This window comes from Melanerpes formicivorus, unplaced genomic scaffold (genome assembly GCF_026170545.1).
Source record: "Melanerpes formicivorus ecotype bairdi unplaced genomic scaffold, bMelFor1.0.p_v2 SCAF_20, whole genome shotgun sequence".
In the NCBI taxonomy this organism is placed as follows: Eukaryota; Metazoa; Chordata; class Aves; order Piciformes; family Picidae; genus Melanerpes; species Melanerpes formicivorus.
The window spans coordinates 3,577,907-3,722,085 of record NW_027142372.1 but is presented as its reverse complement, the minus strand read 5'-3'; positions in this window follow the sequence as shown (position 1 = coordinate 3,722,085).

Genomic DNA, 144,179 nt, shown 5'->3' with positions numbered 1-144,179 from the left:
CTGGGCAAGTACTGTAGTATTTTACACAACATTTCTGAAGAAGTTGAAACCAATTCTGTATGACAACAACTGAAAGTTGGGAGGGAGGGATGCTTGCCTAGAACTTGCCTAGAACTCTTTAGGCATGATCTGCTTTGAAGTACTTAACAAATACTGTGCTTTGTCATCAGCTCATTCTCTCTGAAGTTCCCACAAACTGCTTCCAAGCAATTTTCTTAATATTCTCTTCCGTGACAGATATTTTACACATTAAATCTATTTTTCATGTTAGCCTAATAGACAAGAAGGCTGATGTAATCCACCGGGGGAACATACATTCTAGTTTTCATTCATGCTTTAGACTATTGTCACAGGTCAGCACAAAGGAATAATCTGATTGTTTCTCATAAAGCAAGAACAAACTATGATTGAAGGATTTCTTCTATTTAAAGCTATGCTTTGCAAAGCCTATTGAACTTGTTAGAAGAGTCACCTCTGATGCGTACACTAACTACACAAAGCTGCTTCACAGTTGCCATTCAAGAGCTAATTTAGTACCAAAAGGCCAATATTGCTGACTTGCAGATTACAAATATCACGAGATATTAATTTATTTACATTTAAATCAGGCTAAAAGATTAAGAGAACTTTCAGTAGATCCATTTACAATTAAAATGAGTGTAAAGTCTGAATGACTTTTTTATGATTTGGTACAGCTGGGGTTTGAAAGAGTTGCCGCCAGAATGATGAAAAGCATTTGCCTTTGAGAAAGTAATGCAAAATTTGTCTAAGTGGGTGAAAGAGCATTAGATTATATCACCTTGCAGGTCAGCTGGAAAATACAATATGTATTCTGATTATGAGAAAACAGAGTGAAAGGCAAAAAACAGGTGCTGGGTGATTCAGCCTGGGGAGCAAGAATAGGGAAGGATGGCAGCGCGGACTCCCCACGCTATGGCTCTGTGGTCAGAATAAACGAGCAGGGGCGGTTCTCATAGGTTTGACCTCTGGGCAAAAATAACTCTTTCATACTCCCGTTCCACTTTTCCACTTTGTATCCAAGTCCTCTGCTATAAAATGTAAAACCAGCACATAGAACATACTGCTTTGGAGGTCTGCCACTTGCATTCAGGCAACCATTTGTACTTTTGCAGGCGTAATCAATCTCCTGTTGCTATCAGCAGGGGAGTGGAGCTTTGCTGCTTTATGGCTTAAAAGTAGTTTTGTGCAAATTCTACTTCCCTCCCCCCTCCCTTTAGCTCCACTACTCATAGGATTTCCAGGGACATGGGCTAGAGCTGAGAAAAGAAGCTTGTTTGATTTAAGCACAGAGGGGTTTTTTGTGTGTGTTTATATTTTCTCTGCATCTATTAAGGGGTGAGGGGGAAAGACTTCATTTATATGTTAATATTAGCCGGCACCCTGACTAAACTGACAGAACTATTTCATGGGAAGCTGACAAATTTTGTCAGCTAGGCTATCTTTCCACATCTCAATAGTGGCAATAATCTTGATTAGCAAAACAATTGGAGGCCAAAGAAGTCCTGCTGCTCCAAAGACCCTCTTCTCAGGTTACAGTTTGCTAATGTGATGAATCCAGAGAGTCCTTCAAGCTTGAAAAAATTCCCCAAAGCAGCTGAATTTAGGCAAATGAAGGGAACCATTTTGGAGGCTGGACAAAAGGGGTTAATTTGATCGACCATGTCTCCATAGTCTTATAACAATCATTTACTTAACAAGCATATAGAGAGTCATTCCATGGAAACTGGTGGAGTTAACAGAGGAAGTTCGAATAGAATATCTGTTTATCCCAGATGTGTGGGAATTTTAGCCAAAAAACAACACCACATAATTGCTGCCTGTGGTATTGATTCTTACACAGAAACAACAGCAGAACTAAAGGGCTCTAAACATGCTGCGAAGGTCTTGTCTATGAAGCAGTACAAGCTTCCATTTTTATTAGAATGTTGCATTGCTAATAAAGTAATGAGAAACTAACTTTTTCAGGGAAATAAAATTAGCTAAAAAGGCTTCTGCAATTCTGTTTTCAGTGCAATTTATGGCACCTATTTCTGTTTGCAAACATAAGTTATTTTGTATTATTTTTGAGGCATATTAATTCATCTTCACATTCTCTATCGCTTTGCTAAGTAATGAGCCATATTCTGAGTTATACTTACACAGCTCAAGTCTGCTGTACTAGTTCTAGTGGAATTATGTTGCATTTGCTTTAAAAAAGAGCAAATGATTACTAGAATTGTAAGTAGATGGAAATTTACTCGGCCCAGAGCAGCACAGAATACATAATCACAATATAAATAGCCATCTTGGGTTTTTTGCCCTATCCCACATTTATTTCTGCATGAAATTATTTTTAAATCTGTCATAAGTTGATCTAAAAGAGCTATTATTCGTGAGGTAGATTCGCTTTAGTTCTCTCTCTGATAGTTGATGCAATTTGCAGACTTGCACTGAAAAGTTTACAATAAAAAATACTAACTAAAACTTCATCCCTTTTCACACAGTCCCCTGCTATTTTTGGAGTAATCTCTTTATTCTGTTCTTGAAATGTAAAAAAAAAACCCAAAAAACCCCACCGATTTATATCATGTTTTGTAACACTAAGGGATTTGACCTAATGTGTACACACTGCTGAATATTAGCTTAAGTACACATTTTGCCAGACATGAAATACAGGGTTCTTAAAAAATGCTGAGCTGCTCTGTCTTCAATGGGTGTCACAAATAAACCTTATTTATACACTGTGTCAGTATGACACAGACTACTTCTGATGAATGGCAACAAGACAAGCTCTGTCATTTTTGTTTCTTGTTCTTTTGGGCTTCTGTGGTGCTATACATGCCATTTTACAGGGATCCACTCTTTTATAGATGCTAGATAGGATCAAGAGGATTTTGATACATTCATCATACTCCCTTTACACTTCAAAATATTTTCTTACTCAGAATCTATGATAAACGTTTCCAACTTAATTTACGTTAACGTTAGCAAGTAATTTTTCTTCAGTTTCACTCAAATTTGTGATGGGATGTGAACGAGAGCATGTTTTTAAAACGCATTAATTGCACACGTAAGATAAATACACAGACCGAAAGATTTGTCCAAACAGACTTGGTCCATAGCTGGTTAACTCCTTCACAGTGATAGCAGTCAGGAAAAAAAAAAAAAAGAGCATGCAGAATCTCTGCTCATAAAGAGCCTCCAACATTTACACTAGTGTAGAGAAATACTAATTTATGTTTAATTTGTAAGATGGATATCTGAACTCTAGCATCAGAAATTGCTCTTGCCTTGAAATCAGGGGAGTACTTTTAAAGAGTCAGTAATACAGTTTACTCAGAACAACTGTTTGATGGCAGTTGAAATTTTGCCCAAGTTAAAAGGTTTTCAGTAACGTGGCACACATGCAACAAAATGAAGCAGACTTAAAAGAGTTTCCCCCACCCGCCCTCTCCTCCCTACCCCCCAATATTTGTTTGAAAACTCTGCACAGCCTCTATTTTTCAGCATTCTGTGCTTCCAGATGTTCATAACTAGATTAATTTTTTAGGAAGCTGAAGTGTTCTGGTTTATAACAGCTGTCACACAATACCATAGTGAAAAAGAAAAAGAAAACACCATATAGGACTAACGCTGAGCTGCTACATACTCATTAAGAATCATAGAATTTTTTTGTCTTACAGATTTCTACCTCTACACAAATATCCATCTTACAACTCTGTCAGTTAAGGCTGTTTTTAACAATGGCACAGGTTACAGTGACAGTAGCAGCAGAGAAGCTACGCAGCCCTTGTGTCGTGATGCTGACAAGGAACTCAGCCTACCAGTGATGAGTAGGAAGATTTTTTACTTTACTTGTTCAGCCTTTCAGAACAGCAGACCTGATCTAAACTGCAAGTTCTAACCTAAGCTATATCTTCCTTATGGTATCACACCTGATTCCCTTATTTCTAGGTAGTATGATATCAACTTTCAAACAAATACTAAGCTTCAAATCTTTTGTACAAATTGAGCGGTCCAGATGTGTGATCATGCACAGATTCTACCAATGACTGAGTAAGGCTTGGAAGCTCTCACTGGAAGGACCTTCCCCCTGTATACCCAGTGTAACATAGGTCACTGAAAGGCAGTGGGTTCCAGTCTGCATGATCTCACTGTAGTGCCCTCTCAGAGATCTTGCAGGAGGCAAAGATGGAAACAGCCTGGAGACGACAGAGTGCCTTGGGGTTAGTTTCTTTACCAGTTCCTTGTGATATTCCTTAGAAGATTTTGTTGATATTTACACTGTATGTTCAGATAATGACTGGCCATGGTTCATTTCAAACAGTAATTGTTCAACTAATAGTACATATTCTCTGGATGAATTACTATTGAGAGGGGCAGACAGCACTCCATTTAAAGTTTCATTTAGGCAGGATCCAAGACTTCTGTCTATAAAAGATAGAACTAGCATAGTTACTAATAGTGCTCTGTCCTAATTTTGCCCCCTTCTGACACGATTCCAAAAAGATCATGGGAAGAAACTCACGTTAAACACTGACAAAAACGTTTTACACAATTTTAAGGAAAATAGCTTTGGTCTGGTTCCAAATATCGTCATCAGGATGAACACAGAGGACAACATTTAGTTATAGATTAATAATCCAAAGTACAAATAGTTCTGAACAAATAAGAAAAATATAAACCCATGATATTAAGCAAACCAGAGGACAAAGATCACTTTAAATTCTCAGAGGTATATTATTTGTAAGTGGTGACACAAGCCATACAAGTCATTGAACTCTGTGATGTCAATACCAAGGTGAATCATCCTGAATCATACATGCCACAAAGTTATGAAATGTAAAAGCCAACTAAAGCATGTGGAGTTTAAATGAACAACAGCACTGAACCAGAAAATGGATTTCCCCCCGCCCCCAAAGTTCTCAATTACACTCATTTAAGTTTGAAAGAATAATACCAATTTATACATCAACTTATCAAGCAAATTCCACAGGAAAGCAAATCAAGTATAAAACTCTGTTATTTGTATGTTACTGTAATTTGTCAATATCATGGGAATCAATTTGAATTATATAATCCTCTACTTGTAAGACTTAAGATAAGTAGTTGATTGTTCTCTTACATATAAGTAAATGAAGAAAACAAAAGAAAGAAATCCTCCTTTCACCAGGAAAACAGGAGCATACCTGCTCTGGAGACACAACTACTGAACTGAACTACTCTATAAATTGTGACTCACATTACATAGCCTGAATTTGCTCTGTGTTTTTGAACTGCTCATCCTGTAGCTCATGCATCATTACCACTGAAGAATTATTCTGAGAGAGTTAAATGCAGCACAGGCCAGAACACTACATAAAACCTGCTCCCCCACTCTTCAGTGAAGAATTAAAGATAAATATGTTTCCGTCTAAAAAGTTATATTTTATTACAAATTTTCTATTAATTCTTGGACAGTAACTTTGTTACATCACTATTGTAGAGCATAAACAAATTTCTGTCATCCATTGATAACACCAGAATGGTCATCCAGCTATCATTGTATTAAACTAGTTTCTCAGAAAAGGTTGTTAGGTATCACACAACAAATACCTAGGCTATCAAACTATTATCTATCCACCCTAGACAATCTGAAGACTGCATTTCACCTTAAAAAAAATAGAACATACAGCATTGTAGATCTCGGGTCATTGCCACTTGAAAGGGATCATTTCTAAATAATGGTTCCTGCAAATTTACCTTCTCCAACATGGATTTTTTTCAAAAGAATCCTTACTTCATGATCAGGAAATCAAAAATCATGTTCAGTTTGCTACACATGTATCATAGAGACAAATAATTTTGTGCTCTGGATGTATGCACAGCTACTTTCATTGCTGTTGTGGTTTACTTGCTATCTTTCCTCAGGTCTGTTACCTAAGAATAGTTTATATAGGTGAAGTGTCACAGAAATCCCCATACTTCCTAGTGAAATATAAACTCTGAACTAGCACAATTGTGCATATGATTTAACAAAAACAACTTTGCCACATACCCAGCCTTTTTTTGTTTTAAATTAATGTACTTTTTCCTTATAAATAAATAGAAATACTGAAAATAAAAATATCACACGTTCACATTTGGAGTTCAGCTGTATGAGTCTGTATTTATGATTAAAACAAAACAGAGAGAGATTGAGGGGAAAAAAAGCAAAAAGAATTTTCATGCTCTGAAATGTACAGATATATAACTGATGATTTCCTGAACAGTCTGAGGTCTGGTAACACTTGTGTCATAAATGAAACTTTCCCATGTCCTGTCAGCTTTAATTCCTCATGTTATTGTTGAGCATATATTGTGTTAGATTTTTAATACTGTGTACCACACAAAGTAGCTATTTTTTAATTTCCTAAACAAATTATTTCTTCAAGTTTTTAATGAGATATGACTCAAAGTTTGGTCTTCAAGGTGAATCATTCATTAATCATAAACAAAACATGATTAAATCAAGGATGCATCAGCACATATTGTAAAAATAAAAGCTTGCACAAGCCTTTTATTTAATATTAACTTCATTATGTTTTTATGTGAATTCTGGGAAGTTGGTTATCCCAGGTTAAAGTTAATATTTTCTCAGAAAAAAATGTATCATGTGATTATTCTTCATGTAGTTAGACAGCTTTATACATGTTAATGGTTAAACTACTTCACAAATGGCATTAAAAGAGAGGAGTGCAGAGAAGTTCTACTGATTCTGTTGTCTTTGAATTGGTCTTATGTATATGTACCAAAGTTTACAGTAGGAAAAATGGGGGTGGGGGGCTGGCGGGCTGTGCAGGGGGGAAAGGAGGGAAAAAAGGTGGCTTTCAGAGGAGCATATGCTACTTTTACAGAACCACACAAGATACAGAAAAGAAAGTCAAAGACAGCATATTTGCTATCCAGTGATCTCAGGATGATCTGCAGGCCAGTGTAGCTCCTACAAGGTATTTCTGTAAAGAACACCTCTTTCCTTTCCTAATATTTATTTTCTTTTCAAGGAATTGAGCAATCCATTAAAACAATATGCAAGCCACAGCTGTTTATGAGAGGAAAAGGGCTCATACATTTCTTTCATAGTTATGGTTTTCACTAATAACAGGGGATATTTTGGAGGGGAATCAGGGAAAGGAAAGAAAAAGGAATTCAGTGTGATGGGTGTTACAGTAAGAGTACCTATCTGCTTCATACGTATTTTACACCCACTTTAAATTTAACAAACGCCAAGTCCTTGCACATGAAGGATTTCCCTTCTACCAGAACAAACATAAAATCTACACAGCTTTGGGAAGAGTTACTTAATCTATCTGAAAAAGCAACACTTTATCTCTGAAAACAGTAGAAGGGGATTCTAACTATGTCGTCAGCATCTACTTTTCAGAAATGTATTGAGGTCACAAAATTGTCATTTGGATAGGAGAAGTTTTCCTTTTCTTTGTTCTCTGAAGAAGACGTAGTTTAAAAGTTTGGACTTGCACACAGAGAAAATCATACAGCATAATCAGCATTTGTGTCTGTGAGTATCTACCTTTTAAGGAACCACGGATAGTCATAGTTATCAATGGAATAGCTAATTGATTTCCCTAAGAAGATATATGCTAAACACACAATACACACAACAGCAGCCTTTCACCTGCTATCAATAGGCCATACATGCAACAAAAATTTGGGCTGCCTATAGCTTACAGAGGCACTATATCTGTAAGATACACAGAAACTGCAGGAGATGCTTAGATGAAACAAAGCATTTAGCTTTAGTAAGCACATGAGACACTTAACGTCACAGACTCCTGCTTCAGGAAAACATATTTCAAGTTTATAGTGAAATGAAAGAAAACAAACAAACAAAACCCAAAACCAAAGGCAGAAGAAATGGTAAAAATGTCAAGATGATAATTACTCAAAGCCAAAGTAATCAGGTAATGGTTTTTGTTGTCCATGTGTTAGTATACCAAGTTTCACACAGTTACAAAATGTTCCTCAGTAATATGGCTCACAGATTCAGCAAAGCCAGGGAAACTATTCTGTTTATAAGCTAGAATGCATGTGTTAAGGAAAGATCATGGACAATCATATAGGAAACAGGACAACTGAATCTGTAAATCAAGAAAGAAATCAGTATCCACAAAAAAGTTTGGTCCCAGATAAACAATAATACAGATAAGACAACCATGTCCTTACTTTTCAAGGGCCTTTAAGTATTGCTCCAAAGAAACACATGAATGAAATGGGAACAACAACAACAAAAAATTATCTCAAAAGCTAGTGTCACTTTGTGTCATGAAACCTACATTCACGTTTTCCACAACTCATAGAAAGAACTGATACAAGTCCTGGAGGACTGCTATAGTGTCTTTTCCCATATCTTATCCCCTCAACCTCCATCTGTTAATAATGAGCTACGTAATCCGCATGTCATGTGATATAGTCATCAAAAAGTGATGTACCTGCACATAACACATACAAAACAATATGAGAAGATACTTTTAAAAAGGAGAACCTTAAACATTAATAAGTAGCAAATCTGTCAAATCAAAGCATTTTCCTCCTTTTTTATAATAGCCTTTCATTCTTTTTATGATTTGTCTTTGAAAGCTCTTAAGCTCTTCCTGTGGATGACAGTTGATATTGTTCTTCCATCCTGCTGCAGACAGCATAAGGGAGGGAGGGAAAAGAGAAAAAAAAAACCCTATTGTACAGATTTTCGTCTCTGAAACATGATTTTTATAATTAATATATACAACTGAGAAGAGAAAGGTACGTTATAATGAAGTGCAATTAAGAGGTGTTTGTTCCTGTCCCACACATACGATGACTATAATTTCCTTGGCTGTTTAGAAGTCAACCATTATCATTACATTTCACACATCTTTTCTACTTTGTTTTGCACTTCTGATTTTGTTTATTTTCAATTAAAACTCCAAATAAATGTGCACACAGAAAATGTGATATTCAGGTAACCTCATCTTTTAATTATAACGTGCAGTGATCATTAAACCTAATGCTTATGCAAAACTATTTGGATTTAATTTCATAGGCATGAATGGATCTGTCCATTTTGTATTAGACTTAAATTCATGCAAGGGAGAACAGAATGTGCATTTACCCAGTCTATATGGCATGTAACCACTGATATACTATTAAAGGAGTAATTTTCACATATTCTTTTGGTGTTGCTGTTTAAGTTCCTAAATGCATATCACAGCATAGTTTTTATTTTAAATTTTGTGTTAGTATTATTTGTATTATTGTAGTGTCTACTCCCTCTAATCTCACATGCACCCATACAAAGAAGTAATAACTGCCTGGGAGACCTTATAAACTGGAGATAATAAAGGGACAAACATGAAGAGACAGAGTCTGACTGATGTGATGTTGACATTTTTGTTAGCCTTAAATGCAACTCTATGGAGAGTGTTCCTTGACATTTGTATTCCGGCTGAAATTAGAACTAGGCAAGCTAAAGTCACAGTAGATGAAAGCTGGGAGTCCAGGCTTCACTGATCCAGAAGACAGCCCAGCAATGACTAGAGAAGTTCAGAATTAAAGCTGAATCTGTGTTTTGAGCTGAACTGTCATTAATGCCATGGAGGATCTAACCAAACACCGTATTTCCAGTTTAAATTTAGCAAACCTTTATAAACTAAGGCCAGAAGGTTCTATAAAGAGCCAGTTGCTGACAAAGGGATGCAAACAGGCAAACTGAAAATTATGGCCTAATTAGAGCCCATTGAAACACGCGGAATGATTAACACTGAGCACAGTGAGCTTCTGCATGGAGGCAATTTACCTCAGTAGGAAGTACATGTTGCCTTATCATCAAATAAGAAACACATTTGCTTTTTTAGGTACCTCTATTGCTGAATATATTATTTACCATATTTTTTCCTCAGTTTTACTCATGTGTTATTACCTCTATGGAAATTTTTGATAGACGTTAATTCTCTTCACACATTTGTGCCAATTAAGCTAAATAACCCAATTGTTGGAGTAAATATTTTCTTTCTATTGTCTTTGCATGCTTTTGTTTCTACAGAATACTTCCTGAGAAAAACGGTTCAGTTCCAATTTATGTAAGACATCATTGCAGTGGCTACTGCTGGTTTTTGTTTTGGTTCATGGTTGTAGATCTAAAGAGATAAATTTAATTAAATTTCCCATAGTGGAAAAATACATATTGTCCTTTTCCTCTTTTAGGCTACATGCTTATCTTCATGTTTGTCCTCTCTCCCTCTCTTACTGTTCCAACAAGGAATTGGCCTCATTTAATTAAAAAGAACTGATATAAACTATGAATTTAACTTCTACACCTTACATTCTTCAGAAACCATTATCCACATTGTTGTTTATCTGCTCTCTCTATTAAATGCACTGACTTCTATTTGATCTTTTTTATTATTTTTAATGCTGTTCAACTATTAAGTTGAATGGATGGAAAGGGCATTTCTTGAAACTGCAGCAGAATATGCTATCAGGTTAATGTTATCTGCTGTTGATATACTATTTTGTATTGTTTCCCCTGTATCTTCTGGTTTATATTAGAATAAGTCATAAAAACTTGTACTGCAAAAAGCCAGCAATTCAACCAGCTCTATTCCGGCAGTTAAAAATCCTTCAGTTTGCCAAAGCACGGCTCTTATCCCAGCTGCTCTTTGGTAAGATGTGTTAGAGTGACCATACATATTTCTCACTTGCATGATGAAAGACAGACTTGGTGGTATTTGTACTTTATTCATTGATCAGAAATGAGGAGGCAGCCAGAGTCACATCCTTCAACAGCTATAGAAGATTGAAAGTTGTATTTTAAATGTGAAAATACAGCTGAAAAAGTTTCCAGGCTTGCTGATTTTATCCTTTGGGCTGCACAAAAGTTGTAAAAATAAGAGAAAAGTCTTCCCATATCAGTCTCCTTTCTAGACTTCCCATCTGCCTTACTAACCCTTCCTTTCTTCTCCTTTCTGTTGTACTGGGAATCATCTATAAAACATCCAGAAGTTGTTGAAAGGCAAAAACTGAAATTGCGTGAGATAAACAGCAGCTGCCCAGTGAAGCTGCTTGCAGCCTGTACACAAAACTTCAATTACTAGCCTTACTGAGTTCAAAGGGATTATTTCTGTGAAAAAATGTTCTAGTGTGGACAGAGTTCTGGGCTAAGTGGAGCAGTGAAAGGGCATTTGCTCCTCATCTCTCTTGCCCTTTTTAGTATATTTCTCTTTGAACATTCATATGCTGTTTATTCCATTATTTCCCAAATTCTCACCAAATCATACTCACTTCTATAATAGTATGAAATAGAGCTCTATTATACTATTAATCATTCTTATGTCTTACCATTTGTCCTATAATGACAGAAAATGCTCAGCATGCCAAAATGATAAGTATTGTATATCATATACTTCTGATGAAATTCATAGCTTGAATTGTTCCACTATTATAAATCATATGGTTCTAAAGAAGAGCTTTCACAACGCATCTTCACTCCTCCTCCTTCCAAGGTAGTCTTTAAATCCAGGCACAACCCACAGTTCAAGTTTGCTTTGCTTAGGCTCTAAATACTCCCTGCAGCACAGCAGGAGGCTCCTTTAAAGCAGTTGAGATTGGTGGGTGGATTGAGAAGGCACGAGACCACAATTATACTCCATTTCAATGATATATCTGGAGCTGCAGTGACTCCAGACAAAGAAGCTCAAGTGTATGGAAGCTGATATGCCTTCAAGACAGACCTAAAAATACCTGTCAGAGCTGCAGGTTTGAAGCTATTACCAAGGGCAATTCATAGAGTTTTCCTGCTGGGAGCCAAAGATGCTACCGAATAATTTACAACAGGCTGTCTGGACTATCTGGTGATCAGAGAGTCTGAAGCAGAAAGCTTTACTTCTTTAAGTAATGCAAGCTTTGTCTTTACTCACAGGTTAATACAAAGGGGTTTCTTTAAAAGTTTTCCTCAGGCAGAGCTTCCTCATGCTCTTTTTGGTCATCATACCCTGCCTCCATCTCTGAGGTATCATAAGCACAATGCACAATTACCTTAGCTAATAATCTAATTAATCTAAAAATACAAAGCATGATTACCTTATCTTAGCCTATTTGTAGAAACAGCACAGTGAAATACACAGGAGGGGAAAAAAAAAAAAAGAGAGAGAGATTGAAAACAGAAAACCAAAGCCAGTGACTCCCATCTGTGTCACTGCCATGCCTGCAGAAACGAGCCAACACCCAAGAGCCTGGAACCCTGAAGCAGCAACCAGAACAGGAAGCCTTCCATGTTGCAATCTGAAATTCAAGTCCCATAATACTTTGCTCCAGTTAGCACTTTCACTTTTTGAAGCTGGATTACTGAAGCATGGTAAGAATAACAGCAGCAGGTTCAACTCGATCCATGACACTTTGCCACTTCCATAAAGCTATGAAAAGCCTCTCATGCACAACAGTCACCTGAAAAAAAAAGGCATTCCTATGCCACTTGTCACAAAAGGAGCTTACTTCCATGTTCTGAGAGTCAGTTGGACTCTTCTGAAACTAACCACTGCTGAGACCAGCTCAACAGATCAAGATAAATAGCAAATTTATTAGATTCATATTCCACTCATTTGGAATTTTTGCTAAAGGAGTAGGTATGAAATTAATCTTGTGTATAAAACAACTGACTCAAAGAGCAATCTTAACAACTACTGAGTGACCAAACCTGCTTCCTACTTCCATTTTTTCCTACAGGAACATATCAAATACAAGAAGTTTCAAAAACATGTGAAACAGATTTCTTGAAAAATCACCCTTGGCTAGGCCCAAATTAAACAATCAGTTCTTTCCCCTAATTGAAGGGCTCTCAGTTTCTGCCAGGAAAAGGGCTAAAACAATGTTTGCTGATCCAGTGGGGAATAAGATGGAGGGCTCAGTTCTGGAAACAGAAACAAAATCCTATTTTCTTGATCAAAATTTAAAGCGTGCTAAACCTCAGAAATGACAATGAAGACCATATTATTACATAACCATACTTGAACATATAGACATCACATGTGTAACAACATTGAGTTTATCTACACAGGCCTCAAGTGAGTTTTGAAATGAGCATCAGAATGATTTGATGCAGACAGCTCAGAGCACACCTGCAAAAATAATCAGACGCCTAAAAGAATCAAGAGGAAGAAATGAAGGAGCTGGGGGACTTACATTCTAGATGAGAGTAGTAGAGACACATTAAGAGCTTTCAAAACTATACAAGTTCACTGCAAAGGATGTGGTGATATTGGCAAATGTAGATGTTTGGTTTAATAGGAATGGGATAAAAGTCAGGAATTTATGCAATACAGAAGAATTAGACATGGGGATTCAACAGCATGAATGGACAGCTACAGTTAACAATATGATCGAGTACCAGGATAAGATGACAGTGTCTCCCAGCAGACAAAAGGCATTGGTGACATCTCATGTTTCCATTCAGAAATATGATTTTACTATTACAGAGATCTGGAGCTAAAGTGGATATTGTAGTATTTTTAAGGGGAAGCTGCCTGACAGAAAAAGATTTCTGTCACGCTCTATTCTACCTGCAACAGATTTCAATGAAATTATTTATCTGATCTATACATCATGTTTTAATTTACCTTACATAAAAATTACCATGATTTGGGCTTGATTTCCACAAACACACTAAAGGTAAAAAAGGTGTTCTGAACTACTCCTGATGTTTGGAGATTATTCTATGTAAACTGTAATTTGATTCCTAAATCATGGCAACAAAAATGCTTTCAATTTTCTCTTCCCATTGAAGATCAATATAGATCTAATTATAGAACAAGATGCAACCATGTCTCACAGAGATTACCATTATTTTCTGGAGCACATGATAGCTGGCAGACTTTTTTATAAACTATCTTTAGCATGAAGCCTTGCAGAAACTCAGAAATTAATGCATACAGGGAGATGATTTTCACACAAATATCTAGTGTTTAAGGCAGGCTCCCAATGCTTTTCTACTGCAGCTCTATGTCTCTGTTGTCCAATAAGTTAATCACTGAGGCCAGAGCTCACATGGACACAACTTGGGTTTGTAGCTATTCGATTTTCTTCTGAAAAATCATCATATAAAACTTCCTCTCTTCCTGTGTTACTAACATGTGCTACACCAGAGCACCCTTGAGGTCTCAAAACCACAGATAGTCTCTAAGACTCACAATCTTCCTATGAGGTAAGTACCAACTTACTACCTTCCTGTGAAGAGAAACAAAATGTTTACATTGTGGAAAGGGTTGGGTGCAAACTTTTCCTTTGAAATCTGTAGCACAGACCTGTGACTTAGGTATTTGTGGTTTGAAAAAATGGTAACTTAAGTGTTTTTACCACCTGTTTATTTGCACTGGAAATTTTTCAGTACTCTTTAGGAGCACATCACTCATCACATGCTCTCATTTGCTCTGAAGATTAGGTGCTTTTTATGTATTTATAAAAGCATTATTGCTGAGCTGCTTGTAATATTTTCTCCTAAACTGTTCAGCGTGCCACACTACTATTAATTTTTCCACAAACAGTTTTGCCTATCAACATGCTCTCCAGTCCTACTTTGAAAAATAAGTGTTATCATTTTTATGTTAGCTGAGGTACCAAGAATAGAAATTATGGGATAATTGGTTCAGTTGAAATAAATATATTTTATAAACCTCAGTGAAACAAGGATTTCTCAGTGGCATGCAAAACCCAAACCAAACTAAAAGAAAAACCATACTGAGAGCTTATAACCCTCCAGAATTTTACCCCAATGGTGAGAACAGGGACCTGGGGGTGCTGGTTGATGGCAGGATGAACATGAGCCTGCAGTGTGCCCAGGCAGCCAAGAGGGCCAATGGCATCCTGGCCTGCATTAAGAACAGTGTGGCCAGCAGGAGCAGGGAGGTCATTCTGCCCCTGTACACAGCACTGGTTAGGCCACACCTGGAGTACTGTGTCCAGTTCTAGGCCCCTCAGTTTAGGAAGGATGCTGACTTGCTGGAACAAGTCCAGAGAAGGGCAACGAAGTTAGTGAGGGGCTTGGAACACAAGCCCTATGAGGAGAGGCTGAGGGAGCTGGGGCTGCTTAGCCTGGAGAGGAGGAGACTCAGGGGTGACCTTCTTGCTCTCTACAACTACCTGAAGGGGGGTTGTAAACAGGCAGAGGTTGGTCTCTTCTCCCAGGCAGCCAGCACCAGAACAAGAGGACACAGTCTCAGGCTGCGCCAGGGGAAGTTCAGGCTGGAGGTCAGGAGGAGGTTTTACACAGAGAGAGTGATTGCCCACTGGAATGGACTGCCCGGGGAGGTGGTGGAGTCGCCGTCACTGGAGGTGTTCAGGAGGAGACTTGACAGGGTGCTTGGTGCCATGGGTTAGTTGATTAGGTGGTGTTGGATGATAGGTTGGACGTGATGATCTTGAAGGTCTCTTCCAACCTGGTTTATTCTATTCTATTCTAATGAAGTCAGCTTTCCATGGTGAAATTCCATCTCCACTGGCCCTTACTTCTTTGCAGATTCTTTTATTAGCAGCAAGACAAACATTAAGAAATAGTCAGAAAAAGACAGATACAGACACCAGAAAAATACAGCTAGTGATGTTGATGTCAGCTTTGACAGCTACAATGCTGACTGGCATGTGCATATTGACAGCTGACGATGAAGGGCTAAAGTAGGAGGAGAAAAATATTCCAATTCAATTTAATTGATGCAAATGACTATGACATAAGTAAACTATAACATGAGCTACGAAACAGAAACACTACATGCATGCAAATTTGTAGTACTTGTGAATTTTGTACAAAAAATTCTGCTAGTAAGTGATCAAAGTTGTCCTTCCTACCTGTGTTTTTGACATCATTCTAATGAAAAACATTGCATTTACCATGACAAAACCAGTTAGAGAATCAGTATCACCAAGGTTGGAAGAGACCACAAAGATCATCAAGTCCACACCACAGATCCCATGACTAAAACATGGCACCCAGTGCCATGTCCAATCCTCTCTTGAACACCTCCAGGGATGGGGACTCCACCACCTCCCTGGGCAGCCCATTCCAACGATGAATGACTCTCTCAGTGAAGAACTTTCTCCTCACCTCGAGCCTAAACTTCCCCTGGTGCAGCCTGAGACTGTGTCCTCCTGTTCTGGTGCTGGTTGCTTGAGAGAAGAGACCAACTCCCTCCTGGCTACAACCACCCTTCAGGTAGTTGTAGAGGGCAATGAGGTCACCCCTGAGCCTCCTCTTCTCCAGGCTAAACAATCCCAGCTCCCTCAGCCTCTCCTCATAGGGCTTGTGCTCAAGGCCTCTACCCACCCTCGTTACCCTTCTCTGGACACGTTCAAGTGTCTCGATGTCCTTAAACTGAGGGGCCTAGAACTGGACACAGTACTCAAGGTGTGGCCTAACCAGTGCAGAGTACAGGGGCACAATGACTTCCCTGCTCCTGCTGGCCACACTATTCCTAATATAGGCCAGGATGCCATTGGCCTTCTTGGTCACCTGGGCACACTGCTGGCTCATTTTTAGGCAGCTGTCAATCAGCACCCACAGGTCCCTCTCTGTTTGGCAGCTCTCTAGCCACTCCAACCCCAACCTGTAGCTCTGCATGGGTTTGCTGTGGCCAAAGTGCAGCAGCTGGCACTTGGATTTGTTGAATGCCATACCGTTGGACTTTGCCCATTGGTCCAGTCAGTTGAGATCCCTCTGCAGAGCCCTTCTGCCCTCTAACTGCCTAACATCTGCTCCCAACTTGGTGTCATCTGCAGATTTGTTGATGACTGACTCAATCCCCTCATCCAGATCATCAATGAAGATATTAAAGAGGATGGGGCCCAGCACTGATCCCTGGGGGACACCACTAGCAACTGGCTGCCAGCTGGATGTGGCACCATTCACCACCACTCTCTGGGCTTGGCCCTCCAGCCAGTTCCTAGCACAGCACAGAGTGTTGCTGTCCAAGCCACAAGATGACAGCTTAGCCAGCAGTTTGCTGTGGGGGACAGTGTCAAAGACCTTGCTGAAGTCCAGGTAGACCACATCCACAGGCCTCCCCACATCCATCGGGCGTGTCACCTGATCATAGAAGGAGATCAGGTTGGAGAGGCAGGACCTGCCCTTCCTAAATCCATGTTGGCTGGACCTGAGCCCTTGGCCATCCTTCAGGTGCACTGTGATTGCCCCCCAAGATAATCTGCTCCATCATTTTCCCTGGCACTGAGGTCAGGCTGACTGGCCTGTAGTTTCCAGGTTCCTCCATCTGACCCTTCTTGTGGGTGGGGACCACATTGGCCAGTTTCCAGTCATGAGACCTCTCTCATGAGCCAGGATGGGTGGGAAATGATGGAGAGTGGCTTGGCCAGCTCGTCTACCAGCTCTCTCAGCACCCTAGGATGGATCCCATCTGGTCCCATGGACTTGTGAGTATCCAAGCGGCTCAGCAGGTCCCAAACTAATTCCTCATGGATTTCTGGGGCAATACACTGCTCTCTGACCCCATCACCCGGCTCAGGAGGCCACTCGTCCTGAACTCCTCCTGCCTTACTGTTATACAGTTCACACACTTAAACAGAAATACCTTATTACATACTAGAGTGTTTCAGAATATAAAGATAGCCTAAACCTCTGTAACCTAAAAAATGAGAAATATACTCCAGGATAGATATTCTGCTATAATTCAAGAAGCAACACACCTTTCTTAGTTTATAAACAAGGGATAATGGGAAGCAGAGACATAAATCTATTTTCCTAGTGCAATACTTGGCAAACAGAAAAGCAAAAGAGAGATTTCTGATATTTCTTTCTTATTTTTTTTCCCCCTTTTTTCTTTTTTCCCCCCTTCTTTTTTTCTCCATGGACATTAGTTTCTCTTACTTGTTTTGCCCTGTGCTGCTTCATATGCTCTTATGGCTAAGGCAAGTGCTTGGAGATCTTGCAGGCCTTTTGTGAAAATATTAATGTTTCTGGAAGATTTTTCTGAAAGCACTTCCAAACTTGTTCAATAATTACTGTATTGGTGAGTATATCATTTCAGAATGGATCTACATCAAAGTCTATTCAAAATACCTTATTTATACAGTATGGTCACCAAAATAAATAAATCTTTCCAAAACATTAATTTTATTCCACCTTCAATTAAATTGCAATTTCAAGCAGGTGTTCTGCTTGACAATTAAAAAAGTAGAAATTCTAGAAACAAAGCTCAGGAATTGTGTCAGGTTTTTGCACTATCCAGGTTAAAATTTCTTTCTTCCCAAGCACATTGGAAAAATCCAAAATGTTTTCTTTTGAACATTTTAATTTCTTGTTAAAAATAAAGGCTCCTGCAGGTTGGAAATAGAGGGATAGACACATGAAAAAAGGTAGGCAGACCAACAATCTCAGAAGCCCAAGAGCCCCAGGCAATCTGGAAAGCTGGAATATGAAAATTTGCAGCCTGTTTTCTAGATGAGACCAACAGGATGTCTAAAGCTGCAACGCCTCTTCGCCATTTACTTCAGTTCTTCACAAATATTGCTCCTGTAAATACTGTAGCACCAGCTACTCACTTCAACATGGAAACATGACAACAGTGTTACAACCTGCTCTTGTGTAATTTATCACACTCAGGCAAATCTCATTAGAATTTTTGAATATACCAGAGAATTTACCCAGCGTTTTGATATTTCAGCACATATCTTTTGCTTGAATGCATTCACTGATCTAAACCTAAATTCATTGTTTATTTTAGGCGCCCAAGAATCATAGGGCCTGGTGAATCAGTATTTGCCAGGAAAATAGAAAAAATGTCACCCAGATATCTAATCTTATGTAAAGGATCCTGAGTAAAGCCTTTTGGACTGTGTGTTTTAAAGGGATAAAAATAATATTTGAAATAAACTACAGAAATTTTCTGTGGAATAATTTTCAAACCTCCTGTTATGCAGGTGTCTCCAAACTAGCTGATCTGATGAGCCACCTGCATGTGGATAGGAAGGCCCTGGCAACACATGCTTTGCTTTTCATGATAGGCTTTTTCTACAGCCCCTCTTCCTAATCCTGAGTTCCAATAAAGGGAGTGCCCAGAAACATGTGGAGAGAGATTGAGCTACCAATGCAACCACTCCTAGCTCCCTTCTCAGGACCCTGCACCTGGATTTGTGATTAGGGTGGCTAGGTGCTCCCTGATGCTCTCTTTACAAAGTGGACCATACACATTGTTCATATGTGTAACTAAGGGCTGAAAGGATGCCAAATTAGGCTAGCAGTGGACTCCCACCACTGAGACCATTTATGCCTAGACCAAGACAGAACAGTCCCAACTGGTCAAGAGCTCTCATATTTCTAGGTGGTCTAAATGATCCTTAAGCCTTGCAACATGCTGCTGCAATAACAGTCTCACAGTCTGTGCTGTGTTCTCTATTGACAATCACACAACTTTCAGCTGAAAGCTATTTATGCAAAGAGCTGGAGCCCTCTTGACTTTTAATCCAATATCTTGAATTCTGTGAACAGGAAAACTAAGGATTATTATTATTTATGTTTTTAAGATACTGGACAAAAGAAAAAAGTAAAAGATCATTCAGGTGAATAAATACCATTAGTTAGGGGGAAGTCTGTTTCATGGGTGCTCCTATTTTGAAGGTCCAGTGTTCATGAATAAAACATATTACTTCGGTCCTCAAATCTATGTACAATTTACTATGAAATGTTGATTCATAATTCTTCTCAAGCTTTTAATGCAGGAATTATATGTATATTTTAAGATAACGATACAGGCCACTTCATAAATACTGACTTTGATGCAAAAGATCAGACAACTGTTACTGGCTTTTATTAGCGGAGGAGGAAAGTGTGGCTTGGCGTCAGCAGACAGGCTATTGTATGTATAATATCTGTGACTTAGGTTCAGTCTGAGTTGGCTCCTTTGTAAATTCCCCAGGCTCTATGAAATCTAGAGTTGGGGCTGATAAAAACACAGAAAAATAAAAAGGCATCCAAAAAAGCATTTTATAAATGCAGCATATTTTATAAAAAGCAATTTCAAATCTGCTCCAGGTAGACACATAAAATCTTATGAATAAGTTCAAAGCATGGTTAGAAAACTTTTATGCACCCCCCTTAAACTCAAAAAAGAAAAAAAAAAAAAGAGGAAAGAAAAAAAAAAAAAGAGAATGCATATGCATGTTTTGGAGAATCTTTGATATAGGTATGTGTGTGCATAAACCAGAGGCTGAATCAAATTGTTTTTTCTGTATGAATATGTAAGCGTCAAGTTTAGCTAGTAAATAACTTTTATTTTGGCTCTGACAAACAGATGTCCAGCAACAGAATATATACCTTCACTAAGCACTCTCTCCTCGATTCATGGTGCAATTCATTTTATGGGAAGGTCCATATGTAACTAGGCACTGACCTAGTAGCAAATGTGATGGAACCACTCTATTGTACCAAGGGGTCAAACTGCCTCTGATAGGGTGTGTGGGGGGTGGCAATCAGAGAAAAGGCCATGCTTGTGTGAGTTCTGATTCAGCAGACCTCCCAGAAAACAACTGTTTATGAGACCTTTATATATTAAATGCACAGGTGAGTCCTTATAGTGCAATCTCAAAAAAGCAGTAGTGAAAGTGTTGCTGTGTACCCCTTCTCCTCAGCTCAGTCTCACCAATGAAACATATGCACCTCCAAAGGCACAGGAGGATTAATCACAAGCTGTTGGTAACATCCCATATATTTTCTGACATAACGTCCAGTCTTTAATTATCCCAATACAACTTAGGGCATTGAAATAGATTAGTATTAGCTGATGAAAAAAATATTTCCTCATCATCTATCAATAACAGACCACTTTCACAAGACAAGGTTTTCATGACTTTTTCATGACAAGGTTTTGTGTTCCTATATACATTTTAAAAATTATATAAAAATCACAGTTATGGAAAACTCTTACGTTATTGGCTTAATCCATCTAGTATGTACAGAACACTATTTTAGTACCCTTTAAGGTATGTTGTTAAAGTTTCCAAGTTACTTCATAAACTGAAAAACATTTCACTTTTATTTTGATGATTCCACCCATTAAAATACAGAACTAACATCAGAGCCACAGAGCACTGAAACTTCTATTTGAGGCAAGGATTCCTCTCCTACCTAGACTCCTAACCATGAAATCCACAGATCAGAGCCATGCAGTGGTGTACCTGCTAAGCAAGTCAATTAATCTAAATGAGTATCGTTCTAACGCCTATTGGTCCATTACCAGGTTTAACTGACACACCTGGATTTTACCGGTAAAACCTGTGGATATAGAATTGAATTCCATATAGAAAATGTGCAAAGTTTGCAAGCAAGCATCATTAGAATTAATTATGAAGATGCATTATAAGGTATAAGAAAAAGAGCCCAGCTGTAGATAAATGCACATTTTAACCCTTCCATGAAAAATACCTGATCCTTTAATAACAGGAATGGACTTCTGTCTAATTCATGACTGAAAAAGAGAGTAACTTCATTCTCTTCTCTGCTTTGTCCTAGAGCTCCTGTATATTATTGTATTAAAAAATGTTATTCAAACCATAAGTTCATGCACCTTTTTCTGTCATGAAGCAGTGGTTTAAGCAGTTCTTCCTACTGAGTTCAATATCTCCATTATGGTAACAGCTTTTTCTGAAATTCACCTAGCAGACTGGATCTGGGTTAGACATGATGAGCAAAGATGAGCAGTTTAAAGTCATCTCTGGTTTAAGTACCACATTTAGTATAACATCCACATTTGGGGATGTTATTAGCACAAATCTCTGTATTCCTCATGAAATCTGTAACAGGATGAGGAAAGGATAAGGATAAGGAGCTGGCTTGATGGCCGCACCTAAAGAGTGGCTATCAATGGCTCCATGTCCCAGTGGAGGCCAGGGACAAGCAGAGTCCCTCAGGGATCAGTCCTGGGACCTGTCTTATTCAACATCTTTGTCAGTGACATGGACAGTGGCATCGAGTGCACCCTCAGCAAGTTTGCTGATGACACCAAGCTGTGTGGTGCAGCAGACACACTGGAGGGAAGGGAGGCCATCCAGAGGGACCTTGACAGGCTGGAGAGGTGGGCACAAGCCAACCTCATGAAGTTCAATGAGAGCAAGTGCAGGGTCCTGCATCTGGGTCGAGGCAATCCCAGGCACAAATACAGGCTGGGCAGTGACTGGCTGGAAAGCAGCCCTGAGGAGAGAGACTTGGGGGTGCTGGTGGACAAGAAGCTCAACACGAGCTCTGAGTGTGCTACTTGTGGCCCGCAAAGCCAATCAGATCCTGGGCTGCATCAGGAGAAGTGTGGCCAGCAGGTCGAGGGAGGTGATCCTCCCCCTCTACTCAGCCCTGGTGAGACCCCACCTGGAGTACTGTGTCCAGTTCTGGAGTCCCTATCACAAGAGGGATGTGGAGGTGCTGGAACGTGTCCAGAGAAGGGCCACAAGGATGATCAGAGGGCTGGAGCACCTCTCCTATGAGGACAGACTGAAGGAGTTGGGGCTGTTCAGTCTGCAGAAGAGAAGGCTCCGAGGTGACCTAATTGTGGCATTCCAGTATCTGAAGGGGGCCTACAGGAAGGCTGGGGAAGGACTTCTCAGGATCTCAGGTAGTGACAGGACTAGGGGGAATGGAATGAAGCTGGAGGTGGGGAGCTTCAGGCTAGATGTGAGGAGGAGGTTCTTCACCATGAGAGTGGTGAGACCCTGGAATGGGTTGTCCAGGGAGGTGGTCGAGGCCCTGTCCCTGGAGGTGTTTAAGATCAGGCTGGATGAGGCTCTGGCCAGCCTGATCTAGTGTGGGGTGTCCCTGCCCATGGCAGGGGGGTTGGAACTGGATGATCCGTGTGGTCCCTTCCAACCCTGAATGAAACTATGAAAACTATGAAACTATGAAACAAGAGTAATTCAAATTAGCACAACTGCCTCAGAACAGGGTCAAGTTATTCCTTAAATCTACTTCATTAGAAAATGGAAATATTTTACCAAAAAAGCATATAATGTGATCCTGACTTAATATATGATAATTGATAAGAAAAGAAGAAAACAAGCAAACAAAACCCCCAACCCCCCAAATCCATAAGGCTTAATGAAAGAGCAATCATATTTTTTCGCTAAGACTGAAGTAAGATTTCACTAGTTCTGAATTTGAGCAAAACACTCATAAGTCCTCATTCTTTAGTTATTCAATTTGCTTTGACTGCTGACCATGTACCACAATAAAAAAAAAACACATTTGGAAAGGTGTAAAGTAGTACTGTCAGTACAATAATCCTAGATAGCAACACACAGAGCTTTTAAAGAGATAGATGAGCAGATAAAGTGAGGTATGACGAGGCCAATGTAATTTCATCAATCACAGCTACAGCATGGAACCTTTTGAAACAATGTTGGTACATGGGAGCCTCCTGCAAACAAGGCAAATGGAAAGAGGGGGAATCATTTATCAGTGCTTCTGACCTCTGAGGAAAAGTAAAAATATCAGAGGCTGGGAAGTAGCTGTTTAAGATCCCTTTATTTACCCACTTCATTTAGCAAATGTATTAAATTAAACTGCAGATGTTCTGCTGTCAACACAGCAGGCTAGTTGCAGAGTCTTAGCAGGCTGTTTCCTGATAGGAACATTTTATGTACTGTAAATAAACAAACACTACTTTGTTAATTAGTAAGTAAATTATTTTTCAAAAATGTTCCACTAGGCTCTTCACAGCCCCAAGTACTGTAGTTCCTAATTTTAGTAGAGACCTTGCAATCAAAGAGGGAAAATATTCAAGCTCATTAAAATTGCAGCTCTTGAACAACTAATTGTCATTATATTGCAACCATATTGTAACTTACATATTACCACAGCACTTCTGGAATCAAAGTCACAGAACCTAGACTGAAGGGAAAACCAGAGAGAAAGCAAAAGTCTCATCTATCCTTAAGAGAGATGTCAGGGATGTGGAGTTCAGATAATTAATTTTGTTCTTAAAAAAGACTTTTATTACTAATGATCAGAGGGAGGTTTTTTGGAATAACAAATGGAAATAACATTAGAGACATAGGTTATCCTCAAGCATGCATGTATTCCCTTAAGAAATCACAATGGAAGACTCGTGGAAAAAGTCCATTCTTGATTGAAAGAAAGAAAGAGAAAAGGAAAAAAAAGGCAGAAAATCAAACCCCAAAGTTCACCAACAATCTGATAGTTACATTTCACTGCATCATTGTGCTCATTTGTTACAACTTGCCAGCTCAGTAAAGTTTTTAATAGACAGATGGCTAATTTTATAATTTCAACCCAATTTCTTGCTGGACCAACGCCAAAGATCCAGCGTTAGTGTAATGCCAGGGATAAAGGTCAACAGAATAAGAGAAGAACATATGCTAATGTCAGCATTTCGCGTAGTCTTCTTTAACAGAATATACAGTGCTAAGCTGAGGGATTTGCACTGGCTCAACACTAACACCATATGGGTGGCCTGTTGAAAAGTAATGATGGCCTAAGCATAGAATCTTAATCAGGTAGTGATGGCCAATGAATCAAATAGCACCACACAAGTAATCACTAAGTGATTAAAAAAAAATTACAGAAGATGTATTGCTGAAATTACTCTGCTAACTAGAGAAGTGATTTTGTCTCAGCTAAAGCCTGTCGCGTTATTACCTCTTAATCTTAACCCCAATCTTTTTTATCCTCATACAAATCTCTCTCAAACAAAAGGAACTCAGTTTTTGGTTATTATGAACATTCACGTACGTAATGAAAATGTACGTGCAGTTTGATACCTCCAAATTATTTATTGCTAAGAATTTATGAAAGCTGCATATAAAGGGTTTTAATCCTTTCAAGTAATTGATAGAATGCAACAGAAAAACGCCTTGCAAATTTAATAAATCTTGTTTCACTTCTTTCCAATATTGTTTTGTTTAAATTGAAGGTATTACTTGGTTTTATTAGGTGAGCAAAGCTTCACTGTAGAATAGGCATAATAATTGTACCAGACATCACTGATCCTGCTGTTGAAATGATACTGGGTACATATGGCAGCCTGTCCCACTTTACAGAGATCTGCACTGTGTGGATGTAGTGGGACCCCTGAATACCTTTTTCTTATTTTTAGGAAGAAAATGTTGCCTGCTTAAGGTAGCCTTGAATATAATTGGAACTTATCAAAGGCCAGGCCATAGGATGGCTGTTTAAACAGAACCCATTTCCCTAAAAAATAGTAAATTAAAGATGACCCATCACTTCAAGGAGTCCAGTTAGTTTCTTCAATAGAGGAGACTGCAGAACTGCCTGAAGTTATTAGAGCATTCTACTTTTAAGTCCAATTTCAAAGATGAATTTTACTTTCTCAACTCATCTTCAGTTCCACAATGTAGTTTACTGGGAGAAGTTTCATGTCACAATCTAAACAACCTAATCTCAAATTAGCAGCCTCTTCCTTTCCCATCTTGGCAACTAACTGGTTGGCATTTTTCCCTTCTCCATTTGGTTCAACAAGAGTGATCTATAAGAATAAAGGTAATTTTCTGTTGCAGATCAGCAAGAAGACAAGTTTGTCTCTAAATTGAATAGAGGGTAGAAAGGAAGAACTATGTAGAACTGCCTGCTTCAATCTCAGGTTAGTATAAATGTTATATGAAACAAACCACTACAACCTATGTGCTTAAATCCACAGAAAGATGAGATTCAAAGTTTTAAGTGTTTGGTATGGATAGAGCTGACTTACATGAATTTAATGAGGGAACTGGGCAGGGGGAGGGGGGAAGGGAAGGAGGAGGATGTGCATAAAGAAACTGCATCCAGAATGCTTTTTCTTCAAAAACTGCCTTAATCTTTCACAAGAAAGCTGCTACAGTTTAAAGAAATAATTTCCAATTTTCTTGATATTTTTCATTCTGAAGTAGTGAGTGTAACACTAATTAATATGAGAATAAGATATTTTTGTAAATTAATGTTTTGCATTAAAATTGCATACTTCTATTCATGGGACACTTTACACGAAGAAACATTCCACCATGCAGATGGGCTACCCTCACAAAAGGAGAAAAGAGATTTCAGAAGTGCTTCAAATCCTCTTTTATGAAAACTTGATCAATTCTAAACCAAAGTAGTCTCTGCAAGGAATTTTGTTCCCTAAATTTCACTTCCTGAAAATGACTACCAACCCTTTCAGGCGTGCCCACAGGAATTTATTCCAAACAAAATGAGTAAGTGGAACAAAGCCTAAGATCCCATCTATAGAAACAAGCCTTCAATTATGCCAGGAAAATAACCTCAAACTCAACTTTCGTAAATAAGTGTTTCTGTCATACCACTTGGAAGGTTTATTTAAATATCCATAAAGTGTGGCATTTTATTTTTAACCAACTGGTAGTGAAAGCAGATTCCCTTCTAGAGAGTATTTCTCTGATTTATATTTTAAATTAATCTAGGAAAATGAGAGACTTGTTCTCAAGAGCAAGACTTCTGCATACAGCTCAGGACCAATATGAATAAACACTTGTTTGCCAGAGTGATTTACAATAGAAAAATCTTCAGGTAACTCAAAGTATGAAATCCTTGCAAGCATTCTAATATTCAAAACGGAATTAACCGTAGTCTTTATTTTTGCTGCTAATATGAAACGTTCTCACTAAATTTAAATATTGTGAAAAAACATTCAGACTAAAAACAAAACACAGCTTAAAGAAATGTCAGACATGTACAAAATTACTGTGAAAGGGGAAAAAGAAGAAAGAAAACCCCCCAGAAATTAGGCCAGTTTTTAGGCTACAAGCCAACTGTTTGCTCTACTTTGCTTTATTTATTAGTTCTTAAGGTATTTAAAACTTGAGCATTAAAACTGGAGAATGATTTGCAAATGAATGCAGTTGCAGTTGTGAAAATATAACTCACAGCTGAATGTGGGTTATTCAGACAAATGGCTGCTTTGTTAGAGGAGGGGAAGTGAAGTTCTGTGTTAATTTATTACAAACTGCAGCATTTCAACCCTGATGTCCAGGCAACAATGTTTTTTATTTCAAGTAATTTATAAGTACTTCCCATAGCACTTAACAGTGATGTCTTTGGCTGTTTCACCATGGTACCAGAGTGTATATGTATTTACTGTGGGAATTTTTTTTTTTTAATAAAACTGTTGTAAGGAGTTTTTATTCCTTCTCATTGTTACATTAGAAACATTCACTGCATAAGTAATGTATTTTTTTCCCCCACTTGAAAGGCAACAGATTATGGCCAGCACTGTATTCGGTTGTGTAAAATAGTGACGGGCTAAGTGATTTCTCAACCAAATGCCATGATTTCAAACTAATTTTTTTTTTTCCCCCCACTTTAATACTGCTGAGAGTACAGAAGTTCTTTGAATTCCCTCTGTTGGTATAATCACATCAGTCCTCAGATTAGATCTGGTCAACATGAAAACCAGAAACATCAAGCAAAAAAGAAATGCAGTGTCTGATTTATCAAAAGTAACTATGGTGTCATACTTTACATGTTCTAAGATTAGAGATTCAGGGAGGAGGCTATGGATTTGTTGGTTTTTTTTTTTCAGTCAATGTTTTCAAAAATTTAACATAGGGTCACACAAATTCACTTGGGGTTGATTTGGGTTACAGACTGTCAGCTCAAGAAATAGAACACAAGTGAAAAGCTCAAGGCAGCATTTAGGGAATACTGTATAGATGGTTGTGCACAAACATGCAAATGCATATGCAGCCCATGAATGTATACACATACACTTAACTCACCCCCCCTCATTCCCTTTAATATTGCATATTTTCATGCTGCTACTTTTGTATATCTAAGAAAGGTTGCATTAATACATTTGTAAATCAGAAATGAAGTATCGTGACCATCTGATTTGAAGAGGAGATGACAAACCTGCCACGTTAACAATAAAATTTGCTACGGTAGTTCATCTTGCTGGTAACTGGTAACCACCCCCCTCAGCATATATTCTACAACTCTTAATTCACTTCAGTTTAAATGAATACCCATCTTGTTATATTTCTGTATCATCTTAAAAAAAACCGCAAAAACCAAACCCAGACATCAGAAATGTCTTCTTTCACACAGGTAACATGCTACTCAAAATTGTCCTGGAATGTCTTATTCTCATACATTTATACCATTTGTGTCAAAGGTTATGTATATTGTAACAAGTCCTATGGCAAAAATAAGGACTTTAAGTTAGTTTTGAATGTCATGCTCCAGAGATTTTTGCAGAATTACTGCAGCAGTACGCAAAATTGCAGGCAAAATGCATCCTCACTTAAATTCTCTGACATTGGGAAGTGCATGTAAATGCATACCATTTGATTTCTTCTAGTCCTAGATTAAATTGCCTTAACAAGAAGGGTATTTATTAATAATGCCATAACAAAGCATTTGTAGGAGTTGTTTTGAACTAACATTAGAAGAGTTGGCTGAAATATATAAAAGCTACAAGTAATAGTAAGTTTGCTTTCTTACACAAACTTAATCAGCTTTCTGTGCCTCTGCTCTAAGAATCAGACTCTTACTTAAACTCTAAGAGATAGATAACTAAGATTGATAAAGGGAAAGACTCAGTTTTTCTTCTAGCAAAGTTGTGCCTGGAATTCTCTTGCCCAAATTCTAACATTTAGTCTTTTGTCAGCTACTTTATACCTACCCCAAGCTACTTTCACATTATGGTAAACATTCTTGTACTTACAAAAATAATAATTTTTATGCTTCTTGCATAGAAATGGTATAAAAATTTCTCATCTCTGGTGAAAATAAAACCCATTTTTTTTTTTTTATCCTCTTCAAAGTCAAACGAGGGAAAGAAAAAGAAAAAAGAAAAGGGAAAGAGATTTCACTGAAACACTCCTAAGATCCAATTCAGAGAAATACAAAATTTCACCTTGGAATTTAAGTACATACTTAGTAGTTATTCTAGAATAATTTCTGTAAAGCTAAATAAACACCTGAAAGTCCTCTCAGCAGAGAAAACGAGCAGCTCACATTTTTGTCTGGTTCAGCACAATATTTTACATCAAACCCTGTATTTTCTCCCTCACAACAAGTTAAGTATATTTTTACTCTGCTTCTCAAATACTCTGATATATTCTGTGGGATGAGATCAAAACCTCTGACAATAGAGTTTCATAGTAAAATGGCAAATAGACTTTCCTGTTTCCAGTCTGACAGTCCATCCCCACCAGTAGCACAGAGAAGCAACACAAGGAAGACAAATCTACAGAACTAATCATGTTTCCCACTGATGCAGCTGTTGCTATCCAGCACACATGGAGCTCCACTGGAGAACCACAAAATCCATGAGAAGAAGTTCAAAACAGCATGTGGCAAATGGGTATACATTTGTAAGACTGGTTCCCAATCTAATACCAGGAATTAGGAGGATTGTGAAGCACGGTTTATAGATAATTTTTTATTTATAGTAGAGGAGAAAATGGCAATGACAGTATCAGCTTGTGACTATTTCTTTATGTTCCAAACTCACTAGCTGAAGCTGAAGAGAATGGAGGTCTCCCACAACTTAGTGCTTGTTATGAAAGTTTCTGTACATTGAAGTGGATTGCAAAGGAAATACCTCAATAACTTATAAGAGATGTTACAATCATATGATTTGCAGGAAAGCTAAGTGTGTTTATGAATTCTATGTATATCCACTGGATTTCTTCAGAACACGAAACCATTACGGTGCATCACAGACATTGCTAGAGACCTACGAAGAGGCATATGGATGATAATGGAAGTCATAAAAGCACACCTCCTTAACAGCAGGGCAGAGGAGGGAACAAAGCATCTGTTTCATGAAAAATTAAGACCTTGAGTTATGTTGTTTTTCAATGACAACCCCCCCTAATATCTCCTGTTGTTTACCATGAAAAAATGACAGAAAGTATGACGTACAGCCTCCTTAATGGTTTGGTGATCAGAGACGTGTGCCAAAATTTTAGACACCTTGGAAGTTGGCATCTGAAATAAAAAACCAAAAACCAGCAACCAAACCAAACACCACACCCCCACCACTGGGATTTCCCACATCACAAGAGCATGCCCTTTCCACTACCCACTTTTCTAGAAATTTTCTCTGGAAAACCTAGAGCATCTGAAATGATGCCAGGCATGTATCTGCCTCCATGCTTGTTTTCTCTCCCTAATGCTTGTTTCATGTTTGCCTTTTATTGATTTATGTTCTTTGTGAATGAGAAAGTTCCAATTGTTAATTCTTTCTGATGGCCCCTAAGTAACTAATTTCAATAAATAATTTAGTAGCACAGACACTGAATAAGTTTAAAAGTTAGCTTCTAGTGGCAAATCATAGCGTTTAAATAACTGTCCTCCAGCTATTGTCACACCTCCAGCTGCTTTGTGGAACCATTTTCTGCGAGTCTTCGCAAAGTGCGAGGAAATGCTTCAGTGGTACTTAACACATCCCCATAGCTGGCACCTATTAAGCATATGCATGCTTTGTGTGCTTTTCAGGATGGGGTAAAGAAGAAAGATAAAACCAGAAAGGAGGACACAATATACTCATGGAGTATGCTTTGGGCAGATAAATAAGCTTATTTGAAGTTACACATTGTGCTGCGCTTAGATTGCTTTGAGACATTCTGGTCATGAACAGAAGAAACTATTAAAAAAAATCAAAATTGTGAAACATGCTGAGGCAGACAAAGAGTGGGATATGCCAGCACTAAAGTTGTCTCTGCATACCACAGCTGCCTTGTATGCATTTGTGATGCTACAATTTTTAAATACTACCAGCATTTTTGTCTGCCTTGTTGTTCAATGCAGCTTTTATTGTCACAACTGCTATAACATCATGGGGAAGGTTCCAGGAACTATGAGATAGGCTATAACACAAGAAAGCCTAAATATGCCTTTTGGGATTGCCACTGTTCAGGTATGCAATGTCCAGATGATTTCCAGACATTTTGTCATACCATGTTGATCAGAAGATTATTAGATTGTCAGTTTCCCTGTCCACAGATTACCAAAAACACATGCTTTGAGAGGAGCATAAGGTTTCGCAATCCTTAACTGTTTGGAACAGTGCACCAGTTATTATAGAGCTGAGACAGCTCAAAGATGTTTTGTCATCCATGCTTAAGTGAAGAAGCAAATCTGTAAAGCTTCTTAGAAGCTCAGGTTGCCTGAAGTATTAATAGTATGTTTTGCAGTCAGAACACAAGGTGTTTTGGTATGCAAGTATTCTGTCAGCTACTGAGCAATTAACCATGTCTACTACAATTTCTTTGATTTAGGCTCTAATCTCATAATGCAGAAAAATCGGGTTTGCTTTCCAGAACAGAAAGGAAAGAGCAAAATGGTCTTGAAGTTACTCAGCTTTCATATCAGTTAGTATTGGTGAGGTAAACTGAATACCCTCAAGAACACGTTAACTTCCAGCCTGAAAACTTTCCCAGTGTGAGAATCTTACCAGCATTATTAGGAACTCTGTCCTGATACACTGAAGTTCAAAAAAAAATTACACAGCAGATAACACCACTGCCCAACAAAGTGCAGAAGCAGAGTCCTCCACTATGCCACTTAGATACATGTGGAAATGGAAAAAACACAATAAAAGTGAATATGGAAATGGTCCATTCCATGAAAACGAAGCATAAATAAACTGAATTTGAAAGGTAGCATTTCCTTCCTGTCATAGCTGACAGGACTCAAGGTTGAGAAGTTCAAGACTAGAAACATTAGAAGCTGGATATGTAACTCCCTCTTCATATAAATTGGATGTTAGAAGTATGCCATTTTTAAGGAATTTGGAGTTTTCAGATTTGAACATGCATTTAAATCACTGAGATTAAAGGAGACCCCTCAGAGACTCCATGAACAAAACTGCAGGAATCCTATTTGAAGACAAATCGAGTTCATTCTTGTTCTAATAGGCATGCTCACAATAACAGGGCACTGCATTAAAATTGTTACAGATAAATGACACTGCACTTACTCTGAATGAATTGGGGTGAAGAACTATATTTCTAAACCCTGAGTCTCCAAGATCTAGAGGTCCAAATGAAGGCCAGAGCTTATATCAGAACACTCACTTACAGAGCCAAAAGTTCTAGAAGTACAAGCAAAAGCATAAATGTGTATACTTCAGACTATTTTTATTTTTTTTCAGTAAGGATGACAGTTAAACAGCACTAGAAAGAGTGGGGAGAATGAAGAGGGAATGTCAAGTTTCATCTTTCAAGTCATCTCATGGTTTCTCCTTGACACTGAAATTTTCAAAAGCCTGGAAATGTAAGAACTGTATTTTTAACTTTATCTCCAAGGCTAGTGGTAAATGTCCTCGTTCTTCCTTATTTTACAGTCAGACTACATTATAGTAAGCCAAGGGAATTACGAGCCTTCTGCAACAAGTTAAGAGGGACTGGCTGTAAAGTTTTGCTCCACTTAAGTATGTTTCTGTAGTCTTATTCTGTCTTAAAAAAAATAAAAAAGAAAGAAAGAAAGAAAAGAAATTCTGGTTTCCACAACAACTAACTTTCTTCCTACTTGTTCTGAAAACACAGTAACAGTAGACTGACATTTCAGAGACTTGACAAATACAACCCTACAGAGAAACTATAGTAAATGACAAAAATAAAGCTACTCTCCGCCCCCCCTTCTCCAGCAGCCATTTTGACATTACTACTTAAAAGTAGTATCTTTTAGACATTTAAATATTCCACATTAGCTTAATCAGCAACACACAAAGCTTTGTTTTGACTCTTGCTTTTTCACCTGTTTAGTTTCTAACACCTACCACTTCGGAGCTGTGATATCAAGACATTCATTTCACATTCTCCTAAAAACCAATTACATGCACTGCAATTACACTGCTTTAAAACCATTTAAAAGCCAACAAATGTACATACACAGATCTCTGTGGTCAGGACATCTGCACTTTCTCAACTGTTTCTAAAGCAGAGAAAAAATGCCTATTAGTATAAAATTTGAAGAAAAATTGGCCACAGGAGGAATGGGCATTAGCCATGCTTCACTTCTCTCCTTTTTGTTGACATATGAAGCACTTTTTTTCTCTTCTTTTCTTTCCAATTCACAGTAGGTCTAAAGAGGTGAATCAGTGCACAGAGAAAAAGAGAGAAAGAGAAGGGAAAAAAAGAAAAAACCCCACAACCCTCCTTTTCCAGGGTGGGTATGAAATATGAAGGCCCAACAATTGTCTGAGCTCAGTGCATTGGAATAACATTGGTTAAATTATGGATAGTTTTGAATAGTGTCACTTTTTTTTTTCTCTGCAGATGGTTGTTCACACAAGGAGTCTGGCCTGCATAATTGTATCACTAATAAGCAGTAAGGCAATTAGTTGTGTAAGTGTGCTATAATCATTCTAACAGAAGAGATGACGAAGAGACAAAAAAAAGGAGGGGGGACAAAAAATGTCTTTTCTCAATTCATCAACTGACAGCCATAATTAGATATATATAATTGAAAATTCCACAGTAGGGGGGCCAGCTTATACAAATGAATTTTCTTTGCTTCTCTTATGCATTTTTTTCCTTTTGCCTGAACATTCCCCCCATGAAAAAGGCAGAAAATTTGTCATTCCAGGGGAGCATATACTGTATGAACCACAGGCTACTCATTCAGGGCAATGATGTCAGAATAACATCTTTTCCCCCCCACTAAGAAATAGACGGCTTTGAACTGAGCCTTTATTAGCTGTTTTCAGCCAGTAGTAAATAAAGAAGAAAAAAAAAAAAAGAAAGAAAGAAAGAGAGAAAACCCCAAACAACACCAAAAAATCCCACCATCTCCCCCCACCCCTGAAAACTAAAAACACCAACCCAAACCAGCACAGCCTTGGATGATCTATATCAGTTTGCAGAACATCAAATGTAAAACTCTGAGACGAGAGGTAACCTTTTTTTTTTTCCTATTTTTTTTTTCTTCATTCCCCCATTGACATGAAGACAGCTTGTTTTTGGTGCTGGGGGAGGAGTTCTGAGTTATAATAGAGCATTACATCATCAAGTATTATGGGAAGAAGGGGATTTCTTTTGAGCGAAGCCTGATTATCAAAGGCTATAATTAAATTTGGGCTAAAAATGCCCAAGTGCTTATGAGTTTGTGGAAACTATGCACAGAACAGCTTTCCACTGAATTAATCAGCTTGCAAGTTTTCATTATTCTGGAGCTTCTCTTTTTAAACTGTAAGCTCACAATCACAGCTTTTATTTTTTTCTCCTCTTTTTTTTTCCATTTTTTTTTTTTTTAATCAAACTCTCCTAAAATTTAATTGGACAAACCTTAACCGATTTTTTTATTCCCCCCCTTAAAGAGAGACAATGTTAAGGCTGGAGCTTGTTAATTAAGTTCTTGAAATGCCCCCAGCTGGGCAATAAATTTTCAAAGCTACACAACTGCAGGTTTTTTGTTTTTTTTTTTAAACAGTTTTCCCCTTGTTTTTAACTTGAAATATATTTTTTAAAAAGAACAAACAATAATAACAGAAGACTTAGGAAAATTCCTATACACGTAGGATGATCCTGGCTGGCAATAAACTGAAAGGTTAGAAAACTGAAGCTGATTAGAACTATGAATTACTGGATAGGAATTTTTTTTAAAGATGACAATTCATTAATATATTATAAAATAATTTAGCACTCAAAGGAAAAAAAAATAATTAACAACGACAACCACAAAAATCTAAGAATACTCTGTGTTAGATGTGAATAAGATAAAGTATCTTCTGTAGTTGTTCCACAACAAACATCTTTCTAACTAACTTCAGTGACAAGTTTACTGAAACATTACCCAGAAACTTCCACAAATAGGACCACAGGCTTGGCCAGATAAGCCAACACAGTTAGATGAATTCTGAAAACATCTGTGGCCAGAGTTCAAATCTGAACACCTCACAATAAAAGCCTAAGGATGACATGAAAACAGGTATTTTAACATCAGATCATCTAAATACATATTTTCATAATTGCTCAGCTAGATAAAGATGTCTAACTTCTTAATGTTAAATGTATCAAAATATTCAGAACTTCTGTTAAAAAGCTGATTAAATCATCACCAGACAGGAAAAATTTACTGACCATAGTGATAATTAGAGTCTTAGCAGTTATCAGTACCAAAATCTTGGCAATTCTTATCAGCTCAGACAGGTTATTACTGAAGATCACATATAGAGCAATATGATTCAAGACATGAAAAAAAAGTATCTTCTTACTTATCATGTAACACAACATTAGTGGCCTGTGTGACATCATCATGTTTTCCCTGATGAAAAGAACTAACCCTGTAGAATCTGAATGCTGATTTTTACTCATTTTATTACACAAATGTACTCTGTGTTGTACAAATGTTCATTATTCTAAAAGTCTGACACATCCCAGCTTTGACCTTTAAAAGGCTGAAATGTGAACTCACGTCCTCCCAGTACTAAAATTTTGGTAGAGGAAGACATGCAGGGTGAATTTTGGCCTTTGCCTTTCAAGTTTGTAGTGTCAGGCCAAATCTAGGCCTAATAGACAGTCAAGTCAACAGCTTTTAGTCTGGAATGCTTCAACTCAATGATTCTAACCCAATGTTTCACATTACCACAGGTTGCATCAAAAACTTGGTAGGAAACCACTGAGCACTCAATACTCCAATCAATATTCTGTAGCTCTGATGATGACTACTATCTGAAGCTTTTCTGAATGATTTAAGGAATGCTATTAGGAATTTTATGCCTAATCCCAATACACTCATGGATCCTACTGACTGTGAGTAGACCAATAAGTAAGATTACATTTCTCAACCTACAAAATTTGTCACATTCCAGAAGAGCAAATGAATCCTTAGTTAAAGTCCTTGCTTGTGTGTGTGTTCATGATTTCAAACTATCCCTTCAGTCCTCATACAGCTTATAAGCAGGTAACTTTTTTTTTCCATTAGGAAAAATACAATCAGACATGCACAAAGGAATAAGACTTACTTTTTTTTTCTGGAAATGATTGTTTTGAAAACCAAATAGCTACTGTATTTTCTCTTTTGTTAGAGCAGCTGTCTCAGGTGTTCTCTCTCTTGCACATAATATAACTGATCAGATATTCTGAAAATATATACTTAAGGAGTTAAATGAATGCTCAGTCTACTGTATTATTTTTCTTAAAGAATTAAAGGGTTTATTTTATCCTAAAAGATTCTTGGCTGCATTTCCATGGTGCACAATGATATATTTGGTTCTTTGTGTTTCTAACTAAGTAATGACATAGTTCCTCTAAACCATGAAAAGCTTGCGTTTGACCAGACAAGAAAGGATGAACTTCTGGGAAATTCTATTCACTGGATCTTGAATTAGACCCAGAACACTGGGACGAATCCTTTCTCTCCTGCAGCCCCCTGCCAAACCTGGCTATAGCTGCGGTGCCACTGCATTGTTTCCTCCTTATTCATTTGGTACAGTAGTATCAACACAAACTGTACTCAGCTGCTGAAAGCTTGATTCTCAAACATATGGATATGTTGAAAATTAAATTGCAGGGTTTATTTGAATTTATAGACAGCTCGGTGAATGTATTTTTGAGATACAGTCTCCGTCAAGGAGATAGATGTCACCTGCCATGAGGAACATGATTGTATAATGTTAAAATGCCACATTCTCTTTGTAGGTAATTCTATTCAATCGTTTCCTGCGCAGGTTTGGGTAATGAACACTTGAGCATCTGTGGTGTTAGATTTTTTTCCCCCCTCCCCTTTTCCTACTCCCTCCTCCCTTCTCAGAATCTTGCTTAGGATTTATATTTCTTTAACGCATATAAAACTGCCCAGATTCTTTTCCCAATCCCCCCTTGCCTTATATTACTATGGTGTTTCTGATCTTTTATTAAGAAGCCCACACTCCTAAACAAGGAAGATTTTGCAGTACAGAGTAAAGATGATCTATGGGAAATTACTGAACCTGTGAGGCAAATTATTCTGTAGAGTCAGTCAACACTGTGGGAACAGTTCAACACCCTTTCAATTAAAGAGTTGCATTGTCTTGTTTGCTTAGATTCAAAGATTTCTTTTCTTTCTTTTTAATAATCTAGTCAATTGTAATTGCCACCCCATTGTGCAGCATAAATCCAAATAATCTTTCTCATATCTAACTCAGTTTCTGAAGAATGGCATCTAGTCTGAAACATTAGATTATATTGTGGACAAATATAAGCAAACAGCTTGCAGGAAATAACTCAGTACATGCAAACCTCATCCCCACCCCCCTCCACCCTTAATTTTTTTTGTTGCTTTTACAAATTGATTATTTACATTTTTAAAACACTGACAAATTTATTGCATTTGCACACAGTCTGTAATCTTCAAGTAATTGTTATTTACTATTTTGAATCTTATTTACTCATATTAACAACTCACAAACAGAAGGCTAAAGTAAATGCTAGTTGTCTTTGTCATAAATTAAAAACTTATCAAGCTGAAAATACAACCAATACATTCTTACTCATGCTACAAATGTTTAGTACACTTGTTTGTTTTTGATTAAGTGCAATACAAACCAAATAAAAACCAAGAACCCATAATGTTCTTCTCCAAAATACTCTTAGGTCATATTAGAAAATGCTAGTGAGCATGATTAAATAATACTGATAAACTGGAGTCTAAAATTATCCTACCTGACATAGAGGTCAAAATAGAAAGAGGAAACTATTTGCAATGCATTTACAGGTGATTGTTTTCTTTTCAGAATTCTTTTACTTACAGCAAGGTCTAAGAAAAGAAATCAAGGTCTTTTGAGAAGATCAAATAGCCCAAACCTTTGGTGCAAGATTCTAGCTTCAAGAAACTAGAAATTTGATTTTGTGTGTATCTCAGATGTCAAAAGCATGTATACAAGAAGCCTGAAAATTGACTTGAAAAAAAAAAATAAAATAGTAGGGCATCTGTATTCTGTGGAATTCCCTCAAGAGTTTTGCTTGATAAATTATGAAGGTTCATTTTGTTTCCGTATCACTTTTCCATATTACTGATAGTAAATACAGCACAGTATTGCATAAATATATTTCATTCTTAAAAACAGAATGCTTGTATGCTAATCTGTGACTTAAAAAGCTGAACTAAACAAAGCAAACCTTTGCAGGTAACAGTTACACAACACAGTGTAGAAATAAGTAGAAAATGAAGAGAGTTACACTATATATTTCTGTCATTAACCTTAGAGAAAAGAGAATCAGAATTTTCCTGTGATTGCAAACTGTTACACTGACTGTTGTAAAGGGTATCTTTGGCTTTAGCTTCATCTAAGTAAACCACCAATTACTTCCGTTGACTTACTGTTGGTTCACAAAGGAGAGATCTTTGCTATGAAGAAAAGATTTGAATCTTGCTCATGACAAAAACAGAGGAAGAAATGAGGGTGTAGATACATTTCTGAGATACAATAAAAAAGCAACTTCTTTTTTAAACTACACTAAAATGTATTTTTGAAGTGTTCATTTTTGATTTAGTAGAGAGTAGTGCAATACCAAGCTGCCCCTATAACCTTAAGTTGTCTCTGTCTATTTACTGTTTCAAGAGCAGACAGTATTTTTCTCCCAAGCAATTAAGTGGAGGTGAAATAGCAAAGAATAAACGGCTCCTTCCTAATTTCTGAAAGCTTGGATACACTACATATTTTTTAGATAGATGCTCAGGTTAAACCCCTTAAAAGTAGATGAAGTATTACTTCTCTTCTCTTTACTTACATCCTGAATCTCTAATAATGCTCTTATCTTTTGGATAGCAACAGAGCTGCAAGCAAATGGTGAAACCCTGAAATGATCAAGTCTCTTACACAGCTGGCACAATAAATACAAAAATTTACCTCTTTCCTACCTCTACCCTCAACCTCTCATTCCTCAAACCTCTTCCAGGAATAAACAAAAACTAAAACAGTGTCAAGAGGATAGTAGCCAACTGTCAGAAGTGACAAGGGGAATCAATGAACATGCAGAGTACAAAGTTCTAGAATATGCATTTTAAGAAGGTAGCTACTCAAAAATAAAATAAAATAAAAATCAATCACTTAACAAAAAAAGCTTTCCAAGATTGTAAGTTTATTCTGTCCCCAAACCATAATGGTATTCCACAGTTTAGCAGGCATTGCATCTTAATACATTAGCTGTGCTGGCATCTACCAAAACTGAGAAACTAATGAAGCAAGAGATCAGGCAATGCCACCTTCAGAATGGAAGAAAATGGGTTGGGGAAATGTGATACAGGTAGGCACATCAGGAAATCTTCCACCCCACTGGTTAATTTTTACTAGCAAATCTCTTTAAAATCACCGCACTGTATCAAAGACCTTGATGCTTTTAAAACAAAGAATTTATGAGCACTAGAAATGTAACCTACCTTCCTTTGTTCCCTGAAATACGTCATCATTTTGTGCCTTGTGGTAGCAAAAGTAATTTAGAGGATCCTGACAGAAATAATATATATATCATTAAATCTGTCCATTAATACACTCATGGTACTATAAACATAGTGGTTTGCGGATGACAGAAACTAAAACCAACTCGTTTGTTTGTGTCAGTATTAAAATGTAATACATTTTCTTTTCATATTCAAGCCAAGTGAAGAGAGCTTTCTGACCAAAAAGTTCTCTCTAAACAGGGCACAGGGAACTTAAAGATTACAATGTAACTTTAGAACATCATTTCTAGTTTGCTCCAGCTCTTAAGTGTATTGAAAACAATGGTCTCAAGATTCAGGATCAAGTTGCTCACACAACAATAATTGTAAATAACAGTACTGCTTGCAAGGGAGTTCTAAACTGCAAACCCAAGGCTTTTAGGGGCCTAGTGTCTGATTAACCAGAGACTAAAATTATTAGCATCTATTTCTTAAAAAGAAATCTAAACTAACAGAAATGGATACTAGGCTATTGAGAATCCATAAAAAAAAAATTCTTGAGCCCATCTACCTGGACAACTTAATACTGGTATGAAGCCTACATTAGCACCCTTGATCCATACATCAAACACTAAAGTTTATTTATGTACAGAGAATGACAAACAAAGTTACAGGAAGAAAGTGACTTTGGTTACTAGACTGAGTGTGCACAATTTTGCCAAGTGAGCACAAAGGAAATGGGTCATGGGATATCTCAAAATTAAGCACCCCCAAAAGACGTTACTCTGAGACAGATCAGCACCACACAAATCATTGCATACAAGTAAGAAGTGGTGTATGAAGCTACCTCTTGTCTTCTGAGATGCAACATTCCAGGACTGTTTTTACTGTGCCAGTATTTTTAGAATGACTTAAGATATATCTACAATATACAGCAACTATAGCAGCAAAAATCTGTCAGGAAAGGAATGGAGCATACTACATAATTAATACAAATATATCTGGAAAAAGACTTCTATCACATCCTTTTGTAAGTCACTAGTAAAGTCTGTGTACTTCTAGAAATTTTCACACTGCTATAAAAACTTACTGTCACAAAGGTATCATAGTATCACCAAGGTTGGAAGAGACCTCAAAGATCATCAAGTCCGACCTGTCACCACAGACCTCATGACTAGACCATGGCACCAAGTGCCACAACCAATCCCCTCTCAAACACCTCCAGGGACGGTGACTCCTCCACCTCCCTGGGCAGCCCATTTCAATGACGAACGACTCTCTCTGTGAAGAACTTTCTCCTCACCTCGAGCCTAAACTTCCCCTTGTGCAGCCTGAGACTGTGTCCTCTTGTTCTGGTGCTGGTTGCTACAGAGAAGAGACCAACTCCCTCCTGGCTACAACCACTCTTCAGGTAGTTGTAGAGGGCAATAAGGTCTCCCCTTAGCCTCCTCCTCTCCAGGCTAAACAATCCCAGCTCCCTCAGCCTCTCCTCATAGGGCTTGTGCTCGAGGCCTCTCACCAGCCTTTTTGCCCTTCTCTGGACACGTTCAAGAGCCTTGATGTCCTTCTTAAACTGAGGGGCCCAGAACTGGACACAGTACTCAAGGTGTGGCCTAACCAGTGCAGAGTACTGGGGCACAATGACTTCCCTGCTCCTGCTGGACACACTACTTTTGATGCAGGCCAGGTTGCCGTTGGCCTTCTGGGCACACTGCTGGCTCATGTTTAGGTGGCTGTCAATCAGCACCCACAGGTCCCTCTGCTTGGCAGCTCTCCAGCCACTGCAACCCCAGCCTGTAGCATTGCATGGGGTTGCTGTGGCCAAAGTGCAGCACCCAGCACTTGGATTTGTTGAATGACATCCCGTTGGACTCTGCCCATCTGTCCAGTCGGTCGAGGTCCCTCTGCAGAGCTCTTCTGCCCTCTAACAGATCAACACCTGCTCCCAACTTGGTGTCATCTGCAGATTTGTTGATGACTGACTCAATCCCCTCATCCAGATCATCAATGAAGATATTAAAGAGGATGGGGCCCAGCACTGATCCCTGGGGGATGCCACTGGTGACTGGCCTCCAGCTGGATGTGGCACCATTCACTACCACTCTCTGGGCTCAGCCCTACAGCCAGTTCCTAACCCAACATATAATGTTGCTGTCCAAGCCACGAGTTGACAGCATAGCCAGAAGTTTGCTGTGGGGGAGGTGGTCAGTCCAGCAGTATATCATCTCAAAAAATTCTACAGAAGCCATCAATATACATCATTCAGTTCCACAATGACTATACATATATAGCTTTCAATGTGGGAGCAGACTTCCACATTTTTCCATCTCCTTTATTTTATGTCTCAAGGAAGGCAATAGCCACAAATATCCTATGGGAAATTCCTAATGCCTAAAAAATTGACTAGATATCTTCAATCTCTAGAACTCCTATTTGTGAGCACTTGTCATCTAACAGCAAAACAAGGTACAAATCAAGAGGAAAAGCATTAGTGTTGTTTACAAATGTGTGAGGATGGTAACTTCGGTGCCTGAGATCTCTTATTTATTTAAAGATCAATAAGCAAGGTTACACATTTGATTGCCACAGCTCTATCTACAGCAAGGGAAAAACCAGAATGCCTCTGGGTTTGATTTTGTATAATTTAGAAATAAGCTGATTCAAGCTGCGCCAGGGGAGGTTTAGGCTTGAGGTGAGGAGAAAGTTCTTCACAGAGAGAGTCATTAGCCATTGGAATGGGCTCCCCAGGGAGGTGGAGGAGTCACCGTCCCTGGAGGTGTTCAAAAGAGGAATTGGATGTGGCACTTGGTGCCATGGTCTAGTCATGAGGTCTGTGGTGACAGGTTGGACTTGATAATCTTTGAGTTCTCTTCCAACCTTGGTGATACTGTGATACTGTAATAATGTGATATTCTACTACAAGTAAGAAGAAAAAGTGGTAATTTGAAAAATTCTGACAATTGTGCTGAACGTCTGAAGTATCAGTTCTGAGAATGAACAATGCCTTTATTATATTCTACACTATAATCCTCACAAAACCTCACTCCAGAATGTATGTATGTATGTATTTATTTATTTAAATCTACCTCCAAAATAATTCAGGAACCTGAGGGTCATATTTTCTAAGTAATTCAGCTTTCAAAATACTGAAGTCTTCCAATATTTTAGTAAATAACAGGAAAAAAGGAACACAAAAATATTTTCATGAATCAGCACACAATCTTGTCTAAGTTTTGAAAGTATCTCCTACTAGTCATATTCTTCCTTCTGAAAAGCAGTAAAGTTCACCAACACTTGAGAATCATTTGAAATATGCATTTTAAAGCATCTTCTGCTTGAAGCATCAGACTGCACGAATGAAGTAAAAATGAAGCCAGATGATTGACTTGACCCACAGCTGTATCTTATTATTTCAGTTCATTGAGGTTCAGTTACCTATGAACTGAACAGTAGCTATCAGTAAGCTGCACAGCTAAGACATGGCTATAGCTTCCCACACAATGCTAGGATGTGTGACACAGCTCTAAGTCAACATATTGTGAACATCAGTCTATGTTATGGTACTTTATTTGACTAGCATAACTTCAGTTTTCAGCTTACTTTCACTAGACATGCTAGACTTCCCTAATGCAAAATATTGGATGTTAAGACTTTTATCTAATTTAACACAAGACTAAAATCTTGTAACAGCAGTAATACTGCATCACAGGTGGAGTGACTATGCCAGCAAACCTCCGAGAGCAGATGTAAAGTTATATCTGTATTAAGTTCAATACAAGTAGTATCATTAGACAGGAACAGGGACGCAAGCATTGACTAATGCAGGTGTTATGCCTTTACCAAGGTTACTGGCTAAACTAAACTACTAGCTAAACCATTCAATGGGACAGGATTGGTGCTAAGATCTCCTGCAGAGGTCTGGGACAACAGCTGATATGTAATGTGAAGACAACTGCTGAGCTTTTCTTGCTTCTGCACATGCTCCAGCACAGGAATTTACATGGCTGGAGAGATTAGTCCAGACAGCAAGGAATTCCCCAGAAAGCTCAGTAATAAGCATTCATCTGGTACTTTTCCCCCAAGTAATTTTTCAACACACACTCCAGTACTTAATTTTTTTCCTTGCCCCCAGCAAAGGATGCTAATGAAGTTGTTGAGAGTGTTTTCATTTCTGCTAGTTAAATAAAAAAAAATAATAAGATGTCTGCTGAGGTACCATGTGCAATTTGTTCGTGAAACAGGGACTTGAAAATAAGTGCTGATCAGCAACAGCAGTTGCATGGGAAATCAGGTACCTAAAGCAGCAAAGCCACACTGGTCTAACGTGGAACTGGATGGCTGAAAACTGCCCACATTTTTGTTTCCCTGCAATGGTGTCACTAGCAGATACGAGTAGAATATGACCAACCAACACTGTTTGTGACTAGTGTCAAAGTATCACAGATCCTGCCTTGCACAGCTCCATAGAAACAGAACTGGTTCATGGTTCCCATTTTTATTGTATGTGCATGAATGCATGTACTAAACAGCAGGGATGCTTCCTGGATTGCAAGAGTCAGGTCATGTTCTTTTTCTGCCTGATTCAAAGCAGACACTTTCATCTCAGACCACCCTACCTCAAATAGAGAAGGGACATGAACACACCATCTACATCCTAGGACAATTCTTAAATTATTTCACACTAAACAGCCTTAGTCTATTTCTCTGTTCATTCTGTCCTTCATGAATGCTTTGTTGGAACTTTTATATCCAGCAGAATGACATGCTTCTGATAGCTATAATTCTAGCACAATTGTTTGTACTAGGTGCAATCATTAGTCTTAAAATCCAAAGTTGTCTTCCATTACATTTAGGGACAGAGAGGTGTTGAAGTGTTATCACAGTAATCTAAAAGGAGCATGAAAGAAAAGTTTAGAACTTTGTCTAATTCTCCATCAATAACACCTCTATGTGCTGTCCAGTTACTTAAAATTGGAACTCAAAACTTTTGTTTTTTTTAAGTAAGCCAAAGAATAGCAGTGTGAAGCTGGGTTTAAAGTGCCTTTGGAAAGAAACACACTATTGCAACTAATTCATTGCTAACTTGAATTCAGTACCCTTTTCTAAATTATTTTATTGTACTATGTTAAACTGCAGTCAAAGTCTCCTTACCTGTGAGATACTGAAATCTGTCTGAAATTCTCTTCTAATTTCTTTTTCGTTTGTTTGGTTTGGTTTAGTTTTACATTTAGAGAGTTACAATCAATTTTCAAAGCTTCATTAGGATTAGCTGAATTCTTAGACTTTTGCTTAGGAGTTCCTGGAAGATCCACTTGAATAGTAACAGCCCTCTCTACAAAGTATATGAGAAAGTTGCCAACTAATTTTCAGTACTCCTAATGAATATCTTTGAAGAAACGTGCTCAGTACATACACATCTAATTCAACTGTTGAGCATTAACAAATTACCATTCACAATTTCCATCTTACAAAGATCTGATTCTCAAAAGAAAAAAAACCAAAACCGCATTTACTTCATATTTCCAAGACACTGAATTTTCTAATAATAGAGCTAGAACTCTGGGCTAGTAAGAAGAAAGATACTTAACCCCATTTCCATTAGTTTACCTCTACATGCCCTACCTCTGTTGCTGGAGATTAATTATCAGAAGCAGCAACTCAGCAAAATGGGAAAGTCAGAATGGATATGCACTGATCTCAGATGGTAGTTGAGAGCTAGTGAGGTTTGCTCCTCTAAGTGGTTTTATTGTACAGTATATTGTTGCAGGCCTCCCAGAGAAGTAAGCTTGCAAAAATCAGAGTGGTTTATCTGGAAACAGGTTTTGCATTTCTATTAGCCTATAAACAAAGCATCAGTGTTACTCAGAAATAAATGTGTAGTGTGCAGATTCTCTTTTTGAACTCAGATTTGGTTTCAAGCTGTATTCTTTACTATGCTTATATATATGTCTGTATAAACATATTATGGGTTACATGTGTGTATGCATATTTATAGTCACACCAAGAAAATGTAGAGTCAAACTGGTTTCTGAAGTTATTTTGTCATTTTATCAAAAGAATATGGCTGAAATTCTGTTCTGACTGTAATGTAACATACTCCAGCACTCTTGATGAGGTATCCTAATTTTTTTGTGTCTAATTTACAAAGCAAAAAAAGAATAAAAATCTTTGTTATGCCACTTTCCCCTCTCAAAAAAAAGACAACATTCCCCTTGTGATCAATTTGTGCCATTTTCTTTAAACAAAGATATCAAATTGTTACACTTCTAAACCACAGTGTGTTCTAGTAATTCAATCCTTTGTATTTGCTTGGATGTCTCAAAGTTTTTTAAGTTCAAACAGCAGAAGAACTGCAGTGCTGGTCAGTCCCCTCTTAAATCTTCTTATGGATTTCATTTGCTGTGTGGCCTGAGAGAGGTCAAAAGGTTTTCACACAGAAGTAGAATTTGAGAAATAATCACCTTATAGACCCACTAAATCAATCATAATTAATGCACTTGCCTAGTTCTGTCAGAGAATTGCTGCTAGAGGGCAAAATAAAGAGGCCTCTTCTAATACAATTTGAAAAGAGATCAGATCTGTCATTTCATCTAATAATTGAGCCAAATGAGAAAAGAGAAGGGTCATAGTTCATCTGGTGACCTTATGTAAACCCAATAATACATAATTAATTTTCATTTTATGGAATTTATAAGATGCTGTAAACTGTCAGGATACAGACTCATCTGCTTTAGCTTCCACCAAAATCTTCCTGCTCATCACATAACACTCGCTGAGCTGCTGAAACTTTCAAGTGGTATACTCTGGCAGAATAATCCAAAAGCCTTCAACAAGGACTGGTATTTAATTCATTCTTCCAAGCGTGTGAAGTTAATAACTGAATAAATCACTCGCAGCTTTGAATGATATAAAACCTGTAATTTATTTACTGAGTGTTACATATACAGTTAAAACATGTTTTCATGCAAAATGGTCTATTTTATTCTTTATCATTGTTATAAAAAGATTTACTTCCTTTTTTTTTCTCTGTGTGTGTGTGAGTGAACAGAGATTATAAATATATATGCCCTCAGAATGAAAAACCTCATGTCATCCCAAGTGTCAATTGACCATGGTCAATAGAACTCATTTCAGTTATTAATTACATATCATTCTGAAGACATATTAAGGACACATTTCTCAAGTAGGCTGCCTTTTCTTTCCTTTTTTTTTTTTTGGTTGTGATTAATACTAACTAAAAATATCATGTTGCCTGTCCAGCCTGCCTTGCTTCTTTTAGTTTCTATGCTGAGCTACATTCTTTACTCAATTGCACTACCACAACCAAGTTAGATCTCTATATAAGTAATAAAGGTGAATTGATGGTTTATGAGTTATTCCCCACTGCTTTGTCTCCTTTAATGTCAATATCACCAGGGCATGCATGTCAGAATTTCCTAAGGCATATCTAAGCTTCTGGGGAGAAATTTTTTTTTTTTATTGAACCAGTAAACACATAAAAAGGGGGGGTGGGGGGAGAGGAATTAGCAGGGATGCTTTTGACTAAGTCTTCAGTTTGAAACTACAGCAACAAACTTCGGAAGAATATGAAGGCTGAGAATGAATCCAAGCAGATATGGTGATGCTAACAAAAGATACTATGATCTGGTGTAAAACTGGCTTGGTGATCCTCAGACTGTCACACCTATGACAACATTGCTACAAAAGCAACAGATATACAAAGTACTTAGCATACCAGTTTATTTAGAGATTGTGAAATGCTCAGGACTGTGGATAAGAAAAAATATCAAGTAATTGGACCAAGATACAGCATTGTGGGCTGTACTGTCTACTACAAGTCCTATTGAAGAGAAGCTCCATGGAAGATACAGCTCTTTCTACTTGATGGTCCATGGGTTGAACACACACCTAAACCTCCCATCCCACGTTAAACTGCTTTGTATAGCTGTGACTAAAAAGTTACCATGAAGGGCAACAGATGATTTTCCCTGACATAATGCATTTTTACGCTAATTATTTCCTAGATCTAGTAGAAGGGTGGATTAGAAAACACTGGGCAGAACTCACGTCATATTCAGGAAAAATCATACAATTCTCTGGCAGGTTCAAGTTTGTTTGGCTACTATAATTTAAAAAAAACTCTGAACTACAACTAAGTCTGTTTTGGTTTTGGGCTAGTCAGTGCAATGGAAGCAAAAATTTGTTTTAAGTCCTTTTTCTTCTCCACTATAGCAGGCTGAAGACTGCCTTTTTATGACTCTATAATACAGCAGCACAGAGATAACTTTAACAATTAAGAAAGAAAAATACACTTTTATACTAAAATTAGTTACACCATATGGTGTCATGCTTCCAGTTAAATGAATAATATATGAAACAGCTACTCAACAGCAGCACAGTAGCAGCATCACATTGCCCTTCTGTAGTACCATGAGTGCATGATTTTTAAGCAGCTTTATCAGTGATCACACCCAGTAATATTTATGAAGAAGAAAATGAAGGCATAGGAATAAGATGTTGTTTTGCACCAAACACTGAAACTGAAAATAAAAAAGTGTTCTTATCTTGAGCCTTACCAATCATCTTCCCATTGTAAGTTTGACTTCATATAGCAAGCCATGGAAGATACTATTTAAAGGTAAAAGTCAGTCAGTATACATTAAACCCATGTGAAACATGTACATCACCCTGAAGTTTACCCTTTATCTATTTACTCTTTTCTTTTTTAGTTTGAAATGACAACATCCTTGTATTTGTCATATTGTTTAAATCTGACCTTTGATCCTAAGGGTCATTGCACTCAGGGGGGTCATCTGCCCATCTGATTAACACATTCCATAATTTTTTAGGTGGCCAGTTTAGTGGTCTATCCCTTTAGTCATAGCAAAGGTTCTAGAAGCAGGATGAAAAAAATACTGAGGTTATCAAATGCCCACAAAAGATTAGGAAGTTAGATAAGTACGTGAAGTTTAACTAACAAAAAGTACATGGACAAACCTAAAAGCACTCAGGGCCTGAAACCTGACACAACACAAGCAGCATGAGAAAAACAAACACCAGAAACTTTTCCTCCCTCTCATTTTTGTCTTACTAGATTTCATAGAGCTCTAATATTTCCTCCTGAAGATAATATGCCTTCTAGGTCAAGGGAGAGTGAAAAATTATCAGAGATTTTAACCCTATCCAAACTCTTACTATAATTTAGAGCTAAGTTAGAAAAAACGCAGATAAGAGGAGTGACCAGTATGGGAAACCACCTGCAGAGTAGCATCAAAAAGACATCAGTATAATGCACTTAAAGGAAATTATTGGGTGTTGAATCTGGCTCAGCTTGTGAATTAAGTGGAAAGAATGTATTTCTCATGATGGGCCTTTTAATATTCTCTATTATACAGCAAAAAAAATAACAATATAGTCAAAATATATTAGAAACAGTCTCATGTAATAGGACATTATGCTGAGAGTTAATAAGGCTTTGGATCTTGTCACTGCTATCTGGAACATTTCAACATTTTCAGTTCTTTCTTGGCCTTTGCTTGTATTTTTTGACAGCAACCTGTTTACTGTATGCTCAGTTGCTAAAAGAATGAGATTTTGCTTGATATTTTGTACAAACACAATAGCTGACTTGGAAAAGAGGCTATGTCAACTGTCTCACATGGTTGGTCTTTCATTGCATTTATTAATCTAATATAACAATTAAATCCCCATCCTAATGAAAGTTCCTAGAACAGCCACATTCAGTCTTGGAATTTTTGCTTTCAATTAATCACACATTTTATAGAACAGCATTCATATTCCATGAGGAATTCTATTCCCAACAAAAATAACTATTTGTACAATTTCCCCTTAAATGAATTTTCAGAAATACCTGGTTTATAATCATATATTGGTGTTCTCTTTCAGAGAACAGTAATAGATACTTTCATTGTATATATTTTTCATTACTATTCTGGTTTATATTTTTGTACAAGTAGTGTGTATTATAGAACACTACTATTAGAATAGAATAAACCAGGCTGGAAGAGACCTTCAAGATCATCGCGTCCAACCTATCAACCAATCCAACCCACCTAATCAACTAAACCATGGCACCAAGCACCCCATCAAGTCTCCTCCTGAACACCTCCAATGATGGTGACTACACCACCTCCTCGGGCAGCCCATTCCAAGGGGAAATCACTCTGTGTAGAACTTCCTCCTAACATCCAGCGTAAACCTCCCCTGGCGCAGCCTGAGACTGTGTCCTCTTGTTCTGGTGCTGGCTGCCTGGGAGAAGAGACCAACATGCACCTGTCTATAACTTCCCTTAAGGTAGTTGTAGAGAGTGATAAAGTCACCCCTGAGTCTCGTGTTCTCCAGGCTAAGCAAACCCAGCTCCCTCAGTCTCTCCTCATAGGGCTTGTGTTCCAAACCCCTCACTAACTTTGTTGCCCTTCTCTGGGCTTGTTCCAGCAAGTCAACATCCTTCCTAAACTGAGGGGCCCAGAACTGGACACAGTACTCAAGGTGCAGCCTAACCAGTGCAGTGTTCAGGGGCAGAATCACCTCCCTGCTCCTGCTGGCCACACTGTTCCTGATGCAGGCCAAGATGCCATTGACCCTCTTGGCTGCCTGGGCACACTGCAGGCTCATGTTCAGCCTACCGTCAACTAGTATCCCCAGGTCCCTCTCTGCCTGGCTGCTCTCCAGCCACTCTGACCCCAGCCTGTAGCACTGCATGGGGTTGCTGTGGCCCGTTGTATCTGAATATACCACCTGACATGCATTAAAATGCATTATATTATGTCATATTAGCCTGTAATAATGCTACTGCTAGTAAAATGCTACAGTGTGACAATAGATTACAGCTTATTAAATTTAATCTTAATTTTCTGGAAATGGAACAGGAAGATTTCTTTATCTAGTTTAGTAAGTGCCCTTATAATTAATAGAAAGTAAAAATAAGGATGAGGAAGCAACTTGTACAAAATTGTTTGTTCAACACCCAAGACAAAGGGATGACAGATTTTGTGTTCACAGCACTGCCAAATCCATTTATATGCAGTTATCAGAATATTCAAATACTAAAACTCAGTCAACATACGCAGCAAAGACAACCAACAACTGTGCACAGCTGTGTGGGAATCAATACAATATCAATATTTTGGCAATAATTTGTTCAAGCTGAAGAAGTTGCATCAGAGCTAGGATTTGTCTGGGAATTCAAATACAGGTAGAACAAATGTCAGGCAGGATAGCAAAGTCCCAGACTAATATCTCAACTTAAATGTAACTAACAGACTGGGAAAACCAAAAACCAACCAACCAACCCACCCCAAACCAAACAGGACCCCCCAGCAACAACAAAAATCTGTCATGTCCCCTGCCCCCTAAAAAAAAAATCAAAACAAAAAGCCTAAACTCTTGTTACTAATCTCTTTGTTGCTATTTAGCACAATTATGAGACTCAATCTTTCCCCAGTACTTAACCCATTCTGATTGAAAGCTAATGAGTACAAGGCTTACAGTAACAAAAAGGAGATTTCAATTTGTCTCCTCAGTTTTGAATGTATAATCATTTGTACTTAGCAATCCAATTGGTCTGTGAAAATAAGAACTTAATCAGGTCAGGTACAAGCGAAACAGGGAAAAAAATATTTAGTTTCTTTATCATCTCAAATTACTGTCCTTCAAAACATGCTAGTACACCAACCAGAGCTTGGATGAAACACGTCCCACAGCCTGTGGCTAAACATTTAATTGAGGTTTACAAAGAGGTTTAGGATCTGGGTCACATGACAGACAGAAGAGACAGAAACCACCATAGATATAAGCAACAGCAAATAGTTCCATTTCTTTTATAAGATTAGGAGGAGAGTTAAGCTGCTTAAAAGCATGCTTGCAAACTTTATTTGACATGGGTGGAGGGGGCAGTTATAAGCAGGATTCTTTAGAGGATCCTGGTATTCTTCAGCCTGTTCTCAAATACCTTCTTTGCTCCCGCTTCACCTAACAAAGTCAGCTACAGCTGCTTTCCAAAAGATGCTTTCTTTTCCCTACTTGCAACTGAGTGCAAGAGGGAAATTAAAACCAAGGTACTCCTAACCTCTCTGTCCAGCTAATGGCAAACAGTATAGAATCACAGAAGAGTAGGAAATGAGGATCTGTGCTGTACCCTAGGTGCAAGTTAATGCACACTATGAAGAGCCTGTAGTTTCCTATGCGAGCAGTTAAGGGAACGAGCCAGTCCAGTCAGACTTGAACATCTGTGTGCACTGAAAATCTTTTACTGGACAGACATTTCTGGGACCAGACAAATGATCAATGCACTCGACTGCCAGGATTTCAAGTGGCTCACTTTGGTCTTGATACTGCCTTCTGTGCTCTTTTCTAGCAATTCAAATGAAATTTCTGAGTTCTGTTCTCCAAACTGCATTGCAAAGGCACAAGCCACTCTCACATGCAGATGTGCAAATTTCCTGAGGTTGTCATCTATGTGAAATATATAAACATTATATAAAACACTTTGAAAAATTACCTAAGTATAAAATCTATTAAACCCACAAATTTCTAGTTCTCTGTGTGCTTCAGAGAAGTACGTTGCTATGGCTGTTGTAAATAAAAATGCATTGACTAATACAAAATGACCCTGATTTGGCCACTTACTCCACTAAACTTATGCATTCGCATTCTTGTCTTTGCTCTGAAGACGTTGTTGAGACAAATAGAATATTGCAAAATCAACCTATGCTGAAGCAGTCTTGAAGGAGTTAGGGAACTAAAGCACCCCTCCCTTGCACTGCTTCATGTCATTTTTCCAGCCTCTGGAGGTACTTAAAACAATCTCCAAAAGATAAGTCACAACCTAATCACAGGCAGAACAGAATACTTCAAAGAAATCAACATTAGATGTTTCAGGGGAGGAAAGCTGATGTTGCAAGGAGGGACATCTTAGCATTACGTGGAGAAAGAAGAATCTCACAAACTCTTGGGGAACAAATTTCATTTGGTAGGATATTTGTACTCATATCAAATTCACGTATGTATGGTGAAAGTTTCACATTAGGTGACAGAAGCTAATCAATAATTTAAGCACATACTTATCTTTTTAAGACAGTGAGATTTAGGCAAATCAAGGCTTTATCACTGCTGGTCTACATTTTTTTCCCCCCTGATTTTTCAAGAACAAGAAAGAAAATCAATTCTCTGCCTTTGAAAATTTGCTTCTAACAAAGTTTGCTTACTTTATACCCTGAGGCTATGAGTAATTTGAATAGGTTTAGCATGTAAGTGTGGAACACCCCTGTTTCCCAGCTGTCAGAGTATGTTGTTATGCATATTGAGAATGCACACAAGGCCAAAGCAGAAAGGCTGTGCTATTTCTCAAAATTTCTTTTTCCTGTTATTCTTTGCAACACTGTCTAAGAAGTTCCTGAGAAATGAGGGTGCTACATAGAGAGATGCAGCTGAGGAATTTCAAAGCTCAGTTTGGAAGCTATAAAATACTGCCTTCTGATTTTGCATTACCTGTAAAACACTGTCCTGCTACTCCTCTGTCCTTCAGGTCCCTTTCTACTGCTACTTAAATATTTTTGTCTGATTCTCTGCACACTAGAGTATGACAGACTCCTCACTGTTATCTGCTTAGATTCTAGTGAGGGTTGGATGATCCTTGTGGTCCCTTCCAACCCTGGCTGATACTATGATACTATTACTTTGTCTCAATTAATTGATTTGGACTTCAGAACAGTATCTTAAAATTCACCCACAATCCAACCTGCAGATAAAATGCATCAGTTAATAATGAATATGGAAAATGTGTGGTCACAAGCTCATTTGTCCTAATACCTGATGCGCCTACCCTGAGTTGACCAGTTATAAGAGCTGTGGTGCTTCAGACTGGAGAAAAGAAGACTCCAGGGAGACCTTAGATTGGCCATTACAGCATCTGAAAGGGGCCTACAAGAAAGATGGGAAGGGACTCTGTGTGGGGACTTGTAGTGATAGGACAAGAGGAAATGGATTGAAGCCCGAGGAGGGTAGATTTCGACTAGATATTAGAAAGAAATCCTTTACAGTGAGGGTGGTGAGACACTGGGAGAGGTTGCCCACAGATATTGTGGATGCCCCTGCCCTGGAGGTTATCCCAAACCATTCTTTTTATAGAGGGACAAAGCAAATTTAGAATAACTTTTCCACAGATTAAGTGATGCTATGTCAGTAAAGCTGGTACGAATAAATGAATGAGGTAAGATCCAAATCCAGAATCCTCAGAATCCACCTTTATAAAATTGTAGCTGACAAACTTGTTTTTCTCCTTAATATCTAGTTTGCCTGACATAAGAACTCTGTGGTTTTGCTCCAAGAAGGTATAAGGCAATTGAAACGAAAACACTGCATCAAAAAATTTGAACGATACTTCTGTGATATCTTAAAACAACTGGCAATTGATCTGTCTTTCCCATGCCGTACTGATACATTTAGCAAAGCAAATGGAGAATTATGGTTGTTATCTAAAGTAGGGGCACAATTAAAGAAAATGAGATTTGTTCATGGAACAACATTGGCTTGGTTTTCTCTCTGTTACTAATCACAAGTTTAATTTTTAATGGAAAAGCATTGCTAGTACAATTAACGCTCAATTTACATGTGCATCCATAGACCCAATTAATTAAATTTTATTGATGCCTAGTTGCTCTTTAAAATGCTTTCCAAATGCCTTCAAATTGATTTTATATGCTTGACAGCGAAAGCCTGTATGTTCCTGGTAATAATCCTACTGATTTTTACACATACATACCTTACATACTGTAAATACTCATTGCTTTCCCCTTACAGAAAAGTCTCTTTAAAACCTTTGAATGAAATGCAAATTATCAAAATTAGAGGGGTTTGTTGTTTTGGTCCCCCCTGCCCCCACAAATAATATTTATACTCCAGTATTTGTGGACAGAAAATGTCTGTGTTTGAAAACTCAGAACACTTCTCAACAGTGTGATTAGTGACAGGTGAGTTGCTTCAGAGACATTATCATTAAGTAATACTAGCAATAAAGCAATACTAGCAATAAATCAGATAATCTTAATTTGAATTTGGGGAACTCTTTCAGTTGTGATTCTCTCTTTTTCTTCTCCCTTTCTTAAATGGTCTGTAAAAAATTGACTTTATCATAGTTACAGATGTGCTTGTGTCATTGCTGTGTTATATCAGCTAAAAAAATAATGAATTCATCCACCTCACAAGCCTTCAAGGCAGAAAATTGCTATTACTCCTGTTTTATGCCTGGGGACCTAAAACACAGAAATCAAGAAACTGACTTTAGAGCTTCTGACGACCATAGAAGCCTTTGGCAGACTTTAGCATCAAGAGACTTTCTGAAAGTCACAGAGTAACTCCTGATAGTCAGAGGTTTAACTCATGTTGCTTAGATCTAAGCACAATTCACTTGCCACTAAGCCTTGGTTCTGTTGGTTTTTATGAAACGCAGCTGACACATTTTTCCTAAAGCTAGAAAAGTATATAAATGTGTGTTCTTATATGTTAGATAAATTACCAAGAGGCAAGTTAATTTTTAAAAGCTTACATTCACAATTAAATGAAGAAATATTTTTCTAATTTGAGTACAACATTAAAACCTCTAACACATACTATCCACACTATGACTTTTAATTCACTTATCAGTGTGATTTAAACAATATTAACTATCATATCATTTTATGTTAACAGAGACAATCAAGATGAAATCTTAATTACTAAAGAACTGTCAAGAGACATTCACAATTTCATACTGAATTTTATAAATGTCCTACTACATATGCTGTAATTTGACTTTGCTGACTGCTGTAATAGTTTCCTCACTCATTAAACACTTATTTCCTCACAACCTGCCAGCAGTATCGTAGATGGCCTCACTTAAAGAAACTGAAAGAACATGAAATAATAGATTACTATAATTTTTCTAACCTAAACATAAAGAAGGGCACTGCTAGGATTACGATAGTTTTATAAAGTTTATATATCTCTGCTCAAGGAGAATTCAAGTTTAAAACTGAATTCTGATCTCTTGTCTTTATCTGCTATTATTTTTACTTAGGATTAGACTAATATTCCTTAACATCATCACAATAAAAAAAGAAAATCACTACATTTCAGCCATACTCTGCTCACAGTCACCTTAAAAATCCTTTTTTGTGGGCTGATGAACATATCACCACCCTTAGAAATGCTTTTGCTATAATTGTAGCTACTCTTACAGTGCAAGAGGTAAACCACAAGCCACCGTGCTCACAACTGAGCAAAGATAGCATGTATTTATGAATTGTACAGGAATGTCATGTTCAGGACCAAGTTCTGGCTACCTTACAAAGATTAATTTGCAGATCTCACTTCCCAAAGAGAATACATGAGAGACTAGGAAATAGAAAATTTACTAGAGATGATGAAAAAAAGAGACACAAAGCTGCAAGTATGCTCAAGAGCAACTGAAAGTCAAAAGACCTGCTTGGAAGTCATAAAGTGTAAGCTAGGAATGTAAGATCTGGGTCATCAGATAATCATAAAGGTAGAACCTAACTGGCTTTTGGGGTTTAGGAAAGATTTTCCCTTTTCCCATATGGAGATTATGCCACTATCATGATGCAAGAAGTCTGTGCATTTCATTCACCTACTTCTGAAGCCCCTGGTCAGACAGAAGATAATGGATCAGCAATACAGTAGGTTTAATTTAGCATACTGGATAAGTACTCAAAAATTTCTCCAGACAAATCAACAAACATCCTCTACATATGCTATATTCTGATATCTTTAATCTCCATTGACCTTTTATATTGGCATTTTAAGTGAGTACTAATGTGAGCAGAAACAAGAACAGATTCAAACCTTTCATCAAACTAGAGCCACTCATCAGTTGCAGAGCATGTATGCTTGTTTCTGCCTTAAGCAGATCTAGTACACAGAGTTCATCTCCATTTCCCAGCTACTTTCAGGGCTCATAGTGCCCCTTTCTTCTCCTCCTAACTCTGTAGACTGAATCGGACAGAAATATCTTATTTGTAATCTGACAGGTATATTTGGAAAGGCAGAAAAAATTTTTAGCAAGCCACAAGCTCCTTACATAAACAGCTGCAGAACATAGTTAAAGCTCTTTAAATGACAACTGGGTGCTTCAAGTCTCATACAGTCCAGTGAAAATCCCAGTCTGAGAAGGTCTGACAGGCCACATTTAAGATGACAATCTCTTTGGAGCTCAGCAACAATTTTGATGGCACAGGGTCTACATGATGTAGGCTACTTCAGAGGATAATGCTGAATTGCCTGGCTGTTAAAGCAGGTATTGTTAAAACCCTATTTCTATTTGAACATGGATTTCTGGCACTTAATTCCAACCACCGAATCATAATAGTCCATAAGATGAATTGTGAAGTGTTTCAGCATTTAGCACTTCAAACATTCTATAAAGCATGTTCAATGCGAATTAAAATGTTTGTATTTCTGTGGTTTATAAATTTTCCTTTAAATGGAGATTTATGGGTATTTCAGTTCCAATCCAACAAAGCAATATTTACATTCTCACAGGGGTGCATGAGTAAAAGTAATCACTAATAGCATAGAGAGAATATCAGTAACTCTCATTCAGGGGAAGTTCTTGCCCTCCTCTCTTGCATCCAGATTTAAATACACCATCCTCTTTAAAGAGGTATTTAAAGCCCATCAATCCACCTTTCACCCCAAAGACAGACCTACAGTGCATGTTGGGATTGTATCTCCCGCTTCTTAATATTGCAGCAGCTTCACAAGTCTTGGTGATTAGCAACAAGAAAGTTGAAGTACATTCTCTCATTTCACTGTGTAAGACTTAAGTAACACATCATAAGCAGCTCTCTGTGCAAATTCATCTCTCTCAAATGTTCACAAGAAACATTCAAACCAAAATATTCATGGAATCTTTGTCAGAGGTTATATCTTTCCCTTCATTTTAAAATATCCTGCCTTATACATGATACTTTTTGCTTCCAAAATATGGTAGAATAAGTAGAATGATGCAGTTTTGCAAACAGCAGCAGATCATCTAATAATGAGCTGTAAAAGAAACAGCCTTCTGTAAAGTAATTCAGTCTTCACTGAGAAAATCTGGGTTTAGGTTTTTAGACTCCATTATTATCCATCTGTTGCACTCAGTTATCATTAACTTACTGTTTGTCAAGATCCATTAAGATCAATTAACATGTCAACAAGAAGAGATAATACAGTTAAATATCCATCTAAAGTCCCTTCATACTTGGTATTATTGAGCATGTACAGAAGCCAGCAGTAGAGACAAGCATGTGTACTTCCACATAGGGCCCTGCTTTATTAATGACCTGGAAATGACATTTACACAATATAGTATCTGAAATTTTGTTTATCAATCACTGAATCAAGTCTTAGTTTTAAGTGGAGACTTATGAAGATGAACAACGTAATAAACAAGCATCGATGACTAAAAGTAAGTGCTGCAGTGTTGTTTTAACTGTAATATGGAAGGATATAAGCAAGATGAACCACAAGCATTAATACATACCTTTTATTATAGAGGCCAGTATAGACAAGAAAAGACAAACCAAGCACCTCAAAAACACCCCCCAAAATACCACCATTTAAGAGATTTTGAAATGTCAAGTCAGATAAAATCAGTGAATCATAGTTTCAATAATATTTTTGGAATACAGCTAAGCAAGCTGCTAACCTCATTCACAAACATGCAACAAGGCAGTTTATCAGAACAAAACCAAATAAGAGCTATGCATTTAAATGAACTAACACTTTGCCCAGTGCAAAGTGGAATGCATTCTGTTTGAATTTTCTTCACACATATCAGTTGTGTACATCCATTTTTCTTACTAAGGAGCAACACAGCATTATCAACTGAATCCTGAGAATGTGAATGAATCAGCACAATTCCAGCTGTTCATTTTTCATTTATAAAGATGTGTTTAAGCAATTAAAATAAATATTTTGTAAAATAATTCTACATATCCTTGGGTCCATTTGAATGTCTGCACTTCTTGCTTCCCAACTAAACAGTAAAATACATGAATCTATTAAAGAAGTACCAACATCCTTTTAAAGAAATACCCTCTAATTTAGATACAAGTTTAATGCTTTGTGTGAAGTTAAAGGGAGCATCACAAACATTCTTGTCCCACAGTGTGCTACTCTGTCTAATACTCGTAATGACTAAGAAACCAAGATCCCAATAAAGGAAAGACTGATAGATTTGAAGGCAACAGAACATGCAAGAATAAAAGGAAAGTAAATGTAATTATAACTTAGTTAACTATAATAAACTTCTGAGTTTTTTTTTTCATAGCATTTTTCAGTCCTATTACAACAATACAAGAGTAAAAGAGGAATTATATAGGCCCTTCAACTTCATTAACACAACTATCGCTTCAATTTTTCAATTAAAGAAAACTTTGATTTGATTTATGCTGACCATGAGATGTCTGTGTCCTTAAAGTACTGAAGACCATCACTACTACATAAATCTCTTGCATAATTCAGTCTAACTTAACACCCATCACATTTTCCCAAAGACAGTTGCTTCCTGGCTCCTCTTGAGCAGTGTATGATAGCTTGGAGCTTGTTCCCTGCAACAATCACCATCCTCATTTGCACAGGCTAAAATGTACCAAGCTGAATATTTCATAGCTACTGCAGAAGCAAGCCTTCAAAGAAGGTTATGAGTTTTCAAGCTAATACGATGGATGGCCTTGCAGACTACCTAAATGTCTGAAAGACTCAGATTATGTTTCAGTTTTGCTTTTCTCTTCATTCAAAGCACACAGTTTCCTATTGTACTGAAATTACAAGTGGAAGAAATGGAAAATGTAAAATCCCCGTAGTTGCTTTCCTTGAACATGCTAGACCTTAAATGCTTGATACTTTACAGAACACATTTGTACAAGAGGAGACCATGTGAAGGATGAAATATGTTAGCTGCAAATTCCAAAACCATTGCACAGTTCTGAATACTTTTGGTATTTCCCTTTTCCTCTTTGAAGAGCAATTTCTATCCGAATCAAGTAACTGAACCCACCCATGCACACTTCATTTTCAAAAAGGAAGAAAGCATTTTAATAATACAAATAAAATCAAGAATGCACTGAGTAGTCACAATTTCTACTAGATGGGCTGAAATTTTACCGGGATAACTTTTGAGATTTTGGTATTTGTGCCCAAACTTGAATCCAGTTTTAACCATGATATATCTTCAAATCTAAGTATCTGATACTTATTATTATAAATAAATTTTAGTAAGTAGAATTTACAAATATATACTTTATAACATCTTCCCACTGGCCACCTCTCCTCTATTAATACCCCTATTTAACTGCTTTAAAAAGTCTTCTACAAAAATAGCTTGTAACAATAAAAAAGCTTAAGTGAATTATTTCAACTACCTACCAATAGTTCAACTTGCATGTTACACTGAATGGGCTTCTGATAACTCTAATAGAAAAACTTTTCTTAATTCTTAAATTTACATGCCATTGGCTTGGAAGGAGACTTTAATGCAAACACAACCATGATAGGAAATAAACAGACTACAAATCTGTTATCTTTCAGAGCAAGATGGATGTTTGACAATGTGTATTCGAGAATGTTCTGAGACGATAAACACAAAATGAGAAAACATGCGTTCATTCAGCCTAAATTTATCTAATGAAGAAGAAAATCACTTATGATGTAAAAACTAGCAACAGTTACAAGGGGAAAACATAGGACTAAAAGATCTTAAAACACGACAGTAATCCTCCCAAGAAAGGTTGGGTTTTTTTTTGTCCTCAAAAGCATTTCTCTCTCTCTCTTTTATTTTTTTTTAATTTTAATTGGGGACTTCAGAGACAGATGTTAAACTAAAAACATCCTTCTTGGTTTTGGATGAAACTAAAAATCAAAATGTTCCTCACTGTAGAGCAATATTACATTTCCCCTCCTTGCAGACTTATTTCATAAAAATGTCAGCTATTAAGTTAACATTATTTAAAGGGCTTTAGGTTGTAGTTACTGAATGCAACCTAAGCTATATCCATAAAGGTCTGACATTGATCCCTAGTTGTATAAAACATGATACAGAGGGGCACTAAATAAATAATCTGTATACTGCTTCCAAAGCATCTCTATTTATCACTGCATTAATGATAAGGATCTGATTTAAAGTGAACCCTAGTGAGGGTCAAATCCAAGCACAGGCTGTAATATGATCTGCAAGAGTGCTGATAACCTGAAACAATATGAAGAAGCCTTGTCAGATAAATAAAACAAACCAGTTGTCCATTAAACAGCTCAGAAAGAGGCCAACAAAACCAAATACAGATAGAAACCTTATTTATTTATTTTTTCTTTTCAAGAAGCATAGAAAAGCAGCACCTGAAGATCAAGCCAATCTAAGGCTAGGGAAATAACTGAGACTGATCTTAAAAGAAACTTCTGTACAGCCACTCAATAGAAACAGTTTAGATGTTCCCTTGCATCTCCTGAATACCTCCAAAACTACCACTAACCTCCAACTAGTCAAATTATTTTCAAGGCATTGCCAAATGTCTAAACTGAAATCTCACATCGTAAATGAAAAATACATTTTTTTTTTAGTTGTCAAGACACTAATTATTAAAATCTCACAACACAAATAAAATTACCTCTCTACTGACTGAAGAAAGTTCTCACTACTTCAAAAGAAGTAAACAAACAAAAAGCAACAAGCAAACAAACAAATAGGTTTCACTATCCTGTGGAAAAACAGGGGGGAAATTAATTTGAGTAGAATACATCTTAAATACGTGAAAAAAAGTTCCAAGATGAAGGTTGCCTGATTGCCCTTTGCTGGAGCTCTATCCCAATGTGCAGCATTGGCCCAGGATCCTCAGAACCTGGGCATTTGTTCGGTTTGGTTTACACTGTCATTTGCATTGTGCCTATCAGCCAAAACAATGAGAAGCTCAGGACTGAAAGTTGGGTAATTCCCATTCCACATCTATTCTGCTCTCCTAAAAACTTTGTTATGCTTAAGCATGTGAAACTAAACAGATTTATTTTGATCTTTTTGATTGTTTATATATTTTTTCTTGTTTGCATTACAGTAAATAAGCAACATCCCATCACTTCAGGCCTGGTTTGCACAAACAAGTACTAGTCTGGCCTGGAGACCACACAGATGAAATGTCAGGAGGAGAAAGCAAAGCAGTGGTAATTTATCCAGGCCTCACACCCATCTTTAAACGTAGAAGGGCTCCCAAATGGTCCATAATACTTTTCCCTGACATTAAAACTACTTTTTGTTGCTTAATTAAATGATGATAAGTTTAAACAAATGATCCATTTTAAACAGTGGATTTTTTTTTTTTAAAAAAAAGGTTTGATTATGAACCATACATACTCAAGCCACAGTGGCAACAATTATCCACAGATAACTCTTATTTGTAATGGATAGTCTCAAACAAGCTGAGACCATGATTTTGTTTTTGAAAAAAAGTAGCTATAGCAGAAAGAATGGTAGGGGAAATTTGCATTAGTAACTCTATGTAAGGCTTTATTCTACTGGACATTATATGTTATATATACTGGGGGAGCTGGGGCTGCTTAGCCCGGAAAGAAGGAGACTCAGGGGTGACCTTATTGCTGTCTACAACTACCTTACAGGAGTTGTAGACAGGCAGAGGTTGGTCTCTTCTCCCAGGCAGCCAGCACCAGGATAAGAGGACAGTCTCAGGCTGCGCCAGGGGAGGTTTAGGCTGGAGGTCAGGAGGAAGTTCTACACAGAGCGAGTGATTTCCCATCGGAATGGGCTGCCCAAGGAGGTGGTGGAGTCGCCATCACTGGAGGTGTTCTGGAGGAGACTTGATAGGGCGCTTGGTTCCATGGTTTAGTTGATTAGGTGGTGTTGGATGATAGGTTGGACATGATCTTGAACGTCTCTTCCAACCTGGTCTATTCTATTTCAAATGTTACTCTCCACACCATGGTCTTGTGTTTTCCTTTGGTCTTTTATGTAACTGTTGAGTACATGGTGGTGCCTTGTTTTTTTTTTTTTTTTAACTATTGTTTACATGCTTACCTGGATATCTGGGGACACAGTGCAATGGACTCATGTGAAGAGGTGTTCATAACTCAGTTACAAAAATCAGTTTGTGGAAAGCAAAAGGAAGAAATCAGACTCTGGATTCTAAGATTCACATTGTTCAGTGTCAGCTACTACACACAGAAAATTATATTTCATCAGGACAGTGACAGGAGAAGCATCTTCACACCACTGAGAAATACATGATGAAATAATCCATTCTACCATGTGCGTTTGCACTAAAATTTCAAGTAGTTTCAGAACCTTTATAATAAATAATATAGAACATATGCATGGGATAATAGATTTACCAAGCACTCCTGATGTGGTTGTAAATTCATAGCCAGCTAGAACTCTGTCTGAGATCCTCTACTGAAAAGCATGGACATGAGCAGTTGGGCTTTTCTATCTTACTTAAAATTCTTGGTAAACATCAAAACTCAGTCACAAAAAGGTGACAAAAGGGATCCAAATTGTTATAAGAAAGAGATGCAAGCTAGCCTTATAATTCTGATGCCTGCCATAACTATCAAAAATATCACACAACCAAACATTTCATAAAAAAATAACTGTAAACCAGCACCACTATTTAATTAAAGTAAACCAGATACCTCTGAAATTATTTCTATTATTTTTAAATGTTTAACCTTGAACTTTCATTACCCAATTTATGCATTTGATTAAGTTGGAAACTTACTGGTTAAGTTAATGGTTCTGATTTACTTTGAATTCTAACCCATCTTGCTAACAGTCCCATTAGGTTTTTCTACCAAAAGATGCGGACCAAGCACACTGCCAAATTTAAGTCAATGATAGTGGAATGCAGTTATTGTAGAACTGGGTTTTCACTATAGGTCTAACAGAGCCTTTTCCTCTTTATAAAAACATACATTATAAACAAAGGAAAGAGCATTTCCCAAACCAATGTATTTGACCATAAAAAGCAACAAGTTTCCTGGTGAAACAAGAGTTAATTTTGACCCTGCTGCCGCATTATTCGGGCAACAAGCAATTCACTTTATTCAAGAGATAAAAAATGGGGGGTTGTATTATTGGAACAGATAGTTCTGTGTTTGCACCATGAAACATAACAGGAGATTTTACATTCAGGTTCTGTGGATTTACTCTCTAAGAAAGTGTAATTTTTCAAATACGATTTAGTTTTATGAAACTGGTGTTCTGCCACCTGGAGTTTTGGTCTGGCTGTGTGAGACAGGTCCAATATGTGACTGGGTCAAAGACAAACGGAAGTTTTTTCTCCAGGCTCACTACTAATTACCCTTCTGTTCTGCCCACTCTACATTTAAGTAAAACCATGTCAACAAGATGACTATATGCTTATTTCAAGGAACAAAAATATTTTATTGCCTCTAACTCTATTAGAGCTGCGTGCTCAGGGCGCTGACATGCTCTGCAGGTTTCTCTCAGAGATAGATTTATTTAGTTGTGAGTAAGAGCTTCACAATATCTGTTTCTCCAAGGTTCATGCTGAAGCTTTTACAGAACCTTGTGCAGCTAATTTTATTTCTGTGAAACAGGAATTAGTTAATATCTTCTTAATGCAAACCTAATGAAAAAGATAGTTTTCAATTTTACAACCTGAGAAAAATGTTAGAAACAGAGCATTGTTAAGAAGGCTACAATAAATATTTGTATATCATATATAATCTCTGCTTTCTTGCTTTTTAAGATTACAGCTTTAGACAATCATATGATGCAATTTTTGCAAATCACTTTCAATGTGTATTTAGAACACACTGAAACTTTTTCATAGCTTAGGAAGCCAAAATTTCACATATTCGAGGCCAATTATATGATTGCTTCTGAACAACTAAATATTATTCTAAAATCTGAAATAATCAAGGGCACAATATGCTCTTAGTGCTTAGCATAAGAGGGAAACCTTCAGCAGATTAAAAGATTTAGCTATGATTTGAAAACTGAAAGCCTGTCAGAGTGTAATTTACAATTACAGAGGTAATTATACTAACAATGTACTTGAGACTTGCTGTGCTTTAGTGCCTTGTTAATAATACAGACCTGTGTGCATACGTTGGGAGCTGCAAACCCTGTAACATGGGGTGTCTGATACACCTAGCAAAACACTTCCAGTAGAAGGCCAGGCAAAGATAACATGAGAAAACCTTTGCTCTCCTTTGCAGTTGTCTTTTATTCAATATCTGCTCTCCCTGGCAAGTATCCCTGTAGGAATCCCAGGAGGACAACTTCCAAAATTTCAGTCTTTTTTTGAAATGTATCTAGATAAACTAAGACTCCTTTTTCTCCATCCACTGAACATCTATCCATACAAGGGATCATAAGCAATACTGTATCCTGTCTTCTTCCCTACATACATAGCCAAGGTTTTCCTGACCAATTATCACAGCTTCTGTCATACATACATTTGTAAACTTCATGAATCTGCATCCATGGCTTGCAGCAAAACCTTCACAGAAGGATTTTAGGAGTACACTAGGCTTTAAAACACTCACTAATCTCATTTCCTACTAACAGAATTGCCCTACATTGCCTAATGTTTTATAAAGATTCATGTATTACTTTACTTTTACTAAGAAAAGTCAGGCCATGAAAAGCTGGTCCATAAAAAAAACCCCAAAAGACATATTGATCTTTCTCTGAAATATTACAATAAATTACATTTGATCCCACAAATTATGTTTTGATGCCACTTCCTGAGAATGTCTGAATTATCTGGTTGTGTTAAGTAGCTCCACTTCTTCCCAATTTTTGTGTCTGCTTCAGTAAATATTTATTTTGGCTACATAAAAGAGGGTTCCATATCTCCAGCCTAAGGAAAACCAGTGGAGGTAAAAGGAACAAGTACAAATCCAACTAAACAAAAGCAGTTTGAATTTTCAGTTGTTGAAAAGAAAGTTCAGCTATTCACAGATTGATAAGAAATGAAAATTGTGACAGACTCATTCTGGACCTAAATCATATAGATTTAGTAATCTATATTACCCAGTACTGCAACATTTGAATAATTTCCAACAATTTTGTCACTAAGCCAATTGAACTCTGCATTTCTCAGAAGGGCTGCATACCAGTCTTGTTTTACTGTGGTAATGCTTGTGGTAAAATGGAATTTAAATCATTAACCACCTAAAATAAATGCTGAATTATTTTATTACAGAGAACAGAGACTTGTTTTCCACGTTGCCACAAATGTGACCTGCTGACATTTACCAAAAAGCTAGTATGTATTTTCTTCACTGACAAGGAAACCCGTGTGTTCATACTGTGTCACTTACAAAAGTAAGTCAGCCATGGATTAACTTCCATATGTTATTTTAATGGATTTAACATATATAGATAAGATAAAGATACTTGTGTGGTATTGAAAAGAGCACAGACTAAGACCTGGTCACCTTCTGCACCTTCCCAGCACAACCTTTTGTGGGCATTTCTTCTGAGAGGTGTGCAGGAATTTAAAGAAGGATGGTACACAAGGTGGTGGTGGTGAACTGGGGTAGGTATCAGCTTAAATTCTTTTGTGAAATTCATGTCACAATCACACAGCTTTCAAAGTATTTCCACAACTGCTTTTGTTACAATTTAAAATAGTGTTATGTTGCCGAGATTAATTGCCCTGATTTCACTTCTGAGGATTTATAATCCACTTTAATCTCTCACAGAACACACCCTGTAAAGCTGAAATTATCTTTCTAGACACCCCTGAGAACTAGAAGCCTTTAAAAGAATATTTTACTGTCCCTTTGCAGACACCATCACTCCCAGACTGACTAGTTTTCGGTCTTAATCTCTGAACGGATGCAAGCGTTTGTTTCTTTTTGGTCATACCACATTACATGCTGAGACAGTGACGATCTGTGGGAATTTAGTAACCCGTTCAGAATTCTACAATTTATAAGAGAAAATGTTAGATGTGGTCAGCTTCCTACTCTTTTATTGCTGACTTTTATTATTCACTCCTGCCGCTTGCTGCCTACATCTCCTGAGCAAATGTTCAAAATTCTATTCAAACTGCAGAAGCTAACTTCCTCTGCAAAGAATAATACAGATTCAAAGGAGGACAAGTGTTGTTTATTAGCAATTATCATGAAAGTCCTTCCTGTAATTAACCTCAGCTTCACGGACACTACTATTTGCACTTCAGCTATCTCATAAACAGGGGCTACATTTCCATTATTGTTAGGGAAGATGAGTCATTGCAGAAGAATGCTTATCTCAAGTCAGTTTTAACTAGCTTTTGTCTGCATGAGATATTAGTCACTGGTACCTACAGGATTACAAGAGAGTCTGGATTTGGTTTTCTTTTTTAAAAGCCTCTTTCTTCTTCCCTTCATATATTCAGAATGCATCAGTAACAGCATCAGGCCTGAAAAGTATATATAAAATCTCTTTTCAGTTAAATGTCTGTATGATCACTGAATCATAACCAAGAAGAATTCCAGATTCTGCCCAGCTAATGGGAGGTCTAAGACACTGAAAAACCCAACATTCACTCTGCAGGCCATAAAGAAACAATGGTGAAGGATTTGTTTTAACATGTTTCAAGCTCTCAAAGAGAGCTGAGCTACAAATCAGTGCAGTGGTGTATGTCTTCTGCCTGAAGAAAAAAATCTCAACCCCCCACTCCCCCCCTAGTGATAATCAGATATAAAAATATCACTACAGGGCGCATTCCCAGGTTTGTTTTTTTTTTTTTCCTTTTTGTCTATAACTGAATACCTAATCCAGTGAGATCTAGTGAGAGGTGTCTCTGCCCATGACAGGGGCATTGGAACTGGACGATCTTTGAGATCCCTTCCAACCCTGCCAATTCTGTGCCTAGTCTGGATATTAGGAGGTGTTAATGAAAACACTTCTCACACACAGAACCTAAGCGTATATTTCAATTCCTTGTAACTAAATAGGTGAAAAATCCAAAAGCACCTGATGACCTAATAAATACATTCAGGCAGAAACTTCTGTATCCCATCACTGATTTTAACAAGAGACCATCCACGTGGAAATACCTGGAGGTATTCATCACAAAAATGGGGCCTTCTGAAGGGTATTCAAGAATATCTTTACATGTTTTGCAGAAATGCAATGAGTATAAAGTTAAAGTTTACCAGTAATGCAGTATTAAACAGCATACTTGTGATTCTTACAATTTGACTGTATCCTACATTAAAATCTGATTCAAGGGCAGAGCATTTACATTCTTTGCCTAGTTAGTTACCAGGATATCAAGCAGAAATCCTAGGTAAGTAAAAGAACTAATTAAGACTAACTAGGACATGCAATGTTCCCTCCACTCATTTCTTCGAGTATCTTCACATTCCCGAGTGCTAATTCCAGGGAGTTACATAAACCTTGCAGAAATGTCTTTATTTTAGGTGCAAGTTTATTGGGCACTTGTCATTTTACTGTTACTTATGTAAGAGGTAACAGCAAGAGAGAAGAGTAGACCTGGATTATTGCATGCAAAAACATCTGCTTTTGCACATCCACTTCACTGTAATGGTAAGTTTTTTTAAAAACAAAACAAAAAACCCCACAACAAAACCCTTTAAAAATTTACTTTTTTTCTTGAAGTATTTCTGAATGCTCTTGGTACAGATTACATGTGACCGAACTGAGGCTGAATACCATTCTCTTGATGAGATTTTTTTTCTTTTTCCCAATGTATACAGTGAACCAACTGCTGACATAAATTGTGTACAAGGCTTGGGTTTTTCTTTCCCAGTGGGAGTGGCAACTGAAATCTGGACCTTTGCCACATTGGTTGTGCAATTCAGATCACAGTACTTATAGAGACAAGATCGTCAGTGCACCAGCATACTAATGCATCTGACTGCTAGACTGGCCATTGTTAGTATTTATAAATTAAAGTAAACCCACAGCTTAATGTCAGAAAATACCATTCCATGTAATCTTATGGTTGAAAGATAACTGGTAAACTATTAAACTGTTAAAGTTTTTAGCTGCTCTAACAGTGACATTGAAATTGAAGTTCTCAAATGATATACTAGGAAGAGGACAAACATTTTTTTATCCTTCTGTAGCCCATGAGCATACAATTTTATGTCTTTGGTTGTGCATAGGAATTACTTAATGATTTGCTACAATCAGTTGCTGATTAAGACAAAAGAGCAATTAGCTATGTAGTAACACAAAAAGCCTAAATAAATCACCATTGCACTTATGCAGTTCCCCCCAAACCTCAAAATGTTATTTTTTTTAACAGTTCCATTTCAGCAGTCACACATTGCCGTATTAAACAACTTAATTTTAACATGAAATAAATCACAATACATTGAATGATAGCACTCACACCAAAAACTATGATGCTCACTGTATTCAATGCTTATTAGAAGGTTAAAAAGAATATTCATAATCTTCAATCTTTTGGCATAAAAATAATTTCTCATGAAGAAAAGGAAAGAAATCATATAAAAAAAGTCATGCATGTTTGGCAAAGCTGCTGTGATAAGCTCTACACTTTCAGAGCAAAAGGACATACTTTTAAAAGATACATTACTAGTTTTGGAAATGATTTCTCTTTTGGCATTAGGAGTAAGTAATAATTTTTCCAGTTTTAAGGTACTGACAGAGATTATATTGAATAAATTCTATTAGCTTTCCCTGCTGTCTAGCTATTAAAGCATACTTAATTACAACAAAATGGTACTTTGCTCTGTCAACAAGTTGTGAAGTCACTTGCTCAACCTTTTTCCTCTCATTCCCTCTGCTATTCTTCTTCTCTGGTCCTGCTCATTTTTTTTTTTTTTTTTTTTTTTCATTTCCTGATTTTTATCTTGGGAAAATAAAAGGCAGCTGCACTAAGTTACATGAAACAGCAAAGTGACTCTGCTAGTTAGTTATTTGCAGGTTCTAAACAGTGAGTTGTGTGAAATGAAAAGGGGAGTGTCATGTTGCAAAAACTCTTTTCTATCCCCTTTCTACAGCTGTATTTCTAATCAGCAGAAGATACATCTTGCTTGGAGTCAACCCCCTTTCTCTCTGCACATTCTTAACCTTCTATCTTATGCATGGATCACTGGTTAGCTTAGAAATGCACAGACACAAAAGGGGGAGCTGACATGTGAGGTTTGATGGCAATAATGGCTGTTTATAAGCCTAATCCATCACATTTAGTGGACACCTCCATTTTTGTCCCTCTGAAAAGGTATAAATAATAAAATGGTATAGCATTGGCTCAGAGGTGCCTTGGTAAATATTTTAACTATTTACAAGATCACATCAATAACAAAAGAAGCATCTGTACCGTCCATACAGAGGCCTTTGAATCATTAGAGTAGTACCCAGATGGTTCTTACAATTCATCAACAATAAAATGTCTCCATGACAGAGCTTTTGTGACATCATTGATATTTTTATATGCCACTGTTCAATACTCCAAACTTGCATTCTTTTCCCCCAAGAACATCTTAGTAAATATTCTTTGTTTCACAAGAAATTAAGAACTTAATATTAAGGATCCACACACAAGGTAGATCCATCTGCAATCATTCTCTCCAAATAATCAACAGTCTTGATTATGAATGTTTCTCTTTGAGACACATGTTATCTGGAATACATCAAGGTTAGCACTGTGTCAAATCCCTTGATAAACTCAGGCTGCTACTGCCTACTTGGGCAATACTTGTTAGTTTTCCTTTGATTTTGCTTTGCTTGTATCGATACCACATCCAAACAGCAGCATGTCATAGTAATAAAATGTAGGAAAGGAAGTTTAGCAATCACAAAATCAATCTGATGAGTTTCCAATTTAAGATGTGACAAGTCAGCTCTGAGGATAAAACAATGTTCATTCTCTTTCACCATGAAGAAGCACACTTGGAAGTGGTGATGCATAGATGTGTAAACAGTATTATAAATCTTGTTTTTATCTAATTAGAGGCTTAGAGTACCTGTTTTTTAGGTGCCAAATCAAAACCAACAGGAATAAACCAGGCAATTTTAGAAAAACACTGACTACCCACTTGTTAAATAATCCATACACTTACAATGTTTCACATTGAGTCATTACTCTCCCAGCCAAAAGGCTGAAACTGCTAAGAATTTTTAATAAGGTCAGTCTCAATTTTTTTGTTGCCTTTACTCTTATTCATGCATAATATAAACCAGGCTGGGCTTTAAATGGTCACACCTAAAGAATGTACTCAATTCCCTAATATTCCTTAAACCATTGAAGTTTCAGTCACTAAGTTAAAAAAAAACAAAACACCAAACACCAACACCAAAACTCTCTCAAACATTACTTTAAATAGTTTAAACTGTTATTTTACAAAGTCTATATACCAGTACTAAATATTTTGTCTGCAACTGATCACGATCTTGATAAAATAATTAAATTCCATCAGTGTAAAATCTACACAAGCACAAACATGTAGAAGAAAATGAGCCCCGATTGTGAAGAATCTGATTATATCCATTCTTTATATCCCTCCACACACTGAAAAAGTGAAACATGAGAAAATATGAAACAGAGGAACGCTAACAAAGAATAAAGCTACTTATTTTTCAAAAGAGAAACACTCCAAGATAAAGACTGAACCTCTTCTACCCAAAGATAAGCAAAATGGTATATAAATAACGCAATTCAGCAGCATTCCTGAATATCAATGCTGCCCCAATTCCAAAATTTGGTCAATAAAATTAACAGCCCTCCTTTGAATGGAATATCACACCTCTAAATGAGTTCAAGCTGGTGCTGTTATTGTCCCGTGGAATGTGAGATTTACATTTCACAGCTCCTCACCAAAGTAATGAATGAATCTGATCTCGTAAACAAACAATTCCAGCTTCATGTTATTTCAATGGCCCTCCAACAATGTGTGCCTCCACAAAGAAAAATATTTATCATGTTTGTGCTCAGCCCCCTAAACAGGACCATAATAAAATGACACCATAAAAATCATTTTCACAGCTGAGTTTGCAATTTAATAAACAGATGCAAACAACAGTCTTTGGAGATCAACAGTTAAAAATTAAATGAAGTGGAAGACTCCCCATATCACAGTGGGAACAACTGGAATGGCCTCCAGCAATATATAGTAGAGTCACAAGGTATGCGTCCTTGGCCTTTTCACAGGCATCAACCTTTGAAGTATGTTATCATGACATCAATGCAAATCAGTCAGATGATTTCAAGGAAAGGCCCAAAGCAATTTTCATTGTTTGCATGGTCCTAAATATTAAATAATTACTCTGCAAGCACCAGAGATTTTCAGACATACTATGCTTGTGCCGGGCTTGCCTAATAACATTTACTAATCCATTATGTTCCTTACTCTCCAAAACCCCTCATTAACAACTTTTGCGGTGGAAAGGTTATAGTTAAGTTTAAAAACTCCAGACCTTAAAAAAAACCCCAAAACAAACCAAAACCACCAACAGTTTGACATTGTGTGGGATTTCACGCAGAGTTTTCAGAAGTAGAGTAGTTCAGCTCAGTTCTTGAGACTTTCACTGAAGTCTGTGAGAACCTTCCCCTCAACGTAAGTGATAATTATAGAATGGTTTGGGTTAGAAGGGACCTTCAAAGGTCATCTAGTCCAACCACCACTGCAGTGAGCATCCTCCATAGCCTTGTGGAGCCTGACCATGAATATCTCCAGGGATGGGGTCTCAGCTACCCCCACTGGGTAACTTGTTCCACTGCTCCACCACCCTAATGTTAAAGAACTTGTTCCTAATATCCAATAAAAATTTACTCTTCTCTAATTTAAAACCATTGCACCTCATCCTATCATTAGAGGCCTTTGTAAACAGTCCCTCTGCAGCTTTCTTGTAGGCCCCCTTCAGGTACTGGAAGGCATCTGCAAATTTACTGAGGGTGCCCTCAATCCCTTTGACCAGATTACTAATAAAGATATCAAAAGACTGGCTCAAATACTGAGCCCTTGGGACACCACTTGTGACCAGCCACCAACTGGATATAACTCCATTCACCACAACTGGAAGCTTGCAATTAAGAATGTCAAGTTATTCGTATTACTGATCTGAGATCTGTAATCTGAGAGTCAAAACTTTCAAATAATACACTAACCTAGGGGTGATTGTGCACAATACTTGGTTGCAATCGTATTTTAATTTGAGTCATTGAAGACATGCAATAGACTATCATCAGTGCCCAGAGGTATCATGAGAGTTCAGTAACTCGCTGATTAAACTACTCTTCTGAGCAAATTTGAATCTTGTTTTTAACTAGAGTACAGCGATACCACATTAGAGTAACAGCAATACAGTGGAAGGGATGCAGACAGACAAGAGTGTAGGTTTCCAATGAAATTTTAACAATGCGCCTACTCTTTCTGGATTGTAATCAGGCTGTGTGATTGTCTTTTTCCTTGATTATGGGTATAAATCATTAATTCCATGAAATGATAAGTGCTGGGATTCAGTTATGCATTCAAACGGATTACTGTTTATTGTGACTGAAGGAAACAGACCAGCATAGCTGCAGTTCTGCAGTAAAACAATTAAAATTCACAACACTAAAGCTATTAGAAATCTACACCATCACCTGAAGACCTTTATCTAAAATTCTAGAGGAGGGGGATAAAGAAGTCTGTCTTCACTTACTTTCTATGACTGGTACAGCCTTCCTCACTGCTCCTAGCACAAGACAAAATGAACATATAGATTTTAACACTGCTTAGGCAAAGTATTTATGTCTTCTCACGTTGTAGGAGCTAGCATGTGACAGACTTCAGCTTAATATTCATTCCAGGATTCAGTATTTAATGTGCTAATAAGAAAACAAAGTGATTAACAAAACCCAACACCTCCCCCCCTTAGCCCGCCCCCCCCCCCCCCCCAATCTCCTAAGATAAGCCTCCCAATAAAATCAAGTTTCGACAAAAAAAAACTGTACTTAAAAACTTTGACCTGGCCAATTGTGCAATCAAGGACTCTGCTTAACAACAGACTCTAAATATAGCATCAGGAAAGAAGTAACATATTGTTTGTCCTTGGCAGATTCTTTGAATTAAATAAGAATTAATTTGGCATTTTGCATCCTCGGGAGTATCCCCTGATAGAGATAAGGCAGCAATTCCGTGAAAGCAGGTGTAATAGGTAAATTGATCATTGGTAAGAACTCCAAGGGAAATATCTTCAAAGGGTTTGTGGGGCTCCTGCCCTTTAGGATAGAACACACTGAGGGTCTCAGCATAACTTGTCACAATAAGCTTTACTGAAAGACTAGAAGGGCAGAAAACACAGTGACTCATGAAGCATTTCTCAGACTGCTTTAGGTCACAAGTTTTATCTCTACATTTTTGACTGGGATAAATGAGATGAATTGTGAATGTTAGATGGTGAATCCCTTTCCCATCAGCTCCTCCACTTGTCTAGACGGAGCTGCTCCAATTATTAAATTATATGATAATAAAACTTAGTCTTAAGATTCTGCATATACACTGTTAGGTCCACATTTAAGTTCTACTCTTAAAGGAATCCTACAGACATAGATTTCTTGAAATACAGTAAAATTTTGCATGCAACCTTGCTACGTGAACATAGACATTCATTTTAGTATTTGTGAGATATGTGAGTATGAATTAAAAGTTATGTAAAGGTGTCACAAAAATGAGCTAAGTGATGTTCCTCTGACGTGCTAATTAAAGCAATTTTATCAAGATACTCTAATGATTTATAAAGCACAATCTTAAACAGTTATTTAAGAATGTGTACTTCAATGTCTTAGTAATCATAAATCAGGTCAGAAATTAAGGATCATGTTTATGGCAGTATACTACATAGAGGTGTAATCTCATCAGATGGTATTTTCACTACTGAAAATAGTGTCTATTCCCCCCAAACCAAGATTACTCCACATTGCTTTATAATTAAAATAGGACTTAAAATTATAGGCCCTGAACACAAAACTGCAATCCTTTATTGCAGCTGAGCACACTACATGCTGCATTTTTAACAGTCTGCTCAGTAGACAGAGAAAAAGCCAGGTAGCAAATTGCTTCTCAGGTGATTGTGCAGACTTTTGTCTGCAGATTGTGCTGGCTCTGATCCAATGTCTGCTTAAACTAAACAGAAATGTTCCTGTGTATGTAACAGGCTTTGGCTCACTCTTCAAGAAATGCATCTTTTACTTATGTTCCAAGTTAGCACAGCTCCATTTAATTATTAAACATCTGAGAACTGGACAGTTCTATACAATAAAATGTCCAGTTGCTGGTAATACTTTTTTTTTCCTCCTCCAAGTGAAATGAATGCTCATGGCAGATGTGATATCAACAGCTTCAAATTCTGTATTTTTATGCTGGAGAGCTGTACTGAGGCTTGCTGGAGTTGATGAGGAAACATGAGGAAGGGTGCTTAACTTCAACATAACCCAATTTTGTAATTGTTTAAACTTGCACTGCACAAGTCTGTTATTGTCAAAATGGGGAATGTTATCAGACAAATTCAACCAATCATTTGATGAATGTTGTATCTCAAATCTACAAAGGGCTGAGTCTGCAATAAGCTGACTCTTTACTGGGTGATATGGACATTTACAGATCTGGAAGCTTCCACTTCAGTCACCAGCAGGGCAATCAATACCTAGATGGGACAAACTGCAAAAGGGAGTAACTGCACAAATGGCTAAGGTTTGATATGATTTTTTCAGCTTCTGTTCTTTTTAACGGTTGTGCATTTTAACGTTTTGCGCAGTTTGTAAAAATTTCACAGGTGAAGAGAAAATATGATTTTGATGCAAAATTACTCTAATTCTAAATTTAATCTGACCTTCACAAGCTTGTTCAGACTTTCCAAATACTAGAACTGAGTGGAAAGCAAGATGTAACAAAGATGTCATCAACTACCTCACCACTTCCTAAGTTTTGGGGTCCGTCAAAGCAGGGCCAATATGTAACAAAAAAGCCAAACCCAACAACCAGAAGAAAACCAAACAAAAACCCCAAAACAAACCACAAAAAAACCAACCAACAACACCCAACCAAACCAACAAAAAAAAACCCCAAAACAAAACACCCCAAAAAACCCCTAAACCACCCTAAACCAACCACCCAACCAACAAAACCAAATCAAACCAATGCAAACAAACCAAACCCAAACCACCAAGAAAAACTCCAAAACAAACAAACAAACAAAAAACCAAACTGAAGCAAACTGCAGAATACTGTCTGATAGGGGTTCTGGAATACTGACACATTGTCCCCTTCCCTTCCTCTTCCCACTGTGTGCAATCAGTTTGATGACAAATTGAAAGCACCTTTTTACTTCCTCTGAATTCTCTTCACACAGCAGTGTTTCTGTCTGTCTCATGTTTGTTATATCAGCTCTTCACTTAGAGTTTGCCAGAAAGCAAACACAAAAAGCCAGTATCACATTAAAAGCACTGGTCTTAAATATTTAACAGTTTCTAGCTATTGTTACACTCACTAAAGCTTTTTTCCTGCAAAAGAGTGTTGTTGGAGATAGAATCATGCTCTAGGGCAGTAGCAGCACATCTCTTCCAGAGCTGAGCAAAAAAGACTTGTCAAACTACAAAATGGGCAGATTTTTATTCCAAGATAGCACCAGTTCCCCAGACATTTCTAAACTGGGATGATGAGATGAGCAACATAGAGATTTTAATATAAGCACAAGACCCAGTTCCAATCTCAGTTGGTATGAAATATCTAATGCTTTTAACAACAGAGAACTTCATCCTTCAGGTGGTGCAGTGTGCTAGTTTTGGAAATGGTAGGGCTGATTCAAAGGAAGTTCACTGTATCCATCAGTACAAAACTAAAGTCATAATTTGACCCCCTCACTCTGCTAAGGATAGTAAACCCTCTACCAAAAAAAAAATCTATTGAAATAAATGTTAGAATTGATAAATATTCACAGAATCACCAAGGTTGGAAGAGACCGCAAAGATCAAGTCCAACCTATCAACACAGACCTCATGACTAGACCATGGTACCAAGTGCCACATCCAATCCCCTCTTGGACATCTTCAGGAATGGTGACTCCACCACCTTCCTGGGCAGCTCATTCCAATGGCTAACAACTCTCTCAGTGAAGAACTTTCTCCTCACCTCGAGCCTAAACTTCCCCTGGCACAGCTTGAGACTGTGTTCTCTTGTTCTGGTGCTGGTTGCCTGGGAGAAGAGACCAACCCCCTCCTGGCTACAACCACCCTTCAGGTAGTTGTAGACAGCACTAAGGTCTCCCCTGAGCATCCTCTTCTCTAGGCTGAACAATCCCAGCTCCCTCAGCCTCTCCTCAGAAGGTGTGTGCTCGAGGACTCTCCCCAGCCTCGTTGCCCTTCTCTGGACACATTCAAGTGTCTCAATGTCCTTCTTAAACTGAGGGGCCCAGAACTGGACACAATTCATAGCAATAGAATGTAATAATGCAACTATCTTAATAGGGATTTTATCACTATGCATTCAATTAAAAATGTAATAGCCTCAGTTTCTATAATTTGTATTGGACACTAAACATAAGGCTTAAAGCTAAAGGAGGGGAAAAAAAAAAGTCTAGTTTATTAGGACTCACTGTCTTTCTCAACTGCTGAATTCATCAAGTGACCATCAGGCATATTTCATGCTGTACCTTATACCTTAGTTTCCCTACTTGTAATCCGAGACAAATAATCAGTTCTTTCCTAGAAATTGTTCTAAGCCTCTCTGCTATCTACATACATTTAATTTGTAATGTGACTACTTACCTGCTACAAATTATTACTTTTTATAATTTGCCCATTGCCAACACAGTTCAAATTACACAGCACATAATCCATGTATTTTTCATAAGTTTTACTGATTTTAGTCAAAAACATCTTTTAAATTAAATGTTATCCATTTTATTGCTCAGCTTGTACTTTGCTTATTGCTGTGCGCCTGCCAAACTCATCTAATCAACACAACAATCTAACTTCAATCAGACAGAGGGAGTATTTCTAAATCCAGTCTGCCGCACCAAATATGAAAGAATAGAGACATTGCAGTGTTCAGTAGTAACAGCCCAGAGGGAATCAGACTATCTTCTGCTTTCAAAACTTTCTTTTTTCTGTTCTTGCACAATTTCATCTGCACTTTTCTCATGGGAAAACAGCCATATTATCTTCCTATTGCATAGAAAAATGTAATCAAAATTATCAAAGTTAAAAAATTAATCTGAATGTCCATATTTCCAGTTCATTATGCCAACAGATACCAGGCAAGGCTGGGCACTTTCTGCTCAGGCAGGGAAAGACCACATATTGTGGCTTATCTCCTGTCCAGCCATACTGCACATCTCATCCCTTTACTCTGCACTTGACAGTAGATCACATGCTTCCTAGAAGCCTCACATTTGTTCCAGAGATGCAGATCCACTCTAGGGCAAGAGACTGGCAGCAGCCTGATTTTCATCCAGTTTCAGGAAGTGCTCTGGCAATTTGACAGTCAGGCAATTAGGATTAGAATACCAACTCTTAGAGCTGTTGTCACAGCCTTTTTATCATGCCCTTTTACACACATAGGCGAAGATTAAGTGTGGACACAGGTAATCATCTCTTCTGAGCTTGGGAGTTCTCCAGGGAAAATTATCCTTGCTCCTAGGGTACATATTCATGAAGGGACTATGCCTGCACCAGAAATGACTATGGGGAGCTTATGCACAGAAGAGATGAAGTGTCCTGATAGGCTGAAAATAGATCTTTCATATCTGAAACATATTTACAACTTCACTGTTTTCAGTGTTTTTATTCCATCAGCAGTGGAAGAGAAGCACCAAATGAAACAGTATCCTGTACTTCTTCTCACTTCTTAGTTCACAAAACACCAATTCACATGTAGAAATGTGTGCTTCATAATTCCCGCTTGACAAGCGAGCTGCTAATGTCTCAGCTTTTCCATGGTCTCCTCACTATTTCGAGTCCTTCCTAAACATGCATGCATTTATTTTTAGAATAAAATACACAGGTGTTATTAAACCTCTTTTAAAGATAGGAAAGGCAGCAAAAAATGCTAAAGTGAAAAGTTTTCAGTAACTCCAAGTGCCGGTTTTGGGAACCCCAAGATTTATCTCCTTTAAATTGCTTTGCAATATACTGAGGCATAAGCAGGCTCCAAGCAAGAATGACAACATTCAGCATTCAATCATACAGCGAAATTTTACTGTGAGATGCTTATACTAAATAATAAATTATCATAGATTGACTTGTCATGCATTGTAGTATAATTCTGTGTCACTGCTTGTTATTTTTATGATTATGGATTATGTCAACATAACAAAAGCCCAGAAAACAAACCCCCAAACAAACTCCAGCGCATCACCCCATCTAGTTCAAGTTAATTGCCTTTAAACTGCCTGTATGACCAGATATTTAAACTTAAGTCAGTGCCCAAACTCACATCTAATTTTGTTCATCTGACAAGCCACTGGGCTCACCCGAGCGCAAAAGTGAATGCATAAACGCCTTCAGTGAGTTTGGGTTTGAATATGGTCTTGAACACAATCTGACAGAATGATATAGACACAGCCATGTAGCCTGTATGGTAGATACAGAAATATATCCTCCTTCTCCAGGGCAACATAAAACCATTTTCTTGCTACAAATGATGTATCTACTTTCTAGTCTTCTTAACCAGTCTACTCTAGACTGCTGTATTTTATTCCCACTTTGCTGTCAATGCACATACAGTCTGTTTCTGATATGTCTCGTCTGTATTAAGCAGGAGTAACTCCTGACACTACGAGAGTGTGAGATCAGAAACCATCTCAATGTAAAAAAAAGTGAGCTATCAGATGCAGGGTAGTTACAAGTACATTTTGTCATGTATGTGGCTGTGTTCAGGACTGTTATACATATTTAATGGTTGCATCTTTAATATATTTGGTCACCTTCAGTCAGTGTAAAAATGAAACAGACTTAGGCTCTTATTAAGGGATGATAACATAATTCTGGCTCATGGCACAAAATATCAGTGACTTACCTGATTTCTGCCCTATCAGCAACATTTCCCAAATATTACATTTTGGTACTTTATAAAGAAATTATTAGACTGACTCTAGATTACTAAGAAAGATCCAACATTACTAAAGAGAGATAGGACCTCTTTTGGCACCATTTCATTTAAATGTTTTGCCTGCTAATTTATGCAGAAGAGCGCATGTTTCTCAGCAAGTTTGAGATGCTTTTAAGTGGACCTGTCAGAGGGCTGAGTTTTGTCAAGGCAGATGAAGTTTTAAGGGCAAAAGCTACTTGTTGACTTGTTTGATTCAGAGTGGTTAAATGTTTTAGATTGAAAAACACTTCTAGGTTTGAGTTCATGGAAACAATTAACCCAGCCATACTTCAGAGTCAATTGTCAAGTACTACCACACTGAAGAAAACAGGGCTGTCCTAATTTACACCACCAGCAGATCTGACCTTAACAATTATTTGTATTAACCAATATTTTTCTGAACTGCTCTTTTCCAGGCAATTTTCTTTTTGGTCATTTTCAGGTTTGTGTTAACAAGATTTACAGCACTTGAACTTTGCAAGAATTTAATGATAAAATGTGACTAGTTAAAGTGAAAAGAGAAAGTATTATTCTTTGACACAGAAAAAGAAGAGTGGAAGAAATTTAATTCAGAAAATAAACTTTTAAAAATATATATATATATATATATATATATATATACATTCAAGGCAAAGATCTGATAAATATTGAATAAAGAAGTTCAAGTTCATAGCATCTGAAGAACAGTTCAGCTTCAACCATATCATTGTCTGGAAAAACAAATATAAACTTGCCCCAAAGCAAAACAACATTAGAGAAATCAGGAAGAGGACAGATAGACAGACAGTAAGTTATGGACATAAAACTCTTTGTACCAAAACCAATTAACCCTAACCTAAGGCAAGCCTTTTGCTTCTAGTCCTTCATTTAAAGGCTTTACAATTTATAGCCTGTGTTTCTCAGGGGAGGTCTAGCTCTGCTCTGATTTCACATTTCACAGCAGCACATGTGTAATCCTGCTGCAGCACAAAGCACATGATATAGCTGATGTCAGGAAACACACGAGTTACAAATATATGGGAACTGAGCTGTAACCAGAATTCCCTTCTACTTCAACAGGCCATACAAGTATTTTTGCAGAAATGGCAGATTGGAGTGATAACCATCAGAAGTCTGTCGGTCTCATCCTATGTCTGGTATCCTCAGAGAGTGAAAAGAACCCAACCAAAAGCAACAACGAAAGCCTCAGACCAACCTGGCTACACAGTTATTTGAAAGACAACATTTGCATTCTTAAAAAAAAATAAGATGCATGTTCTTTATGAAAACTATAGAAGAACAAATCTTACAGCTTACATAACTTAAAAATAGGTCTCTGATCCATACACACTTATGGAGTCCTGCCTTCGCTGAAATTTATGTTGGGAGACAGCTTTTCTAAAATTCTCAGCAGCTTTCTATTAATTATGTAGTTAGATCATGGGGTTTGGGTAGAGAAAGTTCTCCTTCCTGAATTCAGAAATACACGTACACACACTTAGAGACATACATGGACAAAGGAGTACCAAAAATATCAGAAAACCCTCTAAGCATCTTAGAACAGCATGAGCAAGGCAGCTTTACTGTTTTATATTTTATCCCAAAGCTATGTTGCAGGCAGGTAGAAGTACAGCTTTCAAGGCGATATATTCCCTCCTTCCATCAAATTCATAGAAATCCCTGTTCTAAACAACTTTTGGAAATACTGCTCCCATAATGGACTAGAGTAAAACAAACAGAGACATTGGTTCAAAGCCATGTAAAGATTTTATTGTATTATGCCTACAAAGTGCAGCTGTGCTCCTTATACGCTGATACATGTTTACTTCGGAGTATACACTACACATCTTAAAAGTGACTAAAAACCCAGAAAAGAAACAATATATTTTTTCTAGAGATCATCTAATTATTTGAAACCCAGCTCATTAAAGGCAATAAAATGAAAAACGAGTTTATAAGCTGTTTCATAGTCTAAGTGAACAGCCCACCAGCAAGCAATGTCCATGAAATGGAGATGAATCCACCGAAAAGGTGGTTTGATAAAGTATCAAAAGCATAGATGTAGGACCCTTCTTGAAACAAATATTTTATTTCAGTTGCTTATCAGGCCTGTGTTTTTGCATTAGGTGAAATTAGATTCTAAATCCTTTGAGGTCCTAAGCCCCAAATGGGAAAATTATTAATTGTATGAGTATGTGTAGTTACTGAAGTAAAAAGAATGTGTCTGATTTCAGAGTTGATGACTTTTTACCTGAAGGATACCCAAGAGAGTATGTTGTTCCCCCAGTTTTTGTACAACTAATTTACAATACAGCTGCATATGAAGACCTGAAGCAACTATTTCTGTACAACTAATGAAGTGAAACCAGTAGTAAAGTCTGAGATTACATTATTCCCTTTACAAAAAGACTATATAGAAACAATGAATGGAAAACTGTCTTCTTACCTATCCAATGGTAGCACTATATTGAAGACGTTTTAAAGGAACACTCAATCTAGCCTTTTTTTTAGCTAATGTACCCTTATTCTGTCTGTGACCTCACTATGAGTATCACTGAGCTTCTAGTCTGCAGAATGTTATACTTTCACAGAAAGTTATTTTTCACTTTAAACAGAGAGATGGATTGAATGTGAATACTCATTTTCTGATCTGGCCCTTCCGTACTCCAGCTTACTCTCAACTGAAATCCATAGTCCAATTTACACTACTTTTCTCTCTGCAGTACTCATAGGCAGCCCAGTGTCCCACCACATACCTGTTACCTGCTTGTCTGCAGCACATCCTGTACTTAACCACAAGCTGTACCTATCCTGATGAGCTGGCCAGTAAACGCACAATGAATGAGCAAAATACTTGTAGGCTCAGAACTGCCGGGATGCTCAGTCTGCCCACCTTTCCCTCTGTGGGGCTGCTAATTTGCCAGTCTGACAACTTTCACTAAACCAGCACCTTTATAATCTTTAATCCTGTCAAATTTAGGAGCAAGACAGGGACAGACTGATCCAAGAATATTTATCACTGGTGAAATCATACAAGCCTTGTTTCCTGAGATAAAGCCTCAAGATTCTTTGCAAACATTCATTGTCCCGACATGACTAATACCTGCATGAATTAAATTCAAAAGGATGCTACTCTGGGCAAAATGAAAATTCAGTGTAAGCATGCACAAAAAACCATTCTTGTCTGACAAATGATGACAATTTTGTGCTGTAGGAGTAGTAGATATTAATGCTAATTAAGTATCAATGCAACAAACTCAAAACTTTCAGGATTTAAAATTTGCAACAAGAAATGATGGCATGTCACAGAATGTTGATTCTTAGAGCTACTTCAGAGAGAAAAAGAAAAAGGAGCAACTTTTAATCCAGATAATGTTACAGAAACAAATGCTTGTCCTAGAGTCAGTAAGTTCATGATTATGCCTTCTGTTTTAAGCTAAGATTTTTAAATCAGTTTGAGTGATAAGATGATTTTTCTTCTCCCTTCTCCATTGGGAGACAGGACACTTAAAAATAATGTATTACATTTCAGCTTTTAGAATCTGTGGCATTCTCTAGACCAAAAAGAAAACAAAAGCAAGCAAACAAAACCTCTTTAAGTCATGTTACAGGGTTCATGATGTATGATTCATAAATGTTCCTGTCAGCATTTCACTGAGAAGTGTACCAGGTTAATAATCAGATCAAAATTGTTTTCTGTGAGCAGCAAACATAGATCTGGCATGCTTCTCAGGATCCCAAAGGCCTCAATCTATCAAGGGATGCTTCACCTGAAATCTCGCATACGAGGAGTACAATGCAAATTATTTCTTCCTGACTAGTAGCAATCTGTGCAAACAGATACTGCTGAACAGAAAATGAGCTTAAGGCACTTGTGTTTATTTGACCTTGTGCCATAGAGAGCATTAATTTATTTATTTTTTAAAATAAACCTATTTTTGTAAATAATTTAGCATTTTTTAATTATTTGTTTCCTAATGCAAGAAATTTGAATTACTGGAACACCATTTAGATTAAGGAACCTGAAGATCATGTAAAGAATGCATAATTATAACAAACTTTTGTACAAAAAGCAGACAGTATTAAGATTGTATGGGACTAATGTTTGGCATTTAGAACCTATATAGAAAGATGTCTTCCCTTTTATCCTAATATTGCCATCATACATTTTTTAATGTACAACAGGAACCATCAATCTCTTGCTTTTCATGCTTAAGTAACTTTATTAAACTAAACATTCCCTTGGTTTGTGGGGGATTATGTATGATGACACTATGCTCATGTATCTGTTCCTGCAATGGGCTCTGGGTTCAAATAACTCTTCCATGCACTTAAAAACCTCCAGCCTAAGATGTGAGAGCGTAAGATATTTTTTAAAACACTTTCAAACTGATATTCATGCCTCAAAAAGCCTACTTTCTAAGTTCTTTCTAAATGACTAAGTTAAAATCTTGGTTTAATTTCAGAGGTTAATGTCTGGAAGCATTTCCGTTTAAAGGCCTCATGTTGAGTCCACTCAGTGAGGAAAATATATTTGGAAAAAAAATCAAAAGGAGCAACATCTACTGGACACAAACTCTAATAAATGGACACCTTACTCTTTTTTCTTCCAAAAGTGAGGAACTATATGAGAAAAGTAAATATACTGATGAACTCTTAATGGATTTCAGGTAAGATCCACAATATTTACATTCTGTGCAAGGGACAAAAGTCATGACTGATGGTTAGCTTGCCTAGCTACAAAAACACTGTAACTGTCTAAATATGCTACAAAGATCTGGATGTACTCTCACGTGTAGCTCTGACGTAAAATTATATATGAATGTCATATCTCAGGGACACTGGGACTTCCCAAACTACTGCTGCATGAGAGGTGACAGAAAATTCATCTTTGCCAGCACTTCATGGAGGGTGAGCTCAGTAGGTGTTACTCAGTTTCAAAATGGAAGAGAGCAAGGACTTTGACACAAATCTGCAGATTTTGATACTCCACAGCTTCTCTGGGTAATCCATTCTGGTACATAACTTCCCCCCCCCCCCCCCTCCCCCCCATATCTGCCTCTAAATAGTTTGTTTTATGCTTCTGAACTATGCTGAAATCCAGCATCCAACTATACTGGGCCTTGCCTTGCCATTTTGTATTTCTGCCTTAGAGACTGCATTTGTGCACTTCATCCATTAACCAGAAGCTGTGCTGTAGCTAGAGCTATAAAGAATCAGTATACTAGAAATACGAAGAAACCCAGTTGTAAAAGGGCATGGAGGGAGCGCCAAAATACAGTAAGTTGACAGAATACAATTTAGCAAATCTCATTAACACATTGTGCTACAATCTTGTAAGTTAACAAACTTATTTAAAGCATGTTCAATTGACATACACATTTGCAGCATATACCAAGAAAAAGTTCATAGTATAAAAGTATTGACAACAGGAAGTTATCTACAAAAATTTGTAATTAAGTACTAGCAGATGTAAATGTAAATTACTTTTCAGACAAAATAGTCAGTGCAATGAAAGTGACTTTTAATAAAACATGAGTGCAGTTGGATTTTGCCAGTTGCTTCAGAAAAAACAGAATTATTCTTTCTCTAGCCAGTATGTATCACTTAACAACCACAATTTCCTATTTCACAGGCTAATTATTTTTGTTCCTTATATTTGTTTTTAAAATGTTTTATTAATTGGATCACTTTGAAATCAAGATCTATGTTTCTTTCAGCCACACATTATGACCTGGAAGTATAAAGACTGTTTTAAAATAATTACTTTTACATATCCGTGGATTAAAACAAATCATAGCACTCACTTCTTAAAATATCTAAAATACCACTTAGCACCACAGAGCAGCAACACTTTGCAAAAGCATTAGCTGTCAAATAACATTTTATCAAGCTTATTTTGGAAAACAAGTGTCACTTGAATTTTGACAGGAAAAGGTATCAGAGGGGGGTACCCATTTACAGATAAAACAAACTACTTCAACTTTGCAGGCAAACCCTAAGAAGATGTCACTTTTTACTCAGATTTTCAGCTACAGAGTCAAGATAAAGGTACACAGAAAAACTATAGGGGGTGTACAATACACTCTTACTACTATATTTTGGAGAAAACACATCTATTCACATGGTTAAAGCCAGTGAATAACATGAAGTCACTGGAATTATTTGAGCACTTCAGTAATACTTAGAAGTAACATTACAAAGGTCACTTGTTCTCTGTCCTGATTAGCAATGTAATACCAACCCTTGGAGGAAATAGTTTCTCAGCCTCTGAGAAGTCAGCTTGAAGAAATAAATGTGATACTGAATTTGAGAAAGGCTTAAAACCTGTCAAAAAGACTGCTAATGGATAAGTGATGGCTAATATTTGATAGTTTGAGTTCAAAGATGATTTAGGATGGCACAGAAGAAGCAATCGATGTCACAAAGATTATTTTTATACAACATATAAACAAGCTCATCAGCATTGAAAATATTTCAGTGGAACATCATTTTTTGTGAGGAAGAAAAAGTAATATGTATCTCTATCTATCTGTGTGTTGGTTCAATCTTGTAATTCTGAGCAGTGGAGTTTTTTTGATACACTGACAAAGAACAGGGAAGGCAAAGTGGAGCTCACCTCTCCTGGTAGGAGGAATACTAGATATGGCAGCCAAGCAGATCAAGTGTCTTCCTTAACTATTTTTTAAGGGTAACAAGAGGATACCACCAAACCTCCTCAAACTCTATGTCTGACTGCCCATGTTCAAGCAGAAAATTGGATTGCATCAAAACTTGTTTTGAATTGATTGAAAGTGACATTGTAAATAAGTTAAATTAGATATCAGATGCAATGGATATGATGAAGCCTTCATGATCACTGTTGAAGAGGAAAGAACTCTGGTAAGAGTCATTGAAATTTTGAAAATTTTATGAAGAATCTCTTCATCTATTGTTTCAAAAACCTTTCTTGCCTAATGCGTTTGCCTCATTTTGAGGTAGAATCTTACCTTCAAAAGAGCAATTTCGAAGTTATACACTTACTGAAGCACTGTTAATCTCTACTTATTCTAGACTTCACATTTGCACCAGTACAGCTCATTTGTATTGTGCTTCAGAAGTAGAATTCTCCTGCTCAACAAGGATTATAAAGTCACCATAAGATAAGGAGAAATGAATACTTCAAAAGCCACAGAGCCTTGGCAACAGGAAAAGCAATAAATAGTTTTTGTTTTGTAACTCTTGGCAGAAGGACACAAAGAGTTTAGTCTTAAAAAAAAAAAAACTGTATTAAAAGGAAAAAAAAGTTTTGTTTACTCTTTTCTCTTTTTTTCAAACATTCCTTATGCTCAAATTGAAAAAAAAAAAAAAAAAAGAAAACAACCAAACTTGAAAACTCTATTTGTATCCAAGCTAAATGTACTGCAACCTTCCAAAGAGCAAAGTGCAAAATGAAAACAAACTAATAGTTCAAAGGAGAGGATACACCTCTATCAACTCTGAGAGAAAATATAGCCTTTCAAACATACTACCACACAAGAGTTTGTTTTCACTGTAGCAACAGTAACTCAGAACTAATTCAAATTCTCTTTAAGTGGTACAGCTTAAACTGAGCTAAAACTTGCCCTGTAAGGCATTTAGAAAAGTTGAAGCTAGTCAGGACAATTACATCTTGCACTCAGGGATTTCTCCTGGAGCCTCCTCCTCAAACCTCCCCTTGTCACCTTCTTTTGGTCCAGAAAAATATTTCCAAATAAATATTTGTGAATTCCTTTTGCTCTGCACTTTTCTGAGATATATTAATCTGAGAGACCATCCCTTCTGCCCAGAAAAATCTAAACTGGCCCAAGCCTGCTGCTGATTTTTTCATAAGATTTACTATAAATTCCTCAGCCTGTTAATGTCAACAGATTCTTTCCAAAATATACTTTAAACAAACAATAAGAACATTGTTACTTTACTTCAGCCGATATGCTCTCATAGCTTTTACATACTTTGAGATCCACTCTAGCTGTGCCTCCAAAATGTGAGCATCCCATTGTGCAAAGAGAGTTGTGACCAGATGCCACTGATATGCACAAACTCTGCCAACAAAAACCAAAAAGACCTCTTGGGCCTAAACTAGCACACCCTGAAATGTTGTCTAATCTAGTAAATCTTCAGTAAACAAGCACGTGTAATTGTACTGAAGAATTTCCAGTGGTCCTGTTCAAAACACAGATGTCACAGCACTAGTGCCCAAAGACAGCAAGTTCACACAGTATACTTCTTTGAGTATCTACCAGAAAAGAACCGTAGCATGACAACACACATTAAATTGGTGTTTTAAGACAGCATTCCTTTGTCTAATTGTACCATATATCCATATGGCACATATATGGATTTTTGTTAACAATTCTTTCTGCCAGGTGTGAAATTCTTTTCTGTAATCTCCTTAAGGTATTATATTTCAACATGGAAAACAAAAGACAGAAGAAGCGGTATACAATGTTTGATCTAAAAAAGGAGTTTGCAACATCACAGATGCAAAGAAAAGAACCCAAAACTATCAAACATAATTCATAAATAAAATACACTTCAAATTTCCACAACAGACTTCTCTGAAGAAAAAGAAATTAAATTTCCAGCTGTCAATCTGCCATTCATAAGCAGTAATTAGTAAGAAATTAATATGCAAATATAGTTTTGTTGCATTTCAGTCCAAAGCAACACAATGGATTTAAAATCCAACAGTGAATGAGAATTCTTTTTAACATCTGAATTTTGAGCACATGAGCAAATGCAGTGGTTGCAAATACCTACAGGGGATGCTCTCTGCATGTATCTAATCCTTCGCATCATAACCTTCTAAAGACAGAAGCGTCAACATCCTTTTGAGATCTATACAACAAATCTCACCATTACATTGCAGTTGGAGTTATAAAGAAGAATCATTAAAATTATTATTTAAATGAGTGAAAAAGAAGAAACATGAGAAATCATGTCAAAATAAGCTACTAATATTCACTGACAAAATACCACTGTTTGGAATTTTCCTGTTAAACACAGTAAGGTGGATCACCTCTGCCTTTGAAAGCAAAAACCATTTTTTTGTATATATTTAATGATTTCTGTACAGGAAGGTGAGAGACTTCACAATGAATACCCATTATTTGCATGCAGAAATTATGAGCTTTGTCAATAGCAGCAGGATTGAATCCTTAGTGTTACAATTAACTATTTTGACTAAAAAAACAGATGACAAAATACCTTTATTTCCTGCACTTGAACTCCTCAAAATGGAGAGCTGCACTTCAGAATTATGGTATTTGAGGTGACTGAAATTGTTTCACTCTACCTTTTCTTATTTTTTTGCTAACCAGAGCAGGAGCAACTCTTAACAGAAAGCTTATAAGAAGCAAGGTACCGATCCTGTCCCACTGGAAACTCTGGCAGCAGCATAAATTAACTTTTGACCTACTCTGTCTGTTTACATCACTTTCCAATCTGGAGCTTTTAAAAAACCTTGGGACTTAGACATCTGGGGTTAAAAGTGAAGGGATCCATGAATTATCCAAAACCAAAATAAACCTCCATTTAAAAGATTTCAGTAACACACAAAGTACTGAAACATGAATGAGTTAATTACAGGCAATTCAAAGCAAACTCCAGCTCATGGAACACATGTGTACCTCAGCCTAGGTTTAGCCTGTGGCCAGGCCTACACTAGAGCAGTGGCTCTGTCACCCAATGTCCACCCCAGCAGAGAAGGGAGAATCAGGAAAAGGAGAGGAGACCCACAGATTGAAATGAGGATTAATTTAATGTAACAGCCAAACTAACACCAATGCATGTATAAAGTATACAAAATTATACTCACCAGAGCAAATGTAAGGTGGTCACAATAAACAGGAAAGCAGTCCTCGAGAGCAAGAGGAGGAAGGGTAGCAAGGTCAGGAGGAGACCAAACAGAAGCCTCTTTTCCTCAGTAAATTCCCCCTTTGCAATGAGCATGACATTTATGGTCTGGGATACACCTGTTGCTAGATCTCATCAATTGCCCTGGATGACTCCAAACTGCTAACAGCCTGCAGTTCATGGCTGGCCTAGGATTATGTCTCAGGAAAAGCCAGGACAGCTTCCACTCAGCATGTTAACAGTATACTCAGAAGGTGGCAGAGACCTCAGTCTGAACACAACAATTTTTTTCTGAAGGGAGAACAATTTATGTAAATCTAAATAATAATTAAAAAGCAATTAATACTTTATCTTGAAGTGTAATTTAAATTCACTGTGAAAGCTTAAACACTCACAGGCTCTTTTCAGCACCACCTAACTTTCTTAACAGAAACATGCCTTCTGACAAAGTGCTTGAGTACTAGAAATGGATAAAACTGCAGAGAATAAGAACTTGTGCATATAACATATATATATATATATATATGAGGGTTTTCAGACCATTTAATTTCATAGTAGATTTCCATTTCATGTATTTGTGAAGCAGGCAAATAAATGTAAAGGATCCAGTACCATGAAAAAAACCCAAAACACTTTTAGTGTGTTCTACCCTCTGACATTATTTTCAGTGTTATATTGAATTAATCTGAAAATTATTTGGCTTCATTATCATTTATATAGCATGTTATTTAGCTGCAGTGTCCTATATCTTCTATACTATTTTCTCTGCACACTCACAAAAAAAAAAAAGGGTGGGAACTCACCTCTGCCGAAGATGCACCGGAACTCCCCTAAAGGTCTGATATGTTTCAAGAAAAGCACCTTCAAAGAAACATGGTATTTTGTGTGTCCTGCAAAAGAGCAGCATTTATGACTCAACAAATTGATGTGGGCCATGAATATGTACTTGCCCCCTGCTTTTCTGTGCAGCATAATTCCATAAGTAATGTAGAGGTCTGTGGGCAAGATTCTAAGGTGATGTCTTTCAGCAAATTTCAAAAGTGAAGAGAGCCTTAAAATTCACTTCAGTAGAATCTGCCTCAAAATCTCTAATTTGGGTCTGAATTCTGCTGTGCTTAGGACACCTAGATTATCCAGTATAAAGGAATATACAGTACAGAGATAAATATTATGGTGGAAAAGTCCTGCTTCATGGAACAAAATAGTATTTTTAAAAAACACATTCTATGCACATAGAATATATTTTTCATACATTAACTAAAAGTCTGCCACAAGTATGCATCCAGATTGGCAAGTATCTGTTGCAACTCCCATGAGCCTCTGAGTTCACAGGATTTTAGAACATATCCATATTCTAGTGAGACAAACTGAATCATAACCTACTACCCTCATTTGAAAGTTCATATTCAAAAGAAAAAAAAGAAAAAAAGAAGGTGGAGGGAAAAAAAAGAAAGCAGGAGGAAGAGAACAGAAGTCACACAAAAAAATGAAATGCAAGACAGTATAATTACTAACATTTTTCACACCTCTCTTTCTAAATTTGCAATTCTAAGGTAGGTTGTGGAACATCTGGCAGCAGTGAATACAGAAAAGTACAAAGCTAGCATTAAAGACACTTTAAGATATTCTGATTGTCTCCTCTCTGATAGATCCAGAAAAATCCAATAAAAAGCAGAAAATGATTGCATGCTGAGTTAGTCATTGCTCTACTATTAATATTTCAGTACTAAAAAGTATTTTCCTTTCTGAACCTCAAATTAGATGACAGTCACTGCAAAATAGTCATACATAGATATGTGCTAAATAAAGAGCAGAAAGCAGCCAGACAGCCTGTGTTCAGCAGTCTTCTGGGTCTTTACCACAGACAGTGATACCATGATTAAAGAGCCCTTTTGGTTGTGTTGGTAGTAAAACTTGGCAACAGTGAAAAAAAATAGGATAAAATTATGCTTTGAAGTTATGCTATCCTTGCTTCCACATGGAGTACAGTAAGAATTTCACCTTCATCTGAATTATGACTTTTTTATTATTTCAACTTTGTGAAAAGGTCTATTTGTTTTGAAAGAAATCCCAGTGACTATCAGAGGTCCTTCAAACCATTAAAAAGCATTTCCAGACTAAAATCTAGATCTCTCTGATCACAAACTACCCAAGTATTTACAAAAGCTTTACATTTCCTTGGAATGGTTACGTCTATTGAGTACAAAATAGTATGGAGCAGAGAGATACTTGAGCTAGCCTGGATATGAGAAGCAGTATAAACCACAATATGCATGCTTTTATCCCCAAGGAAAACGTACTGCTACAGTATACTGCAATTGGTCTCCAGATCCAAGCTTACATATTCAGAACTCCACATTACATACCTGTACTAAATTATTTCCTTCCTGCTTCCTTCCTTCCTTCCTCCAGAGGCTGCTAAACCAAATTTTACAGATACATTGATAAACAGCAATATTTTGCTCTTTCTTTATTGCTAGATGAATTTGCTAAGATGCTGCTACTAGAAACAATGTAATTGTGCTATTGTGGAACTCCTTTCACTAAAGAACTCTGACTCTTGCATACAAATCTGTTACTGCATCTGCTGCTTCGAACTTTGCTTTACTTTTTTTAGTATCAAAACTCTTAAACGACAGTAAAAGAACTTGCATGTGTAGCTGAAAAATATGCCAGTTTCCACTATTAATAGTCATACAGAAACTTCCACAAGTCCAAACACTCATAGCATCCCAAAGTCTTTGGGTTAATGATGCTTCACTGCAGTGAATTAAACAATGAAAGCCACAAAGCAAACAGGAAGGTTACAACCAGTACACTCTACTATGAAATCATATTCTGATGCAATTTTGTAGATTTTGTTTTACAGTCAGAAATAATAATATTACAAAAGTAATATCATCATTTTGGGTACAACCTATTCACAGTCTTTTATCAAGCAGATTGCTGAATTACAATTGTTCAGGATTATCAGAAGACAGTCTAAAGATAAACTAAATTCTTGCACAATATTCTAGAAGTATTACTGCTGAGCGAAATCTAAGGGAAGCACAAACAATAAATTCAAGAGAATGCCCTGTTTCCCTCATCCACCTCATCTCCAAGAGACTATGTGGATTTTAGTTTTTATTTTATTATGAGAGGGGGAAAAATCCAAGATGATTTTTTAAAGGTTAAAAAAAAAAAATTTCATCTAAATCTGTCCAGCACTTTCCAGGCCCATTCACTATAAAAGGAAAAATTAAACATGGCTTAACAAGAAACAAACAAGAAATGGACAAATATGCCCTTTGTTCACTCTTTTGCCCACAAATTTGGGCTAATTCCCAGTGTATACTAGAAAAGGCATCAATCATAGTATCATAACGCTGGGCTACCATGATTGAGATGCAGAGAGGATCTTGTCACAGCCTCTCCTGTGTAGTTGTACTGTGTGTTCTATCACCTCGTGCATAAAGCACAGGAATACTCCTCACTGGGTATAGTGGGAGGTAAATTGTTTTAATTATTCAGTTACAGCAACAGTAGGAAGTAAATCTGTGCAAAGCAGCTTTGACTTAGAGGAGAATGAAGACATTAGTGTAAATCTGTCCTTCTGATATGCATCTATGTAAATGTACATTTTTCTTTAAGCCATATAAAGAAAAGTTGTTCTTACACACGACATAATCCATATGGCTTGTTCTGTGAAAATTTTCTGTATGTTCTTTTCTATGCCAACAGTACTTTTATGTGTGCACAGAGGGAGAATGATTATGCCTACATATGCTAGAAGCAAGTAAAGAATATTCAGTGAAATAGAAATCTTGCAAATGATGAAGTTATCTCTGAATATGATTTTTTTAATAATGAAAGTAGGTGTTCAATCATGGACCTTCATTAAAAACAACAACATGCAATTTCTGCCTATAATATAGCAATGTCCTTATTCATATGACCACAGCAAGGTTCTTGGCTCTAAAATACAAATGGAAGCACTGATACAGATGTTACAAACTAACGCAGGTGGCTTATGATACAAAATATTTGAAATATTATTTTACAGCATTAGACTTATAAATGTATTTTGCATTTGTATGGGGAAAACCCCCCAACCAAACAATAAACTCTATCTGATAAAACAGAATCTGGTGTCTTATATAGGAATGCTCCATTAGCCTTTCCACCTGACTGAATTTTTAATCCTAATACTTTTGGAGATTCAAGGCATTAATAGAACAACTTGTTATTGTTATTTCTGGTTTACTCATTTAAGAGAGTGTAATAACTGCAATAATACAAATTCACACAGCATAAGGTGCAACAATTTTCATCAATAAACTACGCTGGTATGATACTTTGAGAATTAAAATAAAGTGGAACTTTGTGTAGAAGCCCAATATTAGTAACTAACTTTAAACTAGCCTTAATTAAGAAAGGATTATTTACTTAGAAAGCACTATTTAAAGTATTTTTTTTCCTGTCAAACAGAACAAATATCTTGATTTTTACAGTGCATGTGAACAAATCTAGTGCCAAAATTACATTTTCCTTCCTGTTGGTATCCCTAATACATGCCATATCTCCATGAAGCTATCATTTTTCAATGAAGGAAAAAAGGTAGCTATTTAGCACCCTTTCATGGAAGCGCACACTGCTTTTTTAAGGGAATAAAATAATTAACATAAAAAACATAATAAATGACTATTCAAGTTCACTGCGATTAAAACCACAGCGAACCACTTGAATATCTTGATCCAAAACTCATGCTATTTAAAGAGCTGTGCTTGCTTCCAGCTGACTGCGATTCTGTATGAAAATAGCTCCTACAGCAATCGAGATTGGGAGTAGTCCTGAATATAATGTATGCTATGTATAATTTGCTTTACAAAATCATATTAATCTTAAGAAAACAGGGTTGTTTTTTAAATAAAAATCTTATCATAAAACTATTCCCCTCTGTGACTAGCAACTTTTTCTTTATCCTGCCATATAAACTGCTTTAGGTTAGGGTATGTTTGCAGCCGCTTAAAAACCTAACATGCACCTCTCTCCCTCTTGTCTTTTTGTTTTTTTTTCTATATAGCAGACTCATCTCACTTTGAATATATTTTCTCCAGCAAATCTAAATAGCTTTTAAAAATTATGGAGAATGTGTTGTATCAAAAGTAATTTCAAAATTTGAAATCCCTTCAAGTGGCATTTGTAGAAAAGAAATACCTTAAGTGGCTTTCAAAAGGCCCAGGTGATTAAAGAAAGCAGTATAAGTGGGAATTGTTTTTGCAGGTTTCTCAGTTTACCAGCAAGATACCAAACTTTAGAATTTCTCCAAATTCCTCATGAACAGTTCACTTTGTGAAACTATCCCCTGGAAAAAGAGGAAATCATTCTGAAGCCCATCCAATTTATTTCCTCCCATTTTCTCTCCTCTCTGGCAAGCACTGTTCTTCTAGCACTGTTAAAGTTTAGCATCCTGCTATATGTTTTCATACAGTGCATAAAGCAGTCTGTCTCAAAGACTTTATTCTCACAAAAAAAAGAAGAAAATATGAAAGGAAAGGAAAAGCTAAAAGTGTATGTTGAGAGTTTCATCTCTGCATTTTTCACTACTGACCTAACACTTCTGTCTACCTTTTTCAGCAGGGCCATATCCTGCCCTCCCTTTCACTGATAGTTTTGCTGCATTGCCTTCTGCTGAGGCAAGTTGTCATCAGGTTCTGTAGCTGCAAAACTGAGCAATGTGCCTGTTTGCACTCACACCGCAAGAAGATTTCAAAGAGTCAAAATTTGCTTTTTCAGCAGATTTCCAGATTAGTTTTCAAAATCACCTGTCTATAGCAAACTCTAATTACAATGCTCATGGCACCATGTAAATAATAATCTTGAAGATCCATCTGCTTTAAGTTCTTAAAGCAGTTTCCCACACTGAAGAACTAGAAAGGCATGTGAAGAGTATAGCATTATTATGATCCTATTTGAATGAACATTAGATTTTTATATGGGACCATATGCCTACCAAATATGTGCCTGAGAAACTCCAACGCCTTACCTGTTAGATCAAGATACTTTTCCCAAGGCTATGTTTGCAAAATACCTCAGTCTGTCCTCTCAGTCTGTCCCTTTACCTAAGCTTCCATCTGTCTGAATAAAGACAGACACAACTTCTCTGATGCTTGTTCTGTAGCAGATAGCTCTCACACAGAAAGCTTGTGGTAAGAAAACCTGATCCAAAAATCTCTCCTGTAATGCAAATCTTTTGCCTGATTGGTTTCCAGGTGATTTAGAATATTATAGTAAAAAAAACCAAACCAAACCAAAACACAAAAAACCCCAAACCCCAAAAAACCCATGAACAAACAAACGAACAAAACCCACACAAAAAGCAGCCCAGGTGTGTCTTCTAATTTGAGATGAGTGCACTATGAACTACTGGTTCAGCATTCCAGCACTGATATTTCATCAGCAATGGAGGTCTTCTTTGATTAGCCAAAGGAAAGAGAAAGGATTAATGGATATTTGGGAAGCCTAACCTCCGTTCTAATTTTTTTTCTGCTGTATCCTAATAACAGAATATTTCACAAGTATTACAGTGTTTAGCTAGAGTCCTTAGCTGTCTCCCAACATCATAAAATATAAACTTCAAAAATTTGTATCAAAAGTATACCAGCTCTTTTTCCTTTTTTTGCTGTACCATTCAATTTTGTTAGCAAAGCTGACTGCAAAGCATTACAATTTTATCTGTGTGCACGTTGCTTCTAAAAATGGAAGATGAAGCATCTTCTCAACATTGAAATAAAGCTATAAAAATCAATTGTTATGTTTAATGCTCTGCTTATAAAGAGGAAATAAATTGGGTAGGAAAAACTTGAGTCATAGAAAAATGTAAAAGCTGCACCTTTTAACAGAATCAGTTTGCAATCAACACTGGTTAAAATCAGTGGGAACTTTAGATATCCAGTCCATTTGAACCTCTGGCCCCGAGAACAATGAAAGAAGATATATTAATTATTTATTGTACTTTTATAGCACATACTGTTTTTTATAGAGACACAACATGTTATATTTACTATATTCTTCTCAACTGTATAGCAGGGTTAGAGTACCTATGCAATTTTTTATATATATTTCCCAAATCAATGAAGGAACAATTAATTTTTCAATATGAAAAAAAAATTGAAAACAAACTTAAATGTTAAAAAAAGGAGAAGTGAGTGGAAAGCAGGAAAACACCTGGATTTCTGCTGTGTTAGATGTTTGCTGTGGAAACAATCTGCTCCATTTTAACAAGAGTTGACATCATCAGGAACATTCCCTGCCATCATTTTACAACTAGCTATTCTTTGCTGATTTTTCTTTTTTTTGTGAAGTCCTGAGTTAAAATTTTGATGAAAAAACAAAACAAAACAAAACAAAACAACCCAAACCACCAACAAAAAACCCCAACCAAAACCAAACAAAAAAACCCCTAAAACCCAGACAACCATCTAAGTTATTACAGAGGAAGCAGAAATGTCCTCAAAATGGAAATAACGAGAAGCTGCAACTTGCCTATAGATACATTATTATCTATGGCTGTTTTGTTGTTTTGTTTTTAAAAAAAGGAGTCATTTCTGAATGGCAAGTTTCAGTTCTGTTGAACGCTAGCCAAAACTCCAAGGTGGTACAAAACATTTGAAAACCACTGCTTTTTAACAATGCTGAGAAAAAGAATGGTACCATTTTAATAGCCATATGTCATAAAAACTATTTTTATTTAGGAAAATCTATTTTAATTTAAACATCATAAGCCCATGAGCTATAACAAACAATATTTTTTTTAACCATATGCTCTAAATTATTGCAAAGAAAACTGCTACTTCTCCTCCCCCTCCGTTAGAAGTCTGAATATACATGTGTGTTTATGCGTGTGTGTCTGTTTACGGTGAAGGAAGGAAACCACTAAACTCCATTAGTTAATGTAATGGCAAAATACCAAAAAGGACGTCTTCCCTTGGGGTTGCTTTTTACCCCATATCTTTCACTAGGCCATTTTCCATATAATCCCCTTCTTGCAACAGTTCTCCACAGCAAGCTGCTAGTGGTAACAGGCATCAACCCAGATGATGTGGAAAGTTGCTATAATTTCTTTCATCTGCTCTTTTCCTGAATTCGTGCCCTGTATGGTTTGAAAGAATGTTTTCTTTACCAGGTGCTAAGAAATGGAAATGTGTGCATGCATTTGTGAGCACTTACCTGCTTGGAGCTGGAAGAGGAATTACAGGCTCCCTCTAAACCCATTGAACAGCATCACTGAGTTCTGAAGATCAGCTTTGCTTGCGCACAAACTCAATGAAACAAATGTACGAATGGGGCTCTGTGAGGTCTTTCAATTGTTATTTAAGTCTGCAAATAGCTATTGATAATGAAAGTGGGTTTTAATTACTTCATTTTTTAAATTTGTAAAGAAATACATTACACTTAGAAGTTTGAGGCCTGATTTAATGGTTACTTCAGGTGCTCATAACATTTGATATTTTACAAGGCTTCAGTGCTAAATTGAAGATGGCAAACACTGCTCACACTTTACTGCCCTGTGATCTCCAAGGGATCACAGTGAAAGAAGAGATTTAAAACAATTTAGGCTTTTCCATAACAACTAAACATAAACTACACCAACATTTAACTTAAAGCAAACAGAAAGCTACCCTATGGTTAAGATAGAATTTTTATCTTTAAAAAAACATTTTAGAAATAAATTAGCCTGGCCTTTGAAACAGTAGAAATCATATGTGGAATGAAAATCATCACATTAAGTCTGAGAGGAAACACTGTAATTTACCTTGAAATGAAAAAAGTTCTTAGTAAGCTAGTAACAAAAATTGATAATCTGCCATTTTATGGAATTCAGCTAAAATTCAAGTATATGTCTATGTTCAGAATTGGGATACAGTCTAAATCAAGAGCCCTACACTTAAAAAATACCAGAAACCATCAACAAAACCCTCAAAATTTTATACTCTGCTTCACAGCAGTACACTAAAGAAGATGGAAAATAAAGCAGAATTCATAGGTAAAGATCTATTTATCTGTCCTTAAAATTGCCTTAGACTCTTATTTAAAATAGAAAGCTTTTAGTAAAAAGGATATTTAAAATCACAAAGCCCTCTTCACCCTTATGATCAACTCAGTCTGTGGCTTGGAAAAGTTCATTAAATTCTGTTTTCTACAAATGTAGATCTGTACATGGCTCATTGTTGGCTCCTATGAGCTACAACTGTGCACCTGCAGTGCCAAAATATCTTCTGCAATACAGCACCTTGTACAACTCTTTCAGGCAGGGGACAAGCCCATGGTGCACCTCAGTACTGGGGTGTGCCAACTGTATGGCCATGGGACCATAGGACCCCATCTTAGTCTCACAGCCCTTCTCCAAACATGCATTGTACTTGCCGCAAGCAGAACATTATCATCTAATCTACCAAACTTGCCATCACTTGGTACAACCTTTGTCTGGTGAAAATATTATTACCTTCAAAGAAAGTTGCAAATTTCAGCAAGTATTGTGAGAATTACTATTGCTTATTTATCATGCAGTTACATGCTATCTTTTACAGACTAATTTATAAAAATATCCTGCACTTTATTTTCTGAAATCGTCTTGCTCTCTAAATCTTAGTAGGTACAGACCATTTCCCAGATGCTAGTTGTTGATGGTTTCTACTGAAATACACTTCTAGTTCCAAATACGTGGCAGCAATGGAATCAAACCCCAACCACATTCCTAAGTAAAATGGACCAAACTGTAAATCCTTCCTCTATATTTAGCTCTTAATAAACTTGTCAGAGACCAATCACAGAATTCAAGAAAGACTGAGGTCCCTTCCCTTCAGAGGTAAGTAGTAGGTTTTGTAACACTCTGAGTAAAACTGCAACAGCTCCTGGTTCTGCCCATAAAGGATCCATATATTTGTCTATTCAGAGGGATACCCATCTCAGGGTAAATGAAAGTTCAAAGGTCAAATTGTTCTTTTTACTATTAGCTCCTGCAGTGTGCAAAAAAAAATTATGCATATTAACAGGAAGATCTTAATCTTTCTCTTTCTCTGTATCCAGTTTAGTACTGCTTTCATGAAACTTTTCAGAATTATTATTAAACATAAACTAAACCTGCACCTCTAAATCAAACATCTTTGAACTTCAGTCAGTCCCCCTCAAACAAATACGCTGTTTTGAGAATTATTTCCAGGGCGATGCCTGTTGCCATAGAGATGACATTAAGTGAAAAGGACAAAAAATATAGAGGGTGATAAACTGCATGGTTGAATGACACACTTGACTTCCAAGTCTGTGTTCAAATGAGGCGTACATGCCAAGATTTTTTATGAAAGACAAAATTAAAATGTATCACTATCAAGCTGTAACTGACAAGGTATTGTGTGGTGTCTGTTAACATAATGCTCCATATATTTATTGTTTGTCATTTTTCTGGCCCTGATAAAGGTCTTTTAGAGCTGTAAATCATACCATTAAATCTGCCACTAGAAACAGAGGCTGTTTGGAGAATGAAAAGAAAACACAAAACTGAATCACTACTTACAGGTTTCTGCTTCATGACAGACCTTAACTATCACATCAGAGATGACATTTATTCTTTAAATTTGGCACATTTTCAAAAGTCAGACTGTTGGCTTATGACCTAACTTGAGAAAAAATTCTCTTGAAGACTAGGCTGTTTACCACAGCAATGTATTACGCAGACACGATATACAATTAAATACGTATGGCTTAATAGAAGAAGCAGCTTAAAAATACTGATTCACTCACAATAAACATTCCTATTTACAAAATTATCCTTCTCTCTGCATTTTGTTTATGAAGGGGTTACAATGTTATTGTGACGAATTTGATTGGTATTAGTTGTAGTTCAATGCAGTAAAGCAGCTGCTTAAGTTCCTGCATGAAGACTTCGATCTACACCTTCCAAACAGGCTCAGAGGCACCTAAAACCAACAACTGACAGGAACAATATGAAATGGTACAAAACTTGATAGTGATCAGATGAGAAAAATATCATCTATGGAACATAAAGGAGAATACCTTCTTAATACTGTCAGTATGGAAACTCTCTTACTAAGCCAGATCACAATGCATGTCACCTAGGCGCAACACCCTGCCTCTACACTGGCCTGTTGCAAGCGACAGAAATAAACAAAATGACAACTACAAAGAAAATCTCTGTATGCAACAATATAACTACAAATCAATCTTTCATCTTCAAGAAAGATAAATACCATACAGATTCTTAGAACCTCTCAGGGTAAGTTTTTAAGACATGCTCAAAACTTGGGAGCGAGAAAAGAGACAATGTGCAGCACCAGCCCATTAAATGGCAATTTTGTGTGTACAGGACTTCAGTTAAATTAACAGCTGAAATATTACTAGCCTTCACACAACTGTATTTCATAGAGACATCAGAAGAAAGGCAGATCTGGAAAATAGCCAGAGACCATTCAAGTCCCTGGTAAAAACAATAGTACTGAAAAGATGGCTAAGTTTAGAACCAGCCAACAAAGAAGAAAATTCTGCAGACAGAAGTCCTCTTACATGTTAGAAGATGTTGCATATCTTGTAGCCACCCAAACCCCATGCCTTTTAAACACATGTAACTTTTTACAGTTCTTGCTGAGATAACACTTTTCATTAAAATTTCACCAAATGCTTCATGTGATTTGAAAGAAAAGTACATGATATAAATGCAACAGATAGAGCAGGATCACAAAGTTAAAGATGAAGTACAGCGAAGGCCAGTTGCGTCCTGGGCTGCAGGAAGTGTGGCTAGCAGGTTGAAAGAGGTTATTCTGCCACTCTACTCTGCTCTGGTGAGACCTCTCCTGGAGTACTGTGCCCAGCTCTGGGGCCCTCAACACTAGAGAGACATGTACCTGATGGAGCATGTCCAGAGGAGGATCACAAAGGTGATCAGAGGGCTGAAGCACATATCCTATGAACACAGGCTGGAAGAACTGGAGCTGTTCAGCTTGGAGAAGAGAAGTCTCTAGGAAAACCTTATAACTACATTTCAATATCTGAAGGGGACCTACAGGAAGGCTGGGGAAAGTCTGTTTAGAAGGGTATCTAGTGATAGAGTGAGGGTCAGTGGTTTTAAGCTGGAGCAGGGTAGATTTAGGTTAGACATGAGGAGGAAGTGCTTTACAATGAGAGTGTTAAAATTCTGGAGGACATTGTCCAGGGAAGTGATTGAGGCCTCGTACCTGGGGACATCCAGGATTAGATTTGATGTGGCCCTGGGCAGCCTGATCTAGTTGGATGTATTCCTGCTCTCTGCAGTGGAGTTGGACAAGATGACCTCTGAGGGTCCCTTTCAACCTGTTTGAATCCGTGAATAATACACACTACGTATTAACTAGAAATAAAATATAAGCAATTAATGTAAATCTGCCTGTAGCTCATTCTGAGAACTCCACAGAAAGTTACTACTGAAATCCCAGTTATACTCTTGCTGAAAACAAAATTGGTAGTTAACACAACGTCAGTTATGTATAATTTAACTGAGATGATGCCTTCGATATTGCCAAAATGCCACATGGGCAACAGCAAGAACTGCTGCAGGCATAGTAACATAGGCAGCTGTGTGCTTAGTAACCAGAAACTTTTTGAACATCTGACTATAACTAGGTACCCTTTATGGCCTACTCTTATTAATGAAACTTTATAAATTTTTTATTGGATTTGTCAGTTAAAATTAAACAAGTAAACAGCCCATTGCAGCATGAAACTACCTCATTTTATCCCCCTTGTGAATCAATGACCTTCAGTGAATAAGCAGAAAGGTAAGAAGGTGTACTTTACATGATTTAGAGCATCTCAGGTTCATTTGTTTGTACACAAAATTGAATGATCATATTTAATTCAAAATTCTCTTTAGAGAAAATGCTTTTCTTCATCGTATAATATTCCATGGTTTTCAAAGAACTGGTGAAATACGATCACTCAATCACCTGCATTTCCTCTAATTTCCCAGACTACTAGCAAAGATTCTTTTTTCTGTTAGCCCTTAAAATTCTTCTGGAATATAATCCTAGAGTCAGCTTAAGTGTAATTAATACTAAGTTTTTACTTTGACCACAAGCAACAAGGGGAAAACACAGCTACTAAACCATTTCTTCTGGTATTTGCCCGTATCAGGTATATTTTTCCCAGAATAATTTTCTTGTTTTAGCAAAGCAGCAGCATTACCATTTATTGCAGAATGAAGGTATACATGAAAACTGTGCACAGAGAAGGGAAATATATCACTGAAAATATACCTCAATTCTCCAAGGAAATCTAATTTATATGGCAGATTAGAAAATTTAACGATAAATGCACCAGAAGATAGCTACACTGCAGTGACTGTATCTCAGCACTGATACATACACACCAAGAGGATTCTGCTATGTCACTATAGAAGATTATACTATCATGATCAGTGATACTGTTGATTACTGAATACTAGTGATTCCAGTCACTGCTAGACTATTATGTTATCTAGCCATTTATTCTAAATGCTATTAAAATGCCTCTTCTGTAAAACAACAGGAGCTTCACAATACTTAATCACCAAAATTTAAGAAAGGGACTGAAAGGGTCTGACTGAATATGCAAAGCTTAGAGGGAAGAAATTGTTACTTTCAGGAAACTGTTTCCTTCCCTCTCTTGTTAGGGGTGACATTGATACTACCTTCTGTTACCTTCATATGTTTTAAAATGTGACACAGCTGAAAGATTTTAACATAAGCGACATGTGCATTTACTTCAAGATGTTGATAATTAGTAATCACTGATATGAAGGTAAAACCTGAAAATGATTATTAGAACAAAATAAACCTGACCCAGATGTGTCATCAACAAAATCTTTTCCTACCATGTTGCTGTAGAAACAAGTGTGCAAGAGTGAGTGAAATCCAGTTCTCAAAAAATCTAGGCAAAATACCTACACACATCCAGAGCTCTACTTAAATTCTCATCTTGAAATAAATTACTGCAAGTTAAATTAATTTTAATCAAACTTCTAAACAATGTATAAAAGTAATAATAATTAAAATTGTAAACAAGCTTCCTTTGCTGTAGATCTGAAACGGACCAGTAATTCTCAAACAGCTTCTGAAATCTCACCTCTTTTGTAGTCTAATTGGTTACATCAGTAAATTGCTGGGTGAGTGCTTTAAAAGGATGCAGAACAGGAATAGAAATACAGCTTTATGGGAAGTGAGGTGTGAGGCCATTAAATGCATTCAGTATATCAGAATGTTGTTAATCCTACTGACCAATTAAGTAAAAGGCAGCTTGGAGCAAGTAAATATAATAGTCCTGTTGCTCACTGTAATAACAGATATGGCCAATGTGATAAAATGTGAGTATTAATTGCTAATTGACTTCATGGAAATAGTGTTGTAGTGGCAAATTCTTGAATGCTTCACCCAATCACATTAGAATCAAAAAGAAGGATGACCAGACCAGTCCAGAACAGAGTAATCTGAATATTAAGTTTAAAAATCCCAGTCAAGTGAAGTGAGTGGATTTATTTCAAGAAAACTAACATTGTTGATTTTATTGCCTATTTGTGAGTAAAAGCTTTTCTAGTTTGGATAGTACATGACTTTTTTTCTTACTAAAACTATAAATTACCCTACCTAGGCTCTATTTAAATGACAGAAATTCCAGAGCTTACCTTACAATTGATGCCTTGCACTGTGTCTATCAAAATCACTATAAGCATGTTTAACATGGTCGAAATAACTACTGTGTTTAAGCCTACTTTAAAGAGCATTTCTTGTCACTAATTGAACTTCCTACAGCTATTTCTAAGTTCCCAATTTAACTATGGGAATTAATTAGAACACAGCTCTTCTCCCAAATTCCTTTAATACCACTTCCTTTCCCTTCAGTTGCTCTACATAGAAGAAGAAAGAATATGTATTTTCCTTTACAAAGCAGTCTGACATCTATTAAAACACTACATAAGAACTCCTTATATTCAGAAATAAAAATTTGCTTTAGTCATTAAATGAAATTCGTGTTAAGTATGATTAGGACATTTGTGGCAGCTTTGAAAAAACAGAAACAGAAAAACAGCACATTTGGGATATGTAAACACCAAATTCACAGTATAAATGAAGCATAACAAGCTTCCAAAGATGCTTATGGAATAGAGAGTAGGCCTAGTTTACATAATACCAACTGCTTAGCTAGTTTGTTTTTAAGATGAGAATTAACTCAGGAATTTGACTAAACAAACAGCAAGGGATTCCCTTCAGAGATGAACTATGAAATAATTCAGTTTCCATTGTTGAGTAATCTAAATGCAGTTACTGGGTTATTGATGAACATGAGACATGCTTGGGTAAACCCGAGATGGATCGATGTCAAACATCAAGTCTGACAGCTCCAATCTTTATGATGCTAATCTCTCAATGGTCAACAAATTTTAACTTTAAACTTTTAACCTCACCACACCAGTAGTCATAGTGTTCTGGCTCTGTTATTTAACAGATATTTGTATAAGTGAATAAATATTTATTGTCCTATGTATATGTGGAACATACTGGTGTTTGGCAACCTTAAACTAGAAATTGATTGCATATGCGCCAAATAAAGTCTGTAGTTGTTGTTAATATAGGTCATATTTATTAATGAAAAAACATTAATTTCAATTTATACATGAACAGTGAGTGTATTGTTTGTTAGGAATTGGGCTTAAACAAAACATTTCTTTAAAACTGTTTGAATAAATAGTCCCTGATTACCTTGTGTTAAACTGTCATGTATAAGAAATATCTTAATCTTTATCCAAAAGATATTAATAGAAAGATGTAGGAAACTGTGAGAGAAGACAAAGCGAAAGGAGGCAATTCATTGTTTTCTATTATCAAATCTGTTTGCATTTTCCCTACTGACAGGATAGTTTATCAAACATTTATTACCTTTTGAGCTACTCCAATAACAGGGATTTTTCTCCCCCCACTTTCTTCAGAGAAAGACTACCAGAATTACTAACTTGTGGTTCAAGGAACAATATGACAATTGGTCCAAAGTAGCCCAACAGAACAGCCTAAAGCAGTAGGAAAGCAAACCACTTAGAGCAGCCTTCCCCTTTTTAATATTTCAGACTCTGAAGACCATAGAATACTGAGCAGGTTTCACCTCTATTCCTAGTCAGTATAAACCCAATTTGAAACAAGACATGTAAGAGACCAAAATAAGTTTTATAGTTGAAATGACATACAGCTGTCCTAATTCTCATTCAACAACAAAAGTCATGATCTGCAGTGATGATCAGATATGACTCAATTATGATGAAGTATAACATCTTCACTTTACACAGTATTTCATGCAAGATCCACTATATATAGATAGATACAAAAGCCTTGAAACTTATGAAAATGATGCCATGGAACATTAATAAAACTATTTATTTAGTAAAAATCTTTCAGAATTTGTAGCATATATGAGACTGCAGACAAGTTATCTGACAAACCCCCAGGACTTTAGATTTGTGAAAAACAGATCAATGCAAATTTCAAAATTATAATACTGAAAGAAGCAGTAATTTGTTTCCTGTTCAGTTTCTTTAATTATTACATTTTATTAAAACAAACAATAAATAAAACAAAAACACATCAGGATTGTCTGAAAATTATAAACTGTCTGTAGTACAGAAAATTACATTATGACAAGTCCTTAGGGATGGTCCTGTAGGTGGTGCACAGCAATTTCCCAAATAACACTAATGGTACTATGAAATGTTTTAAAGTTGAAATTGCAAACTGCACTCACTGCCTGCTTAGTTAAGTTCATATTCAGCTACACGTCTTTTGCCATTAATAAAAACAATACTTATTTAGTTCTCTTCAGAAGAAAGGAAAAATACATTTGAAGGGAGTGTACTGGACCACCAGTAACTTCTGAATTGGAGAGGTCTTTGCCCATCAAAACCATTAAACAGTAATGTTAAAGCCTGCTGGAGACTGGAACTTTCAGGTCTACATTCTGTCTCATATCAAACACAGATAAGTGGTCCCCTGTATTTTTTATGACTACTGTGTCAAAAGTCTTCCATCCAAATCGCAATAAATATTGTAATGAAGTCTGGAAGCAAGGCCATTTGTACTTGCTCGGGGCTGAGAATTAAGATAGTCTGTTTCTAGTTAGACAGTCATTAGAAAGATCTAACGTCTGTGGCAAATGGTTTCCTGTTCTGAGTACTTACAACTAGTTTGAGTCAAACGGACTTCCTGAACTTTTTCTTATATCTTCTCCAATGCAGGAATCTGAATTTTACACTTTTTATAAATGATGGGTTCTTCAGAGACTGTCTCCTAAGTACTTCAAATGAATGAAAAGCTCCATCTTTCAAGTAGCTCTCTATACCTACATAATTTTATGCTAAAACCTGTTACATCAACATACAACACAATGCAGAAACACATTACCACAAGCTTTGGGGAACTAAAATGTGATATATCCTCCTTCACTTTTTTAGAAACAGAACTTTTTTCTCCTTTCAATTTCACTCATTATTTTAGTTCATTCCTTAAAATTAACATGATATTTGTTAAAAAAACAATAAATATTGAATTTGGCTCAAGGGGATATACAGATGCATCTTAAGGTTTCAAACCTATGCTGTCTGCCTATGAATTGCATTTATACTTTCAGCTAAACACGGACAAAAATGTGTCCATTAGCTGTATCTTATAGAATTAATTCAGAACTGAAATATATGCAGTTCTGATAATACTGTCTTAACTCCTCTGGAAGATAAGGCATGGCAACTTTTTTCAGTGATTTAAGCATAGTATTGCTTTACAAGCAAAAAACCCCAAACAAACAACAAAAAAAAAACAAACCCCAAAACCCCCACCAACCAAAAAAACCCTAAAAAATAATCCAAAATAAAACCCCCAAACAGTGCCCTCCCCCCCCGATTAGTTGAAAATATAGTTACAATGAATGAAACTGTCCATATGAAAATGCATATCATAATTATTTGAAGACAAATTGAGAGTCTTTGATATTCAAGGACAGTCAGATTGGCCAAATAAGATGAGTGACCTGGAAAAACTTCTCAATCATCCTTTCTAAGGTCCTGTTAAATATTGTAAGATTTTGCATATCTATGTCTTGATACCTATGTCTCACTAAGTGTCCACAACCTTCCATTAGGACAGATTCTGAGAAGCTGTTTTGTGCAGATATACAGGAAAGTATTAAAGAAAACAGAAGCAGATACATTTGATTGCAAGTAACACCCCCAGGCAGGAATTAGATGTCTAAGTACATTTGCAGATCTGCACCCAGGCGTCTACTGGGAATAAAACTTGCTAACTGAAAGAAATTTTATGTTAAAATTGTTATTTGAGGTAAAAATGCCTTGATCTGGAGACCTGATAGTGACAACAGAATAATTCTTAGCAATCTTTGAGTTATTTGTTAGTCTAAACATTTTTTATCTTGTCCTACAGTGCATGGTTTGCCCATACTTTCCCATAAGTTGTGATTTTCTGTTTTGTGGGTGCCTCCTGATCTGACCTTTCATACTTTACAATATAGTAATGTTTTTTCTCATCTGGCTCTGCAAAAAAATTCAGATACACCTGATCTCAGTAAATTAGATGCAAATTAGATACATTAATACACTTGTTGGAGGGTTTTTCCAACAGCTCCCCATGTCATCTCCAAATACCTAATCTAATCTCTTTTAGTTTTCAACAAAGTAAATCTTACACAGAATATTTCATTCATGTTAAATCAGAAAATCTGAAAACAAACTTTTCATTCATATGTTCTGAACATACTGATGGACAATGCACTCAGCTATGGACATTGCATTCATGCCTATAGCACTCATCCAATACAGTATAAAATGAAAGCAACAAACAGACCTCATTACTTATACTTACTTGTACAGCTAAAGATGATGCATTTAAATCTGCATTTGATGACATAAATATTCCTTTATGTCTTCCTTGACATAAGACATGGATTATTAATTTCTGCCATTTAATTCACTAAACACCTGTTAGTGCAAGCAAATACTGAAGTTAATGAAAAAAACCCATAAAAAGTAAAAAGGTTTATTTACAAGAATTAATGAAACATTTCCACAAGGTCTTTTCATATGTCACTAATGTTTCATAATTCTTTATGAAGCTGCACCTCCATCTTCAAAGCTCTGTAATTATAAAAAATCAACAATCCCTTATGAAAGCTTTCAGATGCAATTTAAAACCCAAACACTGGTTCAGATAAGCACTTGGCAACATTCTTCATTAAACATGAATAAGTAATTTATGTCACTTTCACCTTTATCTTACCCTTTTGAACAGATTGGTACATATTAGTACATGGGTAGTTAATTATTTTTTTTATAAGTCTGGGATATTTGTGGGGTTTTATTTGCTGGGGGTTTTTTTGGGGGGGGGGGAAGGCTGGGGGCTGTATTTTTGTTTTGGCTTTTTTGTTGCTGCTAATTTTAGTTGCTGAAATTGCTTCTAAGATTTACTCTAGACTGTAAGGATAGAGAGTCCCTTTTCAATGACAGTCAGCAAGGTACAACATGAGAAATTTAAATATCTGAATATTGATTTTTTGTTTTAAACAAAGATATCTGGCAGATTTGAGCTCCATGTCATACTCTATTATCAGAAAGAATCACCTTTCCTCTAACTATTTTTTTTAAATCCTTGTACACCAATTGAAGCATTATGACACAAATTGCTCAGACAATCATCTTCTACTAGAACTATGAAAGATATAACAATACTCTCTCCAAAATGATTGCAGTTATACAAGTGAAAAGAGATTGGTCTAATCTCAATAAAGGTAATATATGCCTTTGTCAGCAAGTGGATTCATATGGACTTCATCTGCTTTTATTACAGAGAAATATGCCTGCTGTGGGATACTCCCAGTTACTCATCTGTGGTGGAGATCTGACATAATTATGTTGGTGGAATATGCTGTAAATGACAATGAGCATTCTAGATGACTATTAGTCAGAGCTTAAGAGGCACACAGAACTGTAAACATTGCCCTCATTTTAGTTCATGAGTCTGTGGTTTGTATTTTAGAATATTTTTCATTTTTTCATCATGTATTCACTTCAACTTTCTTTACCAATGTCCCAGTTTGAAGGCAAATTGTCCCTTCCCTCCCACCGGGGGCAGGAAAAAAAGAGAGACTCAGACAAATGGATTGCAGAAGTGATGGAAAGTTTAAATGGAAAAGCAGCGAGTGTTTTACAGAAGCTACAAGCACAGTGACCATAGAAATCCCAGAGCATACAGAATCCCTCACAGCACACCCAGAAGCATCCCACCATTTCCCTTCTCCCTGCCTGAGGGTAATACCCAAAACCCCCAGGGCTCTTTCTTCCCCCCCCTCTACTGTTAGGCTAATCTGTGCTGGCCAGATCTGAGATTACCTTTCCCCCTTCTCCTCCTGTCATTAGGCCTAGCCAGGCCTAGGAGGCATTATGATAACTCCCCTTCCATTACCTGATAGGGAGCATCTCCCAGAAGAGTGACAAGGGAAGAAAGAGGAAGCGTGAGACCTTGCAGATGGATTTATAGGGAGCAGGACATTATGGGTATGAAATACACTATTTCCTGTGTCCACCCATTGGGCTGGACACCCAGGGCCACCCTGTGTGGCAGCAGCAGCATGAGGCACCCAGCCTTAACTACCACAACCAAAAAGGGAGAACCATTTCATAATTTTGTAGTTACTATGGGATAAATGCTATACAACATATGATTAAAATGCTTCAAGAAATGTGCATCATAAAACAGGAAGGGAAAAGGCAACTTTCTTAAAAGTCCAATCTCTAAATTGCTTGGTTTAAACCATCACTGACAAATGAAAGAGCTTTATTCAAGACTATTTGAATAGCCACTACAGTCAAAGTTATCACAAATCCTTCTAAAATACACATCAACTCTTTATTAGTACTTGAATCATAGGGAATGTATCATGCACAAAATTACACCCTATTAAAAAAATACGCTTTTTCCTAAGCGTTTAGTATAAAACAACAACAACCAAACTAAAACAAACCCAAAAGACCAAAACCAAACCACACAAAACTTTCTTTTTTTTTTTTTTTTTTTGAGATTATCATTTTACTTTAGCATACTCAAAAGAAAATAAGCAATATAGAGTAAAACTTCTGTGTTAGTAAGAGGAAACTTGGCGTTTCTCTCATTAACATAGGTGCAAATATCCTTAGCTACCTGTAGATCTGAACTCACTTTTGTGGACCACCTCCTATAGAGAATCACAGAATCATTTAGGCTGGAAAACACCTTTGAGTACAACTGTAAATATGAAATAATTTTGTTGTAAATTAAAACTTAGAGTGCATGATAGAAATTTATTTTAATATTGTATCTTTTTTGATTAGAAAGACTAGTGTAGAAGACAGTATCACAGTATAACTTAGGTTGGAAGAGACCTCAAGGATCATTGAGTCCAACCTATCAACACAGAACCCATGACTAGACCATGGCACCAAGTGCCACGTCCAATCTCCTCTTGAACGCCTCCAGGGACGGTGACTCCACCACCTCCCTAGGCAGCCCATTCCAATGACAAACGACTTGCTTGGTGAAGAACTTTCTCCTCACCTCTAGTCTAAACCTCCCCTGGCGCAGCTTGAGACTGTGTCCCCTTAAACAGGCAGGATGAAAATGTTCTCTGTGGTTTTGCTTCCAAGTCAGACTCAGTTTTTGTTCTAGTTTGTGCAGAAGACTGGTTTACATGATTCCAGCTAATGCTGGTTTAAAGCCAAGAGTCTCTCTCCAGTTTCCCAGAGCAGCAGTGCATGAAGGGTAGATTTCATTAGGCTAGCAAAGATGAGACACAAATTGTTCCATGTGAAGGAAAGCACTTCTATACAGTTTCAATACACTGCATTTTATTCTTAGCTGAAGAGGGGCTGCTTCCTACCTCTTGAACAGATAAGATGTTGACACAGAATTTGCCGTAAGTAGAGATGTAAGACTTGGCAATCCCAACAAATGACACATGCAGAAATCTACCTTACGCAGAGAGGGAGCTGATATCACTGGATTCCTACATGCCTATCTTTTTCTAAGATGACAAGATAACTTCTCAGCCAGAGCTATTAGGACAAGTTATCCCATTAGATGCTATCCTTCTTATTAACCCTTGATAAAGGTAGAAATTATATAAGTTTTAGTAAGAATGACAGAAGTGACCTTTTCCCTTGAGCTTTGATTTCCACATCTCTAAATGCTTGAACACATTTCATCTCAGAAAGAAAGCACTTCTAAATTTTTAATGAAAAATCAAATTTAACATGTTTCTCCTCCAGCTTTCTGTTTACCTGATCATGGGATTTACACTTATTTATTGACTATTGGTAAATGTAACTGTGCAAGCTGTCTTAATCCATCCTGTCACTAGCTAAGCAATTGCACACTGTTGCACAAGAAGAGGGAGAACCCCTAACTGCTATAGAGTAATAAACACTTAACTCTCCCTGTCCCCCCCCACTCCTGCCTTCCTTACAGGATTAGATAGAAAGAGTGGAGAATTTATTAGTATTTTCCTGATGTCGAAATATGTAAGGAAACAACATGGAATAGCGGTAGCAAACAAGGATCAGTTCTTCACGATTGCAGTGAAACATTTGGCCAAGGAAGCATTGATACCCATGAATCAAACAGGAGCAAATTAACTCAGAGGTGAGTCCATTCTGCGGCCTGATTTAATAGCATTTAAGGGTGACCAGGATTTAAATTACCAAGGCCTCCATTGGATGCGAGATCACTTCTTTCATTCTGTGATGTTTGTAGCTTTTTAGGGTTTCAGTGGATGTTTTCGTGTCTGACTGCAACAAGATAAATTAAATTTATTTCGATGAGAATACTTGTGCTGAGCCAGACCAGACATCCGTCACTTGATACACTGTCTCTAACAGTGATCATAGAAAAGTACACAAACAAGGAGAGCACACATGATAACTCCCCTTCTACTCTTGCAACACACATTCTCAAAGAATGAGTAGTTTAATCTTCCCCAGACATATGTAGGTTATATTAAATTCTAAAACCAGAATGCAGACATCAGGAAATTTAAATGGAAAAGGGCAAATGAAGGTAGATGGAAAATGGACTCTTGGCAAACTCAGTTTGAAACTCTTCTGGGAAGAGAAGGCAAAAAACCCTGAGGTTAATGAACTATATTACCAAGCAAAAAGCTTTGAAAACTGGTCTAGACTGATTTTGATAGCCACAGAGAAATTTATGAGCATGTCCAATGTCATAGGATTATCCATTTCAAGATAGATATGAGACAGCCTTGGCTACAAAGAGACTTTTCTTGTTTTGAAACTTAAGAGTGCTCCAACCAACCATTCCAACCTACTGAGAAATGTAGTCTATACTCTGAAGATTTTCAGTCTTACAAACAAATTTGTCAACACCATGTCTTCTGTTAGATTTATAAGTACTTGACAAGAAGCATATATTTGTTCATCCGCAGTTGGATAAGATTTAATAGGGTAGCAGCTTCAAGAAGAAATGAAATCTATCCTGCTGAGAAATTTTACACCCTATTCTCATCTAGCCATTTATGGCTACTGATGTCATAATTAAGGGACAACTTTGTTTCTTCCAATACTTTAGCAACATGAGGATAGAGTTCTTTTATATCTTAATATAGTGCTCTGATTTTCTCAGGACTTCTGCTTTCAGCTACCTTTCTCCCTCGTTAATACTTGCTATCCATATTTCTTCTGATCTTCACTAGTTCTATTGATTCCTTTACATAAAAGGAGTATAGCTTGATTCAGACAGATCTTTACTGAGCATGGCTGTGCTAATTTTAGTTTGTTTTACTATTAGCAGACTAACAAGGGATATGTATGTCTCCCCCTTATTCCAGTTGTAACATACCTGTCATAGCATCTAATATCTGCTCAAAAACTTCAATAGTATTTATAATACTGTTTGCATGAATGCAAGTTCTTAAATAAACTGATCAAGTAGAAAGTTTATGTTGTACTTACATGTCATCAACAGGCATTATTGCTTACTAATATAATTCAAGGACAATCAATGCTATACTATTGTCATTAATAAAAAATGAGTCAATAGGCACAAACTTTTAATATAAGCCTAATTATGGGTGTCTCTTTGCATGAAACTAAAGATATTGAGAATGTTGACATTGGAGATGTGCCCTTGAACCAAAAGCCAAGTATAAGTCAATAATCTATTATGATTTTCATTTTGCAGAAGTTGTGCCATTATTTCAAAAGGTCTCCAAAATCAATTTAGCATTTAGTATATCTGTGTAATAATGACATCCTAATTAAAAATCCCAATCTGAATAGCACAAAGGATAATGTTTAATCTCTAATCAATGAGAGCTGAGAGAAGAAGTTATAGGTGCAATAACCTTTCTTAATGAGGTTTACTGTTTTGGTTTTTTTGGTTTTTTTTTTTAGAGATTACATATTCTTTCATATTTCTGATACCCAGTTCTACACATTGAAATGATGTGCATGCAGACACTGTCCAACTAAAATCAGTAGACACAAATACAAATTATTTAGAGAAAAATAACGAAGAAGAAAAATATATTTTCGGCTCTTTGTGGATAAAGCTGCTATTAGTACCTAGGTAACCTGACTGGTAATTTTTTAATATACAAGATCTCCAAATTTTAATATAAAACAGCTCTCAAAATGCAAGTCATTCTTTATACATCCCTACACTGCTGTCAAGCCATTTGGATGAAGAAATGTATATGAGATTCTCTCCATTAATCAGTAAGGGTAGAATTATATTTGGGAATTATTTCTCAACTTAAAAAAAAAAAAAATCCTTTCATCTCCCAGTTGCCCTTATTAATCTCAGACTGCAGATTCTGAGCCACTACCAAAAAACCAAAATATGTTCTACACAAAATATCTCACATGGCAAGAAATAAATTTCCTGGCAAGTGTTCCTCAGTGCATTGGAGAGCTGCTCAATTACCTGTGTCAAATGATTATCTGAGAGCTCAGCTTCAACTCTGTTACCCTTCCCTCACCTCATATTTCAGTTATATATGCTAGTGAAGTGTTAAGACATCTTTGAATCTGCTACTTCTTCAGTTAATTTCCCACTAAAAGGCAATGGAATAACATGTCATAATTATTAAATCATTACACCTGATTTATATTAAGTCTTTTAAAGATTTGTATAAGATGGGCTCACTGGATATTAATTTCAGAAGCAGTGCAATCATATATGATTGCAGCTCAATGTAGTCCTCCTTATGTATGAGTAAACAAAATATAATATATGAGATTATTACAAAAGTCTGTCAGTATTTTTGTCTTAATGTTGAGATAGGTTCAAACATAAAAGTAATGTAAGAGTATGGCCATGCTTTCTCTTCAATGGCTTTCTGTTATTTTGTGAGAGTGCACTGACCATATGTTTTTTTAAATAATAATAATAATAATAATAATAATAATAATAATAATAATAATAATAATAATAATAATAATAATAATAATAATAATATAACTAATAAACCCAAGAATTGTGATGTAGTCTGTTTTGAATTATCAAAAACTTAACTAGCAGCTTGCTAAGGCATTTGTAGCATCATCCATACAAGCTGAAAGATCATTCATGCTAACTTCTCCATGTAACTGAAGCAGCAAGAAATTTTCCCCAAGAGTTTAAAATTACTTTGGAAACAGATCTGTGCTGCTGAACACACAAGTAAAATGGTAGCAGAGTTAATGAGGGCTTACAGAACCCAACAACTGAGAATAAATATTTTCATGCTATATCCCCATAATTACTACAGCACAACTTTTCACTTAAATTTCATAGAGATTCATATGGCGATAGAAGAAGGAAAAACAGAGGTAATCAGATGGCACAAGATCTTGTCTATATCAAACACTGAGAAAGATGTAATGTATATTGACCTCTGAAAACTTTGGGAGAAAAAAAGAACATGCTTAATGTAGCATTCAATATCTATAGATATAGATATACTATATCTATATAGTAACCCTTTTAGTCAAAACAAACAAGGATCTTACTTTGCAACAACACACATTTTAAATTGAGTGCAGCACTGATCTGCATATTTAATTTTCTGCTTTAACTGTATACCAGATCCCTGACCCTATCCTCAAGGTCATTGAAAATCTTAGGCATTTTAGGATTTTTGTTAATATTCTAAAACATGGGAAGCCATAGGTAGTAAACGACAAGAATAAGGGATTTATTATAGAAAAGGAAAGCAACATCAGTCTGCAGACTGAAGAGGCAAAAGGATGCCAAATAGATGAAAACTACTAGTAGAGGTTTAGAATAGATACTCTCCCTTCTTCCTTCCTGCGTACCAGTTTGGGACATTAGGACTATTGTTAATATGTGTGCACACACATGAATTGTGTCTTGCTCTTATTTTCTAAAATACTGGTTAACTTCTATATGGAAGAAGCTTTTATACATCAGAAATTACTATTTTATATGTTATACCCTCAGGGTGTAATACAGTATAACCTGTACTTATGTGCTTTTTCATGTAGTGTGCTTGAAGCCAAAATGTGAGAGCAGCTATGAGAAAATTAAACAGCACAAGAGCTGCCATGCGCTCTACAAGTAAAGGAAACACTAAGTAGCAGTAATGGGAATTAAACAGGACACTGTGTTATGCCAGATACCAAATGTGAAACCAAAATATCTGCCAAGCCTCCCCTATTTGTTACAATTTTTCCATATTTAGGTAAATGCATGTAATTACGTACCCTGCAGTGGTAATGGGGCTGTGCTTCAGTCCTTTTGAGGCGCAAGCTGTTGGCACAAATACACTCTTTGAGGGGAAAAACACCAACTTGGCCAAGATTACATACATTGATTTTATATTGACATCCTGACTGAGCCTAACAGCTGGTCTTAAATGTAATGAAACTGTGTTGGATTTATTCAGTTAAACAACTTTGCAGAGTCTTTAAACTTATGCGTTTCTTATAACACCCTATGCTTTTGAACCTGCTTTGATCAGAGCACCTACAGTTCCATTATTTTTCTTAACATTTGAAATGTATCTATAAGGTATATTTAAGATCAGTATATTTAAGATGTATTTTCTGCTTCATGACTCTCATTTTAAACAACCCTCAAATCTCTCATTAAGTTTTCATGTATGTGCTTAACAGGTGTGAAATGAGCATGTTTCTGCCTGATATTTTTTCCACAATCTTTTGGTTTGGTTTGGTTTTGTCAGTAGTAATGTTACATGCATTTTCCTTGGCAGAGGAAACACAGATGTAGTATACCAGCCATATTCCAAACATAAGTCATATCACCTCCATCCAGAGGAATATACCATTATATGTCTCCCGATACAAGGCAATTGTTGGTATGCACAAATGCTGAACTGAACATGTTTAGAAGCCAGCTACTGACACTGAAGACAGATTCTAAACTGTTGGCTCATAATCATCCACTTCCTGCAAACACATAAATATATCTAGAAAACAGCAGAAGAGACATGAGGCAGAGATAAAAATATATTAAGCTCACACAAACTTATCATTGTGAGTAATTTGCAAGATAACAGTATGTGCAAAGATTGTCAGTATACATTTTGTCATTTATAAACAACAAAAAGGAGTCAAATGGCAAGGTCTAAGTGCATAAAAATGTTACTCAAAATCACAGCAATATCTGTATTGCAACCTAAAAGAGGAGTTATTGAAACATCAACAGAAGGTAGTGTTCAATCCCATTTTAAGGATAGAAATCTCTTTTGTGAAAAAGTCCTAGTACTCCACTTATCTATCCCATCGCGTTTGTAGATTCAGTGTAAGATTTCAGGTCCTTTAAAAAGTTGTGGATAGACTGAGAATTATCACTGCTCAAGTAAAACAATCTGCTAACATTTGTCAAGGGAATTGCCACTACCTGTACAAGTGTTCATCTCCTACATGCATAGGAAAGCCTCAGATTTCTAGGAAGGCAAATCTCTTGATGAGGTTTGATCTGCGTAACGCAGACTACCTAACCTCATCATTGCACAGGATTGTTAGTAGGAGATTTTTTATTTTCTTTAAAGACTTCTTGGTAGGTCATGACAAAGTTATAATTTGTTGACTTCCTCTGATGCATTTAGGCTAGTATCACTCTACTTGCAAATACAATCCCAGCTGAAGTGACTGCTAAGTTTTCAACATCTTAACCAATTTTATGATTTCAGCAAGTTTAGAGTTATTTTTTTCAGTCTTCAACATATTTTTATGTTTTAATCCCCTTACTCTCGATGGCTTGCCTTAATACATTAATGTTCACAAAACTTATGAATTAATGTAATATGTGTATGTATATTATATGTAATGTAATATGAATGATGTATAATTTTGATTATTAAGGACCCAGAAAATGTACAGATATGTTTTGACATAACCACAATATGTTTAACATCATACTTTACCCCTTCATTGTAAGCAGACTCAAAACACCTGATGTAGTCCTCCGCACACAGAAGCAATGTTTACAGTGACTACACCAGAATCTATTAAATACCCATGCCTGAATAACAAGGTAGTGGCCGATTCTACCAGCCTTGCTAATGAGGTAAATTCTTTTGTATATTGATTTTAATTAGTTCACTTGTGGAAAAAAGTCTGACACATCATGATTAAGGGCAGCAATGTAGCCCTAGGTAAGGACTGGAACTACTGTAAAGTCTAACATAACACACAAATTGTCAGTATCATAAAATCTAATTTTACATACATATATGAATGTATATTTTACTAGGGGAAATTTCTTTTTTGTTTTTCATTTCAATGGTCTGCTTGAAAGTTTAAATGACTACACTGAAAGTGTTATACTGAATCTATGCAAAAAATGATGCTAAATATTAACACAGGACAGACCATTGAAATTCACAAAAATAGTTACAACTGAATTTACAAGACTGCCTGTAGCTTGAGGAATTCAGTGATACATCTGATAGGAATTATCTGCACTGAACGTAAAATTAGACCTTCATTTCACTGATGCACTCAAATGAATGCCTAACAGTGAGCTGCTTCTGATTGTCTAGCTATTACATGAATACATAGTTCTACACTGCATTTAATAGGGTGTGATAGTTGTATCCGCAGAAATTACTGAACACATAATTCACCAGAGATTAGTTCTGTACATTAATGACTAAGCATTTCTACAGTACGTATCACCTAAAATAGATGTAAGTATATGTAGTAACAGTTATGCTGTTTGATAACTAGAACTTTTTTTATGACTAAAGTAATTCTAACTTTTTAATTCTCAAATGAGTTATTTCTTCATTCTGTTCTACAACGCTCTAGTCATTCAACCTTGTAGGTGCACTTCAAAAGCTTTAAGAATCTTACATTTGTTTTCTGGGAAGTATTATCTCGTTAACGTCTAACATATGTACCCTGTAGGCATGATTCACACAAGTCTCTGGAATTCTAAGGAAATGATGATCAGTCACGGAAATGTGTAAAGATTCAAGAACTCTCGCAATTTTCACTTCAAATGTTATCAGTGATTTACTATTATAAAAGTACCTTTCTCACCATATCACTGAAAAAATGCTATGTACTGTGCAGCTATGAGAAAAGTTACACATTTAATGAACTTCACTACCTGAAGGTATAATTCCTTGAATCTGATAACTGGTTTCGCTGTTATGCTCAGCAAAATGCTAATTACAGGTAAGAGGTGCTCAGTAACTCCCAAATAAAGTTTATACCCTAATGGAGGAAGCTGGGTGGAGAATGGAACAACTAGCCAATCCACAGACAGAACATATGCCTAAATGTTCTTGGTCTTAATCACTTGCAGACACCGTGTTCCAACAATAGTCTAAATGTGAACAATGTATTTTTGTTTAATACCATCCTTGGAAAGACCAGCTGACACCTCTAGTTCTAATGCTTCTATTTAAGTAATTGGCTGATTTTCCAAAACTGAAAACTATCCCTTGGATCACTAAAGAGATGGTTAAAATTAAAAGTAATGAGCTCATTTCAATAAAAATTTATGAGACTCTTTCATGCTGACAAAATGGATTCTTGTATTGCTGAACGGTGGGATTACAAGTAAAAACAAACAAAAAAGAATGGTCAGGGTTTTCTAAGTGGTTCTGCCTCTGCTAAACATGAAGAGGTTCCTCTGAAAACAAACAAACAAGCACAACCAAAGCCATCAAGGTGTTTCAACTTTGCTTAAGCATGAATTCCAACCTTCACATAAAACATTTATCACGAGGCTGGTGAGACGTTTCAAGCACAAGCCCTATGAGGAAAGCCTGAGGGAGCTGGGGTTGTTTAGCCTGGAGAAGAGGAGGCTCAGGGGAGACCTTATCGCTCTCTACAGCTACCTGAAAGAAGGTTGTAGACAGGTGAGGATTGGCAGCCAGCAACATAATAAAAGGACACAGTCTCAAGCTGCGCCAGGGGAAGTTTAGGCTCGAGATGAGGAGAAAGTTCTTCACCGAAAGAGTAACTGGCCATTGGAATGGGCTGCCCAGGGAGGTGGTGGAGTCACTGTCCCTGGAGGTGTTCAAAAAAGGACTGGACATGGCACTGGAAGCCATGGTTTAGTTAGTCACAACGTGTTAGGTATTAGGCAACATGTTGGACTTGATGATCTCTGAGGTCTTTTCCAACCTTACTGATTCTGTGATTCTATCTTCTGAATCCTGCCCACAACTCCAATCTATGTGTTACCAGTTGATGCAGTTAGCACAAGGGACACAGACATCAGGTGAAAGAGGTAAACCTATGCATAAATATATACAAAATATACTACTTATACATAAAATAAAGCAAGCAAAATAGTAATAATGTTTATATCAAAGGTAAAATATATCAAGGCAATGCACCTAATCATTACCACATAAGGTTAGTGATAGTGACTAAGAAAGATCCATCACCAATTGCCTTAATACTTTACCATCATTTAGATCCACAGTCACTGGGGAGTCCAAGTTACAGCAAGGATTTGGACAACCTTTCCCAGCAACTGGGAAGTTCTACACAGTGCATCCACTCATAGGTGAGGCTTTCAAAGTTGCTGCAAGAGGGTCCAGCTTTCATATTGTTGAACAAACAAATGTGTGTTGAAACCTCTGACTTCACCCTCCAATTGGATTTTCCCGGAGCTTGGCCAGGGCCCAGGGAAAAAATAAGTGCATTTTTCTATTTGGCTTTGATCACACACTTCCATACAAGGCTGGACAGCTGACTGTATGGCCTTGATGGTCTGCTTCTAAGTAAGGAACAGATTCTTATGATTTCTCATGACTACATTCTGTCTAAGCTACATTTTTCTAACTAATAATAGATTTGCTAACTAATAACAGATGCCAAGGATAATATGTATTTCATTAATGAGTAGATACTTATAATATCTAATGTTTGGTTGGGATGTTCATCTGGAGGTCAATTTTGATTCAGGACCTATTGCTTGAGCCAGAGCACTTCATTTGGTCATTTGACCTACAGATGAATCAATTCAAGTAGGCAGAAAAAGAGAGAAGTCAGGGGTGGACTTTCCCATAGCTTGTGTTCCCTGGACAAACTTTAGACACAGAGAGGCAGAGAGGAAGACATGTCTGCAAAGCTGAAATATACTCCCTAGAGGAGGAATTTAGAGGTAGCTTTAGGTAGCCATCTCTCTTGAGGAAGATGTTTTCAGAGTGGCTCTGACCTATGTTGCCACTTACTGCAACTTTTATATGTCAGAAGTAGAAACTCTAGGAATTTCATCCAGTAATCAGAAAGAAAATTTCCCAACTAAAATGTCTGTAGAAGGCATAAAAAGAAACAACCAGGAACTTAAACACAAACACAAATCACAATGTTTCTTCTTTTTTAGACAGGTTTTATATTTCCACCACCACTAGTATAGGTAATAGTGTGAGAAAGCTAAACCACGCAGCTTTTGAAAGCAGGTAAAGGATTTCAGCCATTCACTAAAATGGGTCCTCCTCTACACATGAGATTTGCAAATGAAAACATTTAGGTACAGTAAGTATAAAATATTTTTACAACAATGAAATAATAATTAAATAATCTTCAAGTTAACCACTTGAAAATGAGCAATATAAAAATAACTGTGATTGTGAAAGAATCCCCTCACAGAGTTTTGATGTTCCTGACTACATTGTTTCTAAGCAAAGTGATTACCAGAAGAGGCTAAGACACCAGAAAAATAATCAATTTCTGTTTCCAAGAATTTAGATATGAATATAAAAGTAAAACAGGCTAATGTTTAAAAAGCTGATGGATATTGAACGCCCTTAAAAATTTGCACTGTAAATCTCAGAAGGACATAGAAAAAGAAGTGCTACTTTAAAAGGTATTAAAAAAAGTAAAAATTCAGAAGCGTTATGTGAAACTGCAGTAGGGTAAGATATAATTTGTATTCATGTCCTTGCAGGAGTAATATATATGTATTCACAATGTGCCTGCTGTAAAACCTTGGACTTTTAGAGATCTTCACATTACAACCATGCTACCACTAAAACCAGAAGTTATTCTCAAACCAACTTCCACATTAAGAATGTTATGTTCTTCATCACTTTCCCTATATTCTTTTTTTTTCCCTATAGAATTTTCCTTTCTTCTAAATTCAGAATCGTGCTTCGAAGTACAGCATGTTGCAAACTGATTAATGCTTAGTTGGAAATGCAGTAAAAAACAGATTAAACTAACAGAGATGTACATGAAATGGAGATATTTTTTGTTTCTGAAAACATGGGTATAAGCTAAGTCTCTTATTCTTCTGTGAGATAAAGTATTTGAAAATCTTTAAACACAATATAGGCTGAAATATGTATTTATACATACAAGAGACATTCAGTAAGAGAAATATTAATTCAAGTAAAACAAAACTTGATCTGCCCCACTACCAAATATTAATTTTTTTTAGTAAAGTGGGACTTTCAGTATTACATTTTTTCTTCTTTGTACTGTTGTTGACACTCTCAGAACCATCTTCAAAGCACCGTACTCTTTTGTGTGGTGTAAAGCCAGTATGCTTCCAATTTTGCCATCAATCATCTTTAATAGCATATGCTATTAATGTAATTTTGTTATTGAAGATTCCTCAAATCTATTCAGTGGTTTGCACAAGACAATTACGTTTTTTGTTATATGCATGCAGGCAATCAGATAGCGCTTTTTTAAATTAGAGCAATTAAACATGGTCATTATAAATGGTAGATTATTAAAAAAAAAAAAATCATGAAGTGTCAATATGACATTCTCTGATTTAAAATAAAATAGTAACAGAATGGAGAGATGCATCTTAATTATTTGATTTCAAAAGTGTACTTGAAAAATCTGCTTTATGAAAGCTTGCTGATGCTGGGAAGTGTGTTTCATAGCTTTGACAGTGCTATGGATGGCTTTATAGATACTTCTTAACACCTCAAAAATTCACTGGAAAGATATTCCAACAGAAAAAGAGCCCTTTATACATCATCTAGAAGAATAATTAGAAAATAGAGTATAAAACTGAGACAATGTAACTCAAGAAGTTTTATACTATGTGAAGATTTATACTTAGTATATCTTAGAAAATCATAAAACAATGAAAGAGAGCTAGTGAAGTATGATGCTATCATGCTTCCAGAAATGAATACAACACATCCCTTAACTTGAGTCCTAATTCTGATTACCAAGAACAGTAGTTAAGACTAATAAAGACTGTCCTTTGTTTTCTGAAACTTCACTGTGGCTGATTAGCACAACCCACCTGGTGTTGATATAAACATTTTTCTTCTCCCATCTTGATTTCAGTCTCTCCGCTCGATCTTCAAAGGCAGTCACTAAGAGGTGAAGACTCTCTGGTATCTCTGTTCTACCACTTGTTCTTGAACCACAGCAGCACTGTCAAGACAAGCAGGGCTAAATGATACCATGATAAAACCACCCTTAGTGGCAAATACTATTTTCTTCACTTCCATTGGACCCATTTTCACTTCACATATTGACACAGCTCTTTCTTAGAGCTAACACAGAAATCTTTCAAGACTAACAGCTATTAGGAGTATTGCTCAGCTTCTCAGGCCTGCTTTATGTTCAGAAAAAGCTCGACAAAACCGCATTCAGAACTGAGCCTAGAACATGCAAATTATGTTTTAAAAGTAGACTCTGAAAATTGAGTTGTTCAAAGAATCCCTTTTCAGGAATGTTTACCTCAAATCTAGACATGCTGGAGAGCAAAACAAGATGTCTTAAAAGGAAAAAAAAATTAAAAACCACTTTGCAAAGAACAAAGTGAAGAATATGAAATATTGTTTCTTTGAGGAAAGTAGGTAAGGAGCAGAACAAGAGTTCAAGGAAAAGGCAGAGAAAGAAATCTGCTGTGGGAATGTGGTGAAATTCTAAATTGCTTTAAAGTGTGAAAATGTGAGCATTTGAAGATGCTCAACCATGTGGAGTACAGAAAGTAGTTTTAAGTGGCACAAACTGTTTGGATAAGCAACAGTATAAGAATCAAATCTATGTGGGGTATCAAAAAGGGTGAGAAGAAATATCACCTTCCATCCAGGCACCTCTCTGCACTTTGACACCATTAATTCTCTAGATGTAGTTGTGAATATATTCTGATGCCTTTCAGTAAGTAATGTTTAATCCATTTTTCAGATGGATGATGCCAACTACCTGACCTTATTAGCAGCAAGCCTAATACACAGTTGTACCTACCTGTCACTGTAGATCCCCAGCACTATTTCCAGAACAGTATTTATCAGAAAAGTATATTCAGTACAATTAGACTTTTTCTACATTGCTTAATTTGAGATATCAAGAAAGTGGGGGAAAAAAAAAAATCTATCACCTATATTAATGGATATTTCAGATCAATTTAACCTGAACTAATATATTTTCTTAATGACAAATCAATGTCAAAAATAATGAAAGAACTTAAGAGTCTGTCTGCTTTCCTAAAGTCTTTGCTGTTAAACAGGGTTGTACAGCCTGCCAGTCTTGCATTATTTATTGGCTGTGAATATTATTAGATCCTGTTGTGGTTTACAGTACAGAATAGATAGAAGTCAATTATTTCTTTAAAATTCTTTCAAGAGTTAAACATCTGAAAAGGAGAAAATACAGTCTTTACATCAACTAAAGAAAATGAATAACTTCAGACAAAGCTAGAAATAAACTGCAAGTGAATATACTACCACTTTAATTTTCTATTATTGGTATAATTTTACAGGTTTAGCTGGTATTTTCTCCAGATGATTTTCTTTTGAGAATATGACTAGATTCTAGGGTCAAGAATCCATCCAAATAATTCACATTTACTACAGATTATTTTACAGCCATTAAAAAAAATAAAATTAATAAAAACTTAGCATGAAGGCATGAAGGGCTGTTGCACCTCTTCTATGAGGACAGGCTGAGAGAGTTGGGATTGTTCAGTTTGAAGAAGAGAAGGCTCCAAGGAGACCTTTTTGTGGCCTGCCAATATCTGAAGGGGGCCTACAAGAAGGCTGGTGAAGGACTTTTTTAGAGTGTTGGGTAGTGATAGGATTAGAGGGAATGGATCCATGCTATATCAGGGTAGATTTAGATTAGACATCAAGAAGAAGTTCTTCACCATTAAGGTGGTGAGACATTGGAACAGGTTGCCCAGGGAGGTGGCAGAAGCCCCATCCCTGAATGTTTTCAATGCCAGGCTGGAGGTGGCTCTGAGTAACCTGATCTAGTGGAGGGTGTCCCTGCCCATGGCAGGGGGGTTGGAACTAGATGATCCTTGAGGTCCCTTCCAACCCTGGCAATTCTGTGATTCTGTAATTACAACAGAGACTATAGTCAAGATCTCACATGCACTTCGCAGTGTATGAACAAGTAAAGAGAAGTTCCCCTTCTTATGAAGGGTTTTAATCTTCAGTATGAAAAGTGGATACTGTGGATAGGAGCACAAAATGTAACAGGATGATTGTAAAAACTTGCTTCAAAATGTCTTCCATAGTTTCATTTAGTGAGCTAAGGGCAAATATATTTACTTTGCAGTGAAGGTAGCTAAAATAAATCTTCTTTAACGTGCGCACCTACCAGTTATTTCCAACCAAAAATACAGTTTTGACAGCCCCTCACTCTCATAACAGAAGAAAAAGCTTCAAAGCTGCCTTTTTTACATGTAGGAGAAAAGTCAGACAACCTGTCAGCGATTTTTGTGAGAAACCCAAAAAGTATGAAAAAAAGAAATAAAAAAAAAATAAAAAAAATAAAAAAAAAAAGGAGAAAAGAGCTTACTGGCATCAAGTTTGCAACAGAACGTGGCATCACCCTTCAGAGATGACAAGACAATTCTACAAGAAACCACTGCCAGAAAAGAAAAACTTAAGGGATTCATCTGAAGAAAAATAAACAACACAACAGTTATGAGTGTGTGAGTACAGTTAAACAGAAGTGCAGGCAAACACATTGCTAAGTACATGAGACAAAATAATGATGCTTATAGCACTTGGTGACATGGTCTAGTCATGAGGTCTGTGGTGATGGCAGGTTGGACTTGATGATCTTTGAGGTGTTTTCCAACCTTGGTGATACTGTGATACTGTGTGATTATGAATGACCAAGTAGGGGAAGTTATGTTTTACCAAGCATAGACAGGAGGAGGTTGCCTACTCAACATTTCTTATTATTAGAACCCATATGAAGGACTTACATGCTTGTTGTCATGTACTCTTCTGCATGTGTGTATGTATTCATAGAAAGATATTTTTGGGGGGGAAAAAGAAAGGAAAAGAAAATATAGGCAGAAAAGACAGACTGAAAGATTAAAATAAAACAAAAGAATGTATTTAGAGTTTAGAGTAAATGGCTAATATTGGATAACCTTGTAGAGCCTTTCAAATTAATATGAATTACTAAAGTTACTTTTCCAGATAAGTGAGTTTTGACCATTAAACCAAAAATAATATATATATCTGCAGTAACCTAAAATAAATTAATAAATAAAACAGGATGTTACAGCTTTCTGCATCCTCAGCATTTTATATTTAGTTTACATTTATCTACCCAAAAGTATAGGAAACTTAAAAACTGAAAGAAGTTTACTACAATGTTACTCTACCTTATGCTACCAGACTGAACAGATTTTTCAGTCGGCTATGAAGACTGAGAATTCTGTCAGAATAAATGAGGCTATAAGCAGAACATGGATGCCTATTTACAGGGGTCAGCAAACTTTCAAATGTCCTTCTGCTTTTAAAAAGCTTTTATAAAAACTGGATCCTTAAAACAAAACATACAATTACAGAATTGTCTTTAATAACACAACATGCACGTACCTTGCAAATCCAGCATGTTTAAGTGCTGGGTGAAGGTGAAAACAAAGATTTTATAAAAAATATTTTTTATTGAGGTTGAGGGGTAGAGCTACAAGGAACAGTTTGTCCATCCACAAGGGGCTGTGCTAGGGTTACTGAGCTAATTTACCTTGTGACCTGAGCTAGATTTTTGAACCCATTCCTTCGAAGGTGAAGAACTAGGGTATTAAGCTTGATCCATTTAAAAGTGCCCTACCAACATAACAAATGTTTTTAATAACATCTACAGCTCTACTGGGAAAATCGTACAAGAAAAGCCCAAGTGCTCCTTTAATGTTTAAAACTTGATTAAATATTTACAGTAGCATAAGACTAAAAAAAAATCAGAAAGCTCCTCCCTGGGTTGATAGCATCATGTTTATGGTAGCTCGTGAAAACTCACAATTCATATATATAAAACTTTATAATCTTTATCATCTGTGTGCATTAATCCATTTACTTTTTAAGGAAAAAAAAACACAACCCAAGACTATATAGGCTTAAAAAAAAAATAATTTAAAATAATCATTTTAATGAGTGAGGCATTTGAGAAGTAATGCCTATTTCCCCCCCCCCCCCCCCCCATTTCCCTTATATTTTTTTCTGTTTACTTTTCTCAGCTGCCTTCTGATTGAGCTGGCCTTAGGAAGTAAACTTTTGATGGAAGTCCACGGAATTTTGGTTCCAGAAAAGTTGCTACAATGCAAAAAGTAGACTGAATAATTAAAAGTCCCAGTCAAGAACATGGATCAGACGAGTTCATTATGCTTAAAGGAGTTTATGATTTTGCTATAGAAGATACTGAGTTAAAAGACAGAGAAGTTACTTGACCAAAGTCATACCATAATCCACAGGGTCACTGTCTACAAATGAAGCATCTATTCAAATAGCTGCTTGAGTTACATAAAATCTTAACAATCCCCAATTCTCTCAGGAATGGATTAGTTTACTAAAAGAAACATTATGGTCAGCTCTTCACAAGTGAAGTCACAGCAGATAAAAGAATTTGAAGTGAAATCACTGCCATTATAACACACTAATTTGATCCTATTTTTGACAACTTTTAAGGAGCAACTTGTTACCTTGAAGGACTTTGCAAATCTCTACATTACCAGGTAGTGATACATTTGTACATGCCACAAAGCCTATTCCACTATTGACACACTAATGTAATACCAAGAAATCCTGAGAACATAAATCAGATATCCTACATCTTCCATGCTCCATGACACTCCTCAAGGAAAAGGCAGAAAAGCTTATGCTGCCTTCACCCTCCAAATCAGCTGCTGGAAAACCACAAAGGTTTTCTTGTAGCTAGCCAAAAGTAGATGGAAGCTAGCATGATTCCACAAAATACAAATCAGTCAAACGAGTTCTTCCAGCCAATTTATTAATCCTTATTAATAAGGATGTGAGACACAAAAGTATAATTTGTTTCCCAATTGTATGCTTTACAAAACCAGAAGCAAGCAATGCAATTGACTAACCACAGAAAACCATCAAGACTCTGAAATCAAGACTCCTAAGTCAAGGTGTCATTTTGTGCAAGTTGCCAACTTCCCTGTGCCTCAAGTTCCCAGATATACAGCTTGGTAAGAATAAATTTTCAGTGCAAAGCAGATGCTTTTTCAAAAACAAGCTGCCAAGTATAAATAAATACTTTGTATATACTAAATAGAAGATTTCTATATCTCCTTTAAATCACTAATTTTGCTATTTTGGTTTAGCTTTGGGACTTGTGTATGAGAAGGAATTCTTGCAAAGAAGCCTATCATTGCTAGCCACCTTCCATGCATAAATAGAGCATATACATGGCAGTGCAAAGCAAGCAACCCACTTTTCATGGATGACACTGCTGTAGTTTTCGGCTTTTATGTACTTGGTTACAAATTACCATCTGTACCATGTAAGTTAATAGCTAGATGACAGTATTCATACACAGAGGCAACCACATTCCATCTGCCACGCAGTTAGGCCACACATAACTCAGTCTCACCTTTAGACAAAACAACTGCTGTTTGTTCAGACTAACAATGAAATTGAATGATTAATATCATGGGTAGTCACCGTCTACCATTCAACCAAATGTGCACTTAGCATTTAGGCATCACCTGCTCCAAGCATAAAACAAAACAGTTTTTTTTCCCCAGTAAAACTCAGCTGAGAAGTGACTCCAAGTAACTACCACAAAAAAGTTGCCCCTCCAATCCTCACCCCCTTACCGCACAGAATCACAGAATCATTAAGGTTGGGAAAGACCTTCAAGATCTTCATTTGACATTTGTTTATATATTCAGAGCCTTACCTGAAAATAATTTACATTTATCAGAGTATGACAAACTCACATTCACAAACATTGCAGATTCCACTACTGAAATAAGAGCTAAATTTTTTAATAATTTTAATAATTATTAATAATAATAATGATATCCATGCACACCACCTAACACTCAACTCCTGGAATCAAATAAAGTTGCTCTAAGCTTTCAAAGCATTCTTGGAAAGCAATAGAAGGCCTCTTTTATTTCCATAAGTTTGTTATTTATAGAAAAGCATTTGACTGTTGCATTGAAGTGTGCAGTCTATGTGTAAAAAGGTGTTTATGGGGTTTAGTACAGTATAGTTAATACCCAGGCAATACCTAGCCCTTTTATAATAAAGGACCCTTACTGAGAGGATATACATTGCACTTTTCATCAAATATATAGCATACAATTACACTTGCTGGTGGTCTATAATGTAAATTCCACTTGAATCAGCTTAGATATTTGTTGTTCTGTGCATAACAATTAACAGCAGCAATTAAAGTGTAAGATCTGAGAAAAATATTCATACTTCGTTTCAAAGCAAATGATGAAAACTTGCAGAATAATTTGCAATCAAAGCTACACTGCTTAGGATATAATATATTTCTTTTGCTAGTTATGGATTGATTATTACACATTCTTCCACAGCACAGCAAAGTTACAGTCATACTAAGTATAAACTCAGCATACACAGACTTTGCAAAAGTACCCACAAAATAACTTTAAGCACATATCAGGCATTGACAGTTATTTCAAAACATAAGAAAATTAAAACCTCTCCCATGACACAGAAATCCTAAGAAATCACTACCTGTTGCAAAACATCCAGAATCTAAAATTTAATATGAGTTCACAGTTTCACATACATTTATAGAAATAGGTAGCCAAACATGGAATATGTAAAGATTAATGTTCCATTTAAGGCAAAGTAAACCTCACATTTTCATGGCTTGGTCTATTTCAATCCCAATGCATGATTTAAATACAAGCACTTTGGTTTGGTTGGTTTTGGTGGTTTGGTTTTGTTTTTAAGAGTATAGCAGGAGAGAGAAAATAGAGTTACATATGATCACAAAGCTTACAGTCCTGAGAAGTTTTTTTTTTTTATACTGGGATTTTGCATGGGTAGAGGTTCAGGGATGAGTTCTTAGAAGTTACAATTCTTTTTAAAACACACAAGCTTAAGCAGATAACTGAGTTATAGTATAGTCAGGTATAGTGAGGTATAGTCACAGTTGAGCAAAATACTTAAGAACAATAAATATGCCAGATGAAAAGCCTCTCTCCAAACTCCCAGTTAGAAACTCTATGGCAGAGCTGATCCAGAACAAGAGGACACAGTCTCAGGCTGCGCCAGGGGAAGTTCAGGCTGGAGGTCAGGAGGAAGTTTTACACAGAGAGAGTGATTGCCCATTGGAATGGACTGCCTGGGGAGGTGGTGGAGTCGCCGTCACTGGAGGTGTTCAGGAGGAGACTTGACAGGGTGCTTGGTTACATGGGTTAGTTGATTAGGTGGTGTTGGGTGATAGGTTGGACATGATGATCTTGAAGGTCTCTTCCAACCTGGTTTATTCTATTCTATCCCACTCCTGACAGGCATGGTAAACTACATGAGGTGCCTGCTGTGTGATTAAATAATCTTGAGGCAATTGTGGTCCAAAAATAAAACATCTTCATAAATCCATAAACTCTAGTTCTTTAGGCCAGGTAGGCAAAATTTTTCCTTACCATTCATTAACCATCATCTAAGTAATAAAACAGGATTTACAGATTTTTAAGGATAGTGGAAGAAGGTTAACATTTTATACAAACTTTTAGTATTGTAAAATAAACTAAACTAAGCAAGTGTAAGTTAGTGAATATCCAGGTGGTCAGAGAATTTGATTAAATGGAAATACAAATATGTATACAGGCTCACACAGTCCAACAATTAAGTCAAATGCAGATTGAACATCTAACTTTGAGGGAAAAAAACAACAACTATGAAGTAAGCTAGGAAGTACTTTTTAAAGTCATGTTTGCACAGAAATATATTGTGCATATTTGTATATTTCTTTTTGTTAACACACAGGACACTTGGACTATAAAATTAAAATAGCAAATGGTTTGAAAACTTCATTTTTGAGTAAAACAAATCAGGCTGAAAATAGTAATTTCATATAACCTACTTTTTTTCCAAAGCTGATCCAGAGTAGATCTTTCTGAAGAATCAGACTAGATTGTTATTTCAGATTGTGCAAACCTGATGATTTCAACATATGATGACTGCTCTGATCACAAACTTGTTCAGTGCTTCACTAACATTAAACACAGAAACAGTTAGGCAGGTGCTTTTAGTGCCTTGCTGGATGAGAGCCAGAGTTTTTAGGATCATACCAGGTACCTCTTCTCACCCCCAAGTAGGAAAATTTCATGTTTACAGAACTTAAAGTATCAGCCATTTAAAATGCTACCATGGATAAATAAAAATTAAGGGTAAATTCAAGATTCAGATATTTTATTTTGTTTTCCTATGCAAAACCAGAACAAGCTACAGCGTGACTCTACACACTGATATTTTCAAATCAGGAGAGCATCTACCTCATGTTTTAATATTAGGTGCAGTAGGGAGGCATAGACACCTTTTCTTGTGCTCCACTTCTGATCTCAAAATTATCTTAGAACTATTAAATATCTTAATAACCCTCCAACAGTATGAGACACAGTATTATATGGATGGGCCTTTCCATAAAAAGATAGGTGCCTTATCTTAATAACTGCATAGATTGTTTGATTTCAGAACATCTACCCTTTTCCCCCCTTGTCTCTGACAGTAGCCTTTGCTCAGACTAATGAACAATGGCTCCGCTCATTCCATCGTTTTGTGAGCTGTTAAGCAAACTATGTATTCAGTGAGTTGAAGTTGAGGGGAATGGTAAGGTGCACAGGCACACATGGAATTTACACCAAATTAGTTTTGTGACCTAGCCACACCCTTTAACATATTCCTGCTCCCTGGTGACGGACATGTGCTTTCAATCTGATACACTATTGGTTATTTCAAGACAAATTTCAGATAAGCATTTAATCACATCAAGCAACATTGGCCTACAATGCAGCTATAACGAAATATTATAAAATAAATATTTGCAACTTGACCAAAGGTATCATCTAGCATGAATTCAATCATTACAGAAAATATTAAAATCTGCTTACACAGATGATTAACAATCACACTATACTATGTGCAAATTCAGCTTTGTGATGGTTAACAGATCACCTTTTCAAGGAAAGCTTGCTAGTAGTTAGACACCATTCTTGCAGAGAAACACAGAATAAACAGATGAAGTGAAATCTGATAGAGTATGCATAAGCCAACACACTGATATTGTACACAATTTAAGCCATGTGTTTGTACAGGGGAATATATTAAACCCCATCTGTTTTAACAGTTTTTAATGTTATAAATTAGGAAAACATCAAAAATGTCAGGAGACGGCAAACACTTATTTGTTGTCTTTCAGCTCTATATTTATTAGACAAGTTTGTTATCAAACTATTCCTCCAAACATGAAAAGAACAGCAGGCCTTCTGGAAAAACCAGATGGCTGCTGTGGTTTCGAAACATGTTCTGGAAGGGTTATATAGTTTACATTTTTTCTTTTTCATAAAGGATTGTGTGGGATGTGGCATGGTTCTCAGACACAAAACTCCCGCAAAAAAACCCCAAACCAAACCACACCAAACCAAAAAGCAACAAAAAACACAACCCAAGGGGCATGTGGGTGGAAGAGTAAAGGATTACTTGAGGATACAAAAAAAGAGAGCAAAATTATCCTTGTCGCTGAATCTAGGAGACCTTTGCATAAGAGAAACATTTTGGCCACAAAGGAAAAAAATTACCACTATAAAGTGAAAATATGTTTTCACACTGCACAGTCTTAGGCATTTCACTGCCTCTCTCTGAAACAGAAGGGGGCCCTAGACACTCAAATTAAATAGGGGTACAGAAAGAATAGCAAAACATCAGAAGAAATACATTCGAAGGGATGAATTACACGCATGTCATGAGAGAGGGGGAAAAAAAAAAAAGAGAAAAAAGTCTACCAGATTCAGAACATAATCATATTCCAAAAGAAAAAGTGTTTAATAACATTTGATTAGTCATTAAATCAATACATGGTAGGAAAGCCCAAATACAAAAAGACTCAAAGCCCAGTTACAGGAAGGATTAGAAAAAGCAAGAAAAAGAACCCATGACTGCCTCCACCACGCTGTATTTCTGCTGTTTTCCATGTAATTTCTATGCCAAGCTTTTATTCTGGAACAGGGGGAAAAAAGGAGATAATTTTTTAAAAATGTTTGTGAAAGCATTCAATTCCTAGGACACTGTTTTCACAGAGGAAAAAAGGCAATTGAGAACCTGGATAACTTCTGGGATTGGGATGACCAGTCTTCCTGACCTAGCAAGGGGGCATGCAAGCCAAATGTAAGTGTACTTTTATAATCACAGCCCAGCACGCCTCCTTGGCTCTCCCTTACCTGGGGATTCTAGTTACACACCCACAGTTACACACCTCATCTCACCCAAAAGAAAACTCTATTGCCAGTCCTGCAAAATGCTCCTGCTAAACACTGCTTCTAAATTGCAAGTACCCCACCTTATGCTGACATGAATTTATATCCAGTCTGACACAAGGTTGCTGAGATTGCAAGCCAGGTACTTGGTGAGAGCTTGATGGAAGAACAAGAGACAGTGAACATTCATTGAAACAGGGGTGGTTCTGACTGAATCAAGGAAAACTTTGTTCTCATGAGGACATTACCTAGGGGATTGTGCAGTCTCCATCCTTAGAAGATTAAGACTCACAAGACAAAACCCAGGGTAACCTGTTCTGGTCACGTAGTTGGTCCTCCTCTGAATAGGAGGTTAGGTAAAAATCAAAGTAACTAATCTAATCAGGAATTTGCCACACACACATGGAATGTGTGAAACTTAGATGGCTTCCCTTCTTTCAAATGAATTCCAGTTTTTAGAAGGTATAAGAAAAGTCTAATATCCATAGGAATAATAATTTAGGCAAGCAAGTTTGTTGCAGGAACTTTTGGAGAAAATAATCAAATAACAAAGCACTATTAATACTACATAAATAATTAACTAAATATTATTTGAGCATCCCAATTAAAGACCTAGCAAAAGGGACAAGTTTGTTACCCTTTGTTCCAGGATGCTTTATCAAGGAATGAATGTGTAAAATCTTGCATTCTGATTTAACACTTTACAAATCTCAGCACACACATTTTTGTATTTCAACGCAACCATGGAGAATGACCACGGCTACAGTGCAGGAATAAGTCTGATTCCAATATTTGTGGTGTAAACTGCATATTTTCATTCATATTTTTTAATTCAAGAAACTCATTTAAATCTCAAACAAAAAAAAAGTTTTAAAATTTGCTTTTTTCCCCAATCTATTCTCCCCATTTTGTAAAGCTGTTATCTAAAATGCATTATTTTCCTGCAAGCTACTATTAAGTAACTCACTATTATTAAGTGACTCTGGAATTACAGTGCTGTATTTTAGTTTTCATCACCCATCAGATTTAACCACAAATACTAGTACATTTTCTTCACTCAAAATATATATTTTATTGATACTGTGTCTGTGATAATGATGCAGGTGAATTTTATCATTCCTTTCACCCTACTAGTAATGAACAAATTCACTGCTTATTACTTTGGACTTGATCTCTAGCAAAACACTACTGGAACAAACAATTTGATTTGTCAACACCTTTACAAGGACTCCTCAATCAATGTCACAAATCCAAATTTAAACAGCAAAATACATTTGACTGCAAGACCCCAGACTGATTAGAGCTCCGAGTTCAGTGAATTGCACCAGACAGGACAGCAATCAGATTATTAACTCCACTTGAAAATACTCTCTGCTGCCTGGGATTAGCATGCATATTTTGATATAGATCGATAAGCAATCTCCTTTCTATAAGAAATGCCTGCAACATTCATTTGGCTGATCAAAGGTATATATCAGCTTGTTGTGACAGCTAGCTATTGTTTCCCTCTTTCTTTACAGGAGAGTCTCTATTAAAAAAAAAAAAAAATCCCTGGCTCCCTTTCACCTAATAGTGGAAGTCAACAGAGAGTCACAAAATTCCATCTCCTCAATACACAAACACAATTAGTACAGAAAGGACTTTTGCCTTTTTTAAGGTAACTTCACTTACTTTCACTTCTTCATTCTCTCCACTCCCCATCTCACCCCCATTCTGGAACTGTGAGTCTTCTTTTCCAGCCTTCCAAACAGTTTCACTGTCTTACTCTCTACAGTTTATTTCTAATTAAATTGTGGATGAAGTAATTTTGGTGTCTGCAATTTGGATAATATTTCCCATGTCAAAAATATATTCCTGGCTTTGGATTGAAAACAAAGCAATCCTTTGAATGCTAATGTGTTCACAAACACACACACAATATATTTCCAGTAACTCATCAGAGAAAGGAAAAGAGGTATTTTCTCTGTAAGGTACCAAGACATCTTAACTGAGATCTGGATTTTGTTGCATCTGCAGAAGAGCTGAAAACCCAAAATTTATCTGCCAAAAAATTCAAGATAAAAGCACAGACATTTAATTCCTTCTTTAATTACATATGAAATAACCACTGTCTCATTGGAGCTTCTTATCTTTTTTATAAAAAGCCTCATACTTTAAAAATGACAAGCTCAGCTCACGAAGCAAACAGTCAGAAGTGAAATTTGCTAGACACCATGCCTAAGGAATGAAGCCATCTGACAGTCAGTGTGCATTTTGATGTCCTGAGAAGGAGACAGTCTCTTAGATCAATGCTAGAATTCCAAAACTGAAGTTATTTTCTAGCAGCACTTGCTATAGGTTGCTGGAGGAGAACAACTCAACCCAGTTTAAGCTGTGGTAGTGAAGTACTGAAAGCATGTGAGAGAAGATTCTCCTTCCTATTCCTATGCTTCCAGCACAAATGAAATGACTCAACAGCTTTACTGATGGGTTTATAACCTTTTGCAGGTGTTTACAATTTTAATTCATGAGCTTCCTAAGCAAACATTTTTTAAGTATAATTCAGTAACGGTGTATTGAATTCCCATACCATTGTATTCAGTGAGTCTTTGCTGCTGCCAATGGCTTTGCTCCTGAAACTTGTCTCACAACAGCCTGCACTTGAGTACACCCTGTGCTCCAGGACTCCTGAAGACAGTAAACGCTTGTATTCTTAACCTGCTCTTACCTCCATGCTGATGTGGTTCTGATACAGTTGAGAACAGCACATCAGAACTGGATCCATAGTCTGAACCTGGTCCACTATATATAATTTCTCTACTTTTATTAGCAAAAATTGTAGTCTCACAATTTATCCAGTACTTTGTCTCAGTACTGATTTTGTTCTAATCTTAGGCCTTTTCCTAGCAGAAGTGGAACATTATTTTCTAACATTCTGTAAATAAGATGACTCCACCACTGAATCCTCATGGAAAATCCTGAGAGGATCATACCATCATTTCTGATATCATACAAAAGCAACAGAAACTGCTATAATAATCATACAAATACATAATATCTTTTAATATTATTTCTAATAAATGAATGAATTTGTTCAAACTGAACAGTCTGTAGGTTAGAAGATACAGAAGGAGCTTCCAGCTAAAGATGCAAACAAAACTCCCTATTTTTGGTGGAAGCAATTTAATCTATTAAATGCAGAAAAATAATTGTTAACAATCCTAATTGTGCCTTTAAAAAACAAATAATCATATAATAATGATGAAGCAAAATGAAGGGAAAAATAAGCAGGTCTTCATTTCAGCTACATAACTAAAACTGCGGATGACAGCTTAGCAGGAGTTTTGTTGTTGACTGCTTTCTTTGTATTTTAAGATTCAAAGTGTTTCTTGAACAGTATGTAAGGGGATGAATGGAAAGCAACAGAGACCTACAAATACATAGCAGCAAGTCACAACTGTTTTTTCTTTTTCCCCCAAAACCAATCCTTTTGCTTATGCAAGCTCAATACCCATCTCTCTTTGCAACTTACACCAGTATATCAAAGGAAAACTTGTAACTGATATTACCTGGAAAACCTAGAGATCTCTTTATGACATGAAAGATTAAATTCAAAATGATTATCCAGATTATTGAATCACTAAGAAGATCAATGGATTTAATAACATTCTTAAAGCAAAACAGGATAATTGCTTATTCTTACTGAATCTGGTGGGAAGAGCAAGCAGTGCTTTCACCTTTACAAACCCAGAAAGTTCTTGTCCTTTCATGGCTTTTCAGCATCTAGCCATCAAAATCTTATTGATCAAAATCTAGACAACAGTTTCATATTTGATGAGAAAATGTTAGATGGTAAACTAAGGATTTCAAGATATAAGTTCTAAATATTTAAGCTTCTTAACATGTTCATAATTTCTTTAAGGTATTGACTGGGGTTTTTTGGTGAAATTCTATAGAGTACTGTTGTGCCTGAATAGGAAGTGGGTCATTTTATTAGACATAATATTGACTTTGAAGATATTAATAATGACAAATAAAGAAAAAAGGCATCATTTAAGTATCAGCTTAGGTAGAATGACTACTTCTTCAATAAACAATCTGAAAATATTTATAAAAGGGATTATAAATATATTTATATATAGGATAAATGCTAGATATTTTCTACTTAATCTAGTAATCATAGAATTATTGAGGCTGGAGTAGACCTCTGAGATCATCAAATCCAGCCTATGACCTAACACCACCTCACTGACTAGACCATGTCACTAACTGCCATATCCAATCCTTCCTTAAACACTTCCAGGGACAGCAACTCCACCACCTCTCCAGGCAGTCCATTCCAGGGTCTGATTACCCTTTCTGGGAGGAACTGCTTCCTAACATCCAACCTAAACCTCCCCTGGCACAGCTTCAGGCCTTGTCGCCTCATCTTGTCACAAGTTGCCTGGGAGAAGAGCCTGACCTCCACCTTACTACAGCTTCCCTTCATGTAGATGTAGAGTGTGATAAAGTCCCCCCCAACTCTCCTCTTCTCCAGGCTAAACACCCCCAGCTCCCTCAGCCTCTCCTCATACAAGTTTCCCTCCAGCCCCCTTGCCAGTCTCGTCTTGTCCTCCAGCACCTTGATATCTTTCATGAAGTGAGTGGCACAGAGCTGCACACTTCGAGGCGAGACCTCACCGGTGCTGAGTCCAAGGGCAGAATTACATCCCTTGTCCTGCTGGCCACACTATTCCTGATACAAGCCAAAATGCCATTGGCCTTCTGTGCCATTTGGGCATGCCCCTGGCTAATGCTCAGCTGGTTGTCGACCAGCACTCCCAGGTCCCTCTCTGCTAGGCTGCTCTCCAGCCACCCATGCCCCAGTCTGTAGCATTGCATGGGTTTGTTGTGGCCAAAGTGCGGGACCCTGCACTTGGCCTTGTTAAACCTCATACCGTTGGCCTCAGCTCATCGACCCAGCCTGTCCAGGTCTCTCTGAAGCAGACTGACACTCCCCCCAGCTTGGTGCCATCCACAAATTTGCTAACAGTAAAGTCTGTTGGAATTTTTTAATTAAAAGGTAATATAATTGACCCAAAAAGTTTGCAGGGCCCTTAACTATGTGATTATATGATAAACTACAATGAGCAATCAAAATTTTTAAAGAGTAAGATAAATATTTATGAAGTTCCTGTTATAAACATTTGTTGCTTTTTACTTGTGTGGTGGGTAGAAAATTTTAAAGGCATAGCCTAAAACTACCACAGCTTGGCACAAAGGTATTTGATAGGAACATAATATGTTCAAATATGTTCGTAGCACAGCACACTGATCACTATAACTTATGCCCATTTCCTATCACTTAAGTTACACATAAAACATAAATCAACTTCTCATTTCTTTCTCAACAACACCTCAGCTTAACTTTGAAATCAGTCTCTATAGTGATAGAACAGACTTTTTACCTAAGGAACTCACTGTTGGCTGCCTTTCTAAAAGCAAGTAGTTTTGTGACAAGGAGCATACATTTGTGTTCAGAAACAGAAAGAGATGAAGCCAGCATCCCTTCCATTTTATCAATCACATCCTTCATTAGAATGAAATAATTTGAGCAGTGGCTTAATTCAGTCTTGCATACCTAGAACCACAGACACAGCACCTACAGAGAGGGGTGTTGAAAGCTACAACATAGTCCACATAGCAAAGAAACAAATAACAAATGGCTACTCGTGTTTTCAAGTACTCAGACTTTTCATCTTTGACAAGAGTAGGCCGTTACACTGAGTATTCATTCTGACGGAAATTAATCTTCATTAATCACAATGGCTGTATCATTGACACAGTGTCTACATTAATTTAATTAGACTTTTTATTTCTCCATTCCACACTAGTAATGCACTTGTTTCAAGCTAACAAATTATTTATGCTAGCTATGACTTTGGGAAATTATTAGGAGACACAAGAACTTAGCTAGGGGAAGAAAGGAAGAAAAGAATGCATTTGAAAATAGCATTACATATACCAGAACTGTGGGTTTGTTTTCAAAATAGGCCCTGTCTAATGTCCTGTTTTAAAATATGACAACACATTAGCTCTAGTTTGGATTGAGATCTTTTTTAAAAATGTAGGTTCCGTGCTATTAAAACTGAAGAAAAAGAGTGGAACATCTTCAGTGGGAGCTACTTTTGATCTCTTGCCTGTAACAACTCTAAGCATGTCATTTCTTTTAAAAAAATATAAATCAGTCTTCAGCTGTGATATTTTCTCCTACTTTGTTACAGAAACCCATAGTATTATTCAATCATTCAGTTGTATTGAGGATCAGCTGCAGTAGTGCCTTTTATGTGCTTCTTTATGACACTGAACATTACTTCCCCCCGCCGTGCACAGAAATAATGAAACTATACTGTAAACAGCTGTGCACCTATATACAGCAGCTTATAGTTGTATACTCTAGCTCCATCTAACTAACCTTCAAGGTAAATGACAGAACTGTAGACTGGTTGAGTTTAGAAGGACGCTCTCAAGATCATCTGCTTCAGTGTCCCAGGCTCACGAAGGATCACTCAGAACTGGTTGCCCAGGACCATGTCCAGACTGTTTCTTAATGTCTTCAGAGATAGAGACGCCAGTCTCCAGTATTTTCCTTGATCTGGAAAGCTATACAAACAATATTTTAAAATCACAGTTTTGACAGACAAAACCAAAACAATAATAGTGTAAGAATTGAATTCACCATATTAGATATGTCTGTTATCAATATATTAGATAGCATCATATACAAAAGTTCTAAAAGAAGCATGATTGTCAACACATGAATTAAATACTTTTTTCCTCTCTTAATTGTGTCCAGAGTTAACTTAGCCAGGCAGTTGGGAATAATGGCAACTATTACATCACTTGTACCACATAGCAGTTTTAACATTTGCACATCTGAAAGAAAAAACAAAAAAGCTTAAAAACCTCATGAACCAGGTTATGCACCTTCATAAAAACCCATTATACACATTTTGCAACACTTCTACCCCTACATTCAGAGTGCTCTGTGCTTCAACTGGTGTCCCTCTTGAAAAGAAGCAACTTAAACAGATGTAACTGGTAGGATATATTTCATTACTTTAAGGGGAAAAGAGCCCCTTGTCTTCAGCTCTTTGTTAAATTTACATTTCAACATACAGGTTAAGTGGAGCCTTGTGTTAAAATATTGTCATTTTCCATTTACTTGTAAGGACTGACAAAAGAATGCATTTGAGTATATTGGAATATCAATGTTTCAAGCAATTGTTTAAAAATCTTTAAAAGAGAAATAGAATTTTAACTGTTGACTATTTCTCCATGCAGATGTCAATAATGGCAGATTTCTTTTAGCAATACAGAATGCTGCCGTTCAGTATTCCTTCTGACTGTATCTTATACAGGATGTAGAAAGCAGGGAAGTCTAAGCTGAACACAAATGTGTATGTGTGATCAGATGCAGAGTCTTGCTCTCAAGCATCTCTCAAAAATGGAAGCAACTGCTTTTGCAGGAAAAGTAGAAGCCATTGCACAGAAGTCATAAGAAAGAAAAAAAAAAAAAAAAGCAAAAACCCCCACCAACCCCACAGCTGACTTTCCTCCTCACACTGTCAATGCAACAAGAATTCTCCAGAGCCTGCTCAGCTCAGCTGAAAGTCTGTACCATAATAAATGCATGAACACAGCTACAGACAAAACGTCAGAGCTGTACTGACACTGAGCTGGGCTTGATCTTTCGACATACACAAAAGCAAACCAAAATGAATTAGATGGAAGAAAACAAAACTTCCCTGGATTTGAACTATTCTCAGTACTCTTCCAGATAGAAATATTGATGGAATTATTCCACTGGTGAGACAGAATCATTGAATAGTTTCTGTGATAATTTCTTTGAACTAAAGATTTTGGATGTAGTGGACAAGAGGATATTGTTTTAAATAAAAGTATATTTAAACTGCCATTCTGAAGAATCTGGATATACTGGAAGGAAAACAAGATAACAAGGTTAAATAATGGTGATAATGTGGCATACAAATAATGGGAGGTGCTAAACTTGTATTTAAGAGGCCAGAGAACTTAGTGTCTACTTTTTATATCCAGGGCACTATAAATGTTCAAGAAATCCCTAGCGGTCTTAAAAGAAAAAAAAAAAGAAAAAGGCAGTAGATGGAGAAAAGGAGAGACAGACTTTCAAGTGATCACTGTGCAACTGTGGTATGTGAGAGGAAAAAGAAATTTAATCTGCTCAGGACACTTACTCCTTATCATAGTGTGTCTTCAGAAAAAGATTTAATTACTTAAGCTTGGATATATTTGTCAGTATATGGCATGTTACTATATTGGGATTAATGCTCTGAAGCATCTTCCTTTGTCACCTGAGATTTTCCCTGAATGGGTCTCATGTATAACTAAATACCATGTTTAGGAATGAGTCTTATGTAAGAGTCCTTCTGTTTCTCTTTCCACAAAGCTTATGCTAAAAACAAGAGACTGATTTAAATGACATTGGTAGGCTCTTTGTGTGTAATTCTCTTTATTATCTTACCAGTGGTCAAGTCACGGAAGTGTGAATCTTATTTAAGGATTACATCTGGAAAGGATCATGATTAAAAAGACAGTATCTCATAAGCTATCTCAAATTGTTGATTGTATTCATGCTATTATGTAACGTACATTTAAAAGCCACAGTCCTGAGATGCAGGGATGTAGTTTTTGAATGCGTGTTAATATGAACAGTTTTAGAGAACTGAGATCAAGTTCCCCTCAAGAATATGAAAAATATTTAAATAGTCAACCTAAAAGCCAGAAAGACAAAAATACACTTGTCTGAGCACAAAAAACCCACAACAAAAAAAACCAACCAACCAACCAACCAAAAAAATCCAGAATGGAATGAACCACAGTATCTATGTATAGGGAAAGAGAGAAGCAGGAATGCAGTCTTCCTAATATCAAAGAATTTCATCAAGGAATTAAAATTAGGAGTTGGTCATATGCAGCCTTCCTGTTAGTATGAAAAAAATTCAGTTCAGAATTGTCCCAGGAATGCAAACATAAATTTCTGTAACTCTTGAAAATCTGTATTATCTATGAACTATGCAACTTAGCAAGTACCTGCTTTCTTCAATCTGTCTGGAATCTACTTTTTAATCTTGACCTCTACAGATATCACAGTGCATCCCTAAAAAGCCCCAGCAATTCTTTTAGGGCCTCTGCCTGGGCCCATAGAGCAAAAATGCTAATTACATGTGCTGATATTCTCTGAGGAATTAAATATATAAACTAGAACTCCAGACCAATGCAAATTTCTGTCAAACTACACTGAGGTAAACTTCATTTCTTAAACCTTGCAAAATTACAAGCTGTACAGTAACAGTCCCAGAACCCTGGTGGCACACACACCCACCAATTTTCTGTCATTCTTGTAACATTAGGCATACAGAGAAAAACTATCCAGTTACATGCCAACCAAGAGCTGAAGTCTGATGAAGTACTCTAGAGCTCTGCTATATTTAACCATATGATCGACCCTGGTACCAAGTGGAACTAACGTCTAGTTTCTGTACTCCTGTTTGCCTTTTATCCAGGCAAGGAACACCTGCTAAACGGGCATTTAAGTGGTTGTCAACTATTTTCTAGGAAAATTTCTTCCCTCTCCACTTCAGTTGCAAAGATACTCTTGTCTTATTGCAGGACATCTACATTCATTATTACATATAGCATACATGCTTCACATACTTCTCAAAACTGTTGGTGGTATTCAGTTTGTACTCAGACATACGTCAAAAAACCCATACAAAACCAATAATGCACTGGTAGTGCAGACATGCGTATGCACCATAAATGCCAGACTAAAGGAGGGCAAAGTATGGTTAAGGCAATTCACACCTGATTGCTTCAGTCATCTTCCCATTCTGTGCCGAACATTCAGAACAAGTTGATTTTCTTAGTTTTGGAAGAGCAAGCAGATTTGGCTTTCATTTACAGCAAGAGCAAATGGCACACTAATTCTGAAGTAGCCTTTGGCCATCTGACTGCCACTTCATCTAGTTATGTGGTACTAAAACTTTTCCTGGTATGCAAACCTTGTTTATCTGTTCTTTACCACAGAAATAAAGTATTCATGAACTAAAACCTAAAATGCTTTCCAACACCATCCATCCTGTAAAATACCTCCCTGTAAAGAACAAATATAACATAGTAAACTGGCCAGTGACTGTCTAATTTTAAATGGCTAATGGCCAGCTGTTTGCCATGCTGTTAAAGTACTCTGATAAACTCCTTACAGCAGGTGGGAGTTAGAATGTGATTTAATAACTGCCAAATGAATCATTTATGAGCAAATCTTATTTTAACTGGAATGTTTTACTTTATAATGCAAATTCTCAAACTGCTCCATAGACTGGAGCTACGAATTATAACTAAATAGTTCAGAACAAATTATTTAGACACATAATGTGGTCTTCAAAAATGAGTGGTCAGTTTTACTGAACGATTTAAGAACTTTTCCCTGAATGACAATAAGTTTCTATGTCATACAGGTTACAGGTCATTTCAAGATGGCATAATACAACACACAGTTTACAGAAAACAGTCGTCCAGTACAGAAGAATACAAACTGTACTAGGTGGGCTGGAGGAAGTATTTTAAAAGAAAAACAACTAAAAACTATCCACACTATCAGGAACTCTCAGCCTCCA